Raw genomic sequence first — 144,179 nt, forward strand, 5'->3', positions numbered from 1 at the left:
ATCACCTTGACCTTTACATCCCGAGCCACACACAGACACCTAGCTTTAGTATGATTGGCCATCCACATTTGCACATTTGACTTTGCTATTGCCTTAATGCCCGTCTCTTTCATGGCTGCTTCTGTCATGACACAAACATGTACTCCACCGTCTATATAGGCCTGTACCTACATCCTTTTCTGTATGACCGCATCCACCAGTGGAAGAACATCAATCGGATTACCTACCCTGAAAGCCATGTTTTGCATCATGTGCACAATTCCCTTAGCTCTTGGCAACCTGGTGCTAACACTCGTAGACCACTGCATTCTCAATTTTGGATGTAAAGCCAACAACTAACCAAAAGTAATGTTTTCTTTTTTATTTTGAACATCACTTACCAAGTTGTACTCGGGATAGCCTTGTCCTAAATTAAAATCCGCTTGCTTGATTTTGTGGTGCCTCCTTCTTTTGCTAGGCTCATGCTGCTCTCTGCCCTCGTACACCTTCTCTTTTCCCTTGCGAGCTATGGTTTCACGCTCTGTCTCTGTCTCCCTCTCAGCTCTTGCCCTCTTGTTGGTCAAAACTTTGACATCCTGCTTATTATCCCCGATAATATTCACTCTTGGGACTTCACCTCCATTTGGGGGAGCTGGCTGCACAAGATTCTCCACTACTTGCTCTCTTAGACCATTAAACTTCCCTTGACCTCGACCTCTGCCAAAAAGCGGGTAAATACCTCCTCTCTCTCTTGGCAGCTGAGGATTGTCAAGTCCATAGTGCCCCTCTTCTCCACAATTGTAGCACCTGTCTGGCAACGGCCTTGCCCTGCCCCTTGCTTCTGTCTGTTGTCCTCTATCCATCATGCTTAGCCGCAGCTCTTGCATCTGCTCGGACAAATCTTACACCGTATGTACCCAATTTTGTGGCACAACGGCTACACCTTGATTTTCATGATTTTCCTCACGTGCATAGCCTCCCTCGGACTCTACGGTTGAAGAAGGGACTATCATCTCATAGCCCGACACACCTTGCTCTATCTTCTTCTTTATCTTTCTGCTCTTTGATCGTGTGATTGCTACTGCACCGTTGTAATTTTTTGGGCTTTCAAAGTTAGCCTTCTCTCTCACCTTGGGGTGCACACACGCCATAAATTTGTCCAGCATAAAGTAATCCCCATTAGCCAATTGCATGGCTGCCGCTAATTCTGCCCAACACTCTTCAAAATGACCCAAAAATAAATTGAACTCTTCACTTACATCTTGCTTATGCGCCTTCAGCTTCGCATCCATCTCCACTGGGATGCCTCCTTGCAAAAGTCGTGAAGAAACCTCGCCCGTAGAGCCGGCCATGCTTGCCTCGGCTTGCCTTCCAGAGCGTCATACCATACTTTACCTTTTCCACGCATCACCAAAGGAGATGTATGCATCTTGCTATCCTCGTTCGGCATACGCAACGGTAGCATATACGGCTCGAAATCCGACATCCACTTGTCGAGGCACTCCTCGCCTGTGAAAATTGGCTCATAGCTTCTAGCTGCCATGACTTCTAACGCGAAAAACTACTTCTTTTTTATCAACTGGGAGCAATCAACATGCTCCTCAGTGGGGGCACCAGAAGATGGAGTGGGGGAATGGGGGAACACACCCAACACAACAACAAAGGCCTCTCCCCGGGGCGGTCACTTTTTAGAATGTGTATGCTATCACGTGAGTTAACCGGAGAGGATTATTAAAAGATCAAAATGTATCAAAATGTATACATACAGAGGGGGGTGGGGGTTTTTTAAATAGGCACGTAGTGTAAATATAGTATGTATATTGAGGTATTATTAATAACCTCTTGAACACACGTGATATAGGAAGCTTTTGATAAGTGACCGCCCCGGGGGCCTCTCAATAGCTCAGGGTATCCACAACACCCCTATCCTCTCAAAAAACACCTTCAAAAACACTTCTTACACTAGCAGACCACTACCTGCTCTTTTCCCAATGCTTACACACTCCACAGATACACAACACCACTCACACCTACTGCCACGATCGGTCTCCACCCTTGCGCGTACACACACACACACACACACACACACACACACTCAATCTCACTCTCTCACACAAAACACCGTCAGTCCGGGGGGGCACACACATCCACACTGTTGGCACCACGAGCGAGCACTAGAGCAAGAGAAAGAGAACGGGGGAAGGAGAAAGGACAGCAAAACGGGGCAACAGTGGCTTGATTATTCAAAGGGCATGTATAGAGCTTGCAATGCCATCACAATGGCCATTTTCAAGAGAAATCACAAAGGGATTTGACAGGCACACTTCTCTACCAAAAAAAAAACTCCATTCTGCAGGCTTCAAATGGCCCAAAAAAGCCCCCCTTTCATTAAAAAAATGTCTTTTATAGTGGGGGTTCTTCAGTTGGCCCATCTAGCACCTTAATTTGGCATTTTTTTGGAAGGAGGGAGCTTCCTCATTTTCATATGCTCTTTTTTGCTCTTTTTGGGCTTGTGCTTGAGAAGGGGGTGCACTAGCAACATCACTAGTGCCCCTTGGAATTATTTTTTATTATATATATATATATATTTTTCCCTCTTAACCTTACCCCTTTTTACCTTTGATTTTGCCCCTCTAGGCTTTTGACCCACACTCACTCCATCTGCCCACCTTGGTTGGCTTGGCTTTGCATTGTCCGGCTTGCCTTTCGAACCGCCTTTGGACTCACCCTTTGAACTACCCTTGCTTGGCCTTCTTTATCAGCCAATTCAGAGCTCCTTGGACCCTTTTTACTGGCTTGGGCCCATTCTCTCTCACACCCTCTCTCTTACTTCATGGGACACATCCCCTTTGTTTCTTGTCGGCCCGGCCTGGCTCTCCCTCTTGCCTTAGAACTCCCTCTCTCTCTCTCTCTCTCTCTCTCTCTCTCTCTCTCTCTCTCTCTCTCTCTCTATGGGACTGCCCCCTACTTCATGTCGGGGAGGCACTAGCAATATCGCTAGTGTCCTCCTCCATCTCCAGAAAAGGACCTTCGACGGTCGTGCGATTGAGCCCTTATCGCCTGCTACGTCACCAACTACTGTCAGACCACACTGGTGCCGCCACAGGCCACCGCTACCTGGCTCCGCCACCGCCAAAATTGGCACCCAGTTCCGCCCATCTGCGCCATCAACCTTGACACACGCAATGCCTCCGCAGGCCCGCCATCGCCACGAGCTCCAAGGGAGCACCTCACCCAAGTGATGCCTACAAGGGGCACTACTCCTGGCCCTTATACACTTTGCTATTGTGCCGGATTTATGCATATGGGACTACAGTGTGCCATGTGGCAGATCGACAGACCATGGCCCTCCAAGGCTCACAAATTTGAAAAAACAAACAAGTTCTTTACTCCCCTAACTTTTCAATTGCTTGCAACTTGGTGCCTGCTGATCCCGTTACGTCGCCGTAAGGACCGGCTAAAAATCCACCCCGTTATCTTTAAGCCATGTAGATTCCTTCGTCTTTAGGCTTTACCATGACCTTGAACCAAGAGCCCAAAAAGTAGGAAAATCATCTAGATGTATTCACATGTTCGGTGTTAGCCTTCAACTTTGACTCGTCGTAGCCTCCTAACGAGGAACCTGATTGACACGTCTTTAGTTCTTTTCTACTCCACATGAAGTGTATCACCCTCTAGAACTCAGTCGAGGCCCAAAAAAAATTCAGATGGCACGATTTCCCATGTAGTCAGGTGGGCACAAACCCGACCCTTGACAAAACTTCAACCAGCCATAACTAGCTATCTAGAGCTCCGATTCGCAATGTGAGAAGACAAGCATACCCCATAACTCGAGCTTTACACCTCTATCTACTGACATCCACTTGGGACACATGTCCCCAGCTGCTCTGTCCATCCCATATCTACTAAACCTTCTAACTTTGAACTTCAATATCTTGAGCACTAGGGCTCCGTTTGACGAGCCGTATGGACCAGCTTCTAGAGCACCCCAAACACTTCATTCAAATCGCTAACTTGGCACTTCGGCACCTTTACTTGCTATCCCATCTGGACCATTCTTGAGCCTTTCTTGGCCTAAAAAGCCACTTTAAGCATACATTTCCGCTGCCACTAGTTTGCCCAGGGACTTCATACCTGCTCTAGCCTTCTGCACTGCACTTGCCTGTAGCCTTTGCCTGGCATCACACACTTTCCAGCTCGAACCAGCTTTGACTGCACCAACGTTCTCATGTCCTTCTGCAGTTGAGCAGCCCCCCAACAAAGTTCCACTTCACATTGGTTTCCTTCATGGGGTTCTACCCCTTCCTCATCCTATTGTACGCCATTGTCGCTTCCTTCTTCCTTGGTGTGCAAGCTCACTACTACTCTCACGACGATGACACCAACTTCTCCCTTAATTATGAAAGAAATGGACTCATTTTTGGGCCTTCTAGATCTATTGAGAGAATGCTTCTTAGTCAATAGGAAAAAGGCTAACGTTACATATAAAATCTTTTTTTCTCATTTTTGAAAATGTCCCTGAAAACCTTTTTGGTGAAATTTTCATTGTCACCAAAAAAGTAAGGTTCTTGATAGTGACATCTTGCACAAGCACCGGGTGCCTTTTTATGACCCGTTGTTGCTATCTTGCACAAGCATCAATCACCTTTTTCAGAGGTACTCCCAATTCAAATTCGAACGGGTCATACTTGATAGCGATTGATAGGTCCTATTTAAGACTATGAACCAAGTGAATAGAGGCCCATGAGGGGTCTTTGGGGCCTCTATTTGCTTGGTTCTAACCTCATGAGGCCCTAGGCTTTAAAAGTTTGTATCTTGAGCTAGAGACGTCGGATTTCAGTGTTTTGAAGTGCTATCCTAAGGTTTTTGGATGTTCATCAAGCAAGGTTTGTAAATATTTATGACAGTGATATGATGATCTACCCACTTTCTCTGAACTCCTAACGTTCTTTTAGAGGGATGATTGAACACCACTTTAGGCTCTAAATCCTTGTCCACCACTGTGAGTACACCATTGTACCCATCATCTCCTTCCTCGTAGAAGACTAGCTTCTTCCCCACTGCTTGTCATCTTTTGCTTGCAGCATCCAGGTGATGCTCCTGGATAGCCCAAAAGTTAGTACCATGCTTGTGTTTACTTCCTTCCTGAAAAGGGAACCATTCTTTTGGGTTTTGAGCCCTTTCACATTCCATGATTATAGCATGAACTCTTCCATTACTGAGAAAGGGGTACGAACTCAACCTCTAGAGACTCATCTTCCATACCCTCTTTTTTGCTATCCTCTCCCATTGGTCCCTTGCCATTCCCCTCGATAACCATGAGATTATCTAGGTTAGCATCCCGAAGAACCTCAAAGATGTTATCATAGAGGATGGGGGAAACAGGAAATCTAGTGGGGCTTCTTTTAGCCACCTTGCTTCCCTCGCCTGAGATTCAAACCTTGTGCATGAAATGTGGGAAATTTGATGCCAAACTTCTTCTTTCTTTCTAAAGGTTGGTGATAGAATGATCTTTTGAAATTTTGTGTTTCTTTCTGGGCGACAGACATGAAGCAGTATCTAGGGGAATCCTAAAAACATTTCTTCTTGTGTCATCCCCTCCTCAACATACTTTTTGAGAAATGTTGAAATATTTTATTTTTATTTCTTTGTCCAAACTCACAATTGTGAGTGGATGTATTGAACTCTTCCAAAATAAATGTACAAAGCAACCTCAAGCTCATGTTGAGCCTTGAGGGATCTCCTAATACATTGAAATAATACATGGCCTCATCATTAGGCAAACCACTATCCATGTTCAGCTAGCCCAATTTGGATAGCACAGTGCTAATGGCCCTGTTACCATATTCATGTGGTAGTGATGTGTGTGAACACACTTCGGACCGCCGGGGCATTTTTCCCTCTCTAGGAGGTTTTTTCCCCCATGCATTGTATATACGTCCATTCATTCTACGGCTATCTATCTTTCCATTGCATACTAAGTAATGCACTCTCCATCAGTGTTTTTTTTTAACCTGGCATAAGGCAACCTATAATCAACCACCATTTAAATTAAGCCAATGAACTCATTAAATGATGGGTTATAAGAAGAGTGTCTTAAGAAAATTTGATACCGATAGCTAAATTCTTGGGCTCCATAATACCACCAAAAAGACACGCAAGTAGCAACATGGTGTAGGGTTTGAGAGCAATGTGTTGGGCAAGGCAGCTATCCTAGATACATATGGTGGGAGGGCCAGTGCAACATAGATCATAGGAGGATCAGGCATCTAAATAGGGTGTTCAATCAAGCTCTTCCATGATCATTATCTCTCTACAATGGATATCTCTCTCTCTCTCTCTCTCTCTCTCTCTCTCACACACACACACACACACACACACACACACACACAGAGGAGGATCAGGCATCTAAATAGGGTGTTCAATCAGGCTCTTCCATGATCATTATCTCTCTACAATGGATATCTCTCTCTCTCTCTCTCTCTCTCTCTCTCTCTCTCTCTCTCTCTCACACACACACACACACACACACATACAAGCTACATATCACAATATAGAGTAAATGTGGGATTTGTATGAAAAGGAAAATTGTTGAGTCTACATCTTGCCTAAAGACTTGTGTAGAAGGTTTTCTCCAATTGGATTTACTTTGATACCTTGTGGATTCACCCGTTTAGGTCTCTTTAGGACGCATTCCAAAATTTTCCCTACCATAAGTATATTCCCCTCTCATATAAACACACTCACACTCTCTCCCTCTATACTCTATACCGTCAAGGTCGTTGGTTGGGGGGTAGGCCATCCTGGCCGTCCATCCCGGCCCAATTACTAAACAAAATAGGCATGGAGGACTATTGGATGCACGCCATCTCAGCGCTTAGAATCTCAGAGGCAAAATCACCCAATATTAGTTGTCCAGCTCAACATGTGGAATTGGAGCCTTCCTCCTCCAATCATTGCCAATGATTGCATGGAAACACTACAAGAGATTATGTGCACTTGTGACGCTTTTAGCGACAGAAATACATTGGGTTTATATACTCCCTGGCATCGCTAAGACCGTCGCTAATAGTGTCGTTACGGGAACGTCGCTATAACAGCCGCTATATAGCGACGGTTATAGTGACGATTGCAGTCCTTTTGTAGCGACGCTTATAGCGATGTTGCAGAACCTTATATAGAGACACTTATAGCGATGCCCGAGAGTAAAATTTTTTGGTGGCAAGACATTCATCAACCATATTGAATGTTTCCAGAATAAAGTATACCTAAATGAATACAAGATAAGCACAGATTCACCTTTGCAAGAAAGTGCAAGGTATAGACCAAAAGTAGTCACCCACAAGACAATATAACCATTAACTCCATCATAGCATTAACCATTAACAATAAGACTTTCTATAAGTATAAACATATAATTACAAAAAAATCTATTTTCTTAGCTTATCATTAGAATACAACAAATGTAAAAGAGTAAAGTGAAATACTAACCATGCAGCCGCAAGAACTAAGAATGTCCATCAGGGCGTTTAAGCCCTTTTTGCTTGCATACTCGCGCTCATACGGTGTGGGGTCACGTCCTGTCTCATCGACCACTGTTCAAAACATACAAAGAATCCATTATGTTAGAATTTAAAAGTACAAATAGACATAACTACCAAACCTAAAGAGCAATGCAAAAACACTTACAAATCGTCCTCAAATGATGCCCATCTACCGCTCCCCAAGTGGTGCGAGCTCCTTGCCTCTACTCGTACTTTGGATGCCTCCTTTTGTTGCGTCTACTTGTCAGGATTCTTGCACGCTGCTCGCTTTGCATTCTTCCAATATTCTCTGGCTAGCCAATCTGGTCTGTTCTACCCATGCTTTGTTGCTTTTTTTACTTCAAAACGCTTGTGCTTGCAGTATTTGTGCATTCGAACCTTCATCATGTCTTCATTGAAGCGCTCATCCCGACATGACATGGGAAACTCGTCATGCAGCATGCTGATGGCTCTGTCTTTTAATTCATTTGGCACTTCACTCCAAGTGTTTATATGTAGTGTCGAAACACTTGAGAGCCAAGACCACACATGCGTGAGATCACCTTCTTGCCTTCGTCATACAAGATGATGCCGCCCCTGATGTCGATCGAGTACGGCAAGCCCTCTCGCTTGTGACGCGTGAACCTGGGTGTCTCAACAGGGGTCTCCACCGGCGTCTCGATGGGGGTACGGACATCAAGTGTCTTCACTGGAGTCTGGGTCCCGAAGCGAGGAGTGTCGACTGGGGTGACTCCCGAAGGAGTAGCTAGTGGTGTGTAATCAGGAACGTCCGATAGCCGCGCAAAACTTAGCATAGATAGCGATGTCGTGGTTGGTGTGGGGGCGAACAAAGAAGGGGAAGATAAGGAGCCTTGCCAAACACGAGGCGATGTCGAAGCATCAGTGGTGGTATCTCCACAGCAATCGCCACCGCCACCACTAGAGAGTCGGTGCCTAGACAAGCGTGAAAATCATCTCGTCAACATCAAAGCTTTGGAGCGCGCTGAATGCTCCAAAACAGAGGGAGACGTTGAAGGAGTGGAACGACGTGATGGTGCTACAGAGTGATGATGCTCCTTGTACCACCTCCTCTGCTGGGGTGACAAAGAAGAAAGAAACTCATCATCATCCATACATGCATTAAACACACGAACATTTAATCTTAATATTGAATGGAGAAGTAAACATGGACAAGTTATAATCTATACTATAGATAATAGGGAGAGAGATTCCTGTGTAGAGAGAAAGAGGGGAAGGGAACATGAGAGGGAGGAGAGGGAAGGAGCATACCTGGAGTGGAAGCAATGACGATTAAACACAATTTAGATTTCTCCAGTATAGCATATAGATAGGAATGGACAAAAAGGCATGTGAATACAATATATATCATAAAACATAGCAAAATTGTTTAAATACAATGTTTATGGATTTAAGACATATCTCTCTCATCCTTGCATAGCTCAGGATAACTCCCTATGTCTATATACATCTCTCCGTTTAGGCAGATGTCCGTTTCATTTTGTAGATCCTCTGCATGAACCCCATAGAGAGTAGCAGCTTGATGCTCGTCTGGCACCACCTCAGTGGCTTCTGATTGAGCATCTTCTCCGATCTCCTCCATTGATGCCGTTGTGATTGGCACATGGTAGCCCTCATACGTCTGTGCACTAAGAGGAGCTATCTCTATGACGTACCACCAGTTTGATGCAGACTTTGTAGGATGAAATATCACTTGCCAGAGCCACATAACTTACATGAGAGCTTCCAAGCACATAACTTCTAAAATTGGATGTTAAATATTTACAGACTTACTTGTTCACAATGCTTGGGTAGTACAAAAGTGTCTCTTAGGTCGGTCCATTTTTTAGTTGAATCCACCTCCAGAAACCAGACTCCTCTGCGTGCAATAGCGTTGCGACCCTCCATGTTTATCTTGAACCATTGCACGTCGTACAAGTCGACAAAAAATCCTCTATTATCGATCCTCAAAATCTCTTGTAGCGTGCCGAAGTAAGTGAGTTCCACCACCACAGGATCTCCATCAAAGGACCGTCGTCGACTAGACTGTTCAAATTTTGCCATGATTCCACAATCTTGTGTAAAACGCTTTTTGTTGATCCGTTCCACCCTAAAATGTCAATCTTTACACCATCTTGATGTGTATGACTTATACTAGAATCAACAAAGATTATGAGTATCCATTCAAACATCTAGAAAGTCGCTAGTCGTACATTGCAAACTTATCTTGGTCGCACAACCCTAAAGTACTCCCACTCCTCCTCAGTCACTTCTTCACTGCACTATTGTGTGCTTTTCAATTGGTCGTGCAACCATCTTAAGCTCATGAACGTTGGTAGCCTCGCCGGATAATGCATCGGCAATCATCTTCCCCATCTCCACTCGATTCATGTCCTTTGTCGCTCTTGCTTTACATCCTCGTATTGTGAAATCCACTTTTGCATGCCTGGATTGTGAAGCATGCAAAATAGTTTGATTTTAGCCTCTAGATCTTCCGTCATCTTCTTCTCAACACCGAGATTGGACATGACAATCCGAGATATGCGCTCATCATCTATGGTTCACCATAGCGTGTCTCAAGCTTTATAAAATCTGTCAAGCCACTCTCCAATGTAAACTAGGGACTCTAATACTAGCCAACCTTCTGCCATGCTACCCTCCGGACGTGGCTTTTGGCGCACATATCCCTTGAGCGTTTTCATGAAATGTTATAAAAAGAACATCCATATGGAATGTACTACTGTGCCAGCTATTTCCACCTCATCAACTATGTGAACAAGAAGATGCACCTGAATGGTTAGCATGGTAGTAGGAAAGAGTTTCTCAAACATGCACACAGCCTCCGCAGTGTTTAGTTTGGCGAATGTTATGGAATCTACATTGATCTCCTTTTGTGAGATCCATTGCACAAACTTTGCAAGTTTGTAGATTGTGTAGATTGCAAGTTTAGGTCCACATGTGACACATACTCTATATCCGCTTGTTTGAAGCCGTGCATGTATACACATGACAATAAATAAGCTTGACAAAAACCAAGATTTAAAGTGTTTGAGTTTGAGTGTAAATCATCTAAGCATTCTGTTAGTCCGGGATAGTCATGCATGGTCCACATTAGAATGCCTCTTATCAAAGCATTCCGTCGACCTGTGTGTCGGCTCATATCCACCACTTCTATGCCAATCCACAATTGTTGTAGCTCTTTCAATAGTGGACGAAGATACACATCTATATTCTTCACTTTATACCGCCCCGACACAATCAAGCTTAGAAATAGGTGCCCCGTCTTGGTAGTCAACCACGGGGGAATGTTGTAGTTGAAGATGAAAACGGGCCATACACTGTAAGATGTTGATCTCTGACCAAATGGATTTACGCCATCCATAGCCAGGCCTATGCACAAATTTCAAGCTTCCCTGGCAAAATCAGGCCATGTATCGTCTATATGTTTCTAGGCTGCGCAATTTGCAAGAATCCGTAGCATACCATCCGAAGATCTATTCTCCTCGTGCCATGATGCTAGGGCGGCCATGGACTTACATTCGAAGAAATGCTTGATGCAAGGAAACAGAGAAAAATATCGCAAAACCTTTTGTGGAATTTTTTGTCTGTGGAGATCTACTCGATATCTCACGGAATCACATTTCGAACACTTCTCCATGTCTATGTATTCCCCTTTGAAAAGAATGCAGTCGTTAGGACAAGCGTGAACCGAATTGTAATTCATCCCTAAGTTTCGCAAGATCTTTCTTGCTTCCTCTCTGGAATCTAGCATCACATTATCAGCTGGCAGTATGTGCTCTTTGAGCAATCTACACACCGAAAAAAAGAGGTACACTTGTGTAAGTAATCTATCAGATCATTATACATCTAGAGTTTTTTGAAGTAAAACGCATTGTAATAGATCACCTGGAAAGCGTTGTGACACTTCCAAACTTTGCCTGCATGTTGAGAAGAACTAGGAGTGCCTTCAATCTAGACACACGTGCTCCATTATACAATGGCGTATCGGCTTCACTTTTCATATCATCATAGATAAGCCTTTCTGAATCCATGATCGTCTCGATCATTTCATCGATCTTGGGCCCAAACACTGCCTCGTTGAGAATGTGGTCTTCATGATCATCCTCCGAGCTGTCAGAGGCTACATCTTGTGGCTTCACGTATGCTGCTTGACCAAAGCGCCTGCGAACACGTCTATTGGGTTGCAAGATTGCTGCCTGTTGGCCACCGTTAGAGTCCAACGAGTTATAATTGGCAACAACGCGATCTATAATAGATGTATCAAACTCGCCAAATTCGCGAACGTACTACAAAGAAACGCGTCTTTTCCATTGCATAGCATATTTGCATTGATTCCAAGGACATAAGATCCTTGTTGAGAGATAGGTGTTTCGGTTGGACGGCCCCATATCATCGTCGCTACTCATATTGAATGTAAAAATCTTATAACCTGGACATAAATTTAATCTTCTATTGGCATCCTCTGTCTTTTATCTCTCTCTCTCTCTCTCTCTCTCTCTCTCTCTCTCTCTCTCTCTCTCTCTCTCTCTCTCTCTGTCTTTCTCTCTCTCTTTGTTCACACTGTAGACTACCTCACATTCTCTAGTCATGTCCGATCCCCACACACCTCGGTCTAGAGGTGCACCGAGACAGAACCACCGGGTTATAATCTCGTCTTTATTGGTCAATGCCTATATTTGTGGGTACGAGAAATCTACACACCCACGTCTACATGACAGTGTATGTAGTGGACAAAACTCCTTTGCCTCTTCTTTAGCTGTAGCAATTCACAGCATCTTAACATCTCTTCACAACAAATCCTTGTTCGAGGGATTACTTAACACATTACATGCTGGCCTCCAATCTAAGTATCATTCCGTCGAAAGCTTTCCAACTTAAGGTCGCATCCGTAGAGAGGAAGAGAGGGATCACCGTTCGCCTAACTCTAATTTTTTTCCATAATCCCCAAGGTAGACTTTAATATGAAAACTAAATTCAAAACATAACCTTAAATCTAACCTAATTGAACATATGGTGATTTTGAGATAATTGAACATGTTAGTGGGTGAGTTAATATGTGTCAGATTTTGATGGGAATATACATATTGTTGTGTACCTAGTATTTGCTCTTTGGGCAAAGCTTTCATTGACATGCCATTAAATCTAGCCTAAATCTAATATAATCTAATCTTAAATCTAACATAAATCTAGATCTAATCTAATCTTAAACTCAACATAAACTTAAATATAATCTAATCTTAAATCTAACATAAACGTAATCTAACTTAAATCTAAATCTAATTTAATCTTAAATCTAAGTAGCTAGTTTTAAATCTTGCCTTATTCTTAAATCTAACATAAATCTAAATCTAATCTAATCTTAAACTCAACATAAACGTAAATCTAATCTAATCTTAAATCCTAAACCTAAATGTAATGTAACTTAAATTTAAATCCAATCTGATCGTAAATCCAACTTAACTAATCTTAAATCTTATCTTAATTTTAAATCTAACATAAATCTAAATCTAATCTAATCTTAAACTCAACGTAAACTTAAATCTAACCTAAACCTAAATGTAATCTAACATAATCTTAAATCTAACCTGATTTTAAATTTAGCATAAATTTTAAATATAAGTTAAATGTAATATAACGTAATGTTAAATCTTAATCTAACTTAATCTTATATGTTATTTTAAATCTAATCTAACCCTAAATCTTAATATAACATTTCATTGCATATTTTTTCTACTTTTTTTATCTACCTCTCTCTCTCTCTTTGTTTTCTCCCCTTACCTCTCTCTTTTCGTCTTCTCCCCCTCTCTCTCTCTTTGGTTTCTCTCTCTCTCTCTCTCTCTCTTTTCCTCTCTCAATGTGTGTGTATGCATTCTTTGTTTATGCATGTGTGTGTGTGTGTGTGTGTGTGTGTGTGTGTGTGTGTGTGTTTTGTTTTGTTTATGCATGTGTGTACTCTCTCTCTCTCTCTCTCTCTTTCAAAGACACAATGTGTGTGTGTGTGTGTGTGTGTGAGTGAGAGAGAGAGAAAGAGGGGAAGGGAACATGAGAGAGAGGAGAAGGAAGGAGCATACCTGACTCTCCTTCCTCTTCCCGTGTGTGTGTGTGTGTGGGAAAGAGAGAGAGAGAGAGAGAGAGAGAGAGAGAGGGAGGGAGGGAGAGCGCGGGTTTACCTGTTTCGTTAAAGCGTTGAAACTCAGATCTGAGATTTGAGTTTTTGGCGTTCTCAGTTTTTTTTTAAACCCGTGTCGGTATCACTATGGGCGTCGCTTTGTAACAAAGAAAATAGCGACGCTCATAACGACGCCCATAGCGACGTCGTGGATTTTAACTTTTGAGCGTCGCACGACGAGTGTTGCTAATGTGAAGTACCTCTTGTACTGCAACTTAGCGTGCAAAATAATCGTTGTGTGCTCCAATGACTACATACCAAGTCAGCTCAAGTAATAACAAACACAGTGGATGTGCTGTGACCAGCCACCATCATCCACCTAGGCATTGAACGATGACCTACTGATCGACGTAGACTTGCTAGTTGACGATGACCTGCTCACTGCATGTGCAACTAAACTGAGCGTCTATACCTGGCCCCCCTCCCAGTGACCTTGACGGTCGAGAATGGTCATTTAATGATCATTCCCATAATATTGACTCCCACCATGGCTCTCGGCCTCCACCGATCGCCATGTGGTCGTCAATATTATGGGGAATGGTCATTAAATGACCACTCCCTACCCCTTTAAAAAAGCATGCCTTATACACATTCATTGCTCGATAATGCAAGCATGTAGGCCAAATTGTTAATACATTCCATCTTCTGAAGATGGACTCTTGTTTGGTTTTTTTTTTATAGCAATATTCATTATGTGGGATATTGTATTAAGAAAAGCAAGAAAGATACAAGGTATTTTGCCATGGAATCAGAGGGACTACAATTCTCTGGCTTTTACGAGTCCAATAGCCAAGGGTGTTGGACTCTTGTTTGTTACTAAAAAAATTTGGTAACGTTTTTTTGAATGATATGAGAGATATACAAAAGCAAAAGAGACCACAAAAAATATAGGGTGTGGTGAGAGGTAATTTGTATAGATAATGTTCAAATTTGCTCATTAATTTACAATTTTCAAAAGTGGGATGGAGACTCTCATAAAGTGATGTTGGAAATCTTTTGAGTCAAAGATTGGAGGCAATCCTAGAGTGATTCTGGGAGAGGTAAGGAGATGAAAAAATGAAAGATAAGAGAAGCCAAAATGACCTCTCTCTCTCTCTCTCTCTCTCTCTCTCTCTCTCTCTCGCTCTCTCTCTCACTCACACACACACACACACACACACAATGCCCTTCCAAGCCTGTAGGGCATTTCCTTCGGAAAAACCATTGGGTTTCAAGGGCAACTTAACTTGGTGAGCAATAAGCTACCTTGCCGAGGAAACTCCAATGCGAAGGCCAAAGCAAGTCTAGCGAGAGAGAGAGAGAGAGAGAGAGAGAGAGAGAGAGAGAGAGAGTGAACAAGAAGAGGAAATTAGAACTACTTTACTATCCCCGAAGTGTGGTAGATTGGTTATCGCATTTCCATGTGGAATAATAGACCCCGTGCACAGGTCGTTTGCTCCTCAGGTCATTCGCCAATGAATAGTTGCTTTGAGGACTCTTGAGATAGTTCTTACGATGTTAAAACTTCTCTTCTTCTTCTTCTCCTCTCTCTCTCTCTCTCTCTCTCTCTCTCTCTCTCTAACTCTCTAATTTTAACAAAAAGGAGGTAATTTTTATTACGTGAATGCAATAAAAGGAAGAAACTAGTTCTTCAAACTGCGAAATTCTTTTAGTACTTTTTGTAACGAGGTAGGGTGTATGTAGTAGGTTACTGTAGTAGTATGTGGAGATTCATTGGCAGGATATGACTAATTGAAAATAGTTTTATCAAAGATGGCTTGAAGCTCAATATTGTAATAAAAAAATGGGAAAAATTACCAAAATACCCATCTAATTTGTGGAAATTCCCAAAATACCCCTCAAATTTCAAAAATTCCCAAAATACCCCCAATATTTGTCATAGTTTCCCAAAATACCCCTCAAATTTTCCAAATTCCCAAAATACCCCTAGTTGTGAGATTAAATTTTTCCAAAGATTAAAAATTTTGTACCTTTCATAAGAAGACTGATTGTCTATCAATACAAGATACGAAAACTAGAACTTGAGTAGGTTATGTAGGCTTTGGAGATGAATTGCTTCATTATTTTTAGATATAATTGCCCTTTTTTGCGAGGTAATTTGTGACAAATTACATGCTAAGCACTCAAAAACGGATCTTGATTGTCAGAAAAGAAGAAAGGAATGATAAGCTTGAATTATTCAACCAAAATAGATACAAGGGTATTTTGGGAATTTTTGAAATTTGAGGAGTATTTTGAGAATTTCCGCAAATTAGAGGGGTATTTTGGTAATTTTCCCAAAAAAATGAGTAGCTGCCGTTATCAAAGCACCTGATCGGTGGAGCTGGTAGTATCGTGCAGACATGTCCCCGTAGCACTCTCTCTCGACTCTCCCTCTCCCGCTCTACGTACCCCGCCTCCTCTTGTGCAGCAACCCAGCAAAGGCTCCATCCAGCTACATCACCATGTCGCTCTCATGGGGCGCCGCCCCTTCCTCCTCCTGCTCTACGCCTTCGCCGATGCCTTCTTCCTCGGCGCACAGGCTCACTACTCCCAAGACGACGACAGAGACACCAAATAATCCCCCAAAAAGAAGAGCAGCCTAGCCCCCAGCTCCTCCTACTATCACCCCTACAAGAAGCCCCACTACAAACCTTACTATTACAAGAAGCAGAAGCCCTCTTACAAGCCACTCTACAGGAAGCCCTACTACAAGCCCATCCACAAGAAGCCTTATTACAAGTGTGACGCCCCAGGAGCTGGGCGCGTCATGGAGAGGTGCGTGGTGGGCGCGTTTGCGCTCAAAGGGCCCGGCTCGGACGGGACCGGCTCGGGTCGAGGTGCTTTTGTCTTCAAGGGGCCTGGCTCGGACGGGACCAGCTCGGACGGGACTGGCTCGGGTCGAGTTGCCTTCAAGGGGGCCCGGCTCGGACGGGACCGGCTCGGGCGTGGTTGCGTTTCGCGGGTCTTGCGTTCCGGGTCCCTAGCCCCACGTAGCCTCAGGCTCCACTGCACTCACAGAGGGTCATAGCGTGCCCTGGGGAACCTTGCGTGGAGTCCCCACGGTGCACGAGTGCGTGGAGTGAGGCTAGCGTGTCTAGGTGGGGGGTCCCCTCCCGTGGCCGTTTTCGGGAGGCTCATACCCCTTATATACACCCCCGGTTGAAGAGAGTTCGACGTCCTCGTCGAACGAAGGGAAAAGAGAGCTTGGCTATGCATGAGGCCAAGGGACTAAGGGGTGCATATAAGTGCAAGTGTGACGACCCGGGAGGTTGGGCCGTCGGGAGTAACGTGCGCGTCAAGTGGGCACGGGGGTCTGAAGCTCTTTCCCTGCAGCTCTGATACCAAGTGTGACGACCCGGGAGGTTGGGCCGTCGGGAGTAACGTGCGCGTCACGGGCACGGGGGTCTGGAGCTCTGATACCAAGTGTGACGCCCCAGGAGCTGGGCGCGTCATGGAGAGGTGCGTGGTGGGCGCGTTTGTGCTCAAAGGGCCCGGCTCGGACGGGACCGGCTCGGATCGAGGTGCTTTTGTCTTCAAGGGGCCTGGCTCGGGCGTGGTTGCGTTCCATGGGTCGACGGCCGTGTTGCGTTTCGCGGGTCTTACGTTCTGGGTCCCTAGCCCCACGTAGCCTCAGGCTCCGCCGCACTCACGGAGGGTCATAGCGTGCCCTGGGGAACCTTGCGTGGAGTCCCCACGGTGCACGAGTGCGTGGAGTGAGGCTAGCGTGTCTAAGTGGGGGGTCCCCTCCCGTGGTCGTTTTCGGGAGGCTCATACCCCTTATATACACCCCCGGTTGAAGAAAGTTCGACGTCCTCATCGAACGAAGGGAAAAGAGAGCTTGGCTATGCATGAGGCCAAGGGACTGAGGGGTGCATATAAGTGCAAAGTGAGCAAAAACTGTACCCGAATGCAAGTAAGTAGCATGCTTTGTTTTTGGACTTTTTGAAAATGAATGTGTGTGTATATTTTTGTGGTTTTTGGCAAAAGGCTGAAAAAAGGATGCTTTGAATACCCAAGTAGAATTCCCCATACTTGAGCATTCCCCAAAAGGTAACCCGAAGTGCGCGGAGCCACCTGTTGCGTTGGCCCGCACGGAGGCTTCTTGAAAGCCGAATGTGAAGGAGAGTCCGTCGCAATGCAGCACTTGCGAAGTTGGTCCCTGTGTGGACGTCATTTGGAGGGCTAGCTCGGTGCCCTGTGGTCTCTTGTAGACTTGAGTGGGTCTTCAGCTCAGCATGGGCCACAAAAGTGGCCGGGGCGCGACGAACACAGTTGACTTGGTCCGTCGCGTTTTCTCTTTTTCTGTTTTTGTTATAAAGAGCCCTGTCTGGCTCGCCTCTTTCCTTTGTTTGCCGAAGTGGTGACAGCCCGGGGTTTGGGCGCGTCATGTTGGAGGTGCCCGGCTCGGATCGGGACCGGCTCGGGTCACGGGTGACGGCCCGGGGGTTGGGCGCGTCACGGGAACGGCTCTGACTTCCTGGAGCTCTCTTACCAAGTGTGACGACCCGCTGGTTGGGCCGTCGGGAGTAACGTGCGCGTCAAGTGGGCACGGGGGTCTGAAGCTCTTTCCCTGGGGCTCTTTTACCAAGTGTGACGACCCGGGAGGTTGGGCCGTCGGGATTAACGTGCGCGTCACGGGCACGGGGGTCTGGAGCTTTGATACCAAGTGTGACGACCCGGGAGGTTGGGCCGTCGGGAGTAACGTGCGCGTCAAGTGGGCACGGGGGTCTAAAGCTCTTTCCCTGCAGCTCTGATACCAAGTGTGACGACCCGGGAGGTTGGGCCGTCGGGAGTAACGTGCGCGTCATGGGCACGGGGGTCTGGAGCTCTGATACCAAGTGTGATGCCCCAGGAGCTGGGCGCGTCATGGAGAGGTGCGTGGTGGGCGCGTTTGCGCTCAAAGGGCCCGGCTCGGATGGGACCGGCTCGGGGCAAGGTGCTTTTGTCTTCAAGGGGTCCTGGCTCGGACGGCACCGACTCGGGTCGAGTTGCCTTCAAGGGGGCCCGGCTCGGACGGGACCGGCTCGGACGTGGTTGCGTTCCATGGGTCGACGGCCGTGTTGCATTTCGCGGGTCTTACGTTCCGGGTCCCTAGCCCCACGTAGCCTCAGGCTCCGCCGCACTCACGGAGGGTCATAGCGTGCCCTGGGGAACCTTGCGTGGAGTCCCCACGGTGCACGAGTGCGTGGAGTGAGGCTAGCGTGTCTAGGTGGGGGGTTCCCGGCTCGAGTGTGGTTGCGTTCCATGGGTCGACGGCCGTGTTGCGTTTCGTGGGTCTTGCGTTCCGGGTCCCTAGCCCCACGTAGCCTCAGGCTCCGCCGCACTCACGGAGGGTCATAGCGTGCCCTGGGGAACCTTGCGTGGAGTCCCCACGGTGCACGAGTGCGTGGAGTGAGGCTAGCGTGTCTAGGTGTGGGGTCCCCTCCCGTGGCCGTTTTCGGGAGGCTCATACCCCTTATAACAAGCCTACCTACAAGAAGTATTATTACAAGCCTAAGCCCACTCACAAGTCTCCCCCACCTCCTTCTCCCCTTTACAAATTTCCACCTCCTCCTTACTACACTCCTTCCCCCATCTACAAGTCTCCTCCTCCACCCTACCACACACCATCCCCTGTGTACAAGTCCTCCATATCACACACCTTCACCTGTCTACAAGTCCCCTCCGCCTCCACATACACATCACCCACTTACAAGTCTCCTCCTCCATCATATTCTACCCCATCAGCAATCTATAAGTCGCCGCCTCCTCCTAAATACAGTCCATCCCCCATCTACAAATCTCCCCCTCCTCCAAACTTCAACCCATCGCCCATCTACAAGTCCCCTCCGCCTCCTAAATACACTCCATCTCCAATCTACAAGTCTCCACCACCTCCATACTCAACTCCATCTCCCGTCTCTATAAGTCTCCTCCACCACCAACCTACAGCCCATCCCCTATCTACAAGTCCCCACCGCCTCCTAAATACATTCCATCACCAGTCTACAAGTCCCCTCCACCTCTTAAGTATACTTCGTCACCAATCTACAAGTCTCCTCCACCTCCATACTCTACTCCATCCCCTCCACCTCCTAAATACACTCCATTGCCAATCCACAAGTCTCCTCCACCTCCATACTCCACACCATCTCCAATCTATAAGTCTCCTCCACCGCCATCTTACACCCCATCTCTTGTCTACAAGTCCCCTCCACCTCCTAAATACACCCTATCGCCAGTTTACAAGTCTCCTCCACCTCCATTTTCCACCCCAACTCCGGTCTATAAGTCTCCTCCACCGCCATCCTACACTCCATCACCAGTCTACAAGTCACCTCCACCTCCTAAATATGATCCGTCACCTACTTACAAGTCTCCGCCTCCTCCATATTCAGCGTCATCACCTATCTACAAGTCTCCTCCACCGACATACAAACCCATCTCTAGCCCCCCCCCCCCCCCCCCCCCCCCCCCCCCCCCAACCCACCAAATGCTAATTTGAACCCTTAATTTAATGTTGAAGCTAATATATTCTCTCTCTCTCTCTCTCATATTTTCAAAAAGTCGGGCTATTGCTCATGTGTTGGCATCTTAAATATTTTACTAGATGCCAATTTTATTGCATAATGCACAATATTGCACTACAATATAGTTTGATTCTTATTATTTACAAAGTTGCAATTCATGCAAATCTGTTTTTTTTAAAATCCAACCATAATTTTGTGCTACTACAAAATTAGACGTAGTTTTAGAAAATCTAAACATATGTCCCTAATACCACAAATTCAAAACAGGTTTTCTTGAAAAGCTAACCATATTCACATACTACTCTAATACAAGGATTGCCATCGCTCGGCAAAGATGTTATGTTATAACCGAGTATCAATTTGCCGTTAATGGGTTTCTACTGAACATTTTTTGAAAGATTCTTAAGTGGTTTCTCTTATGATTAACCCACCAAAGGATGCTTAGTTGTCTGGCTTATAGTATCTTAAATTTTGACTTGATTTAAATTACACGTATTTAAACAACACATATCTTGTTCTATTAATTATAACAACCACTCAGATATTGTGTTAACAATCCTTAGTGCTCCAATTTCTAGAGCAAAATCTTATATTGTTAAAAGGAAGGTCTCTTTACAGTTTTGCATTTTTTACAATGTACATGACTCTTTAACCAAACATCTTATAGCCTTGCAACTGAGTTGGTGTGCTGTGAGAGAGAGAGAGAGAGAGGGAGAAATGAAATGATATATCAACGTCTACAAAAGGCCAAAATGACCTATGAGACCAAACTGATTACAATGGTAGTCTAGTACCAAGTCTGGGTACAACCAAAGAAAACTACAAACTAGAAACTGAGATAGGAGTGCTACCGACTCCTATGGGTGGCTAGTAAGCTGAGCAATGGTATAATGCCACAAAGATACAAAATGGGAATAAGTGTTACCATGATACAATATAGCAGTAGCATGAGGTCTATCCTGATCGACACTCCGAGTGTCGTGCTAGAATCCTATGGATCCTCTGTCGCAATCTCCATCAATGCTGCGTGGCTTCCCTCCTCAGTTGTGGTCGTCTCGATCTCCCCAACTCTATAGCTCGGTCAATGAGAGTGTGTGTATGGGTGGGAACAGAGCCCTGTGGTGGTGGCGGCCCCTCTGCCTCTGTGGTACTCGAACTGAAAAACTCTGAGATGCGTCTCTGGGACTGTCTCTGTCTATGCCCGCTCAATAGAGAGTCTCTATGTCTCTGTATCTCAAATAGAAATAATCCGAGACATCTCTGATCTTGATATCTCATGACTTTATCTAACGAGTCAAAACCATCTCTGAATAAATAGTGAAAGCGTCCCTGTATCTCATAGTAGACTGTGCAGTGACATATATAGTGAAACTCTGTCTCCAGCTGTGCATGGCATAACTGACATATCCTATTGTCTGTTGGTATGCCTATGAAGCTACCTGTCTCAATCCCAAGCTGGTGTGAAGATGTGTGTATCTGGCCTATGGCACATCGTAACCCATGAGATAGATGTGTGTCCATGTAGTTGGGCCGTGTGACAATCCGTCTGTCGTGAGTTGGAGAAGATGCTCTTTATAGAAAGCCCTCTTCGTACCCAACTTCCGTGATGGCTCTATCCATGTCCTCCTAGTATCAAGCTGGATAAGATCCTGCCAGATGAGTCTAGTAATCTCCATCCGGGTAAGAGCCAAAGATGGTGCATCAAGAGAATACTGAAAAGGGGGATGCATGTCCATGCTGAAACCATGCCTCTGGAACCATGAGCTCATCTATGCTTACCAACATGATGTATCTCCCTGTAATGCCAGCTATCTAGATAACTCAAGAGCAAGCCTAGCATATATGTCCCTGGTGGTGTCCCATAAGCTGTGTATAATGATACTGATCTGGTAAGTGCCTCAATCTCCATATGTGGGGCAGCCAGCTCAGCTCGTATGATGTCATGTGGTCTGAGGCCTTGGCTCTAATCAGCCTAGAAAGCATAGATATCAAGGGCCTCTCCATATTACTCCATCCAGCACTGTCAACAAATGGTCCCCAAACTTGAACCTTGTAGTGCATAACTGAAGCGACCAAAGTGTCGAAGAGCCAGAGCTTTGTTCGAGGTTCCTGGAACTGGACCTGCGAACAAAACCTCTCTAAACCACCTAGGGCTGCATAGGCTCGAGTCAATCTAGTGTCTGTTACCACTTTTAGTGTGAACCTCGGTCCACTAAAGACCACCCCAAGATATGTATATGCATCAGTGTACTGCATAATGTCCTGACCATATGTGAATGTAGGTGTTGATCTCTTGACCCACTGTGACGTGGTATTAGATACCATGACCTTGGTTTTACCAAGGTTGACAGACAATCCACTATCCCTTGCAAAACTATGCAATGCGTCCAAATGTCTCTACATACCCTCTGGTGAGTCTGATATCAACACGATATCGTCAGCATACAATAAAAGAGGGATCTATGTCCCTGCAAGCTGAGCACCTCTATCTCCTCCTCTGTCAATATAATCAAAGACCTCATCAACATTACAAGAGGTTGTGTGCACTTGTGACGTTTTTAGCGACGGAAATACATTGGGTTTTTATACTCTCCGGCGTCACTAAGACCGTCACTAATAGCATCGCTATGGGCGCATCACTTATATGCGTCGCTATATAGCAACGCAGATAGCGACGATTACAGGCCTTCTATAGCGACGTTGCAGAGCCTTATACAGCGACGTCTATAGCGACGCCCGAGAGTAAAAAAATTTGGGTACCCATCAACCATATTGAATGTTTCAATAATAGAGTAAACCTAAATAAATCCAAGATAAACCTAGATTCACCTTTGAAAAAAAGCGCAAGGTATACACCCAAAGTAGTCAGCCACAAGACAATATAATCATTAACTCCATCATGCATAGTATTGTTTGCAGAATAAAGATACAAAACTGACAAAAGTAAATTAACGACAATTGTACACATCATAGGCAAAATCACTTGGTTGTTAAGCTTTGCAAATGTAATAGTTACAATACCATTATCATTATTGAGAAAATACATGGTTTTTTCAATAGTTACAAAAAGACGTACACACGTCATCTCATTATACATGCTATGACAAAAGAAAACTAATGCTATCTGGTTATGGCTAAATTGACATCGTCTAATCAGACGTCTCATCGCGTCCAAGCGGCATATTTGTCGGATTCTGCATAAAAAAACAATAAGACTTTCTATAAGTATAAGCATATAATTTACAAAACAATCTATTTTCTTAGCTTATCATTAAAATACAACAAATGTAAAAGAGTAAAGTGAAATACTAACCATGCCGTCGCGAGAACTCAGAATGTCCATCAGGACGTTTAAGCCCTTTCTACCTGCATACTCGCGCTCGTACGGTGTGGGGTCACGTCCTGTCATCATCGACCATTGTTGAAAACGTACAAAGAATCCATTATGTTAGAATTTAAAAGTATAAATAGACGTAACTACCAAACCTAAAGAGCAATGCAAAAACATTTACAAAATCAGCCTCAAATAATGCCACCGGCCGCTCCCCAAGTAATGTGAGCTCCGTGCCTCTACTCGCGCTTTGGCTGCCTCCTTTTGTTGCTTCCACTTGTTAGGATTCTCACGCGCTACTCGATTCGCATTCTTTCAATCTTCTTTGGCCAGCCAATCAGATCTGTTCCACCCATGCTTTATTGTTTTTGGTACTTCAAAACGCTTGTGCTTACAGTATTCGCGCATTCGAATCTTCATCAGGTCTTCATTGAAGCACTCATCCCGACTTGACACGGGAAACACGTCATGCAGCATGCTGATGACTCTATCTTTTAATTCACTTGGCACTTCACTCCAGGTGTTTAGTATGTAGTGTCTAAACACCTGAGAGCAAAGACCGCGCATGCACAAGATCACCTTCTTGCCCTCGTCATCCAAGATGATGTCATCGTTGATGTCAACCAAGTACCGCAAGCCCTCTCGCCTGTGACGCGTGAACCTGAGTGTCTCGGCAGGGATCTCTAGCGGTGTCTCGATGGAGATACGGACGTCAGGTGTCTCCATTGGAGTCTAGGTCCCGAAGCGAGGAGTGTCGATTGGGGTGACTCTCGGAGGAGTAGCTAGTGGTGTGTAGCTAGGATAGACCGATAACCGCACAAAACCTAGCGTAGATGACAATGTCGTGGCTGGTGTGGGGGAGGGCAAAGAAGGGGAAGGTAAGGAGCCTAGTCGAACACGAGGCGATGTCGAGGCATCAGCGGCAGCATCCCCACAGCAACCGCCGTCGCCACCATTAGAGCGTCGATGTCTAAACGAGTGTGAAGATCGTCTCATCAACACCGAAGCTTCGGAGCGCGCTGAATGCTCTGAAACAAAGGGAGACGTTGAAGGATTAGAACAACGTGATGGTGCTCCAGAGCGATGACGCTCCTCACACCACCTTCGTTGCTGGGATGACAAAAAAGAAAGAAACTCATCATCATCCATACCTGCATTAAACACACGAGCATTTAATCTTTATAATTAATGGAAAAGAAAACATGGACAAGTAGAGAGAGAGAGAGAGAGAGAGAGAGAGAGAGAGAGAGAGGACTCATAAAGGGAGAGGGATTCATGTGTAGAGAGATTCCTGTAAAGTTCTTGTGAATTTGTCTCCCGTGTGCATTCTACGTATCTTGTAAAAGCACTGCGCTCCGAGTGCGATGGAGACTGAGGCTGCAATCGCGAAGGAAGTGACCAGTCTCTGCTCATAGATGATGCTCGCCCCTCCACTAGATCTAGTTGATCGGGTAAAAGAGACGCTAAAAAGCAGTAGTAGTGCTTTTTAGCGTCTCTTTCATCCGATCAACTAGATCTAGTAGAGGGACGAGCAGCATCTATGAGTAGAGACGGATCACCTCCTTCACGATAGCAGCCTCGGTTTCCATCGCACTCGGAGCGCAGTGCTCATCAGCATATCAGACTTTCACGACACATCGAGGAGTGTCCCTGCTTGTGAGAACATACCTGGAGCATACGTTCCTGGAGTGGACGCAATGACGATTAAACACAATTTAAATTTCTCAAGTATAGCATATAGACAGGAATGGACAAAAAGCCACGTGAATACAATATATATTATAGAACGGAGCAAAATTGGTCAAATACAATGTTTATGGCTAAAAGAGGCCTCTCTCTCATCCTCGCATAGCTCAACATAACTCCCTATATCGATATAGAGCTCTCCGTTTAGGCAGATGTCCTCCGTTTCATTTTGTAGATCCTTTGCATGCACCCCATAGAGAGTAGCAGCTTGATGCTCGTCTGGCACGACCTCAGCAACTTCTTACTGAGCATCTTCTCCGATCTCCTCCATTGATGCCGATGTGATTGGCACATGGTAGTCCTCATATATCCGTGCACTACGAGGGGCTACCTCTATGATGTCCCACCAATTTGATGCAGACTTTGTAGGATGACATATCATCTGATAGAGCCACATAACTTACATGAGAGATTCCAAGCACATAACTTCTAAAATTGGATGTTAACTATTTACATACTTGTTGACAATGCTCGGGTAGTACGAAAGTGTCTCTTAGGTCGGTCCATTCTTTAGTTGAATCCACCTCAAGGAAACCAGACTCTCCTCTATGTATAGTAGTGTTGCAACCCTCCATGTTTAGCTTGAACCATTGCACATTGAACAAGTCGACAAAAAATCCTCTATAATAGATCCTCAAAATCTCTTGTAGCATGCCGAAGTAAGTAAATTCTGCCACCACAAGATCTGCATCAAACGACCGTCGTCGACTAAACTGTTCAAATTTTGCCATGATTCCACAATCTTGAGTAAAACGCTTTTTGTCGATCCGTTCAACCCTAGAATGTCGACCTTTACACCATGTTGTTGTCTATGACTTATACTACAACCAACAAAGATTATGAGTAGCCGTTCAAACATCTAGAAAGTCGCTAGTCATACATTGCAAACTTACCTTGGTCGCGCAATCCCGAGAGTACTCCCACTCCTCCTCAGTCACTTCTTCACCGCACTGTTGTGCGCTTTTCAATTGGTTGTGCAACCATCTTAAGCTCATGAATGCTGGTAGGCTCTCCAGACCCGCCGGATAATACATCGGCGGTCGTCTTCCCAATCTCCACTTGATTCGTACTCTTTGTCGCTCTTGCTTTGCATCCTCGTATTGTGAAATCCACTTTTGCATCACTGGATAGTGAAGCATGCAAAATTGGTTGATTTTAGCCTCTAGATCTTCCGTCATCTTCTTCTCAACACTGAGATTGCACATGACAATCCCAGATATGCGCTCATCATCTATGGTTCGCCATAGCGTGTCCCGGGCTTTATCAAATCCATCTAGCCACTCTCCAATGTAAACTAGGGACTCTCATACCAGCCAACCTTCTGTCATGCTACCCTCCGGATGTGCTTTCTGACGTACATATCCCTTGAGCGTTTTCATAAAACGTTGTAAAAAGAACATCCATCTGGAATGTATCGTGCCAGCTATTTCCACCTCATCAACTATGTGAACAAAAAGATGTACCTGAATAGTTAGCATGGTAGTAGGAAAGTGTTTCTCAAACATGCACACAACCTCCACAGTGTTTAGTCTGGCGAATGGTATGGAGTCTACATTGATCTCCTTTTGTCAGATCCATTGCACCAACTTCGCAAGTTTGTAGATTGTGTTATGAACTTCAGGAGACAAACATTCCTCAATGGCCACCGGTGAAATAAACTGCAAAACATGTCTACAAATGATATTAAAGTCCACACACGAATTTGTTGCACAATTTTCACTATGATATATTCCACTTCAAACATACCTGACACATTTTATGCCAGTCGTGTGACTTCAAACCGGTAAGCTTTTTTTCTTTAGTGAAACACGTTCAGAGCGAGTGCATTTCGCCAGTGGGGGTCCGCACAAATCGAATGGTCTCTTTTACTTTGCGTTCTTGACTCCTGTCAAAATCCATGGCGCTTTAGGGAGTTTTATCGATCCATCGGATGCTGTCTGCGATCAATATTGCTCCATACGATCCACATTTCTAACATCAACCCTGGATCCCGAAGTATCTTTCTTGTCGATCAAATGGTCCCACTGCAGATTACCCACATTCTTGAATATGTGCGTTGGATCGAACAAGTGAGTGATCATGACTCTGGGCCAATATGGTAACTCGTACCATAGAGAGTCACTTCATCCCTTGGGACAAACCGTCATCACACATCTCCTTCTTCTCTAACCATGCTTGTGCACACATCCTCGGTGGCTCTCTTCCCAAAAAGCCGTCGCGTAACACATGATTCTTTGGAAGATACGCTCGATGATCTTAGTAGATTTTCTTCTTCAATGAGGACATCCGACGTGCATTAAGTTTAGGTCCACATGTGACGCATACTCTATATCCGCTTGTTTGAAGCCGTGCATGTATACACATGACAATAAATAAGCTTGACAAAAACCAAGATTTAAAGTGTTTGAGTTTGAGTGTAAATCATCTAAGCATTCTGTTAGTCCGGGATAGTCATGCATGGTCCACATTAGAATGCCTCTGATCAAAGCGTTCCGTCGACCTGTGTGTCGGCTCATATCCACCACTTCTATGTCAATCCACAATTGTTGTAGCTCTTCCAATAGTGGGCAAAGATACACATCCATATTCTTTACTTTATACCGCCCGGCACAATCAAGCTTAGTCACAGGTGCCCCTTCTTGGTAATCAACCATGGGGGAATGTTGTGATTGACGATGACAACGGGCCATACACTCTAAGATGTTGATCTCTGACCAAATGGATTACGCTATCCATGGCCAAGCCTATACACAAATTTCGAGCTTCCCTAACAAAATCCGGCCATGTATCGTCTATATGTTTCGAGGCTGCGCAATCTACAGGAATCCGTAGAACACCATCCGAAGATCTATTCTCCTCGTGCCATGATGCTAGGACGGCCATGGACTTACATTCGAAGAAATGCTTGATGCGAGGAAGCAGAGGAAAATGTCGCAAAACCTTTTGTGAAATTTTTGTTCCATGGAGATTTACTCAATATCTCTCGGAATCACATTTCGGACACTTCTCCATGTCTATGAATTTCCCTCTGAAAAGAATGCAGTCGTTAGGACAAGCGTGAATCGAATTGTGATCCATCTCCAAGTTTCGCAAGATCTTTCTTGCTTCCTCTCTGAAATCTGGCATCACATTATCAGCTGACAGTATGTGCTCTTTGAGCAATCTACACAGCGAAAAAAAAGCGGTACACTTCTGTAAGTAATCTATCAGATCATTATACATCTAGAGTTTTTTATTGAAGTAAACACATTGTAATAGATCACCTGAAAAGCGTTGTGACGCTAGTGTCACTCCATCCAAACTTTGACTGCATGTTGAGAACCAGGAGCGCCTTCAATCTAAACACACATGCTTCATCATACAATGGCATATCGGCTTCACTTTGCATATAATCATACATAAGCCTTTCTGAATCCATGATCGTCTCGATCATTACATCGATCTCGGGCTCAAATATTGCCTCGTTGGGAATGTGGTGTGCACGATCATCCTCGAGCTCTCAGAGGCTACATCTTGTGGTCTCATGTATACTGCTTGACCAAAGCGCCTGCGAACACGTCTATTGGGTTGAAAGATTGTTGCCTGTTGACCAGCGTCAGAATCCGACGAGTTGTAATTGGCAACAACTTGATCTATAATAGATGGATCAAACTCGCCAAATTCGCGAACGTGCTGCAAAGAAACGCGTTTTATCCGTTGCACAGCATGCTTGCATTAATTACAAGGACATAAGATCCTTGTTGAGAGATAGGTGTTTTGGTTGGACGGCCCCACATCCTCGTCACTACTCATAATGAATTTAAAAACCTTATAACTTGGACATAAATTTAATCTTCTATTGGCATCCTCCGTCTTCTCTCTCTCTCTCTCTCTCTCTCTCTCTCTCTCTCTCTGTGTGTGTGTGTGTGTGTGTGTGTGTGTGTGTGTGTGTGTGTGTTCACATTGTAAACTACCTCACATTCTCTAGTCATGTCGGGTTATAATCTCGTCTTTATTGGTCAATGCTTATATTTGTGGGTACGAGAAATCTAAACACCCACGTCTACATGATAGTGCATGTAGTAGACAAAACCACTTTGCCTCTTCTCGAGCTGTAGCAATTTACAGCATCTTAACATCTCTTCACAACAGATCTTTGTTCGAGGGATTACTTAGTGCATTACATGCTGGCCTCCAATTTGAGTATCATGCCGTTGAAGGCTTTCCAACTTAAGGTCACATCCGTAGAGAGGAAGAGAGGGATCACCGTTTGCCTAACTCTAATTTTTTTTTCGTAATCTCGAAGGTAGACTTTAATATAAAAACTAAATCCAAAATCTAATATTAAATCTAACTTAATTGAACATATGGTGATTCTGAGCTAATTGAACATGGTTAGTGGGTGAGTTAATAGGTGTCAGATTTTGATGGGAATATACATATTGTTGTGTAACTAGTGTTTGCTCTTTGGGCAAAGCTTTTATTGACATGCACTAAAATCTAACTTAAATGTAATCTAATCTAATTTAATTTTAAATCGAACATAAATCTAAATTTAATCTAATCTTAAACTCAACATAAACTTAAATCTAATCTAAATTTAAATCTAACTTAAACCTGAATGTAATCTAACTTAAATCTAAATTTAATTTAATTTTAATTTTAAATCTAATCTAATCTTAAACTCAACATAAATCTAAATCTAATCCAATTTTAGATCCTAAACCTAAATGTAATCTAAATTAAATATAACCTAACTAATCTTAAATCTTGCCCTGATTTTCAATTTAACATAATCTTAAATTCAACATAAACATAAATCTAAATGTAATCTAACATAATTTTAAATCTAATTTAAATATTAACTTAATCTTAAGTCTAACCTAATTTTAAATTTAGCATAAATTTTAAATATAATTTAAATGTAATCTAACTTAATCTTAGATCTTAATCTTAGATCTTAATCTAACCTAATTTTAATTAAATGTAATTTTAAATCTAACCTAACACTAAATCTTAACATAACATTTCATTTCATATTCTCTCTCAATAGTATGACGTCTCCATCCATGGAGAACTCCCAAATATTATCATCAAGTACAGAGTAAGGAGATTGTCCTCTTGGTGAAGCATATACTGAAGTGTTGGGAGGAAAATAGCATATGGCGATGTACAAGAAACGTCCAGTCTCTGCCCTCAACCTCACCCACATGTATCTGGCCTGATCATCTTTCCGAACTATGTGCAGAAGTGGCTAGAGCTTCTCTCTGAAAAGAACTGCTACACCTCCTGATCCTCTAGTCCCATGCTCAAATCTAGTGCATGTTCTTTTTTTAGTTCTTTACTTAATAATCATGGCTTTTGTTTTGTCTTTACTTTTTAACTAGAGTGTTATTATAGTAGCAAGAGAAGTCAAAGCGGTAACGATTGAAAGGTTGTCACTGAGCAGCGTTCCCAGTCGTACAAGAAGATGGGTTAATCGGCGAGGTCATTAATGTCCATTGATTCAGACTCCTTCTCTGCCTTGTCACTTTATACAAAGAAAATCGAGAGGAGTGGGCCTGTCCTCGGAATCAGGATTAAGGCTACCTAGCATGCATCTAGGGTTGCTTGCGGCTCTTAGATTTAAGACAAAAATGAATCCCGAGCCAATTGAGTCTCCAATTTTCAGTTCACCAATACAATAAAGACGCAGCCACAGGTTGAGTGTGGCGCAATTGTAAATCGAACACTCATTAAGATTTTGTACGTCAAGTTGTCTCCCATCTGTATCCTGATATATTCGGCATCAACTGTCCTGGAGCCTGATGAGTCTCTAAGTAGAAAACAATGTCTCTGTCTCTGAAGCTGTCCTCAAAGGCCCCCACATCAAGTCTATATGAACCATTACAGTTCCAAACCGCCATCCTGAGAGTGGTCCCATAGGTCTCGCACCGTCATGTAGAGGGGCGCTCTGTAATCACTACTCGCCCATCTCTGTAAAAGGCTAACTTTTCCTTCTCCCTTGCAGCTATAATCTATGGCATGACCTCTCTCAGATGTGCAAGTTGTGAGAGGGTAAGGTCATCTCCTAAAAAGATACATGTTTTCTTGAGGGTTAGCCTCTTCTTTACAAAGTCTTTCTTTTCTTCCATGGAGGGAAAGCGCACGTTCTTTTGAACTCTCCCCATTACCTTCATTCTTTTTGCCCACTCTCCAAGCTTGTGTGCGAGGGCTTCTCCACCCCCATCATTGACATGAGGCTCTTCACCTCTTGGTCCACCTTATTTGAATCTTTTAGGCCAATCACTCTCACGTGTAGAGCGCATACCCTTCTTCATTGTTCCTTTTCAAGTGTCTTGTTGATATGTCGGTGTCGGGTGTAGCCGGAATGTCCTTGCCCTTCCCCTTCTTGACAACTTCAATCCACTTTTCAATCTCTCCCACCTTCTTTTGCGTTTTGGAGAGAACCTCCACCCATGAGGTCTTCTTTTCTTTTTCCTCCTTTATCTCTTTGACTTGTGCTCGTATAATATTCAGCTCATCTATCATTGATGGTTGAATTTCTCCATCTTCAAGGCGTCCTCTCTCTTTAGTTTCGGCAAGTCCCTTTCGAAGGTCTGAGATGTTACCTTTTAAAGCTTGAATTTTAGCCCGAAACTCTTTGCACTCTAGTTCCCTCGCCTTTTCCTCCCTCTTTTTCCATTCAAGAAGTGAGCTCTTCTCTTTTTTCCACTCTTCCATGTGAACTTTACATTCTTTCAACTCTCTTTCAATGGCTGTCATCCTCTTGCTTGTAACCATGAAGTACGGCGCCAACTTTCTTGTTTGTTTGATTCACTTCCTTTTCCTAGTTGTACAAAAGACCTGGTCTTCGAGACGGACGTCCAAAATGAAGTTCTAAAGGAGGACTACGCAGGTGCAGATTGCTGAGCAAGTGAGAGAGAATCTGCTGCCAGTCAAATGCCCAAGGCTCAAGAGCGTGCATAGGCTGCAATGCACAGTGTGCTCAGGAGTTGCAGGCGCGCAGAGGCTGTAGATGCACAAGGCTGAAGGTTGCGCAGAGGATGGAACTGTCACGTTGTACACGTTTGCATCCTCACGTGCTCAGAGACTGCAGACGCACAGGGCTGAAGGTTGCACAAAGAGAGAGAGAGAGAGAGAGACAGAGAGAGATATCTTAATTGCTTAATGAGAGAGAGCATAGGAAAGAAATGGTGTTCATCTTTGTAAGCGTTGGCTCATTTCTTTCATGAGCCATTCAAGACTCAAAAGTTAAAACCCAAAACCTGTGTCAGTGTAAACAGCACCAAAAGTTTTTTTTCTTTTCATTTGAGCTTCTATTTGCCACAATATTATAGCTTCCAAAAATTTCTTGCTCAGAGCAATCTTTGCAATGCCATAAAACCCTCTTAAGCTTGGGATCGGTCAAGTGAGCTCAGCATTGGTGGTGGTGAACTGAAGCAAGCATGGCTTTTTCACAGGCTTAAGCTTCAATGGCATGTATTTACACTGACAAGTTCGTACGCTGTTAGAGCTTTTTGTACAAGAATAGAAGGAGATGTCAAAAGTCGTGTGTGTGTGTGGGAGGGGGTGGGGAAGGGGAATGATGTTGCTATCGCTCTTTAGTGACCGTGCACTTGCATGTAGGATGTGGCTGGATGTGTATAGTCTATGTACAGCTTAGACATGGCAGACCATGCCCACTCGAATGAGGCTAGGATGAGGAATGTGTAGAGCAAGTGCCGGGCTTCGACAGTTTTCCTTGAGAAAAGAGTAGGCATGATTAATCACTGCACGCTTCAAAAACGAGGAATTCCGTGAGGCCCTTACAATCGATCTTCCCAGTACGTAAGTCACTCCTGCAGCTTTTGCTTCCTTGATATCCTCTTCTGTCACGGCATCCTCAATGTAGACATCTCCACCCTCGAAAAATGACTCAGGTTTGGTGCTTGAGTTTGAGCAGCTTCTGATGGCATCAACATTGATGGAAATGGAAGAATCAGAGTCGACAAAGCTAATTTCTGCATCGACCATAGTCATGTGGTGATCAAAGTTGGTGTTCATTCCAGCAGTCTCATGCTCGCAGCCGTTGAGTGTACAATTGTTTGTGTTTGCAACTTGTCCACCTGTGCAAATACTTGCTTGACCCTTCTCTACATTATCCCACATTCTCTCCAGCCTTACAAATTGGTCTATGCTGTCAACCAGCATCTCCTCAAAAACTCGGCTCTCTTCTTGCACGTCTTTGTAGCCATACCTTACAATGCAACGGAACATCATATACGCTCTGGGACCAATCCTCCCCACAAGAAACCTCTCTTTTTGTGGAACATGAGGCACCAGCACTGACTTTACGCATACAAACACCAGTACTTCGTGAAATGCGGGAATATTTGTGATAAAATGGCAGAACACACAAGGTACTCCAGTCACAAGATTGCTGTACACAAGCCCTATCCCAGGTACTCTAACCATGCCAAGACTCGGACCTAAACTCAAAATCTGCTTCATTGAGACTCTGTTTTGAATTTCAAACTCACACTTCTTTGCCGTACCATAGTGCCATACGCACATGATGGCCATGAAAATCAGAGCAAGGGCGAGAGGAACCCACCCTCCTTTTGGAACTTTGATAAGAGAAGCCGAGAAGTAGACACTTTCCACTGTTCCGAAAATCAATAGCAATAACAAGGCCAAAAAGAAACTTTTCCTCCAAACAATTATTACCACTAAAAACATGAGGAACGTTGTCACGAGCATCACAGTCGTAACTGCAAGTCCTGAACAAAAGCATGGCTGTAAGAAGGTCGAACGATGCAAATGAAAGACAAGTTCTTCTGTTAATATAGCAAATAAAAAATTTACTCTAAAGTTCAGGTTGTTACTGACCATAAGCATTCCCAATCAGGCTGGTGTCTCTGAAACCGAGGGTGACTGATAGACTTAGCAGCATGAGCATCCAGTTAATTTCAGGAATATAAATCTGCCCCGGTATGTCAATTGACGTATGTAGTACTTTCACGTGCGGAAAGCACCCCATTGCTTTGCATTGATTGACAATAGAAAAAGTTGCTGAAATCACAGACTGACTCGCAACAACTGATGCTAGAGTCGCAATCACCACAACTGGCCAGTAAATAGAGTCTACAGAAGGAACATGCCATGAAGTATGAATACAATGGGTACTCTCTCTCCTTTTGATCATGATTACAAACCTAACTCACTCTCTCTCTCTCTCTCTCTCTCTCTCTCTCTCTCTCTCTCTCTCTCTCTCTCTCTCTCTCTCTCTCTCTCTCTCCAGTATTCTCTTGATGCTCATCTTTGGCTCTTACACGGATGGAGACTACTAGACTCATTCGGCAGGATCTTACCCAGCTTGATAGCAAGAGGACATGGATAGAGCCATCATGGGAGTTGGGTACGAAGAGGGTTTTCTATAGAGAGCATCTTCTCCAACTCACGACAGACGGATTTGTCACATGGCCCAGCTACATGGACACACATCTATCTCATGGGTTACAATGTGCCATAGGCCAGATTCGCACATCTTTACACCAGCTTGGGATTGAGACAAGTAGATTCAGAGGCATACCAGCAGACATTAGGATATGTCAGTTATGCCATGCAGAGCCAGAGACAGAGTTTCACTACATATGTCGCTGCACAGTCTACTATGAGATACGGGGACGCTTTCATTGTTTATTCAGAGATGGTTTTGACTCGCTAGATAGAGTCATGAGATATCAGGATCAAAGATGTCTCGGATTATTCCTACTTGAGATACAGAGACATAGAGACGCCCTATTGAGTGGGCAAAGACAGAGACAGTCCCACAGACGCATCTCAGATTTCTTCAGTCTGAGTACCACAGAGACAGAGGGGACACCACCATCACAGAGCTTGGTTCCCACCCATACACACACCAACGGTACTCTCATTGATCGAGCTATAGAGTTGGGGAGATCGAGACGACCGCGACTGAGGAGGGGAGTCACGCAGCACTGGCGGAGATTGCGGCAGAGGATCCACAGGATTCTAGCACGACACCCAGAGTGTCGATCAGGATAGGCTTCATGCTACTGCTATATTATATCATGGTGACACTTATCCCCACTTTGTACCTTTGTGGCATGATACCATTGCTCAGCCTACCAGCCACCCATAGGAGTCGGTAGCACTCCTATCTCAGTTCTTTGTTTGTAGTTTTCTTTGTTTGTACCCAGACTTGGTACTAGACTCATCATTGTAATCAGTTTGTCTCATAGGTCATTTTGGCCTTTTGTAGACGTTAATATATCATTTCATTTCATTTCATTTCATTTCATCTCCATCTCCCTCTCTCTCTCTCTCTCTCTCTCTCTCTCTCTCTCTCTCTCTCTCTCTCTCTCTCTCTCTCTCTCTCTCTCTCTCTCTCTCTCTCTCTCTCTCTCTCTCTCTCTCTACCTGCTGAGGCCCTGAAACTGCTGCTGAAAACTGCTGCAACCTGTGGGGGGCGAGACAAGCGCGAACAGGAGGAGGAAACGGGGGTTGAAGGGCAAGGTGAAAAAAGCGGGGGGGGGGGGGGGGGGGGGGGGGTCAGCGGGGTGGAGGCAGCGAGCAACACGGGGGAGGACTGAGGGCAGCGGGTAGCGAAGACAGGGGTTTGGAGGGATGCAGCACGGGCTGCTGCAAGGCAACGCGAAAGGGGGAGGAGGGGCAAGCAACAGGCGCGGGCAGGGACGCGAGCAGCCCTCTCTCTCTACGCGTAGCAAGTCCAACTGTTCTACGCGTAGCAAGTCCAACAGCCGGCACACCCCTTCTTCTACGCATAGGAAGTCAATATCTCCTACGTTCAAGTTTATTTCATTTTAAGCCTTAAGATAAATTTTAAGTTTAAAGAGATTTTAAGCCTTAAGACAATTCTCTTTGCATTCAAGTTTAAAGAGATTTTAAGCCTTAAGGTAAACTGGTTAAGTTTGCCATATTCTCAGTCCCTCACCCTAGTACCCTAGTACCCTACCCCACATTTGTGGCTCGGATTCGATGGATCCGCCCACCGAAGGGGAAGGGCCGGGTGTAGATAGCTACACCACCCCCAAAAAAACAACAACTACATTTAAACGAAGAAACAAAGATACTGTACTATCACCAGGATCCTTACGAGTGGGGAAAACCTCCAGGATACATGATGAACTAATGATGGAGAAGGTCCAGGTGATGCTTAAATCAGAGCTAAACTATATGAGGGATGACATCAGGAAGGAAATGCACGCGAACGCTGAAAGCTACAGGAACTCCATGTATGGAGACATGATGAGAGAACTAAGGAGAGAGATCCGGGGAATACAAAATGAGGACATCAGATCGTGAAAACGGAATTACAAAACCTAATCAAGGCCGAAAATGTAACAGAATGCACTATGCAAAAGAAACTCGATGAGGTAGTAGCAAGTTTTGAAGCATGGAGAACAAATATGGAAAAGCACATGGGGGAAAAAGATGCAATAATCGAGGAGCTGAAAGGAGAACTTGCGGCTTGCAAATCTGCAACTAAGGAGAAGGGAGACGACCAACCTTCGGTGCTGAAGGAGCTCCAGGACATGAAGGATCAAATGAAAGCTCTACTGGAAGGAGATGAACAGAAATCGAAAACGGCATCTTCATGGGCGGAACGTCTTTGTAAGACACAAGAAAAGGTTGATGAAGCTGAGAAATGGATTGAGGATGCGAAGAAAGGGAAGGCATTAATATGACCATTGAGGAAGAGCAAAAAAGGAAGAATCGGGCTCTGCATGTGCGAGTCACAGGAGTCAAAGACAAAAGAGAATGTAGATGAAGAAGTGAGGGAACTGCTACAACACATGGGCATCACAGAGCCTACTCACACAAGTGCATGGAGAGTGGGCAAGAAAGGAATCGATGAGAAGGGAAACGTAAAGGATAGGGCACTTATTCTCCGCTTCCCGAATATAGAAATAAGGAAAGAATTTCTAAAGAAGAGGCCAACTCTTAAGAAAACCGGTATTTTCTTGGGAGATGACCTTACATTGGCACAAGTGGCACACATGCAAGAGTTGATGCCAGAGATCAGGGCAGCAAGAGAAAAGGGGAAAATCGCCTTTTATAGAGGAGGGAAAGTGGTGGTTCTGGAAAAGCGCTCATCATGACGGTGCGAGACCTATGGGGCGACGCTCTGGATAGCGGCGTGGAATTGTAATGGATCATACAGGCTAGATGTAGGTGCCTTTGAAGACAGCTTTAGGGACAGATACATAGTTTTCTACTCAGAGACACACCAAATACCGGGATAGCTTATGCCACATGTGAAGGGGTATTTATGGGAAACAGTTGGTCGACCAGACAAGAGATCTCTACGAGGTAGCCGGGGTTCAGGAGGAGTAGGAGTCTTATTTAAAGACGAGCTGAAACCACTACTAAAGATTATCAGGAAAGATAAACAAGCAAGGTATATGTGGGTGAGAATGAGAGCCGAGACAGGTAGATTTCTATATATCGCTATATGCTACCTCCCTCCAAGTACATCAGTCTACTCCTCACCTAAAGGACAATCCCCTTTCTCCATATTGAATAATGACATATGGGAGTTCTCTAGAGATGGAGACATCGTTCTCTTAGGAGACTTTAATGCCAGAACGGCCAACTCTCAAGCGGTATTCTATGATACTTCTGAGGAAATGCTCACAAAAGTGGATTTATCACAGGAGGGGCTTACTAGAAACTCACAGGATAAAGAACACACTGAACATGGGAGACATCTCATGGAGATGGCAACTACACATGGTTTGGCCATACTTAATGGTCTAGAGAATTTCCTTTTATCTAGGGGATTCACATGCTTCCCGCACAAGCATGGGGCCAGTACAGTGGATTATGTCATGACTTCACCAAGCTTTATTTCTAGTATCGAGGACTTTAAGGTGGGACCCAGACCGGTTGGGATTGCAGTGGATCATGCTCTCTTGACCTTATCAATCTCCTTCCACTACAATGCCTCTCAAGTACAAAGGAAGAAGACACACACAAGATATACTTTCACGCCAGAGACTGATTCAGTCTATGTGGAAAAGATCTATAATAGGATGTGGGCAGCCGAGCCAGTATATATTGTAGAGGAGATTACTTCTCAGCTAACAGAGATACTACATGGAGCAGCACAAGAGGCATACCCACATACTCAGCCTAATCAGAAGAGAGGATCTGGGAACATGTCTCAAAACAGTTGGTACGACGAGGAATGCAGAGAGATGAGAACCCAGGTCCAGAAAGAGCTTACACTTGGGACCATCACATATAAGCAGTCTCGGATTGCTCTTCGACGAATAGTACGTCGCAAGAAAAGGGCATTTTTAGCCAAACTGGAGAAGGATTTATATCAGCTCTTCTTGAGTCAGGACTCACATGAGGCCTGGCGTATCAAAGAGATTTTGATACAGTACCAAGCTTTTGATACAGTCCCAAGCTTTTGATACAGTACCAAGCTTTTGATACAGTCCCAAGCTTTTGATACAGTACCAAGCTTTTGATACAGTCCCCAAAGAGATTATCTGGGGGATCATGGCCTTATACGGGTCAGTAACTTGTTATGTACGTACTCCAGAAGGGGATTCCGACATTGTTCATTCCACCGTTGGAGTAAAGCAGGGATGCCCACTGTCCCCTACTTTATTTGGTATGTATATAAATGAGGTATCAGATTACATTGATAGAGAGGGTGACAGAGGTGCTCGTAACTGGTTATGTACGTACTCCAGAAGGGGATTCCGACATTGTTCATTCCACCGTTGGAGTAAAGCAGGGATGCCCACTGTCCCCTACTTTATTTGGTATGTATATAGATGAGGTATCAGATTACATTGATAGAGAGGGTGACAAAGGTGCTCAACTTGCAGAGTCATGGATCCCTTTGTTGTTGTATGCAGATGATATTGTATTGATAGCAGAATCACCAGATGGAATGCAGAGGCAGTTAGATGCATTACATAAATTTGTGGAGGACAGCGGACTGTCGGTAAATTTGGGTAAAACCAAAGTTATGGTGTTTAACACCACACCGCAGTGGGTTAGGAGATCGGCACCTACATTTGCATATGGCCAGGATACAGTAGAGCACACAGATGCATACACATACCTTGGTGTGTTATTTACAGGACCGAAGTTTACTCTTAAGAAAGCAACGGATGCTAGATTGTCCAGAGCCTCTGCGGCCTTGGGAGGGTTGGAGAGGATGTGTTCACAAGTACAGTTTCAGGAACCACGAACAAAACTTTGGCTCTTTGATACTGTGGTGGCTTCGGCTATGCTTTATGGGGTCCAGATCTGGGGACCATCAGTGGATCAAGATAATTGGAAGTCAATGGAGAGACCTTTGGTATCTATGATTTCCCGAATGATTAGAGCCAAGGCCTCCGTACCACACGCGATTACCCGAGCGGAATTAGCTGCCCCTCCGATAGAAATTGAAGCTCTTACCAGATCAGTGTCCTTTACACATGGTTTGTGGGATACAAATAATTGCCGATATACTAGATTGGCCCTCAAATCCTCTCGACAATTAGCAAGGAAAGGAGATACATCATGCTGGTATGCGCAACTGTCCTCGTGGTTTCAGAGACACGGGTTCAATATGGAAAGATTACCCCCTTCCAATACTCTCTTGAGGCTCCATCACTAGCAATCACACGAACGGAGATTGATAAAATCATCCGCCAGGATCTTATACAGTTGGACACTAAGAGGACATGGGTAGACCCTACACAAGAATTGGGCACGAAGATGGCCGACTACAAAGAAAACTTCCTACAGCTATCTGAAGATGGTTTTGTGATTTGCCCGAGCTACATGGATACCCACCTATCTCATGGTTTGAGATGTGCTATTGGTCAGATTTGTACATCCTCACACCAGCTGGAAATTGAATTTGGCAGATTTAGGGGAATCCCACCTGAGAGCAGAATTTGCAAGTTATGCGGAATGGAGCCGGAGACAGAATTACACTACGTATGCCATTGCACCGTATACTATGAGATACGTGGCGTTTCCATTGCCTATTTAAAGAAGTCTTTAGACCTCTAGATAGAGTCATGCAATACCAGGATCAAAGATGCTTAGGCCTGTACCTACTGGAACTACATCGGCACAAGGATAATCTAATGAGAAGACAAGGAGCACTACAGCCTCAGAGGCACATCACAGATTTCTTCGGATCGAGAGAAGCAAGAATGGAAGGAGAAGCAAGAGGCCAGCAGCGAGCACAAAGGAGTACCCACATTCATACCAAAGGCACCCTCATTGACAGGGCGATTGAGCTTAGGAAATCGAGACGACCACAACCGAGATGCAGAAGCACACTTCACCAGAGGAGACTACAACAAAGGATTAGAAGCATTCTAGCCAGACACCCAAAATGCTCCTAAGAAGTTTATTTAATACTTTGTATTTAGTTTTCACATTTATTTTCACACTTTTCACACTTAGTACTTTTAGTACTAAGGTACTCAGACATTGTAACAAATTCACCACTTTTGTATCAGTTTGGTCTCATAGGTCATCCTGGCCTTTTGAAGACGTTAATATAACATTTCATTTCATTTCATCTCTCTCTCTCTCTCTCTCTCTCTCTCTCTCTCTCTCTCTCTCTCTCTCTCTCTCTCTCAGGTATCAGGATCAGAGATGCCTTGGCTTATATCTACTTGAGCTACACCGACATAGAGATAGTCTATTGCGGAGACATGGAGCACGACAGTCTCGCAGAGACAGATCACAGACTTCTTTGGATCGAGGGAGCCAAGAGACCAACCACCAACACAAGGTTGTACCTGCATTCATACGAGAGGCACCCTCATTGACAGGGCGACTGAGCTCGGGAGATCGAGACGACCTCCACCGAGACACAGGAGCACACTCCATCGACGGAGACTCCAACAGAGGATCAGAGGCATTCTAGCACGACACCCAAATTGTCATTGAGGGCCTATTCTACCTTTTCACATTTCACACTTCATTTTCAGTTTTCATTTTTACTTTCAGTACTTTTTGTACTTGTACTTCAGACATTGTATTAGATTCACCACTTTGTATTTGATGGTCTCATAGGTCATTTTGGCCTTTTGAAGACGTTAATATATCATTTCATTTCATTTCTCACACACACACACTTTTTTTGTAAATCTTCGGGATTAATTTACAAGTGGTAAACTTCAAGGCGAGGAAAACCCCTCGAAAAGATCATATACATAAACACAAACACAGAAGTGTTCATTTGTGGACGATAGCTAAAAGCATTCATAGGATAGCTGATGCATCTCTGAGGTGATATCACCAACTTCCCATGCAGCCATTATGTTGACGCCACAAGGTCCAATAAGCCCAAAATCTGACCCACATAAAGAAGACCGCAAATCGCTGCAAGGAAGGCGGGAGAATGCCAAAAGCCCAAAACTTTTTGTGGAAGACCATAGAGGGGAAACGGATCCACATACAAGCTGCTATGCGGCGAAGAAAATCTCTAGTAATGCAACAATCCCAAAGCAGATGACTCACAGTCTCTTCAACAGCCGAACAACGAACACAACAAGAAGAGCAAAAATGTCGTGCACTGAGAAGTGGTTATTCAAGAGTTTGGGCACCTGTCAGAGAAATTACAGCATGCTCCCCGGAAAGCTTCTAAAATGCAAGAGAATCCACCCTAGACTTGAAATTTTGACCTACAAAGGTTTTGGCGCCGTTATGCTGCCAAAATTGGGTCAAAAAATGCCTGCAATTTCAGCCCTTGACAGGTTTGAACAGCTTGATGAGAGTTTGGTCTAAGTGTTCGGTCGTTCCTTTTAAATTGAATAAAAGGGGCGGGCGCCAGTCTTTGGGGCCTACACGGTGTCGGTCTTAGTGTGCACAGTGACATTCTAGTTGCTAGACGCATCTGTGTTCTCTCTTCTTCTCAATCCTAAGTATGAAAATTAGTAGGTAATTGCATTAATACCATCCTCTATTGTGTACGGGCCGGTTATAGAGTATGCAAAGAGAAAAGGTAAAGATGCTCTTGATAAGCCATGTATCTACCTCATTAGGGTGATGGATCCCTTGTGGCCACCATCCATTTGAAAATCTATGAGGAGACGTATACTACTTTCCGAAGCTTGAAACGATAGAGGCAAACCACCAAAACAAGGCAAGGCTTGGAGGTCCCATTTTCAGATTTTCAGAAAGGTGAGCTTCCTATCACTCACCATAGCTCAGCTATTACTAGAGACTAAATTACCATTTCCTCAGTTTAAAGATGCTTCCTGTTTCTAGCAATTTTCTTGACATTAACCATCTTCCTACCTAATTATGATCCAATAGCTGAAAATCAGTTCTTTGTGAATTTAGCTTCACATATTTACCAGGTATTGACTTGTAAAAGCTTTGAAGGATGTGTCCTGGATTTTTGGAAAGAAAAGCTGCTTGACCCATGTAAGAAAGGACTATGCAAGGATAGACACCTCCTGCAAATGCCACCTGCATAAATTTCACAGAATTATGTACCGTGAACAGATACTTTGTTCGTACCAGAGGGCCATACCTTGATTGAGAGTGGGGAAAAATGCCCAAGATTTGCAAACATTGCTTCAGTGCCTGCATAAGCGGCGCAATTTTCATTCAAGGTCTTCCATGCCTTTCTAGTTATCAGAAAAAGTGCATAATTTAAGGTGAAAGGTTCTAACTTACCTGTTAGGCATAAGACTATTCCTCCAAAAGAAAGCCAACCTTGAACCCCAGTCAACCTGATGTACTTGTACATGTAATGTGGTGAAACTGCTTTAATGACAGTTGGGTTCCACTTTAGAACATTATAGATGCCAATTGAGCTGATGGTGAGAAGCCACAAAATTACTACAGGAGCAAATAGAAACGCCACTCTATGCGTCCCATACTGTTGCAGTGAAAAGAGGCTTACTAGAAGAACGCATGTTAAGAGAACTTGAAAACCTACACAGAAGATATTCATAGATATATGATCATATATCTTGGAACAAAGAAATGGCTTGCATAGTTTCACCATAGAAATCCCATACAGAAACAACAATTTCATGTTCTGCACCTAGTTGATTGAAGAGATAGAAAAACCGGTAGCCATGCTTGGACATGCACAGTTCATTATCTTTCCAAAAATATACTTATGAATTAACAAAATTAGTTTATTAGGTGCATTGTTGCTGATTTTTTTGGAGGGGGCAGAGGGATAATAATAGCTCGTTGCCAGTAGCACTCTCTAATGACATGTTCAACCTTGTGACTGAAACTGATAAGGAAGAGCGAAAAAGACATTTAAAACAGTTAACTCAATATCACAAAAGTGTACAAACTTTGTAATGGAATGCTAACGCCCAAGACACCAAAACTACAAATTTTATGTTGAAACTCAAAGCACAAGAGAGAATACTTACATTGCTTATCTATTACATAATGGCCATTGATACCAGACACAGCAGAAAACACTGCAGTATCAAAACATGCTCATGTCACACAGAGAATATCGATTTGATCAACCAATAAAAGATCGAATAACAGAGTCAAAATCATGTATGTGTGCATGCATGTGTCTACAGACTTGTGCATGCATGTCTGTGTGTGTGCACATGCGTGCAACTTGCTATCGCTGCTGCATTTGCAGAGTTTGAGTGCAGATGGTCATGTACAGAGCCTTTCCAGTGTGTGTGTGTGTGTGTGTGTGTGTGTGTGTGTGTGTGGCGTGAGGACCTGCGCGTTCTGCGAACTGGGCATCTAGCACGCCCTCTACGCTGAGTGTTCTGCGAACTCTGAGGGACATGCTCTGCATATTGAGCGCCCTTTGTGCCCTTTGCTCTCTTCGCAGCAGTCTTCATTTCGAGCACGTTCAGCAGCCTGCGCAGACTTTCAGCACTGATCCCTTCTATTCTCGTCCTAGGCTAGTGTCTTGCTGTGAGGGGTGTGTGTGTGGGAGCGAGTGTGTGTGCGCGCGCGCGCAAGAGACCCTTGGTTCTGCCTCAGTTTTTTTCTGCTTTTCTCAGTACAGTGTATCGTTTTGGTCGTGTGTGTGTGTGTGTGTGTGTGTGTGTGTGTGTGTGTGTGTGTGTGTGTGTCGAACTTTCTATCCCCTGAGCAGTCAGCCGTCAGCTGTGAGTGTGAGGGTGAGGTGGTGTGCATGGGTGAGAGAGAGAGAGTTGTTCTCCTTATGGCAGAAGAAGCAGTGTACAAATGCACGAAACAGGTAGATTTCACCTCAATAGATGCGGCGAATATCATCAAAGAATGTCTCTCTGAGGATTTTGCGGATGCCTGGAACACCTGGGAAGGTCAAGAACCTACCACCAAAGTGGTCTATCTGGTACAGGATCTTATGGATCCGATTGCCAAATATACTTTAAATGTTGTTATCTTGTTTTTCCAAGTAAAATGCCCTCTGCACAAGATGTAGGTCAGTGGATTGATTTTTTGCTCAAAAGACAAGCTGTCAAAGGGGTATATTTTAGTGCGAGAGGCTCTTATTGGCGAATATAGACGCTGGCTCGCAATTGTTGAAAATGTCACCGTTGTTTTTCAATATGCAAATGACGCATGTATTGTTGTGGGCAATTACTAAGGATTACCAAAATTTGATCCACCACAGGTGCCCAGTTTGGGTGGAAATAGTACGATTTCCACGTACATGGAAACATTTTCTACCGCTCTTGGTAACCCAGTTACGGAAATTCATATGCCCCCCCAATTTGGATACCAATTCCAATCAATTCTGTGTGCTTTGGGATACAGACAGACCTACATCTACTGGAATTATGGTCAATTATGGGGATCCTTTGGTAGGCAAAAGGTCGTTTAAACTCAAATGGGAAAAATTTACGGGTGCATGTTTCGGTGGATGATGCAGATACACTTGAGGCTGCCTTTACTGAAGTTGAACTTGCATGGTAGTTTGTTGCATCTTGGTCGGTGGAAATCTCCTAGGTGGGATGGTCTTCCAGTTGAGTTTTCCTCCGCTTTTGGCAATCCCTAAAATAGCCTCTGCTTTTCATGATGAACCATGCATGGACTACACAATCTTTGCCACAATCGTGGAAAGAAGGCTCGGTGACATTGTTGCCTAAGAAAGCACTCTGTGATCCTTTTCAAATTGGCAGCCCATTACGCTTATGCCAGTCATTTACAAATTAGTTTTGAAAGTGATTGTTACACGAATTAAAGATCATTTGTTGTACGGCACATTCCTCACATGTAAATTATGGATAATCTTGCTAATGCTATCATTCGTGGAATCTTGGTTATTCGGTCAGGCAAGGATGTCCTTTGAATGCCATGCTCTATGCTATTGCCACTCATCCTCTATTGCTTTATTTGGACTCCTTGACGGCATATGGTCGATTGCATGAATTGGAATTACCATCTCGTAATCATTTTGTGGCACAAGCATATGCTGATGATTCCATGTTCTCGCTAGAAATCATCCAGATGATGTTCGTTGTATCATGGATGCTTTGCACATTTATGGGTTGACTGCTGGTCTTCGTGTTAATTTCCGAAAATCTAAGCTTTTGCCATTATATCAAATGGATTGGCATTCTATATTATGGCCAGGTGAAATAGTAAAGCCCGATCAGATAGTGCGGCATCTTGGATACCCGTTCGCTTGGTCAGTGAACCATGCCAAATGTTTGGATTTTTTTGAGCATAAGATTAGATCCAAATTACAGTATTGGAAGTTGTCTACTTGGCCATTACATGTACGACTCAAAATACTGCAGTCCATCTTGATGGCATATATTTACCATTGATGCATTCGCCAACTCGTCGACTTTGTGCTTTCATGTCTCGGATTTTGGATCATTCTTGGTCTACTTGCTCTCATAAAAAAGGGTTGCGACTGCTTGCTATGGATAAACTATGTACTCCAAAAAAGTGTGGTGGTTTGAATATTTTACATTTGTGTGCTCATGTTATTGCAAGGAAGGCCACGTTGTTATAGGTACTGGTTGTCACATGACACATCTAACCCTATGTGCACGTAAAAAGCTACTTCATGACCAGGGTGGGTTCAGTTCAGTCAAGTCAACCTAGAATAGGAGGTGATCTGGCACTTTCGTGAGTCTGTTCGCAGACCATGCATATCCAGACACTTAGAGTAGATGCATATCCTCTGGTTGCACACAACATGATCATCAAATTACAATCAGAACCCATCAGTAGCATTTTTACAGTGCATAGACCTATTTTCCCTGTTTTTGACATTTTTCACTTATTATTTTTAAGTGACTTTTGTTGGGAACTGGGTAGGGCAAATCCACTAAGCATGTATATATAGAAACCTAGCGCTAGCACTTATGGGCAGAAGAGGCAGCAGGGACTTCGGTTCAACAGGCACCTTCTCAACACGACCCCAGTAGGCCTAGCGTTTTTGCAGCACAACAGCAAGGACCTAGCGTTTTGCAACCACAGATAAGCCCTTGGCGGTTTTGCATGGCAGATCAGCCTTGGCGACCACAAGACACAGCAGATCAGCCCTAGCGATAGCAGATTCCCCAGCGACAGCAGATCAGCCCTAGCGTTAGTAGTTTCCTCAACAAAGACAGATTTCAGTCCTTAGCATTTTTGGTTTGCAAATCAACCTCAGCGTTTTTGCAGATCTTTGCGACGGAATCAGCCCTAGACTCAGCGTTTCCAATTTTCACCAATCAATTTCCACAGTAGAACCCCCAAACCTTGCAGATCTCACCTTCTCGCAGCAGAACCTCGCCGCCCGATTAGATCCCGCGAAGTTTGCAGATTCAGCCCAGAAAACGCAGATTTCAGCATCTGCATTTTCAGCGCATCGTCGCCATCGACATCGTCACCAACATAGAGTCAAAATTCAGCAAATAAAGATTTGCAGATTTCAGCCATTAGCGTTTTCAGATTTCAGCCCGTCTCTTCGTCGTCCTCATCATCGTCGACACCGTCGGCAAGTCCAAGCATTGTAGAGATTTGTGCAATCAATAGTCGACCGCTCTCGTCATAGAGAGTGGGGCCTTCGAAGGAGGGTTTGACAACATTCTGGTGTCGTGTTCTTCTATTTCTCAGTCTCATGCACCTTCATTCACAGTGTTCACCACTTTGTTTGTGACCATTTGCACTCTCTCACTAAAGGAACAGAAGGCTCTCCCTTCCGTAAGTAAAAGGAACCCTTGAGCACAGTTCGGAGCACTCATCTTGAGCAAAGTTCAACATTCACTTCCGCTGCACCTTACATTGGTAGAACAAAAACAGGCTTGGACACTGATGTTTGCTTTCTTGTGCTGTCATGCGGTTTCTATATCTGCTTTTGGTCATTGGCAGCCTTCCTACTAGGATGTCGTTTTTGGAAAATTTGAAGCTACAATCCCAGGCTACCCCCTTGCTTCCAGTCTGGTAGCGGATTGGAAACAAGTCACAAAGCAGTTGTCATGGCAAGGTAGGGGGCAATTCCCTCAGACTTGAGAGTTTGAATTGGAGTTTGCCTTTCCATCAAACCCTTGTTCAACGAACTCCAAGACAGGCCTATTTTCTCTCCCAAAAAGGCATTAATGTGATATCGAATGTTGTCGATATTAATGGACATGTAATCTCATTTCGACAAGCTGCTCTTAGCTTTGGTCTTGGAATGCATTACAGACACACAAGGCAGATCATCACGGAGATTGTTGATTCTAGATCTTCCATTCTGTCGCTTGTTGTTGAGGATCGACTTTGTGATTGGCATTATGTAGGATCCTCAATCCTCTCTTTATCTGCAAAAAAGGTATATTGCCATTTGCAATCATCTCCTTGGCTAGAGGAACACTGTAATAAGGTATGGCATATGAATAAAGGTACTACAGGGTGGCGCAACAAAGTTAAAAAAGTGCGGCATGCTAAAATTCCCTTGGAAGAGCCATTGTTCATGTCGAGATGTATCACTGGGGTTCTCTCAATTGGTCAATTTCTTTGCTCAAGAGGAATGGCCTCCTCGAGATGCGTTCGTTGTGGTGCTAGTACTGAGAATATTCCATATTTATTGTCGCTTTGTTCTCACACGCAGCGATTTGTGGATTACATCTCTACATGTCTTTGCAATCATTTTCTTGGGATACATTTTGGTCGATATTTCTGGATTTTTGGAGTGCTTCCGCCACTGCTTCGGGTGTATGCTTACTTTTTTGATTGGGTTGGATTCTGGATGCTTTGGACAGTTTGAAAAGCACGTATGTATCTCATGTTCCAACACGTTCAGATGAATTATGTTTTCCTCTTCAAAACTTCCCTTCGCCAGTCACGACTTTGCTCGAGATTTGGATGAGCTCTCACTATGAGCTCTACTTTAATTGTTTTTTATTTACCGCATGTAATGTTTTTTATGGGTTTTCCTCATTTTGAGGTTTCCCATTAGTAAATCAAATGATACTACTAAAAAAGTGTGTGTTCCCTTCAACAATTTGCGATCTTCCTCACATGGGTCAAATTTGGTCACTATGGTCTTTGTGGCGCCAACGCAATTTTCGCATGTTCCATCAGCATGAGCCGTATCCCTTTCCTTTGATCAAGATTTTGCTTAGGCAATCTTTACATTTTGCCTTTGATGTTGGGGACATATCCCTAGATATCTTACAACTCTCAGTGCAGACTGTTTAATCTGGCTTTCCTTGATTCGGAGGAGGCCGTTTACGGCGCAGATTGCTACATCTGGCCTTCCTGGAGTTTTACACAGCTTAGCCACCTGGCCACACTGGGTTGCAGGTTCATGCATTGACAAGCTTCCGGTCATTCCAAGGTTTGACTACAAACACCATAGATCCTATTGAGCAGGACACTTGTAGGTCTATTGGCACTTCTTTCACGCCAAGGAGTTGTTTTCACACTCAGTTCGGGACCTTCACACAGTACCTTCACACTGCATTAGCAGAGTACAGCAATTTGCTACACTGCTTGTGATGGCATCACACCGTGGAGATTTCTTGGCGGTTGATACACCCCAGATTGCTGCAGACATCACAGTAGACATCTTCATCATTTGCCTCACATCTTCGGCTTCAAGCGGTTTATTCAGCATCAGGTATTGAGAGGGGGTGTTAGATTTACACCTCTGCTACTTCACAGGTCTAGGGCATATATATACGGTTAGTGTGCCTCCGTGATGGCCTCCCTTTGCATATGCATTTAGACTGCATATCTGTCCGGCCGCCCTCGGGCCTGCTTTCCACTTTTGTTCAGGCGCCCACATATATTTCCATATATCATTTTCTTGTTGGGTCATGGGGGTATTTTCCAGGCATTTGCCCTACCTCCCCTTGGGCACCTATTTATAAGGCCAAGAAGTGGGTACCAGGACTACTTATTAAAGCCCTTAGCTGTGAATTTCTCACCAATAAAAGGGACCCTTTTTCTAATCACTGTGCAAATTTCTTTTTAAGATCATTTTTAAACGCCGCCCTTCTATAAATGAAAATGTGAGAAAATATAGAATAAAAGGATCCCTACTATTGAACCCACATGATAGGCTTTTTTGGGTGTTCTCAATTCAAAATGATCTACAACTTGTTATCGCTTAATAACCCAATGGGTAGATGGATGGTTGTCCGATGTTACAAGGCTTTTTTTCTTTGCAACTACCAATTTTGTTAATGTGTATCAAATAATGGATATAATGGACAGAAAAGTCTGCAAATAACAAAGATGGACACGTGTCAACCGGGGGGGGGGGGGATCTTTCAATGAGTTGCTTGACTATATGCAAATTTTTCATCTACGGAAAGAGGCCGTCTTAGACGAGAAGTTTTCGCTTATCCTTGGCATTCAACTACCTTCTTGGCTAGAGATTTTAATAATGCTCTTGCTGGACATGACAATTCGTCTAAACATTCCCATATGGTCCGCAGTGAGTCTCGTCTTAGAATAATTTGATTGTTCCCTTACCTTTTGGATTTATGAAGCCAATTGTTTTGCGATATACATTTCAGCATAAGTCTCAATCCAACTATTGAGCACGACTTGACCGGTGGTATTTGTTACATACACAACAAACTAAATTTGATGAAATCCAAACTACTACCTTTGAATTCCAAAGATTCGCACTCAATCTTATTGTCGGGTGAGATAGTTTCAAGCATACATTTGTTACATACGCAGCGAACTAAATTTAATGAAATCCAAAGTAGTACCTTTGAATTCAAAGGATTCACACTCAATCTTATTGTCGGGTGAGATAGTTTCAAGCATACAATTGTTCATCATCTAGGATATCCGTCGGCTTGGTGAGCCTCCTCTTCTCAGCAATTAGTTTGAGTTATACAAAAACTCAAAACTAAGTTGCAATACTGAAATTATCGACTTGATCACATGTACATCTTAGGATCATCCGTCCATCTTGACAGCATAGGTCCAGTTTTTCCTACCTCTTTTGCATTGGCCAACTGGTGGTATTGCTTCTGTATGATGACATTTTGGAGCTGTTTTGGAGAACTAAAGCAAACGAAAAGGGCTTGTGTATGTTATCAATGTTTCCGCTTTGTTTCATACCTTTAGTAATCTTCCTCATGTGTTTTCTTTGCTTTGAAGTTCCCCACTAATAGTAAAATATATCTAAAAAAAGATGTGTGTGTGTGTGTGTGTGTGTGTGTGTGTGTGTGTGTGTGTGTGAGAGAGAGAGAGAGAGAGAACCTGAAATTGAAGGAGTCACAATGCCATCACCAATGACCATACATGTGCCAAGCAGCACCAGCACAAGCAAGACCGCTCTGACATGGTAGTTGCTCTCAGCAAAACTTAAAGCTGATGCTAATCTAGTATTTTTTATGCCTGAATCCCTGTATGGCATATATGTTTTCACCTTGTAGGTGGATACCTCCTCATCTGCCTGCTGCTGGTTTGGAAGAAGGCTAAGCTTGGCATGTCTGCACAGCAAGGAGTACAAGGCAAAGGTGCCACCTGATTGCATTAAGAAAACAAAATCTCATGTTGCATTTTCCATTTGTATGACTACCACACGTACTCATCTATTTAAAGAAATGCAAAAATTATAATTATCTGAAACTAAATCTCCAACTCTAAAAACCTCTGCATGTGTGTGCATGTTGCTATTTAAAATCTAAACTCAATCTAAATAAGTTGAACACACATGAGAACTTTTCAGAAACCCTCCCAACTAGATTTATGAAACGAAGGGTGTATCATACAAAATTCCTTGATTGTGTACAACTAAACTAGCAAATGAAGTCATCTCATCTGGATATAGCCCACAATTTTTTTGAGCTTTGAGTGTCCAAACTTTGCTAGAGTCAAACCAATGCACCTTCCAGGTAGTTACAAGGGATGGCCTTTTTTGGGTTTGCTGTACCCGCTCCCTGTTCCAATTTCCCGTTCATGTCCTCATTCCATGTGACTGTATAGTCACAAGGAATGGCAATTCATGACATTCCTCTCAATTCCCGTTCCTTCTGACTATGGGACTCCGACACCAACTCTATAGACCTACCTCTTGTCATCAATGTCCCTTTAAACCTACAAAAGCCTAGACTTCTCCTCAAGGGAGAGACCGTCACAATCCTGGGTACGGGTGGCATGAACAAGGCAGCTCAGAGGAAGTCCAAAAGCTACAGTACTGACAACCTTTCTCCTGCCACTTTGCATACCAAGCAACATACCGCTAGAGTCGCCACGGAACTGTGAATAGAACTGAGTGCATCTGCTGAAAGTCTAATACCATTCTCAATGGAAAAGCCATTAGAATTCATGATGTAGAGCAAACTCACCTTCAACAAACCAACCGAAGGCGCACCTCTGATGAACCAACCGAAGGCGCCTTGGTAGCTGGTGATGGTCACCCAATGGGATTCCTTGCCAAAGCAATGGCTTACCAAAAGTTTGGAACCGAAGAGGCTCTTGTGTCACCAATACCAGAAGTTGCAAGTTGCAATGCACAAAAGTCACCACCATGTCCGTGCAATGCCTTTCAAAAAGGATGCTACCCGTCTGATCTTGGAATGCTCGGTATAGCGGCCTCCCGAAACTGCAATATCAAACTGTTGGATAAAGGCTAAAGCCTTGGGAGCATCTCAAAACCCTGAAAAGTACTCAAAACTTTATTGTCTGTCCTCCCTCTTTGAATTCTTTGGCCTTTTTGCCCTTATCGTCGAGGAAATCATATTGATTGCCTCTGTAAAAGTGCTTCCTTTTTGCATAAAACATCTGATCTTTCCGTCGTTTCTTGCCCTTTCTGTCCTCATCACTCAAGTCGGAAGAAGATGAGCTGTCCAAGCTGTCAGAAGAAGAAGAGGACGAACTAGGCAATCCTTCGAAGTGTACACGCTTCCTCTGTTTTTTAGCGTTTTCAAAAGAGGATTTTTGGCCCAAGTAACCGGGGAAATCAATTCCCTTGTTACGTTTCTTCACTTGCTTTTCTTTTGACCCCAATACTTGGTTGACTCGTTTTTCTACAACGTCCTCGAGTTCATCTTCAGTAAACATCCGTGGAACAGAAGGTTGCTTGAGGGCTCACTTGAGTGGGGAATCGAGGTGCCGCATCAAAAATTTGGCATACTGAGGATCCTTTGCAATTTGAGCATCTGCTTTGCACTCTCATCAACTGTTAGGTGCAGCAGAATGATTGCTTGCGATTTGCTCAAGATGAGTGCTTCGAACTGTGCTCAAGGTTCCTTTTAGTTCTTATGGAAGGGAGAGCCTTCCGTTCTTAATTGAAAGTGCTATGATCACAACAAAGTGAATGGACACTGTGCGTGCACATGAATGAGACTGAGAGATAGAGAGAGAAGAGAGATACGACACCAGAGACGTTGCAAAATCCTCCTCCGAAGGCCCCACTCTCATCAGCGCGAGAGTGGTCTACTTTTGATTGCACAAAGTGGTACAATGCGTATGCAATGGACAGATGCAACTTGGGACTAAGCCGATGACGACGACGATGATGACGACGACGTTGCTTTAGGGCTGAAATCTGTGATCTTCTATCTGCTGACAATCTGTGATCTTCTATCTGCTGACAATCTGCAAATCTTTGGCTATTTTGGGTGGCTGAAAATGATTGTTTTGGGCTGGCATTTGTGAGGCTGAAAATTGGGGTTCTTCTGCATCCGACTGGGCTGAATCTGCTGCGTTTTTCCTACTGCTGAAATAGCGTTTTTTGAGGCTGAAAATCTGCGTTTTTATCTGCTGAAGAAAACGCTGATCCTGAGGGTGATCGCTAGGGCTGAAAATGCCAAAAACGCTGACTCTTCTACTGCCAAGGGCTGAAACCAAAAACGCTGGCTATCTGGGACTTTTGCTAGCGATTGGGGGAATCTGCAAACGCTAGGGAACTGGAGAGGATGGCGATCATGGGACTACTGAAAACGCCAAGTGATGGAAATGCCCGGCGATGAAGGAAATCCAAAACGCTGGGGGTACTGCACGGGTTCTGCTGAGAAGGTGTCTGTTGAGCATGTGCTCCTGCTGCCTCTTCTGCCAGAAAGTGCTAACTTGGGTTTGTTTATATATTAACTTAGCAAAATTGCCCTATCTACTTTTGTTGGAAAGTCACTTAAATTAATAAGTGAAAAATACCAAAAATAGGGAAAATAGGCTAAATGTACTGGAAAATTCCCCTGACTGAATCTGATGGATTTTGAAGGGAATACTGATGATCATGCTGTGTGCAACCAAAGGATATGCATCTATGCTAAGTGATTGGGCATGCACGGTCTACGAATAGACTCACAAAAGTGCCAAATCACTTCTAATCTAGACTGACTGGACTGACTGAACCCTGATCATGCTGTAGCTTGTCCACGGACACATAGGGTTGGATGTGTCTCATGACATCCCCTCCTTTTCAAAGTGAGGTACTAGTACCGAACTGTATGGCGTCGAGGGAGATCGCCAATAGCATCCGGAATCCTGAAAGGGACTCTTCGCCGGCCCACTGTGATGTGTGGGTCGTGCGGTACTTGAACTTTATAAAGGTCTGCAACGCTTGCTTCTTTGGGCCGCGCCGAAAGCGACATTCTTTTGTGGCTCCTTTGATGTTTCAACTTCGTCGAGAGTCATGCTTCTTTCTTCAAGAATCTCCATGGCTGAAAATTTCTGAAACCATTTCCAACACAAAAACATGAACATACCCATTCCATGTAAAGTGAATGGAAAAAATCGTGTCTTCCTCAAAGACTGTGCATGCAATGTAGATGAACAAAGAGACGGACTGCCAAACCGTTCACCACACACATGCAAACAATGAGATTGAATCTTTCGCTTATGATCTATAGCAATCAACTGTGGCAATTCATAACGGAAATGCCTATGCTTGGTGCTCATACTTTCATGTGCTCGTTCGGAAACTGTGTCATGCCAAGGAAGAGACATGGAATGTGACTTCCTTACATACATACCTTTTAGCTTTTCATGAAAAATCCGCATACATTCGTGCTCATCCATGAGAGAAACGTACTCGACATTCAATATGTCATGCCTAGGAAAAGGGATCACATAAAGATGCTCGCTAAAATATAGGAAACGATCACGAATGAAACACTCGAAAAGTGCGTGCGTATAAATCATGCGAACACATAATACTTCCTGTGATGGTTCTTTGGACCTAGGCTCAAGAGCCAAGATCCTTCGTGATTGATCGAATCTACAACGAGGTTAGCTTCGCTAGAAAAAGCATCCACTAACACATCATCCTTGTGAACAATCACATCATCTTCATGCAACTCATCATGCTTGTGAGAAATCACATCTTGATCATGCAAATCATCATGCTTGTCTTTATATCCAAATCATCATGCTGATCGTTGTCAATCAAATCATCATGCTGCTCACAATAATGCAAATCCTGTGTGTCATGCTTTGGAGAAAAAGAGACTGAGAGAGTCTCCTTATCCCGAACCCTTTCAATCTTGTCCTGCATATTAGCAATGAGAGATGGAGAATGAGCAATGTCCTCTCCATGAATGACAATAGGAGAATCACTGTCGGCATTGAGAGTTATAGTGTTAGCCAAAAAATCCATGAGAGCATCATTATCACGAAACCATCGAATGCCCAAAATCATATCACATCCTGAGAGAGGAGAAACAACAAATCGTCTAGTGAAGGCAGCTTGTTGAATGCCAAAAAAAACATCAAGGCACTCCTCCATGAGGAGAGCGTCCATACCGAGAACAAAGCCAGAGACCTAGATAGGAGATCTCGGACTAACTTCGAGGCGGGCTCTCTCAACAAGAGGGACTGATCACATCATGCATACTACTTGGGTCAAACAATATGACAAAACGCTGGCCCGACATACGACCATAACATTTAATGAGAGAATCATCAATGGGAGGGTCATGAGAAACATGGGGCACACTCGTGTTGTCACTAATTGCATTGACAGAGGAAGTGGGTTCTGTGGATTCTTTAGATTCATTCGATTCAAGCTTAGGACATGTTCTTTTTATGTGACCCTTAATGTGACAATGAAAACAACGACCTTCCTTAGAATAAGTGCTTTGCTCTTCCGACATGATGTATCCTCCTACAATTCCTTGTGCTACCTTTTCATCCGGAGTAAGCTTAGGTTTAGCAATTGTGTTAGCTTTACCCTTAGATTCATTAGAAGAATTCTTTTCTGAGAGACTGTTAGAAGATTGGTTAGAAGAGTTATCATTCTTACCGTTCTTACCGTTCTGAGGGTTTTGAGAAGTTTGCGAGGTACTTGTGGAAGTCTTGTTCTCCTTACGCTTTCCCTTGTTGTGCTTCATCTCCTGTGCGAGAGCAATCGCTACCGCCTTGTTGAGATCAATTGGATCGGGCACCTCGACATCGTACTTAATATACTCGTCCAATCCAAAGAGAAAAGCCTCTTTGCGCTCATCATCCGATTTTCGTAATTGAGTACCTAGCTGGAAAACACGATTAGAAAAAGACATAACCGGCATAACATTTTGCTTTAGAGAGCGCCAATCGTCCTTAAATTGTGCGAGGTATTGAGATGGCATAAACCGCACCTTGAGCTTGTCTTGGAAATCAGCCCAATCGAAGGAAAGAGGCGCGAATCCGTCGGCTTCCTCTAGGTGCGCAGCTAACTGTGCCTCTTGCCATGCGTGGTACCAATTAATGGCATCACCGGCAAGATACATAGCTGCCGTCAAAACTTTGTTATTTCCTGTCTTCTTAGTTGTCGCAAAATAAGCATTAGATTGATGCAACCAAGAATGAATAACTGTAGCATCCATCTTACCATCATACTTACTGAAAGTCAACTTCTCTGTGACTGGATGGTTGGAATCCGCATCGTGGCTTGCACCACTTGAGGAACTCCCACGATCTTTAGGTGGTTCAGTCTTCGAGACTAGCACTTGTCGAAGCAATTCTTGAGTGCGTAGCTCTCTTTGAGCGGCACGCTCGATCTCCCTTTTTGCTTTTCGATCATTTCTTTCATCGCGCTCGCGTTCGAAAGCAAGGTTTCTTGTTGTGCCAACACAACTCGATTCGCTTCTTGTTGTTGTATTGCATTTCTTTCATTTCGTTCCATCGTAATGCGAGTCGCTTCTTGTTGTGCCAGCATCATGTCCATCATTGACTTGACCATCATCTCCATAGAAGTTAGTACAACTCGTGGTGTAGATGGCGAAGGGGGAAGGTCGAAAAAATCTCCTAGTGGGGAAAAATCTTCGCCGCCTCTCTCAAGCTCATCACCTGTATGCGAAGTATCCATTCCGCTTCGGGTGACGACCATGCACTATGATCTTTGGTTCTTAAGTTCATGTGGAACTTGGGTTCTTGAGGGTCTTCGGTTCTTGGGTTCTTGGGTTCTTGAGGGTCTTGAGGTTCTTGAGGTTTTCTTTCGCTTGCAAGCCGCATTTGAGAAGGATTCTCTCTTCATCCGAGTTCTACTCTTTTCCGCGGGCGCACCCCTTGGTGGCCTTGCGCTCACACCAAGGTTTCTTTTTCCCACCTCACGTCGATTGGCCGGCCGCTAAGTGCACGGTCCGCTCTCAATGAGTGAAAAGACACACAAGGGGAGGCTGGACAAGCCCTTCTTTCTTGGGATTCCTATCACACTTCAAAAAACACGATTAGGAATCGACACGCCCAAGCGAACTTGGGTTCGTGCGACCTCAACAAGCAGAAAAATTCTTGTGGTTCTTTCCTTGAGTGATACAGAACACTGCCAAAGCTCTGATACCAATGTTAGGTGCAGCGGAATGATTGTTTGCGCTTTGCTCAAGATGAGTGCTCCGAACTGTGCTCAAGGTTCATTTTAGTTCTTATGGAAGGGAAAGCCTTCCGTTCTTAATGGAAAGTGCTATGATCACAACAAAGTGAATGGACACTGTGCGTGCAAATGAATGAGACTGAGAGATAGAGAGAGAAGAGAGATATGACACCAGAGACGTTGCAAAACCCTCCTCCGAAGGCCCCACTCTCGTCGGCGAGAGTGGTCTACTTTTGATTGCACAAAGTGGTACAATGCGTATGCAATGGACTGATGCAACTTGGGACTATGCCGATGACGACGACGTTGCTTTAGGGCTGAAATCTGTGATCTTCTATCTACTGACAATCTGCAAATCTTTGGCTGTTTTGGGTGGCTGAAAATTACTGTTTTGGGCTGCGTTTGTGAGGCTGAAAATTGGAGTTCAAGCGTGAATGAAGTATATATAGCAGTTGTGGAAACCATACACATGTCTATGGTGCAAAATGGAAAGGACATAGTAGATGAATGTGAAATTTTGAGCACTAGCATAGAAAGTGAAGATGATGAGGGTGAAATTGAAGGCAATGAGGTGGCCTATGATGGTGACACATCTGATGTTGGTGAGAGTTGGTGTGGTGATGTATGTGATTCATACACTTACAAGATCCATTGAGGATATGATAGCCTTGCACAAAGAGCAACATATGTTTCAGAATGAAGCTATGCAACAACAGGACATGGATTCTTGAATTGATGGCAAGATGCATCCGACTGGGCTGAATCTGCTGCGTTTTTCCTACTGCTGAAATAGCGTTTTTTGAGGCTGAAAATCTGCGTTTTTATCTGCTGAAGAAAACGCTGATCTTGAGGGTGATCGCTAGGGCTGAAAATGCCAAAAACGCTGACTCTTCTACAGCCAAGGGCTGAAACCAAAAACGCTGGCTACCTGGGACTTTTGCTGGCGATTGGGGGAATCTGCAAACGCTAGGGAACTGAAGAGGATGGCGATCATGGGACTACTGAAAACGCCAAGTGATGGAAATGCCCGGCGATGAAGGAAATCCAAAACGCTGGGGATACTGCTGGGGTTCTGCTGAGAAGGTGCCTGTTGAGCATGTGCTCCTGCTGCCTCTTCTACCAGAAAGTGCTAACTTGGGTTTGTTTATATATTAACTTAGCAAAATTGCCCTACCTACTTTTGTTGGAAAGTCAATTAAATTAATAAGTGAAAAATACCAAAAATAGGGAAAATAGACTAAATGTACTGGAAAATTCCCCTGACTGAATCTGATGGATTTTGAAGGGAATACTGATGATCATGCTGTGTGCAACCAAAGGATATGTTGTTAGGGAATAAAGGCCTAAGTGCCTTGTACTTATTAACTTATAAGTTAAAAAGACTTATAAGTGAGGGGGCCCAAGTGTGAATGGCCCCCTAGCCACTTACTCATATACTCAAAGGTCAAGCCCAAAATGGATCTATCGTGACTTTTCCCAAAAACTTCTACGAGTTCTCTCTCTCTCTCACGTATTTTCTCTGCGTGTGCTTCTTCTGCGCCACTCTCCTCTTCTCCTTCACTCTCATTGCATAGAGTAGCAAGTAGGCTCTCTCTCCTGCTCCCCCACACATGGTATCAGAGCATTAGGGTTTCCAAGAGAGCCATTTTCACAACACAGATCAGAATTCTGTTCTTGCTCGCTGCGGGAAGGATATTCAACCGTTTTCGATCAACTCTGTCGCGAAGGGATCCTCTCACCGTGTAGAATCGACCTCCGGTGACAGTTTCCCCAAAATTAGGGTTTCAAAAATTCGCGAACAGCAGCCTATTTCTGCTGAAATTGACCAATTTCGGGGTCAATTTGATGCAATTTCATTAGGGCAAGTCTCACAGGTCAATCTTACAGGTGTTTCCACCAACGAGGTTCTGAAAATTCAGCAAAACAGGTGTTTACAGGTCTGTTTTTTGCCCTAAAACAGGGAATTTCAGCAAGCAAATGATGTATACACCTTGTGGAAACCTTTGGTAAGGGTTTGGCAATGAATGTACGCCGTTTTGGGGTGATTTCGCGTGAAATTTGCTCGCTGTTTTTCTGTAACAGCAAGCTGTTTTTGCCCGATTGCGCACATTTGGGCGTGTTTAGGTCGACAAAACAGGGTTTCAGTGTTTGCAATCACTCAGAATGGCTTCTAGCAGTGAAAGTGGCAATTTGTTGCACATTCGCAAGCTTGAAGGGGCCCATAACTTTGCTATATGGAAGAAGCAATGTTATAATGTGATGTTGCAGAAGAAACAGGCGAAACCTATTAAGTTACAGGGTGTGAAACCGGATGATATGGAGGTTGAAGAATGGGAAGAAGTGGACGAGTTGGCTCGCTCCACGATCATGCTTTCGGTGTCTGACAATTTACTCTTCAATGTAGAGAATGAGCAGACAGCATGGGGCATGTGGAAGCGTTTAGACGAGTTGTATGCACAGCAGAGTGCTGCCAGTAAAGTGTATTGGCTTAAGAAGCTTATGGATCTCCGCATGAAGGAGGGCACGCACATGTCAGTGCACCTCAATGAATTCAATTCTATTTTCAGCCAACTGACAGAGCTGAAATTCACGATTGATAAGGAGTTCAAAGCTACTTTTCTGCTATGCACATTGCCCGAGAGTTGGGATGTATTCCGGACAGCTCTTAGTAACTCAAGTGCGTCACTTAAGTATGCAGATGTAGAGAGTTCTCTCTTGATGGAAGAGATGAACAGGAAGAACACCACAGGTGGGTCTTCTAATGCATTGCACTTGAGAGGCAGGTCTCTAACAGAGGGAGAAATCTGACAGTAAGGACAGGGCACGCAGCAAATCTCGTAGGAAAGATGTTGTGTGTCATCATTGTGGAAAGAAAGGGCATTATAAACGGGAATGCTATGAGTGGAAGAAAGAGAAGAACAAGGGTGCTGAAACTGATGCAAAGGACAAGGGAAATGCCAAGAAGAGCACTGTGTTGATTGAGGAAATCAATGTTGCTAGTAGTTGTGACAGTGACAGCAGCACTGATGTACTCAATGCCTCTTCTGTGGATGCACATACCCTTGCTATGGGTTCTGATGTGGACATGCATACTTGGATTCTTGATTCAGGTGCCTCCTTTCATGTAACACCTCATAGGGATTGGTTTACACAGTACTCAGGTGAGGTGCAGGGCACTGTTTATTTGGGAGACAACTATGCATGTGACATTGCAGGTATTGGCAGTGTCCAGTTTTCCTTTGCTGATGGTATGACTTTTGTTTTGCACAAAGTGCGCCATGTGCCACAACTCAAGAAGAGTTTGATTAGTACAGGGCAGCTAGATGATGCAGGCTATCACACCACTTTTGGTGATAGCAAGTGGAAAATTTGTAAAGGGGCCCGGATTGTAGCCAAGGGTTGTAAATCAAACACTTTGTATCCTTTGCATGTATCTAGTGTGCGTGACCATGTTGTCGCCGTAATCGAGCAGCCAAGTGTTTCTTTGTGGCATGGCCGGTTGGGACACATGAGTAAAAGAGGAATGGAAACTCTGTCTCGTTGTGGTTATTTGCCGTGTTTGAGGTATGCTGATTTTTCTCATTGTGAGCACTGTATTTATGGTAAGCACAGTCAAACACCGCACAAAAGGTCTCTTTCTTTGAAGTCTGACAGGTTGGACTTAGTGCATTCCGATGTATGTGAAATGCCACAGTTGTCCTTAGGGGAAAGAAATATTTTGTCTCGTTTATCGATGATGCTACACGTAAGGTGTGGGTGTATCCAATACGTGCTAAAAGCGATGTTTTGGATACTTTCAAGAAGTTTCTTGCGTTTGTTGAGAATCAAACTGACAAGAAGCTTAGGTCTTTGCGCTCAGACAATGGGGGGGAGTATGTATCAAAAGCATTTATTGACTTTTGTGCTACTAAAGGTATTAAAAGAGAGCTCACGGCTCCTTTTAATCCCTCTCAGAATGGAGTTGCAGAGAGGTTGAACCGGACTATCCAAGAGAAAGTTCGGAGTATGCTGTCACATGCTGCATTACCTCATGGTTTTTGGGCAGAAGCTGTGCAAACAGCTATTCACTTTATTAATCGCTCACCTAGCAAGGCTTTGGGTGGAAAGGTGCCTGAGGAGGTGTGGTCTGGCAAGCCACCCTCATATGCACATTTAAGAGTGTTTGGTTGTGAGGCCTATGTTCACATCCGGAGTGAACTGCGCACCAAACTAGAACCAAAGTCTCATAAATGCATTTTCCTAGGATATGGTGAGGATGGTGAAATGGGGTATAGATTATGGGATCCCGCATTACGGAAAATCATACGCAGCAATGATGTCATCTTCAATGAGAATTGCATGCACAAACAGCCCACAAAGGTCGAGGAAGTGCACCGGGTTGTTTTTCGTGAAGATGTTACATATGGACAGCCAAGAAGGCCCAATGTTCAGCAGCCTTTACATGCTGAAAATGGTGCTGAAAATCAGCCCCAACAAGTTGCCATTGATGCACCACCGGTAGGGGAACAGGTTGATGCTCCTAGACCGCCCGTTGTTGCGATGCAACCGGCTGAACAGCCTGCTGTTTTTGATGGTTTACAGGCTGAAAATCCACCTGTTATGGATCATTGGGTGCGTCGGTCTACTCGAGTGACAAAGCCCCCCGATAGATATGAACCGTCTTTGGACTATGTCATGCTTACTGATTGTGGTGAGCCGTCTTGCTATAAAGAGGCTATGCAACGGGAAGACAGTAAGAAATGGTTCAAAGCAATGGTTTCGGAAATGCAGTCTTTGGAGAAAAACCATACATGGGACTTGGTTGATTTGCCTAAAGGGCATAAGGCTCTGCCATGTAAATGGGTTTACAAGACCAAGGTCACATCTGATGCTTCTTCTAAGTACAAGGCACGTTTGGTTGCTAAAGGGTACAAGCAAAAGCATGGTGTTGATTTTGATGAGATTTTTTCTCCTGTTGTAAAGCTTGCCACATTACGTCTTGTTTTAGGCCTGGTTGCTTCTGAAGATATGGAGTTAAAGCAAATGGATGTCAAAACAGCGTTTTTGCATGGCGATTTGCTTGAGATGATCTATATGATGCAACCAGAAGGTTTTGTGTCAAAGGGGCAAGAGAAGAAAGTATGTAGACTCTTGAAGAGCTTGTATGGTTTGAAACAGTCTCCCCGTGCATGGTATCACAAGTTTGATACATTCATGAGGTCTCAAGGATACAAAAGAAGTAATTCTGATCACTGTTTGTATATCAAAACGGCAAGTGATGGATCTCTTCTATTGCTGATTTTGTATGTTGATGACATGCTTATTGCGGGTAAAAATGTCACGGAGTTGGATGCATTACAGCAAAGCTTAAAGAATCGCTTTGACATGAAGGATCTTGGTGATGCTAATCATATTTTGGGCATGCGTATCTCTCGAGATAGACCCAACAGGCGTCTGTATCTATCTCAACGAGATTATGTTAATAAGGTGCTACATCGTTTTCATATGGATGGGGGAAAGGCACTTGGTACTCCGTTGCCTCCATATGTAAAACTGACTGCACATGACTGCCCAAACACAGATGATATGCGGGCTGAAATGGCCAAGATTCCTTATGCATCAGCCGTTGGCAGTTTGATGTATGCTATGGTTGCTACACGTCCGGACATTGCATTTGCGGTGGGAGTGGTAAGTAGGTGCATGAGCAATCCTGGCAAAAAGCATTGGGAAGCAGTGAAGTGTATCTTGAGATACTTGAAAGGCACTAAAGACTTGTGCATTTGTTTTGGGAAGAGTGAGACATCTGTGCATGGCTTTACAGATGCAGATTTTGCTGGACATCCAGATTGGAGGAAGTCTACCTCTGGATATGTGTTTACATTCACAGGAGGTGCAGTTTCTTGGATTTCTAGACTGCAAAAATGTGTTGCTCTGTCTACCACTGAGGCTGAGTATGTGGCTGCCACTGAGGCATGCAAAGAAGCTTTGTGGCTCATGCGTTTGGTAGAAGAGCTTGGCATTAAGTCACCGGTTCCTGTGCTACACTGTGATAGTCAGAGTGCTATTATGCTTGCAAGGAATCCTGTTTTTCATGCCAAGACAAAGCACATAGAGGTGAAGTATCATTTTATCAGGAGTGTGCTTGATGACAAGAGCATTACACTTGTCAAGGTGCACACAGATGACAATCCTGCAGATCTTTTGACCAAGAGTCTTCCAGCAGAGCGGTTTGCATATTGCCGTCAGATGATGGGTGTTGGATGAGTAAGTGCATGATCAGCTGATGTATCATAGTTAGCTGATGTATCATAGTTAGCTGATTCTTAGATCTCCCAAGGTACATTGCCTTTAGGTGGGAGATTGTTAGGGAATAAAGGCCTAAGTGCCTTGTACTTATTAACTTATAAGTTAAAAAGACTTATAAGTGAGGGGGCCCAAGTGTGAATGGCCCCCTAGTCACTTACTCATATACTCAAAGGTCAAGCCCAAAATGGATCTATCGTGACTTTTCCCAAAAACTTCTACGAGTTCTCTCTCTCTCTCACGTATTTTCTCTGCGTGTGCTTCTTCTGCGCCACTCTCCTCTTCTCCTTCACTCTCATTGCATAGAGTAGCAAGTGGGCTCTCTCTCCTGCTCCCCCACATATGTGTCACCAGGAGGTGTATTTTTCCTGTTGCCTTCCGTAAATAAGTATTAGATATATTTATTTTATTTTTACTTGTTTGTCCCAAAACCCTTGAAAAGGTGCAAGTGGACATTGCATGGCCAGTGTGAAACGGCTGCAGCCAAATGGGTTTCTCACATCGGGGATCTAGGCCGGTCAGACAGGGACTGCCCGGGCCAGTTAGCACTGAATTCTGATGAGTATGGAAGCTCGTGTGCGCCAAACTGGAATTTGGGCCACTCGTCAAGTCACTGCAACTTTATAAGTTGAAAGGGGCTAGTAAATTAACCCACATTGTAGATGTTGGTCAAATGGTAGTCTTCAATGATGGTCAGGAGACCGATAGGGACGCCATGGAAGCATCTCCTAAAATTTAGGGAACTGCTATTTTTGATCGGAAAATGTGTTCGCGTCATTAGCTCTGGAATGACAAGGGGAACATTTTATTGCTCTGCTGCCAAGTCAACTGACGCACCAGTTGAGATATTTTTAGCAGGGAAAGCCCAAACTCGGAAACTGGGCGACGTGTCAGCCTGTGAGCGATTCTGCCACTCTGGGAGGCAAAAACGAGCTGCATATCAACAAAGGGGGCGCCATTTTCAGCCTCAGGTGGATTGTAGCAGGTACAGAAGCTATGGAATGCTTACCTTGCCCTCTATGCACAGTATGGTGACGGGAGTGATGCCCCGCACGCTACATACTGCTCTCTTTCTCCCCTACGTACAGTATGTTATGCCCCACTAGTGGGCTTCTCATTTGACCTATGTACAGTTCTGGGGGTTTATGCGTGTTTGCCAAGGCAAGAGCCTTCTGAATAGGAACCGGATTAGCTAATTGCTGATCCCCCACAGGTACGCACAGTTCCATCACGAAAGATTGCGAGTTTGGAGAGTTTTCTCGCGTGAAAACTCGTCCAATTCACAGGGGAACTGTCCCATTGCGTGCGGGAGCCCTTGGGACACGCGTAGGCGTGTTGGCTCCGCTAAAAACGATCCGAAACAGGGAATTACAGCCTGCTGTATTTTTCTGCAGGTTTAGGGTTTCGCACCTAAACTGCAAGGGAACATCGGGGGAGCCTCGTGAGAGCCTTGGGATGCGTGTACAGGCTTTTGGGCTCCCGGCAGTGAAAAACAGAGAATTACAACCCGCTGAATTTCTGTGACAGCTCACCAGAAAGCTTCCAAATATCGAGGGAATCCGTCCTAGACAGGTGTTTTTGACCTACAGGGGTTTTTGCGCCGTTATGCTGTCGAAATCCGGTCGAAAACCTACGTTTTCAGCCCTCGCCAGGTTTGGACAGCTTTGTGAAAGCTTGTGCTAAGTGGTCGGATCGTCTACCTTAATTTGAATAAAGAAATACCGAAAGGGGCGCCAGTCTTTGGGGCCTACAGGGTGTCGGTCTCGTGTGCGCAGTGACATTCTAGTCGCTGGAAGCAACTGTGTTCTCTTCCCTTCTCAGTGCTCTGTGTAAAGTTAACAAGTAATTGAAATAGTACCGCCCTCTACGTTGTACGGGCCGGTTATATGGTTCCATCGACGGGATAGTCACTTTTTCTTCAAAAAGTGCAGCGTGGATTGTTGTGGGTGAAAGCAACACAGAGCTTGTCGATATGGCAGAGAAGAGAGACCAAGTACCTGAAGAGGGATCTTCCTCACATGGCACAGAGAAAATTCCTTCAACTCTTCAAGAAGAGGACAGGTTGTTTAGAACTCAACTGCATTGTTGCATGGACATGTTTCAGCAGTTGGCTAACAACCCAAGGATGCAGGAATTCTTACAGGCTCCGACACAGGGTTTTCAACCTCCTACACAGGGCATGACTGAGCCGTTGCAGAAAAAGGAGATTTCCAATGCGCAGAGGACTCGTGATGCTCGAGGGAAAGCCCATGTGGTTGAGCAACTAGCGGTGTCCAATGATCCAAAGCAACTTGCTTTAGCTGGACAGGAACCGTTTGTGAATGGTCAAGGGAGCAATGAACAGGCTATGCGTCAGACCCTTCCATTACCTAATACTTATCCTAGTTATTTTGGAGGTGGTTCAGTGTTTCAAGCTATGGCTGGACCTTCCACAGGTTATATTCCAGGGAATGTGTTCGGGACAATGCAAAACGGCATGGGTGACCCTATGTACGCGAACATGGGTGTCCAACCAGGTTTTCAGGGTGCCTATGGCCAGTTTCGAGTGCCTGGAACACAATTTGGTATGGCTAGTTTTTCGCAGCCATGCGTACAAAATGCAGATATGACAGGGAAAACAGTTGATGCGAGTGCTGGAATGAACTCTCATGGAGCACCATTGCTACAGGCACCTGTTTATGATAATGTGGCTCCTTTGAGTCAGCCTAAGGCTTCCAAGGAAGGTGGGCAGGGAGTGAAGTTTGAAACTTTCAGAGGAACTGAGGACCAATTAAAGGCTTTGACCTTCATACAGCAGTTCGATGCAGCTTATGCTGGAGGAGACTTCACGGAACTTCAAAGATACGCAAGGCTGCCACTTTCTTGAAAGGAAATGCGCTCCAATGGTGGACCGCATTGTTGAACGAGGGTCAAGCCCCAACAACGTGGGTCCAATTCAAACAACTTTTTGCGCCTACATGGTTGACAAACACTTTTGAAGTGGATGTAATGACAGAATGGCACGAGTTGAATGCTAAACAGTGTGCGGATCTAGAAGAGTACAATAAACGGTTTTGGGCCGCACTGTTGCCAGTCACCTCTTACAGGTTTGTGCCTTTGTCAGAACAAATTGAGAAGTACTGTTGCGGATTGCCCAAGAAAATCAGGGACTACTGCACAAAGACTACTGTCATGAATATGTTTCAATTGATAGAGAATGCAAGAGTGGCCAACAATCTGTCGAAGGGAGATTCCGATGGATTTAATAGCCACAAGAAAGGGGCCCAAGGCAAACAGTTTTCAGCCAAGGGCAATGTTGCAGCAAAGCCTTCTGAGTCTCCTGCAAAGAAGCCCTCCACTCAAGAAGCTGATACGTCCAAGAAGCAGTCTAAATCTTCTTCGAAACGAGGACAAGGACAAAAAAGGTATCTTTCTGGCAAAACTTTTCAAGAAAGGAAAGCTCTTAGGGAGACCAAGAAATGCTACATTTGTGAACAGGAAGGACACTTTGCAAATGAGTGCCCACAGAAGAAGTCACAGGATAAGGATGACAAGTCAGACCATAAAGGGAAGAAGCCAAAGCCGAGTGCCGGACTTGTTCCAGATTTGGTTGGAGACCATCCAAACACAGATGCTACGGAGCTGTGCAGAGCTTGGGGCAAAGTTAGAGACCAGACAGTGCTGGTTTTCTTTGATCCAAGAGCCCGTGCAAATTTCATATCACCAGAATTGGCATCAAAGTTGGGCATTCGTGCAGAGGAGATGGGTATGACAGGCGAAGCAGGTTTGGCATGCCAAGGACATTCAGAGCCTGTTACTCCCATTCTGGGAAAGCTTCGTCTGCACATTCAGAGCTATGTGGATGCGGAAGAATTTCATATTATGCCGCTTGAGGGCTGTGATGTGTTATTGGGTATCCCATGGTGTTACACGTTGCCTGCTATGGTGGATACTTACAACAAAAAGATTACCCTTGTACATAGAGGAAAGACTCATGTCCTTGATGTAAAGCTTAAAGGCGAGTCTGTTCCAGTTGTTTCTGCTTCTGCTATTTCATCTGTAATAAAGAATCATCTTTCTGCGTACTTGATCTTTGCAAAAGAAGTACCTCAAGTTGTATCTAATTTGTCTACCTTAGATAAAGACGAGTCAACTTTTTTGAGTGGTTTCAGTGATTGTTTTTCGGACTCTTTGCCAGGGGAGTTACCTCCTGAGAGACCTGAGGATCATACTATAGATCTTGTGCCAGGTTCTAGTCCACCGAATAGACCATACAGGGTTAGTGCAGCCCAGCAGAAAGAGATTATGGGTTAGGTCAACGAGCTTTTAGAGAAGGGGCTGATTCAGCCCAGTTCATCCCCTTTTTGTTCGCCTGTACTCTTAGTGCCGAAGAAGGATGGTTCATGGTGCATGTGCATTGACTATCGCGCCTTGAATAAGAATACTATCAAGAACAGGTTCCCCATACCGAGGATAGATGACATTCTTGATCGGCTTGAGGGAGCGTCATTGTTTACAAGAATAGACCTAAAGAGCGGGTATCATCAGATACGCATTAGACCAGAAGATGTCCATAAGACTGTGTTCAGGACAACATTTGGTCTCTATGAGTTTCTTGTCATGCCATTTGGTCTCACAAATGCTCATGCCACATTTAATAGAATGATGGACAGAATTTTTAGACCACATAGAAACTTCGTGGGTACCTTCTTTGATGAAATGATTGTCTACTCAAAGTCTGAAGAGGAGCATAGGGATCACTTGACCGCAGTTTTCAATGAGCTATGCAAGAATAGGCTACTCATCAATGCGAAGAAAAGTGAGTTCTTTTTGCAAGAAATTCACTTCCTTGGGCACATTGTTTCAAAGGATGGGGTACGCATGGATCCCGCTAAAGTGGAAGCAATTAGGTCATGGCCAGACTTGAAGTCCGTACATGACATTCGAAGCTTTCTAGGCTTATGTTCCTATTACAGGAGGTTCATCCGAAATTTTGCTGAGATTGCTTCTCCACTCCATGCACTGCAAGGAAAAGGAGTTACTTTCAAGTGGACAGCCAAGGAAATTTTAGCGTTCAAACACTTGAAAGAGAAGCTGACTTCAGATCCGGTAATTATTTTGCCAGATTTTTCTAAACCTTTTGTGGTTCAATGTGATGCGAGTGGCCATAGTCTTGGTGCAGTTCTAATGCAGAATGGCCGAGTAGTCGCATATGAGAGCAGAATTCTTTTGAAGACTGAAAGGAACTTGCAAGTCTATGAGAAAGAATTGTTGGCAGTAATTCATGCTCTCACTAGTTGGAAACACTATTTGCTAGGGGCTGATTTTGTTGTCCAAACGGATCATCAAACCTTGCGATATTTTCTTACACAGACGAAGTTGTCTGAGAAGCACATGGGATGGGCAAACATCTTGTCAATGTTCCATTTTCACATTGTGCATGTGCAAGGGAAAAAGAACGTGGTGGCTGATGCGTTGTCACGAAAGCCCCAAATTTCAACAGTGTCAATTCCGTACCATTGTGAACTAGACGAAATGAAGACACAATATGCTGAAGATTCACATTTTGCAAGGATCTATGACCAGCTTGTTGATGGGCAACATCATGAGCACTATATGCTTAAGAATGACTTTCTCATGATGCATGGAAAGTTATGCGTTACTAAACAGTTACGGCCAAAGATTTTGATGGAAAGTCATGCTCCACCTTATGCTGGGCATCGTGGAATTGATGCGACAGTGAAAGGGGTTGAGGCATTCTTCTATTGGCCAGCTTTGTGTCAAGATGTTGACACATTTGTAAGATCATGCTTAGTATGCCAAAAAGTCAAATTTGACAGACAAAAGCAACCGGGATTGTTGCAGCCATTGTCGATCCCTGATAGGCCATGGGAAAGTATAGCAATGGACTTTATCTTTGATCTTCCAAGGACGCAATCAGGAAATGATGGGATTTGGACTATCATTTGTAGGTTCAGTAAGCAGGCCCATTTCATTCCTGTTAGGAAGAAGATAAAGCCACAACACATGGTCAAGATATTCATGAGCAATATCTTTAAATATCACGGGATGCCTCAGTCAATTGTCAGTGACAGGGATCCACGTATGACGAGTCTTTTCTGGAAGGCATTGTTTGAGAACATGGGCACTACGCTCAAGTTCTCTTCTTCGTTTCATCCGCAAACTGATGGACAGTCAGAAGAGGCAAATTCTACTGTCTTGGACCTGCTCAAATGTTATGTCTCGGAGCACAAGGCAACTTGGGAACACCATCTCCCATTGGTTGAATATGCTTACAATAACACTGTGCATACATCAACAGGTAAGGCACCATTTGAGATAGTGGAAGGAGGGAAGAAAGTCCCGCCCATTTTGCAGACTACGGACAAGATTTTTGAGGCAGACAAGTATGTGCAAGATATGGATGAAACATACAGGAAGATAAAGATTGCTCTTGAGAAGACTCAGGCTAAGCAAAAGAAAGTTGCTGATCGTCACCGTCGTGAACTTGTATTTTCACTTGGTGATTGGGTACTTTTGCGCTTTGAAAAGGCCAGGTTAAGGAAAAGGAAAGGCAAGGAATGCTTGTTTCCTAAGCTCGGTATGCGATATTATGGTCCTTTTCAGATTTCAGAAAAGATCAGCGATGTAGCTTACAGGTTAAAGCTACCAAAAGGCTGGAAAATACATAATGCTTTTCATGTCAGCCTTCTAAGGCCCTTTGTTGGTGATGTGCCAGAGAATATGCTTGATGAGGAACAACCCGAAGTGGAAGAATTGGATGAAATCCTTGTTCCTGAACAGATATTGGCACATAAAGAAAGAAAGGTTAGAGGAAAGGTTGCAAGACGCTATTTGGTGAAGTTCAAGAACTATCCATCATTAGATGCCAAATGGATGGAAGAGTCTGAATTGCTTGATTCACCTCAGCTATTGCAATTGTATCTTGAAGCCTTTCAAATGGAATCCACAGTGACTTGATGCAGCCTTTTTGGAGCAAGGCAAGAGCATGGTTCATGATGCTCAAGAGAGTAGTTAAGCAATTGTATCTACTCTTTCCATACAGAATTTAGCTAGAGAAGTTTGTGCTCAAGAGTACACTAGAAGACTTCTATGCTTGATATATGTGTCGTAGCCAGGTTGGTGGGATTGTTTAATCGTCCAACGCTACATTTCCGGAAGCATGTATATCTTGGATTCCCATCATAGAACATATGTGATATCAGGAGATATCTGCATGTATTATTGGCATGCAAGCGAGGTCGCTTGCAGTATTTCAAGGGTGGGGTGTGTCACTAGGAGGTGTATTTTTCCTGTTGCCTTCCGTAAATAAGTATTAGATATATTTATTTTATTTTTACTTGTTTGTCCCAAAACCCTTGAAAAGGTGCAAGTGGACATTGCATGGCCAGTGTGAAACGGCTGCAGCCAAATGGGTTTCTCACATCGGGGATCTAGGCCGGTCAGACAGGGACTGCCCGGGCCAGTTAGCACTGAATTCTGATGAGTATGGAAGCTCGTGTGCGCCAAACTGGAATTTGGGCCACTCGTCAAGTCACTGCAACTTTATAAGTTGAAAGGGGCTAGTAAATTAACCCACATTGTAGATGTTGGTCAAATGGTAGTCTTCAATGATGGTCAGGAGATCGATAGGGACGCCATGGAAGCATCTCCTAAAATTTAGGGAACTGCTATTTTTGACCGGAAAATGTGTTCGCGTCATTAGCTCTGGAATGACAAGGGGAACATTTTATTGCTCTGCTGCCAAGTCAATTGACGCACCAGTTGAGATATTTTTAGCAAGGAAAGCCCAAACTCGGAAACAGGGCGACGTGTCAGCCTGTGAGCGATTCTGCCACTCTGGGAGGCAAAAACGAGCTGCATATCAACAAAGGGGGCGCCATTTTCAGCCTCAGGTGGATTGTAGCAGGTACAGAAGCTATGGAATGCTTACCTTGCCCTCTATGCACAGTATGGTGACGGGAGTGATGCCCCGCACGCTACATACTGCTCTCTTTCTCCTCTACGTACAGTATGTTATGCCCCACTAGTGGGCTTCTCATTTGACCTATGTACAGTTCTGGGGTTTTATGCGCGTTTGCCAAGGCAAGAGCCTTCTGAACAGGAACCGGATTAGCTAATTGCTAATCCCCCACAGGTACGCACAGTTCCATCACGAAAGATTGCGAGTTTGGAGAGTTTTCTCACGTGAAAACTCGTCCAATTCACAGGGGAACTGTCCCATTGCGTGCGGGAGCCCTTGGGACACACGTAGGCGTGTTCGCTCCGCTAAAAACGATCCGAAACAGGGAATTACAGCCTGCTGTGTTTTTCTGCAGGTTTAGGGTTTCGCACCTAAACTGCAAGGGAACATCGGGGGAGCCTCGTGAGAGCCTTGGGATGCGTGTACAGGCTTTTGGGCTCCCGGCAGTGAAAAACAGAGAATTACAGCCCGCTGAATTTCTGTGACAGCTCACCAGAAAGCCTCCAGATATCGAGGGAATCCGTCGTAGACAGGTGTTTTTGACCTACAGGGGTTTTTGCGCCGTTATGCTGTCGAAATCCGGTCGAAAACCTACGTTTTCAGCCCTCGCCAGGTTTGGACAGCTTTGTGAAAGCTTGTGCTAAGTGGTCGGATCGTCTACCTTAATTTGAATAAAGAAATACCGAAAGGGGCGCCAGTCTTTGGGGCCTACAGGGTGTCGGTCTCGTGTGCGCAGTGACATTCTAGTCGCTGGACGCAACTGTGTTCTCTTCCCTTCTCAGTGCTCTGTGTAAAGTTAACAGGTAATTGAAATAGTACCGCCCTCTACGTTGTACGGGCCGGTTATAATATGCATCTATGTTAAGTGACTGGGCATGCACGGTCTACGAATAGACTCACAAAAGTGCCAAATCACTTCTAATCTAGACTAATTGGACTGACTGAACCCTGATCATGCTGTAGCTTGTCCACGGACACATAGGGTTGGATGTGTCACGTGACATCAACCTGCTGTTGACGTTGCATCTACATTAGTTGATTCTGCGTAGGCCGAGGTTGGCTCGTATTCGTGTTTCGCAAACCCAAGTTAGCACTAAATGGCAGAAGAGGCAGCAGGAGCTCCCCGCTCAACGGGCAACTTCTCAACAGAACCTGCAGTACCCTCAGCACCCGCAGTACCTCAGCAACCCCTTGGCGTTTTTGGTTCCCCCAACCTCGCCTACATTCAGCCTGGTGTTTTTGTAGCATCACCATCAGCATTCTCAGTTCCCTAGCGTTTGCAGATTCCCCATGATCGCCAGCCTAACCTCAGCCATAGCGTTTTTGGATTTCAGCATCAGTCCAAGGTTTGCATAGCGTTTTACTAACGCTACAGAGGCAGCCCAGCGTTTTTGGTTTTCAGCCATAAATGCATCAGATGGTCAGCATTTTTAGCCCTATTGGACAGTAGCAGATTCAGCCCTAGTTCTTTGCAGAAGACCCCCAATTTCAGCCCATAAAAGCGCACCCAAAACAGAGATTTTCAGCCATCGAAACAGCCCCGAAATTCAGCAGATACAAGACCACAGATTTCAGCCCTAAAGTCGTCGTCGTCATCACTGTCCTCGTCATCGGCATAGTCCCAAGTTGCATCAGTCCATTGCATACGCATTGTACCACTTTGTGCAATCAAAAGTAGACCACTCTCGCCGACGAGAGTGGGGCCTTTGAAGGAGGGTTTTACGTCGTCTCTGGTGTCGTATCTCTCTTCTCTCTCTATCTCTCAATCTCATACACTTGCACACACAGTGACCATTCACTTTGTTTGTGATCATAGCATTCTCTCATTAAGAACGGAAGGCTCTACCTTCCATAAGAACAAAAGGAACCTTGAGCACAGTTCGGAGCACTCATCTTGAGCAAAGCGAAAACAATCATTCCGCTGCACCTAACATTGGTATCAGAGCTTTGGCAGTGTTCTGTATCACTCAAGGAAAGAACCACAAGAACCACAGAAAAAAAAAATTGCTTGTTGAGGTCGCACGAACCAAAGTTCGCTTGGGCGTGTCGATTCCTAATCGTGTTTTTTGAAGAGTGACAGGAATCCCAAGAAAGAAGGGCTTGTCCAACCTCCCCTTGTGTCTCTTTTCACTCATTGAGAGCGGACCGTGCACTTAGCGGTCGGCCAATCGACGTGAGGTGGAAAAAAGCAACCTTGGTGTGAGCGCAAGGCCGCCAAGGGGTGCGCCCGCGGAAAAGAGTAGAACTCGGGTGAAGAGAAGATCCTGCTCAAACGCGATTTGCAAGCGAAAGAAACCCTCAAGATCCTCAAGAACCCAAGGACTCAAGAACCCAAGTTCCTCGTGAACTTAAGAACCCAAGACCACAAGAACCCACGACTTCAGAATGATCATCACTCGAAGCGGAATGGATACTTCGCTTAGAGGTGATGAGCATGAGAGAGGCGAAGAAGAATTTTCCCCACCAGGAGGTTTTCCGACCCTCCCCCTTTTCCATCTACGTCAAGGATTGCGCTTAACTCCTATGGAGGAGTTGGACCAAGAAAGAGAAGCAGAAAGAAAGGCCTACGAAGAAGACATGGCAGCCATAGAACGTAAGTACGACTTGCAAGAAAAAGAAAGTCAAGCAAGATTTGATCGCGAGAACAAAGCAATAGTGCAAGAGATGTTGCGACTCTTTTCTCAAATGCAGGCACAGATTCAACAAGAGATTTGGGAAAAGGAGACTCTCTCAGTCTCTTCTTCTTCAAAGCATGATACTAAGCACAATGATTTGCATGATGATAAGCATGATGATTCGTATGACAAGCATGATGATTTGGATGACAAAGATAAGCATGATGATTTGAATGATATTGCTAAGCATGATGATTTGGATGCCACTTACAAGCATGATGATTTGCATGATCAAGATGTGATTTCTCATGAGCATGATGATTTGCATGATCAAGATGTGATTTCTCACAAGCATGATGAGTTGCATGAAGATAATGTGATTGTTCACAAGGATGATGTGTTAGTGGATGCTTTTTCTAGCGAAGCTAACCTCGTTGTAGATTCGATCAATCACGAAGAACCGATCTTTGCTTTCGAGTCGAGGTCTAAAGAACCCCCACAGGACGATTCGACCCTTCAAGAAGAACCGATCTTGGCTCTCGAGCCTAGGTCCAAAGAACCCTCACAGGAAGTATTATGTGTTCGCATGATTGATACGCACGCATTGTTCGAGTGTTTCCTTCGTGATCGTTTCCTATATTTTAGTCAACATCGTTATGTGATCCCTTTTTCTAAGCATGACATATTGTATGTAGAGCAAGTTTCTCTCATGGATGAGCACGAATGTATGCGGATTTTTCATGAAAAGTTGAAAAGTATGTATGTAAGGAAGTCACATTCCATGTCTCTTCCTTGGCATGACACAGTACCCGAAAGAGCACATGAAAGTATGAGCACCAAGCATGGGCATTTCCATTGTGTTTTGCCACAGTTGATTGCTCTAGATCATAAGAGAAAGATTCGATCTCATTGTTTGCATGTGTTGGATGAACGGTTTGGTACTCCATCTCTATGTTCATCTACATTGCATACACAGTCTTTAAAGAAGACAAGATTTTTTCCACTCACTTTACATGGAATGGGTATGTTCGTGTTTTTGTGTTGGGAGTGGTTTCAGGAATTTTCAGCCATGGAGATTCTTGAAGAAGAAAGCACGACTCTAGACGAAGTTGAAGCATCAAAGGAGCCACAAAAGACAATCGCTTTCGACGCGGCCCAAAGAAGCAAGCGTTGCAGACCTTTATAAAGTTCAAGTACCGCACGACCCACACATCAGAGTGGGCACGCGAAGAGTCCCTTCCAAGATTCCGGATGCTATTGGCGATCTCCCTCGACGCCATACAGTTCGGTACCGGTACCTCACTTTGAAAAGGAGGGGATGTCACGTGACACATACAACCCTATGTGTCCGTGGACAAGCTACAGCATGATCAGGGTTCAGTCAGTCCAGTCAAGTCTAGATTAGCAGTGATCTGGCACCTTTGTGAGTCTATTCGTAGACCGTGCATGCCCAGTCACTTAGCATAGATGCATATCCTCCGGTTGCACACAGCATGATCATCAGAATTCCCATCAGAATCCATTAGAATCAGTTAGGGGAATTTTTCAGTGCATTTAGCCTATTTTCCCTATTTTTGGTATTTTTCACTTATTATTTTTAAGTGACTTTCCAACAAAAGTAGGTAGGGCAATTTTGCTAAGTTTGTATATAAGCAAACCCAAGTTAGCACTAAATGGCAGAAGAGGCAGCAGGAGCTCCCCGCTCAACAGGCAACTTCTCAACAGAACCGCAGTACCCTCAGCACCTGCAGTACCTCAGCAACCCCTTGGCGTTTTTGGTTCCCCCAACCTCGCCTACATTCAGCCTGGCGTTTTTGTAGCATCACCATCAGCATTCTCAGTTCCCTAGCATTTGCAGATTCCCCATGATCGCCAGCCTAACCTCAGCCATAGCGTTTTTGGATTTCAGCATCAGTCCAAGATTTGCATAGCGTTTCACTAACGCTACAGAGGCAGCCCAGTGTGTTTGGTTTTCAGCCATAAATGCATCAGATGGTCAGCGTTTTCAGCCCTATTGGACAGTAGCAGATTCAGCCCTAGTTGGTTGCAGAAGACCCCCAATTTCAGCCCATAAAAGCACAGCCAAATCAGAGACTTTCAGCCACCGAAACAGCCCCGAAATTCAGCAGATAGAAGACCACAGATTTCAGCCCTAAAGTCGTCGTCGTCGTCACCATCGTCGTCATCGGTATAGTCCCAAGTTGCATCAGTCCATTGCATACGCATTGTACCACTTTGTGCAATCAAAAGTAGACCGCTCTCGCTGACGAGAGTGGGGCCTTCGGAGGAGGGTTTTACAACGTCTCTGGTGTCGTATCTCTCTTCTCTCTCTATCTCTCAATCTCATACACTTGCACGCACAAGGACCATTCACTTTGTTGCTGATCATAGCATTCTCTCATTAAGAACGGAAGGCTCTACACCTTCCATGAGAACAAAAGGAACCTTGAGCACAGTTCGGAGCACTCATCTTGAGCAAAGCGAAAACAATCATTCCGTTGCACCTTACAGATCCGCCCTAGCGTTTTTTATTTGCAGATCAACCTCAGCATTTTGCAGATCTACCGTGACAGAATCATCAGTTAGATCAACGTTTTCAGTTTTCAGCATCAAGACACCGTAGTAGAAGCCCCGAACCTCGCAGATCTCACCTTTGCGCAGCAGATCCTCGCAGCACGATCAGAAAGTTTGCAAATTCAGCCCGATAAACACAAATTTCAGCATCTGCGTTTTCAGTGCGCCGTCGTTGCATCGTCATCATCGCCGTCGTCACCGACATAGAGTCAGAATTCAGCAGATAAAGATTTGCAAATTTCAGCACTTGGCGTTTTCAGATTTCAGCCCGTCTCATTGTCGTCCTCATCATCGTTAACATCATCGGCAAGTCCAAAGCATTGTAGAGTTTTGTGCAATCAATAGTAGACCGCTCTCGCCATAGAGAATGGTGCCTTAGGAGGAGGGTTTGACAACATTCTCATGTCATATTCTTCTCTCTCTATCTCTCAGTCTCATGCACCTTCATTTACAATGTTCATCACTCTCTCACTAAAGGAACGGAAGGCTCTCCCTTCCGCAAGTAAAAGGAACCCTTGAGCACAGTTCGGAGCACTCATCTTGAGCAAAGTTCAACATTCATTCCGTTGCACCTTACATTGATATTAGAGCTTTGGCAGTGTTCTGTATCACTCAAGGAAAGAACCACAAGAATTTTTACTTTTATTTTGCTTGTTGGGGTCGCACGTAACCCAAGACCTCTTGGGCGTGTCGATTCCTAATCGTGTTTTTGAAGAGTGACAGGAAACCCAAGAAAGAAGGGCTTGTCAAGCCTCCCCTTGTTTCTCTTTTCACTCATTCAGAGCAGACCGTGCACTTAGCGGCCAGCCAATCGACGTGAGGTGGGAAAAAGCAACCTTGGTGTGAGCGCAGGGCCACCAAGGGGTGCGCCCGCTGGAAAGAGGAGCTCGGGTGAAGAGAAGATCCTTCTCTAACACGATTGCAAGCTAAAGAAGAACTCAAGAACTCAAGAACCTCAAGAACCCAAGACCCACAAGAACCAAGTTCCTCGTGAACTCAAGAACCCAAGACTTCAGTGTATGTTCATTACCCGAAGCGGAATGGATACTTCGCATGGAGGTGATGAGCATGGCAGTGGCGAAGAAGAATTTTTCCCACCAGGAGGTTTTTCTGACCCTCCCCCTTCCCCATCTACGCCACGGATTGCACCACATCCTATGGAGGCTTTGATCAAGTCGATGATGGACATGATGATATGACAACATAGACAACACATAGATAGACAGGCAATCTTGGATCGTGAACACGAAGAAAGAAGGCAGCCTTAGGGCGTGAGCACGAGCAAGCACACTTGGCGGACGAAGAAGAAATAGCAGCCTTAGAGCGTGAGCTCGAGCAAGTACGCTTAGCGGCCGTAGAAAGAAAAACAGAATTGGATAGCGAGCAAGTTGTTCATTCTTCATCTCTCATTTCTAATGTGCAGGCGAAGATTGCAGAGACTCAAGAGAAGGAGACTCTCTCAGTCTCTTCTTTTTCAAAGCACGACACACAGGAATTGCATGATAATGATAAGCATGATGATTTGCATGATAATGATGTGATTATTCACGAGCATGATGATGTGCATGATCAAGATGTGATTACTCACGAGCATGATGATTTGCATGATAAAGATGTGATTGTTCACAAGGATGATGGGTTGGTTGATGCTTTGTCTAGTAAAGCTAACCTCGTTGCAAATACGATCAATCACGAAGAATCGATCTTGGCTCTAGAGTCGAGGTCCAAAGAACCCCCACAGGAAGTATTATGTGTTCAAATGATTAGTCAGCACCCATTGTTCGAGTGTTTCATTCGTGATGCTTTCCTATATTTAGTCACCGTCCTTATGTGATCCCTTTTCATAGGCATGACATATTGTACGATGAACACGATTCGCTCCTGAATGAGCACGGATGTATGCAGATGATTTATGAAAAGATGAAATGTTTGCATTCAAGGAATTCACATTCCATGTCTCCTCCTTGGCACGACACAGTATCCGAAAGAGCACAAGAAGGATTGAGCATCAAGCATGGGCATTTCTATTATGATTTGCCACAGTTGATAGATTTAGATCAGAAATACAAATTTCAAATCCATTGTTGCGTGTGTTTGATGAACAATTTGGCACTCCGTCTCTATGTTCATCTACATTGCATGCACAGTCTTTTAGGAAGACTAGAATTTTTCCAGTCACTTTACATGGAATGGGTATGTTCGTGTTTTTGTGTTGGAAGTGGTTTCACGAATTTTCATCCTCGGAAATTCGTGAAGAAGGTAGACGCATGACTCTAGACGAAGTTGAAGCATTGAAGGAGTTACAGATAACTTTGTGTCGCTTTCGGCATGGCCCAAAGAAGCATGCATTGCAGGCCTTTATGAAGTTCAAGTATCGCACGACCCACACATCAGAGTGGGCCGGCGAAGAGTCCTTCCCAAGATTCATCCAGACGCTGTTGGTGATCTCCCTCGACGCCATACAGTTTGGTACCATTACCTCACTTTGAAAAGGAGGGGATGTCACATGCACATCTAACCCTATGTGTACGTGGACAAGCTACTTCATGACATGGGTTCAATTCAGTTAGATTAGGAAGTGTTCTGACACTTTTGTGAGTCTGTTCGCAAACCGTGCATGTCCAAGCACTTACAATAGATGCATATCCTCTGGTTGCACACAACATGACCATCAGATTTTAGTCAAAACCCATCAGGAGCATTTTTACAGTGTATAGACCAATTTTCACTCATTATTTTTAAGTGACTTTTGTTGGCAACCTAGCGTTAGCACTTTCAGGCAGACGAGGCAGAAGGGACCTGACATCCAACAGTGCACCTTCTCAACAAGAAACCCCCCCCCCCCCCCCCCCCCCCAACCCGGGGGATGACCTAGCGTTTTCAGCCAAGAACAGCCAGCGTTTTCTTCCATTACAGATCAGCCCTAGCATTTTGCATTTGCAGGCCAACCTGGCGACAGCAGGACAACAGACCCTCTAGCGTTTTTGCATCAAGTACCAGATCAGCCCTAGAGTTTTTGATTTGCAGATTAGCCTCGGCATTTTGCAGATCTACCGCGACAGAATCATCAGTTAGATCAGCGTTTTCAGTTTTCAGCATCAAGACACTGCAGTAGAAGTCCCAAACCTCGTAGATCTCACCTTTTCGCAGCAGATCCTCGCCGCACAGTCAGATCCATCAAAGTTAGCAAATTCAGCCCGGAAAATGCAAATTTCAGCATCTGCGTTTTCAGTGCATCGTCGTTGCATCGTCGTCGTCACCGACATAGAGTCATAATTCAGCAGATAAAGATTTGCAGATTTCAGCCCTTAGCGTTTTCAGATTTCAGCCCGTCTCCTCGTTGTCCTCATCGTCGTCGACATCGTCAGCAAGTCCAAAGCATTGTAGAGTTTTGTGCAATCCATAGTAGACCGCTCTCGCCATAGAGAGTGGTGCCTTCGGAGGAGGGTTTGACAACATTCCGGTGTCGTATTCTTCTCTCTCTATCTCTCAATCTCATGCACCTTCATTCACAGTGTTCATCACTTTGTTCGTGTCCATTGCACTCTCTCTCTCTAGGAACGGAAGGCTCTCCCTTCCGCAAGTAAAAGGAACCCTTGAGCACAATTCGGAGCACTCATCTTGAGCAAAGTTCAACATTCACTCCCGTTGCACCTTACACTCTCTCGGTTCTAAAAGTCTATTCTTTTCAGTTGGCACATGGTGTCCTCCCGTTACAAAAAAACCTCGCCCCGATTAAGGAAACTCACGCAAACAATCATGCCACCCCACATTGTATAAATTATTTTTTAGAAATACAACAAAACCAAAAAAAACCAACATACAAATCCTATCCGTACGGTACGGATCCATGCAATACGGACGTACTATATGGATGGGATCCGTAGGTCAGTACGCTACAACCTTGAAGCAACACAGATACTATCAAATCAATGCAGGACGCATAGTGAACCAAATCCTCGATAGGCAATGCACCGAAGGTGACATATAAGACAAATCCAAGCTGGGCATCTAAAAAAATGAAACGAATTGTCATGCACCAAGGGCCATCATTGTCCATAGAGCCAAACCAAGGAACAGTGCGAGAAGGCATGGTATAGAAATTGCTCCCAAGGCTCTGCCCCAAAAAACAAAACTCGGACTATGAGCTTGAAAAGCAATGCACTACTCTGCATCTCTAGATCAATAGAAGTCCCTTCTCTCGAAGCATAATAATAGTGCGCCAATGAGCTCTAGGGGGCGACATGTCTCGAGAGCCATCCAAACCACCCAAAGGGATCTCTCTCTCTCTCTCTCTCTCTCTCTCTCTCTCTCTCTCTCTAAATCAAGAATTCCATAGTTTGGAAACACGCTTGTTTGAAACATGTAAAATAGTATACACTTGTAACAATAGAAACCAAGCTTGTAGATGTTAATGAATAAAAACACTAACCTTCTCCATTATCATCAACATTCAGTATCAAAAACGCATACTTAAGGAGGGGGATGAGAGTCAAGGTCCAGAAGATAAACGAGAACACTCCAAATATCTCATCTTCGCTTATGTCGCCGGCTGGAAAGTGGACTGATAGCAATCTGGGATGAGAGCTGAAGGTGCACTTGTACACATACAAAGGGGACGTGCTTAGATCACCATAGACAACTCCCAAGCTTTGATATGCTAAACTAAGCGCTGCCACATAAACTTGTCTCTGTTTTAAAGTTAAGAAAACAATAATGTTAAAATCGCTTGAAATCAAAACCCTTGCAAATTTCAAAGAAAGAGTGCAGAATCAAGTTTAGACATATGCAGCCAGACATCAATGATGAAGGCTTGACCATTTTCATGCTAATTTGGAAGGGTGAGGCAAAATCTACCTAGTATACTTGGCATTAGCATCTACTCGCAATTCACTTGGGAAAGCGGGCACACAAGCTCCACAAGCCTCAAGTTTGCATTTTGGCTTAAACAAGAGACTTCATTGTGTCCTTTTCTGTCTACTATGTGATTGCATTTGAAGCTCTCTCTCTCTCTCTCTCTCTCTCTCTCTCTCTCTCTCTCAAAAGCCCCTGAGCATATTTGCACCTTGTTTGCATGGAGGTTCTCTTCATCCCGTGGACTGTCGCTTGCCCCCATTCAAATAAAGCGTAGACAATCAAAATGAAAGAGTGTAATGAAACACTATTACATAGATACCGTGAAGGAACTACAAGTTAAGTTCAGAGAGTGTAGCAAGCTTTGCGAGGCCTAGCAAGCATTGGCACTTGGCTGCTGGTATGCTTGCTCTTTTTAATGACTACACCAACACAGGCTAGCATTTCAAGACGTGAAGGGGTGATGAAAAGGTGGTGAGATTGTAAAGGGTGCAACTCCATTGGACGTGTACTCTGTGTGTGTGTGTGTGTGTGTGTGTGTGTGTGTGTGTGTGTGCGTGTTGGGGAGGAGAGCAACTGAAAAAAGCAGGGCATAATGTGCGTGCAAAAGGACACAACTCTCTCTCTCTCTCTCTCGTCTCATCTGCTTCTTCTTCTTCTCTCTCAACACACTCACGAGTCATCGCGCGCGCGCGCGCGTGTGTGTGTGTGTGTGTGAGTGTGAGAGAGAGAGAGAGAGAGGACCGTATTTCACAGGCGCAGCAGAACGGGCGGGAACATCATCAGAAAAGAGGAGAGAGCGATGGTGCTGGTACAGTGTACTCCTCATTTTCACTTTCCGTCGTTCAATGCTCTTCCATTACAGTAGCTTCCATAACTAGTTTGGCCTGATTACTAAGTAGAATTTAGTCAATTCAATAAGTAGTTCTTGATGGAGTGCAAGTAAAGGAAAATGAAGAGCAGGCATTAGGAGAGTTACACACACTCACAAGAGCAAGTGTGTGTGTATGTGAGAGAGAGAAAGAGAGAGAGGGATGTGAGAGAAGTGCACTATACAAGGAAGAGGAATCCCGATCCTCGAGCGAGACAAGATACCGAGCAAGCACAGACATTGAAAAAGACCAGATCATGACCTCAATAGTTACTTTGTAGATGATAGGGTAGCAAAGTAAAGAAGTTACATCTCAAATAGTCTCAAACAAAAGAATTATACTCTTACTTCGAAGTGTTCATACACATTGATATATAGTCAACAACACATATGCAAAATGATGCTAGCAAAGAGAGCATCAATACTAAAAACAAGAATCTCTTAATAAAACTAACTCCAAAAAGTTGTGCTCACATAGATAAACACTTCATGCCACACTATACAGGGAAAATGGTTGACGACAAAATACCCTACAACGCAAAACTATTACAACCCAAGAGACTTGAATTACTGCTATATATTTGGTTGTCCTCCACCCAAAGCCTGAAAGAACTCCACCTTTGTCAAGGCTGCTTGGTGCATGAACTCATGGGCTTGAGAGTCCAAACCCAACATATGGAGAAAAACATAGTAGATATGCTTGCACGGCACATATGTCAGTCTCTTGGACTCTCAAGTCTTCACAGGTACAGCGTGGAAAATCAAACAAAGTCACAAAGTATGTAACTCCCTTTGCCCTTGATCCATCTGTGCTGACATAGAAAACATGTGTCTCATTGCACACAATGATAACCTCTTTAACTAATTTTGCTATCATGCATCTATCCAAATCAACTCCGGTCTGAAATTCTTATGTTAGCTTCGATCGCCACTTAACAATCTTTCCATCTCTATATTTTGGCCGAAAGGCACTAGGAACACTATTTGCTGCTCTAGTGTCAGGACAAGGATCCTAGGCCTAGGGGGTCAGGGACCTAAGCCAGGGGCTCAAACTAGACCAATGTGGACTGGGGATCCATATGATGGCTAGGGCTAGGAGCCGATCTATACATAGGGTGGTAGGGCGGTGGATCCGGCATCACAGTCTCATAGGCCTTTCACTGATATTAGAGCTCAGGGGCGAGGAGAGTCATGGAGGAAGGAAGGAAGGAGAAGTGTTGGGTTGCTTTGCATGGCTTGGCATGCTCTCTTCTCACTCTCTCTCTCATCTCAACTTCTCTCCCTCGTGAAGCATGGAGGAAAAGGCAGGGCTGCTCGAATTTCTCTTAAACTCATGGCCAATGCACATAAGCAGATAACGGCTCCTTTTTACAGGAGGCGGCCGAGAAGACGAAGCGGGAACGACCTCTTGCCGGCAAAACGGCTGCATGGGTTTCGATGGGGCTGCTCCCAACTAGCTTTGCCATGCTACCCTGACGAAAAACTGCTTCTTGAGCGCCTGCATCAGAGAAGCGGGTGGGTCACCACAAGCTTTTTTCCCCTTGCGTTGTTGTCGTCTACAGCTATACTGTCATCGCCTAAGAGCAGGTTCACATTATTTTATTTTATTTTGGAATAACATGGGCGCCCTAAGCCTACTATAGGGGTCCGTCCCCATGCTAGACAACACAACCCGGGCATGCCAAGGGCGTCGCACTCCTCGAACCTCGACTTGGCTGTCATGAGTTGGAATCGCCATGCAGTTGTCACAGCACACTGCATTTTCCTCATATCGGACTGCATGTAGCATGCATGTTCACATGTGGCCATGCGATTGCTTACAAAAGCATATGCACAAACATTCGCACACGAAAAGCCGCGAATTTATTCTGGTGGAGTACTATAATAATGAAGAAAGATAGCACGGCTATCTTTACGATCCATTATAGCTCTTCACCATGAGTTTCACATAAGGCAAGGCATTTCGAGAGAAGCCTTGCAACTAACCTCCATGAGGGTACATGAGGGCAGGACAATCTTCAAGTTTTGACAGGGGCTGCAAGGATCATGGAAGCGCTACCACATAGGCCATGCGGCTAGCAAGGTAAGTCGACACAAGTCAGTCATGAGATATGCATTTGTTTTTGAAGTTGTTTGGCAAATTTGTTCGAACATGATGAGTGATTCTTGTCCCAGCAAGGCTGTTGTACAAGTTATCAAGCTCCATTCATTTGCACGTTTTGCTAGCATGCATGATCATCACTTGTACATGCAACTGAATTATGCCTATAATGTGCATGCTGCATTGTTACTTTGAAATTTACATAACATTTCGGGCAAGGAAGGCTTGCATTGCCTTCTAGAAAGGCTCGCACACAATCGAGGGGAGTGCACTTTAGGCACTCCAAGCACAAACATGGCTTGTGACGGTTGTTTTCAGCATTACAATTTTGTTGGCATCGAACCAATGCTTAACCTGCCAACATGACTCAAGCATGGCTTGAGTACCCGCAGCCTTGATTTGTTGCACGGATCAATAGCAGTTCAATTTTGATGCCCATGAAATCTCAAGGAGATCGGCACACCCTGTGGCTTGAATTCATGAAGGGTGCACAGAGCTCGGCATGGCTGACTTCTTGTCACTGCTTCCAGAAGCCGACAAAGATGCTCGCCACACGGCACTAGCCAATTTCAATTAAAATTGCTCGACAAGGTCGATTCTTTTTCTCATGCTCTCTGTATGTCAATAGCCGCATCAATTGGCTATTAGAACTAACAGATTTTAGTGAAGCAAGGCTTCAATCTAGTGATCTTCAATTGCGGCTTCTCCCGTTTGGCATATGCTATGAGCGTACGGATTTGGGAGGGATTAGCCAATGGGCTTGCAAGTTATTTTATTTCATGAATGACGGGCATATATGGAGCAAGAGGATGAGTTTTGTATACGACAAATTACACTCGTTGTGTATACGACCATTCCCCCTCGCACAACAGATATGGCTAGGAGCCATCTATGAGACAGCAGACATGGCTATGTGCCATTTGTCTGAGAGCCAATATGGCTATGAGCCATCTGTGAGCAAGGCTTCAATTCAGGAATCTTGCATTGAGCTTTTTCCTGTTTGGGGTATGCTATGAGCACACGCCCTTGGGGAATTTATCCATATGCCTACAGGATATTTCAGGGCGTGTATATGATACATACGCCGACTTTCTCTCACGCAACAGAGCTAGTTATGATCTACATTTGAGCGAACTTTTCCTTTACATCCCAGACAACTGCTACAACAGGATGACCGGGTTAGACCATGTTCAGTATTGTTTATTTTTCCATGTTTATACATTTAATGCTTTTGTGCAAAGCAAAGTTCTTTGACAATTTTACATGAAGCAAGGCTTCTCCCTTGTGCCAAGGTACTGCCCAATGACTTGACATCACGGGCAGTGGCACACAAGTTTGGGGAACTGGCAAAATAGGGAATATCACTCCCTACCAGTACATCTCTGCAAGGCACTTATGGTTTTGGCTCTCACGTTTGAGGCCATCACTTTTGCCAAGGGCTTAAATTTCTGCATGCACGGCATGCTAGCTAGGTAGATTCAATTCTACCGCCTTATGCAATATGCTTCCGTTATAACACCAGACACTTGTCACGGACAAGATAAGTTATGGATTGTTTAACATGATTTTTGGTTGTTGTCAACGCATAACACCACTAAAAAGAACCTAAAACTTGGAATTCATTCACCGACAAAGTGCCCTATTCAAGTCATCCTCGCACAGTCACGACCCCATACATGGTAGATGGTCAAGATTTGACTTGTGTTTTTTGTTGCCTCTCTCGATGAGAGCGTCATACAGACAGATTGTTGTATGCTTATGGAATAAGCTGCAAACGAGGCATAAGATGCACACGAGCACATGGATTGGGTACGCACTACATTAGGTTAAGAAACCTTCCTCAACCCAGCATGCTACCTCTTTCTCTCTCTTTCTTATTTCTCTTAAGAATAATGAAAACTTTCTAAGAAGCTTTTGATACATATTTTGTCCATGAGTCAGCCTGAGCCAAGATGCTCTAACTCTCAGCTAGAAATTGGGCAAGACGCCCTCTACATTAGTCTTCATCATTTTGTTTATTGAACACTAATTGCCATAAGGACTATGAGCCACACATGCTGGCTACGAGTCATTGTCAGATCTCGGGTACGACCCAATTGTTGGCATTCCTTGGGTGATTGTTCTTAAGATCGAACAGATCTACCCATTGGAGTACACATCGGCGTTAATGGACAAGCAAGAGTCTTGTCATTACGGATGTTCAGTAGGGTGTCATTTTTGCACTACATGTTTTTAGTGCGACACTCGAATTGAGTTTCTGATAACCTTAAACTCACATCAGCTGATCTCTACCACGGAGTATAGATGCAGCAATCAGTTGAGACAGCATGGTTGTCCCTACGAGCTAGACATCTCCCTTTTGTAGATCTCTTGCTCTCTCTCAAGCACTACGAGTGTCTATGGCATCACAGTTTTGGGGTAAGACCCCGTGGGTGCTTACTAAATCACCCCATAGGCATGGAGGGTCACAGTTTGATCTATTCCCGTTACACTTTCAAGGAAAGAATTTTGGTAGCGGACAAATTCAACTTTGCAAGTTGATTCTCATCATTCTGTACACGGTTAACTATGTTGGTTACCGTTACCTGCTAGTTGAGCAGTTTCTACAAAGAGTCTTACCAAGGGGTTTGACTACGTAGATTCTACCCAACGGACTTGGATTGCGAAGGCAACACCCTGGGTTTCCAGTGCAATGTTGCTTGGTTTTTTCACAGGTGGGAAACGTGCTCCTGTGCGTTTGAATATGGGTAACTGAACTTTTAGTTCAATCCCCAGGGCCATGCCAAGCGCATATCGGAACAAGTATTTTGGGCCGTAGTGTCCAATGTACATTATGTTGTTATGAACCCACTTGTCGGATTCGATTTGGCATATGTTGTCACATGGGATACAACATGGTCTAGGGACTCAAGGAGTTCGGTTTAGCCAGTGTGGAGCAAGGCTAATGAGGGTCCCTCTCACTCCCGTCGTAGAGTGTTTGCAGTTACCTCCACACACAAGTACATCTTGTACTTGTAGGATGTTCTTTTTTCATACATTCTTAGTTGAGACATATTCCACATGTGGCAAATATGAGTCTTTGGGACTCACAATGGCGCCCACTATTTCAAATATGTGTCACGACAAAGTCCTCAGGTGCTGATCACATATGTTTTCTATACCATTTTCAACACGACGTATCAAGAGCAATTTTGGTGGCCAGAAATTGTCGGATACTTAGAATGACTTGTTTAGGTACAAGTACTACTAAACAACAGTACAGATGGTTGTTTATACATATAGCAAGGCTCTAAGTTGTTAATGAAAAAGTTTCATTGTTTGTCCCTAGAAGTGATTAATGTTCCATCTTCTATTATGGTTCAAACATTTCAGCAAGGCTTGAAAATGATTTCCACTGAAAGTATTTAGTTTCTTTCCGGAACTATTTAGATTCCTCTTTACTGTGTGCTACACACATCACATTCGCCATAAGTATTGGCAAGGATGATCATGGATATACAGGTTCGGATCTGTTTTTTGCTAAATGCATGCACACTAGGTGTTATGGGCCTAGTGTTTAGCAAAGGCTAATTTGGAATGGCATGCATATTCATCAAGTTGTTGCTTATGAAGCATTTTGCACTCTATGCGCAGTATCTCTATGAGATTACTTTTGGGTCTACCAATCACCAATAGAGGTCATGGCTCGGTTTGGATGCTTGTGGATTTTTTGAGTTAACCATGATCGTTATTCAAGACATTGTTGATTCCTCAGCAATATTGTATGATATAGTGATCACCGTTTATTAGTCATCTAGGCTGACTTCCTGTAAACCGTGGGGGAAACACACATTAGTACTGTCAATTATCCAAGGGGATAGGCAGATTATAAAGTGTAATCTTGTGCTAAAAGATATGCAAAGTGCGTATATTAGCACCAAGCAATCCAATTAATAAGCATTTATTGCTCTACTTGGAGTTTTCTTACCATAAGTTAAAGCATGTTAGCGACTAGGTTTAGTCTCTTCATGTCTACGTCCGGTTCTCAACCTTGCACACTATTTATGGTGGAGTTGTTTATTGATGAAATTTACACACAAGTCAAGGACTTAAATTTTCGGTACATCTTTGTTGTGATAACTCGTTTAGCATGCTCATGTGCGTTCTAAATGGAGCTACACACTCTGATTGGATAGGAACTGGTAACACAAGATGCTTGCAAAAAGACAACAATGTTGAAAATCAAGATGTTGCTCTTGGTTTCATTGAACCTCCTCACTGCATCAAGTATCAATTGGCTTGCGTATGGGATGCCAATACGGAAAACATCAGTGTTCTTACGAAGATACTATCACTTGTGTTTTCGAGGACGAAAACGCTTCTCCAAGGGGGGAGTAATGTTAGGACAAGGATCCTAAACCTAGGGGTTTAGGGACCTGAGCCAGGGGCTCGGATTGGACCAGTGTGGACTGGGGATCCATATGATGGCTAGGTCTAGGAGCTGGTCTATACATAGGGTGGTAGGGCGGTGGATCCGGCATCACAGTCTCCTAGGCCTTTCACTGGTGAGCCCCTGGCTCAGGTCCCTGACCCCCTAGGCTTGGGATCCTTGTTCTGACATCTAGTGCCCCTGTTCAAAACTGCACCTTTAGTTCCATGTCGAAGAAGCACAAATCCATTAGCTTCAAGCTGTTCCACCTCAGATTGCAGCAGTGCCCTCAGCGACCCTCCAAACACATGGTGCAGGTCTGGGTGGTCCCACTATCATCTCATGAATCTTCCATGTGTGCATGTTGCTTGTATTTCAAAACCAAACATAACCCTCAACAAACCCTCCAGGATTAGACCCAAATGTGGGGTATTTTCTACGACCACAAAAAAATGGTGCGGCAGCCCCATGCTTAATATCATATGAGCCCTCATTAATAAATCGTCCACATTTGTCTGCTTGATTTTGTAGAATCCCAAAACATGTCATCTTACGCCCTGGTTCAATTCTTCTAATTGCCCATACTGTCTTTGCAACCTTTATCTCGGGCCAATATTCTATATTCCCATGTGCAGATGCATACCCTGTCCCACCAACGGGTTCATTGACCGTCACAAACTCAGGCCTATGGCTATCCTCCTCCAATACCACACTTGGATCCACAAAGATTGGCCTCTTCTTCTTCACACTTTTCTCCCTTATATTTTTTATTCATCGCTTGACTTTGAAAACCCATTTCTGCCATCGAGGAATGAGTCGTATCGACCAAATTTTTCGCAGTTGACGCAGTCGATGATCGATTTAAGAATCTTTGGGCAAGATCTTGCATATTGGGGCCATTTCTCATCTTTGCACCTTTAAGGTAGGCATTGTACTTAACACTCTGAAGCACATCCATTGACATATCTGCCCTTGCAGCCTCATACAAACTAATTTTATCTTTGTAACCAAAGGTTGCTCGCATGCTAGCATGTTTAGTTTTGGATAAGTTGGTGTTTGGGACAAAAATGCCAAACTCAACTTGCATTACAAATCTTCCTCCCCAATGCGAAACTCTGACATCCCACCATGCCAACCATGTTTCGAAACAAGAAACCTCTCTATCAATAGCATGCCCAGCCCTCCAATAGCGACGGAGCTCCCCCTTGCAAATTTTTTCTTGGTTCTCTGATGGCGCATTTCACCACTTGCAACACAAAAGCTTATGTTCTTCTTGAGAGGAAGGTCGAATGCACTTGACAGTGTGTCGGATCATTGATTGCTCCCAATGGAAAACACATGACCTTTCCTTGGCAGGCATAATCATCTCAGGACCCCCAAAGTAAACAGTTATTACTGCTATCCAATTTGCATTTGCTTCATCTGCCATAAAACCTCTGAATTCAGGCTTATCATATCCTTGCTCTTGGACCACATTATTGAGCATCTTCCAAAACTCTATCTGTGCAAACTTATTCTCCACGGTAAATTCACATGTTGCGATTGTCATAAGTTCACGCACAAACGGATCATACACATGTGCAGACATTGTAGGCCGTCCATGCACACGGTGAACATGGTCAAAGTGCACCCACATGTGCTCTAAATTCCCATCAGATGCATTTGATTCACTAGATCAACTCCACTGCCCGGTCCAATTATGGACATCCTCAACACATGTGGTTGTTGGTCACTCCCAAGCTGACCTGGAAAGAGAACATTATGTATGTATGGATACCTACTCTTGCTCTTAAGATCCATCACTGCCTCTAAGCCTCGAGCGCTCACATTCTTTGATCGTTTGGCACATTCCAAGCTTCGCTCAATCCTTTGCTTATCAGACAACGGTGTGATAGTGTCCAAAAATTCAGCAAACTCGCCATCCCCAATGTACTGAATGCAGCCACCATTCTCCATGACCAGATTTCCCATTATAAAATCTTGAGCAGTGGCACATTACAATTTCTTGGCTGTAGTAAAAGGCACTTGAGAAGGACGATTGAGTAGAACTGATGCCACCTTTTCCTCATTTAATCTGCACCTTCCTTCTGCACAGGGATGTTGATGCCTACCTAAATGAATTGCGCAACGGGTCCACTCATGCTTATCACTTGGCATACAATAATATACGACTGTAGGACATGTATTCACACATTCTGGTAGTTCAAAACAATGATTACAAGCCAAAGTTCCATAGTTTGATGTAATCATGCCTCGAGGAGAAGACTTGGAAAGCCGGCCTCGCCAGTGAGCCTCATTATGCAGTTTTGTTCTTATATAATATGGGCATTCAATGCTTACACAACACAGATGACCTGAGCATCTAATGAACCTAACCACTCCTAGAAAGCTATCATTGCTGCATGTTACATATTCAATCCATATATGGCTGTCATGTCTCTGCTCATCCTTGTCATTCCATTAGCTAGACCAAAAGACTGTAACTCAAATACCACATATCCATCATAATGCAGGCAGCTCCCGAACTTGAATGGTATCCTTTGCCTGCTTGAGTGCCAGGTTGCTCTGTGGAGGCATAGTGTGTATCATATCAAGTACACTAGAAGGACCATGCAACATATCACCAGCTTCCAAATCCACAAATACTGGCTTTGTCACTGTTCCAATGCTTTGTAAGCTTTCAGTTGCAATGTGAACCTTATAGAACTTACAATTGTCATGATTGAGAAGGAAGACTTGCTCACCATTGACAGCTTCAACGGCCTCTATCTTCACTTGCTCACCCGTTAGAGTCAATGGGTGAAAACTGAATGCATTATATATTTCAAAATGTTGTCTATAGAAGAAACTGAGAGTGCATAGATGTTATCTTCAAACGTAAGACACAGCTTCTGACCACGCCGTGGTCCATAAATGGTTATGTGTCTAACCATTGTTGGCTAAACGCTCACTTAAGATGGATTATTGAGCTGAAGACTGTTTGAAAAATAACTAATAGAGTATCAAAACATCACTAAATTTTTTGCTGGCAAAAAGAAGACGTTCAAGAATCTTAGCTTTTATGTCGCACCTAATGGTATAACTATGAGATGTTGCACTATCATACCAATTACAACAGTTCATGATGTGTTAATAAATATCATGATTACTACTCATGGCTTCTTGAAACAAGTCACAATACGTCAATATAAATATGTCCAAAATGTATTAGACCTTATAGTCTAAAACTGTGAATTATAAAAATTATATAAATACGTCAAACTCCATTAGACCTTATATATATCAACTTTTAGATGTGAAATTTTAAATTTTTAGTGTACGCTAACTTACAAAAAACACCTATCTATTATCTATATTCAATGTGCAAGTGGCAGCACCTTCCATGTAGGTCTTTCAAAACTTTCCTCAAATCACTTCGTGAGCTTTGATTCTACTACTTTAAGCAAGACTAAGATTATAAGCGCACTCCGGCGTATGGAGGTAGAGAGAGAAAAGAAAACAGAGCTTGGAGCACAATGGCAAGCCGCAAGTCAGCACATGATACAACTATTTTGTGTAAATGATTTGGCCTAAGAACCTAAATCACTCGTATGAGGAGTTGTAACGTGATCCATTACATAATGAAAAATTTCCATATAAACTTGTATCTATCTTATTTTGTAGTAAGCTTGATATTTATGCAATATTTCATAAAACAATGGAATATTGCGGAGGTAGAGAGAGAAAAGAAAACAGAGCTTGGAGAACAATGACAAGCCGCAAGTCAGCACATGATACAACTATTTTGTGTAAATGATTTGGCCTAAGAACCTAAATCACTCGTATGAGGAGTTGTAACGTGATCCATTACATAATGAAAAATTTCCATATAAACTTGTATCTATCTTATTTTGTAGTAAGCTTGATATTTATGCAATATTTCATAAAACGATGGAATATTATGATCTTATTGTCAAGCCAAACCGTCATGTAAGGTGCCCTAAAGGGTTATGCTATAATTTAAAATTATGCTATATGTACAAAAGAAAAGCTGTCCAATTTTCTTCAAAGACTTCTTTGTTGGTATTCTTTGAAAAATCCTCGTGCTCGAGAGGGGTCCCAAAAAAGTAGAAAACCATTTGGCGCTAAAATGTCCAATATAATTTTTTGTGTTTTTTGGAGCAGTCCAAGCTCCCATGGCCGATCCCGAAGGGGGAGGAGTTCCGATGTTCTCCCATATGGTCAGGTGGATAGTATTGATCAAGTCTCTCAGTTTTGGCTACCCAAATGACAGAGGAGATGGAGACCCAAGTGGAGGAGATTCTTTCTATGGAGATGGGAGAGGGATCCATTCACGAGATTGATGAAACACTAGCTCTTGAGGAGAATTGTCTTGAAATAGTTCCATGGGAAATAAGAAATGAGGTTACGGCAACGGTTGAGATGGAGGATGAATAAAGAATCTACATGCATAGGGGAGAATATGTACTTGAGAGTACACGTGTTTTTAGTTGCTTCAATTGTCCATCCATTCCTTTGGTGTAGGTTAACACCCTATGCAAGGATGAGGGAGTTGAGAGATGATCTTGATGGATTGAAGGCTTGCTTTGCAAAAGAAGGGTATATGCAAGAGAAAGGAGCTTTCATTGTCTCACTGTGGACTTGCAAAAGAGAGGAAGCACTTGTGATGGGTGTGATAGCAATTTATTTTTTATTTTTGAGTGTTATTGTCTTGTCTTGAAAGCTTTGGATATTTTTTAAATTATGTTTTTGTGAATGTTCAAGATGATATCAAGGCTACATGGGACCCATTTTGAATTTTCTTGTTGTTTGCTTTTGTATTTTTCAGCTATTGAACATTGTGGATCCCAACCTTGGACCCGATTGGCTGGCCAAAATTATGTCTCTGAAATGGGGAATTGATAGTTGGGCTACATTAGAGAAGATCAATTTGATAGCACTCCAAGATGCCCCTTTGCAAAGCAAGATTCATTGGATCTCATTATTGAAAGCGGATAAGATTACAAGGGGTGCATACGGTCTTAAGAAGGGAGACCACGTCTTTTGAATGTAAGCACCATATATATAAAAATTGATGTTTATACGTTGTTGTCTAATGTAGCCTTACATTCTATTTGGGCTATAGTCGGCTTTGCAGAGAGGGTTTGTTGGCTCGTGTTCTTGATAGGGCATTTCAACTAGTATCAGACTTTTTGGATGTGCTTGGAGGGATACCTCTACCACATGATTGCACCATGGGATTCTATTTTGATGAGATCAAATTTGAAGCTAGGCCATATCTATTTCCAATCGAGGTGTCTCTTGGAGCAAAGACAAAGGATGTGGAGAAGCAAGCATTGAAGAAGGTAGACACATTGAGGATGGTAGCACAACGATTGACTTTTAGGTGAACCATTGATTACTTCCAATAAATTTATCGGGGTGTTTTTGTGCTAGTAGCTTTGAATGTTATGTTTTGTTTTTACTACAAATTCTTGGCATTGAAGGGTATCTTATCGGCCAGGCCATTTTTGGCAAGACAGTGGACTCAGGTGGCGACTCAAGATGCTTGCATGTACCCCCCTAGTATGCACACCTTGACTCCATGGGATCTAGACAATTGCCCATGGTGGATAGATATGGAGAAAGACCGTGTTTTAAGCCGTGAGATAGAGCTACATAAGGCAATTTCAAAGCATGATATGATGAACGATGTTCCACCAAGAAGAGAAGAGGAGAGTCATTCGGGTATGCTTTACTCTTCTACATAGTACTATATGTTAAATTGCATAGTATATGACCCTGAATTGTTTTAATTAAATGCCACACACTTCCCACAATGGAAAGGAGCCGCTTGTTGATATGATCATAGAGGAGGATGTGGAGCTAGAGCCAGGTAAACAATTAAGATCTTTGTTAGTGCTTCCCTTCTAAATGCTTCATACATGGCTCATTATACTTCATCTAAAAGCTTCAGCTTCTCTTGGCACAATTGTGGCTAGAAAGAGTATCTATTTTTTCTATATTATGGAATCTCCTCCACATTTCTTATCTACTTCTATTGGCTCATGATGCATGGCCATAGTCGGGGACTACATTTCCATACCTGCAAACTTTAGGGAGGGTGTTCGCAATCCCACATGGACTACTGTTCACGAGCACCTCCCATGGGCACGCTCAGAGAGTAATTTGTACACCCGTGGAGGGAGAAACATTGCATGGCCCATTGATTTTATTTTCTTGGATCTTCCCTTTGGTGGGTCCCATTTGGGCTCCACTATTCTGCCTCGACGGGACATTTGCATTGAGGATCATGTACATGCTGGCTTTCAGTTGGAATTCTCAACATTGGCGGATGACGGGTGGTTGTTGATCATGGTATCTATGGCAGGTGTGTGTTTTTCATCTTCATGCAATAAAATCATAATATTTGTTGATTGTCTTTGATAGTTACTTTTATCAATAGGAGAGGCCATTGGTTGGGTGGAGAGATTTTGTCGTGCTTCTCAGATGGTTATTCATCGATGCATTGTAGTGCTCCATCATGGAGCATATGGATATTTTGAGAGTCTTGGTGGTCGTGTTGAGGTGATACATTTGTTTCCATGTCAATATCTATCTATTTTCTCATGTTGCTTACTCTCATACAATCACTTGCTATGCGGTGTCATTGCTCTCTCCTCTTTATGGTTCATAGAGTAGGTATGCGTCCACCTTGCTTCATAGCAGAGAGCACTACTCTATTTTCTTGCCTTGGTATGCAGTCTTCGGATTCTTTCATGATGCATCACCTTCCAGATCACAAGCTAGATCATCTTTGGGGGAATCTTTGCAGGGTGGATTACAACGGAGTGATTCCTTCATTGCATGTTTTGTGGAGATGCTTTGTCGACGCGGGGGCACTTGTTTAGAGCTCGATTGTGGTACAACTCCTGTTCTTGTAGCTTGCATGGCATCAGAATGGGCGTGTGTTGCAATAGACATTGATGAGCCACTCATTTCAGGATATGTGCTACCATTGTTCCGTCCTAAAAAACAGAGTAGGGAGGAGGTCTCCACATCTCTAGATATTGATGATCAGTGTGACATGCCTTCGCATGTCAATCCCTATGAAGACTAGTGAGCCACACCTCTTACTATGACATTGACATCGCTCTCATGAATTTTTTATCACCAGTTTTGTGCTAGTGCTAATATTTAGGAATTGAAGACGTTGCTTTGATGTTTCATTTTTTGTTTTTATTTTAAGTTGAAAGATTGCCTTGACATTTGTTTTTGTTGCATGGAGGTGTACTTTCGGTCTATGCAGAGGGGATGGCTAGAACCATGGCGATGGATACACGTTACGATGCTTCTATCCATGAGAGGCATCGAGGGCGCAGTGTCTTCATCGATGATGAGTGTGACTCATCATAAGAACTATGGAATCACATTGAATATATATTTTAAAAAAAGCACATTTATGTCTTGCTATGTATACATGGATCCTGTCATGTTTTGACATAAACTTTTCTAAGTGGATGTGTAAGTTTTGGGTTGTATGTACATTGTGGATGGTTTCAATTAAGATTTTAAATCCTCGAGTGAGGTGCCCTAAAGGGTTATGGTATTTTTTTGAGATATTGCTTCATGTACGAAGGAAACTCTGTTCAAATTTTTTCAAAGCTAGTAAGTATTTTCTGGTTCTAATGTGGTTAAGATGTGACTCCATAGTTATTGTATTTTTTGAGATATTGCTCTATGTACATTGGAACTCTATCTATTTTTAAAAAACTAGTATGTATGTTTTACTTAGATGTACGTTTTGCATGTATAGTGGGAATTGTGTCTATTGCTTAAAAACTAGTATACATGTTTTGCTTACATCCTCAAGTGATGTGTCCCAAAGTTATGGTTGTAGGAATTGACAATAAGCAGGATTTAGTTTTTAAAAAAAATTTGAATGTATAAATTTGGCTTTCTTTTTTTAAGATTTGTGGATGGATTTGATTAAGTTTTGAAATCCTCCTGTGAGGTGCCCTAAAGGGTTATGATATTTTTTGAGATACTACTCCATGTAGAAAGAGAACTCTGTCCAAATATTTCAAACCTACTATCTTTTGTTCTATTATAGTATGTATGTTTTGCTTCTCTCCTCAAGTGTTGTGCCCCAAAGAGTCATGGTACTTTTTTATGTGGTTCTTTTGATGTGGCACATAAGCATAGATAACACCAGCAATGTAGATATTTGCTCGAGTTTTCCTTTGCTCGATAAGTTTTGCCCGGGTTATGATAGGACTCTACAAGGAAGGGTTTGTGAAGAAATAGATGGAGAGAGACTGGTACACGAGTGTGTGTGTGTGTGTGTGTGTGTGTGTGTGTGTGAGAGAGAGAGAGAGAGAGAGAGAGAGAGAGAGAGAGAGAGAGAGAGAGAGAGAGAGAGAGAGTGCACTAGACAAGTAAGGTTTTGTGAAGAAATAGATGGAGAGAGACTGGTACACACAAGATAATAAACTAGCATATCAAAATTTATTATGGTGATCGTATATATCAAAAGAGACTGGCCAAAAAAATTAAAATATGCATGGATCCTCAAACCCATGTGGGATCAATCAGGCTACCATCTTCTCTTGATCTCGTGGTGTGCAATCCATTGATCCCAATTTACATGTATGCATGTCTCTACCTTAGGTTGTGTGTCAACGGACTCAACCTACTCTATGCATATATCTTTTCATGTGGTTATGGGACACACCATATATGTTTTTAGACATGTAAAATAGGAAAACACATCACCTAATGATGCTAATTGAGGGATCAAAATACCTTGCCAATGCTTCTTTTTTGGGTAGCCTCAAGCCAAAAGCCACCAAGATCACCTTAAATGGATGGAAATTTTCATAATTTACATGTTTTTAGCACAGCATTTGATCAACCTTGAGTCTAAAATGATGTATTCAACCGTTAGGAATGGGCTTGTCCCATGATGTGATCTACCAGTTAAAGTGAGTACCCATTGGCTCAATGTTTATCAATATGGTGACAACTTGAAATGTGGTGTGTTTGTGTAAAGGACCCTCTTGAGCTATTTGGTCCTTGTACCCCTATTTCTCCATGTTGTGTTCTCCTGGTTCATTATTTTGATCTGTTTGTGAGTCATCTTCATTGCACTCTTCTTCACATGATTTCATATCTTAGTTGTCTTCTCACTTTCCTATTCGCCTTTGAGATCTTTTGATGGTTGGTCTTTTATACTCTATTTAGTGCTAGTCAGAGGGCAATGTTTGCTTGCTGTGTATTTTGTTGCCAACATGGAGAGGGTGGGTCATCTTGATGTTGTTCTCCATGGAGCTACTCTTCATTATACTCTCTTGTGTTGATTTGGGTTGAGGAGAAGTCAATCCATGTTCTTTCTCTTCTTTTCCCTAGCGCTATCTTCTCTCTTTTTTGTTTTTCCTTTAGGTTATGCTCTCTCTTTGTTCTGTAAAAGTTTTTTTCCTACTCTTTTCTAAGCCGTTCTTGAGCCAACCTCATACCAGCTTCTGAGGACTTGGTTATCTTGCTACTTTGGCTTGTCTTGCCGTGAATACCTCATGATCATCCTTGGATGAGGTTCAATTGATTGAGCCTTAGGTGGCTTGTCTTTATGCTTATTTCTTCTTTCTTTTGCCTCTAAATTTGCTTTTCTAACTTCTTTCTCTCGTAGGGATGTTGTCTTTTAAAGCTTCAAGGAGAGTGAGTCTTCTTCTTTTTCATCATCACTCAAGTGTGATGGATCTAACCTTGTCTCTTCATCATTTGCAATGCCAGTAGCCTTTGGCTTCAGTCGAGGCCTCTTTTCCTTCCTCTTATCACCACTTTCAATACTTTAGGAGTCTTCCATATGGTAGCAGATTAGTGTAAGGGAGAGGCATTATATAAAGGAGGAAATGTGTCTTTTACAAAGAGTGGTATTGTATATAGGGGTTTCAAAAGGGGCATTTCATGTCACTTCTCTATGGAGCTAGTTTAGTGGACCTTCACTTGATTTGCACATATAAATTAAGCCATTATAATCTAGTGCATTTGGTAGCTCTTCCATCCTTCCCAAGCCATAATAGGCTATGAGAGCGAGCAAAACTCCACTGCTCATGTAGATTTCTTCCCTTGATGCTGCATAGGCAACCATGTCATGTCAAATCAGTTGAGGAAAAAGAAATAGTAGGCCTCATTACCCTCTATAACCTTTTTTCATGGCATGGGCCACTGATCTTTGAGGCATAGTATACTAGTCTAGCTTGCCCAACACAAGATTTGATGATATAGCCTAAATGGTGACTCAACTTCCCATCTTACCAAATCTCAAAATGTACCTCCTTACTTCTTATGAGGAAGGAAGGTTGCCCTTTTGGTTGCCTCATTGAGATTTGTAATTGATCACTATTAATTGGAGAGCTAATGTTAGTAGTAATCGATAGACCCATTACAGATCCATCACTATCCTCTGCTCCTACAAGTCCATTCTCCTTGATTGACATCATGAGTTGATACGTGTTGTGTAGTCACTCCCCTTGGGTAGTAGATAAAAGTAGCCATGGAGGTCTATTTTGGATGTAACCTTTTGCACATCCTAATAAAAGTTCTTTTGGCATACAATAGTCTTCATATCTATCCCTCTTCACCAAGGATGTGACCACTAAGCATTGTTGTGGCATAGGCATTAAGGGCCTCCTTATCAATAAAGTTTTTGCCCCCTCACCATCAAATCATTGATAATAAACTTGTCCACATCCACCATAGTCTTTCCCTTTGCATTGTGATGGCTCCTGTTGGCACCTGATGCAGAGGCCATTATACCTACAAGTACAAATTCATGTGCTTTCTCATTAGACTCAATGTACGCACAATTTGGTTTATTGTATGTGAATATATCTACAAAGATGAGCGAAGCTCATGTTCATTCTAAACATACCTCCATCTTCCTCAAAACTTGACACTTTAGAGCCCATATGCATTTTAACCTTTAGAAGAGGGTTCAAGTGACAGAGGGCTAGCGAATTATGCTAAAATAGTATAGCACTTAGCCTTGCAATTGTGATTTTTGGATTTTTATCTACTCTTATAATTTATTTAGTATTTTGAATGTGGATGGCCTCTAGTCATCTTCTAGTAGGTCTGATTGAATGTGAACCTAAAAACCGATCGCAGTTCCCTTTACCATATTTTTTTGTTTTCACATCATGATCATTTTTTTTTTTAATGCAAAAGTGGGTATAAGGGAGCCGCATTGAAGTATCATGAGTTTACAAGTGAAGAACAATGTTGTGTGGTTGATCATATTTTTTTTTGATGCAAAAGTGGGTATAAGGGAGCATCATTGAAGTATCACGAGTTTACAAGTGAAGAACGATGTTGTGTGGTAGCCAATTTGGATACTTGAAAAGATTAGCCCAATTTCACAATACTCTGGTCTTGTACTCGCATCTTTGTCAAGATTGTACGCAACACTCTGTTTGTCTTCTCAATTTGATAAGGGGCTAGCCTATTGTGAATTACCATGAATTCATCAAGTAGATGATCAATCTCTTCATTCAAGAAATGAGTCCCTCTATCACTCACAATTTCAACCATTAGACCATACTTAATGAACACATATTGATACAAAAATATATTTTAGTTATGTCACCATTCTTTCTTGGTGCTTTTACCTCAGGGCATTTTTTCAATTCATGAATTGCCACAATAAAATATTGGGCATGTGGTGGTTGTATGGGACCATTCTAATTCATGCCCCATTTGCCAAAGGCTCTTGCTCCCATTATTGGTCTCAAGGCATGTTTTTGGATCTTTGTGGCAGTTGTGTCCATGGGCAAGCAAAACATTGTTTCACATATTCCGTGAGATCCACAAAGAGAGTAGGAAATCCCAGCTATCAAAAAAGATCTTGCTAATATATGTCCATTGAGAAGTGGCCTCCTACCTACCAAACTTGCATATACATCCTCTAATATATAAATATTCTCATCCACTTTAGTCTATAAGCAAATATTTACATCTTCATTATGCTTATACAATTTCTTTTTTATAAAAGTATAGTTTTGAGCATTTGTTTTTATGGCTTGCCTATATTCTTGGGGAATGAAAGGACAAGGGAGGGACTAGAATACTATTGTTCACCCAACACGTCTCCTTTGATAGACTCTTAGCCTATCTTTAGGAATCTCTTGAACATGGCATGGCTAGCTTGGGGCCGTGCCCCCCTGGTCCTACCATTTCCCTAACATTATCCCCCCCCCCCCCCCCCCCCTTGGAGAAGTGTTTTCATCCTCGAAAACCAAAGCGGTATATTTCTTCTTAAGAACACTAATGTTTTTCCAAGAATACATTCAGGTTCATGCGATTGAGTGGGAGATTCAATGAAATCAACAAGAACAACTTGACTAACTACATTGTTGTCCCCTTGTAAGTGTTTATGTAAATGGCTTACATCTAAGAGGGAACTCAATGGATGAACAATTTTCAAACTTTCTCTTCTTGAGTTTTTGTGAAAGTGACTTGCTGATGTGTCTCTCATCTACATATTGGATCTACTTTTTGCTTTGAACATTTTGACGAGAAACATTTAGCATATCCATATGATTTTGGATAAAGTCATTAAGTTGCTGAATTTCCTTAGTAGCCAACCCCACCGTAATTGGTGACCTAGGTTGAAAACTATAAATAAGTATGAAGGGACTGAATCGAGTAGTAACATGCTTTGTAGTATTATAAGAAAACTTCAAAGTAGGGAGATAATCTTCCTCATCAAATTGCTTCTTACTGACGTATGCTCATAGCATATCATTTAGCACTAGTTCACTCATTCACTTTGCCCTTCCATCTCTAGACAATCTGCAATATAGAGATTTTCCTTGAGGCTCTCTTAGACTAGTCATTTTAGCACATGGGCCATGCCTGTCTGCTACAAAATAATTCATAAGCTCTAACATGTGTAGCACATTGAGTGCATACATATGCAGCTCAAAGAATGTCCTTGATAGAGTATCTTGCATTGTATAGCGGAAGCATACAAAATAATTAAGTGGATTAATTCCACTTTACACGCACGCCTTGCATGCAACTCAGAAAAAATGGATTGATAAACCCTTGGCTACAATGACGGCCTCAATGGTCGTAGCCCATGTCCTAAAGTGCCTTGCATTGTCTAGAAGTGGCATTGATACATTGAAGTATGATTTGACCTTGTTGGTTGTACGTCCTAATGGAAGAATAAAAGGTACTTACAATTGATGCATGTCATAATTGCATTGACTAAGTGTACCTTAGATTTTCCCATGTTGAGAGAAGATGCACATAATATCCAATGCAGACCCTTGATGATATAATGGGTTCTAAGTGGTTCCTTTGGCCATACAATCGTAAAACAAACAATAGGAATCACACCCATTGGAAAGATTGCTCCACTTAGGTAAATCTTGTTATTTCGAGTGGCTTGTAGTAGAACCCATACAAATACCTTGATAGGCCGTTAACATCACTAAGTAAAGTGAACCGGCTTACTCAATTGTGGCATGTAAAATTTGCATGAAATCTCATGAAACTTAGCTATCATACTTTACCCGACTTCAGAACCTTGTCCTACACAAGCAAATTTTGCTTTTTGTGCTAATATTGTGGAGAGTTTTGCAAGATTCAATAAGCTCAAAATTTAAAACTTTAAATTTAACTTGCTTACCGATTCTAAAAATCCCTCCATTCAATTGGATTGCTTTCTAATGGAAAAAGGAAATTGGCCTTGCTGCATCAATTCCCCTTGTCAAAGCCATTGGTCAAGTGCTTAGCTTTACCGTATATGATCGTCAAACTGTGAAAGCCTATGCAGTGCATGAGCTTTTACATGGCTTTCATCTTACTTGACATGATGTAACTTGAGCTTAATTTTGCATGTCAAGCCTCTTGGGACTTCGCTTGAATTTGTTGAGTTGGGTCGAATCTAGCAAGTCAAAATCCCTTTAGAAATGGGATGGCCACCTTAAAACCTCTTATGGGACCCTTTCCTTGTGAGGCCCGTTGTGAGCTTTAGACCTTGAAGCCGTTGAGCCCTCATACTCGTATCTAAAAGCTCAAGGTTTGGAACCTACTATGAGCCCTTGCGACCTCTTAGGGTACCCCTTTTCTTGTGAGGGGTGATAATTCCATGAGAAGGGACCCTTATAGTGCCCTAAGGGAACTTTCGGGTGCCCAAATTGAACGTGCATGTGAAAACAAGGCACAATAGCCATGGTGGCCATTTGCAAAGCGATTGCTAGAGAGAGAGAGAGAGAGAGAGAGAGAGAGAGAGAGAGAGAGAGAGAGAGAGAGAGAGAGAGAGAGAGAGAGAGAGAGAGAGAGAGACTTTGGCTCTTAGGGGCTTTGTAGGCTATTGCTGTTGTGACAACTTATCCTCCACAAGTCTATGTGCACCCATCAAGCTCTCTCTGCCCCCTTTTGTGCCGGGATGACCTTCACATTTTTTGTGTAGAAATGGTACTTCCAATGCCTAGCTCTATGCAAGCCCTCTTTCTACACGGCTCCTCACCCCATTTTTTCTTGCCATGAAAGCTTTGCATGCATGAAAGCCCATATAAAATCATCCACAACCCCACCTTTCCCACAATCTCTTACTTGCTTTGATACTAGTGAAAGGCCAAGGGAGGGAATGCCATGCTATTCTTCACTTAACCTGTCTCCTTTTATAGACTCCTAGCTTATATTTAGGAATCTCCTGAATATTGGATGCCTAGCCTAGGGTTGTGCCCCTAGTCTTACCATTGCCCCGACATGGAATGTCTAATTTGGAAAATGTTCAATCAAGTATGTGATGTGAAAGAGGTCACTATTTGGGATTGGTGGTCTACTTTGACATTAGCCACAATGACTCCTCTAGGTGGTGGTCTACTTTGACATTGGCCATTGTTACTAATATAGTTGTTTACATGATTGCAGAGGGATTGCAACATAAGCTTCTTGCAAGTAGAACTCTTGCTCTTGAGGTTCCATGTTGCACATTAGCATGTATTTTTCTAGGGATTTCCTATAAAACCTTTATTCCAACAATTAATAGAGAGATTTTAAAAATATTTTAGCCATTGATAAAGGCCCAATATAATTTTTGTATCAATTTTTTTAATCATAAAAAAAGTAACTATTGGTGATGGCAACTTTAAAACCATCTCTACAAAGAACAACTAGGCATATGGCTAATCAACATCTACTCCTCATGGAAATTTACCACTTATAAGCCTAGAAAGATGGGCCAATCTTTGCTGAGTAGTGCCTTTCTTTACTAGAATCGTAGAGTCAAGCTCGAATGGCATGGTAAATAATCGAACTATTTGTCCTACATTGCAAGGTTTGTTGACTAAAGATAGTAAGTCTTGGTGGTCCACAACGAATGTATATTTGTTGGCTAGGAGGTAATGTTGAAAATTTTGTAAAACGTACCTAATCCCCTCTCTAAGTTGTGGTATCATTTTCTTTACCCTATTCAACTATCCACTCACATAACAACTTGAAAAGTCCGTGCTTGCTTTTCTTGGATGAGCTAGACAACCAATTGCAAAGCTAGAAGCATCAACATGGATATAGATGATTGTGTGCCAATTTGAAGCCTCGAAACAAAAGTGGAGACTAGAATATTCTTGAGCGTTTGAAAAGGCTATTTGCATTGAATTGTTTGTGTGAAGTCAAAAATTAAATCATACAATGGCTTTTCTAGGACTACACACTTATGAGTGAATCATCAATAATACCCTAAACCCTAAATATCCACAACGTCCCATATGCTTTGTTTGTAAGGAAGCATGAACACATAAGTTATCCATGTATACTTCCAAGCATATACATAAGTATCCTTTGAATGTATGACCCATGAGTCATTAGAAAGTAGCAAGGGTGCTTATCAACCCAAACAGCAGTACCTTTAATGAAAAGGTACCCCATTTAATTGAAAATTCCATTTTGTGTTTATCTCGTGGATGATGACCTATTGATTATAGCAAGAAATTACATCTAATAAGTTATAAGTTTTTTTGCTTGCAACGCTATCTAAGACATGTTTAGTGATTTTTAGAGAATAATTGTCCATATTCATTGCCACATATAGACTCTCTTGACTTTTCATTTTCTCAGGTACTACTACAAATGGAGAGACCCCACACTAAGCGTGCTCAATTTCATATATAAACTCAGTCTCCTTAAGCTTGTCCATCTCCTCCTTTACCTTTCTAATAGGTCTCACTATATGTATAAGGCATTTGGCAACTTTGCTTTGAATCTTCAAGCATAAGATTTTTGTTCCAACATATATGTTTGTCAACACCATTGATATCCTTACATGACTAAGAATATATGTCTCAATAATCTTAGAGTCCTCAAGAGATATAGCCTTAGCTATGTATACTTCATTTGGTTATTCTCAAGGATTTGCAAGATTTATTTGCTTGTCATCTTCTAGTGTGCCATAAGACTTAATGAGGTTTACTTGTTCTCTCATGGGTTGTTGCACCATAATCCATCTATCTTGAATGTTATAGTTTTATAGTGTGATGGCTGACACACTTAAATTCTTTTCTCTCTCGTCCTCACTCCAATTGTTGTATCCATACCTCCTTGAAGAGGTCTTTGTGTTTAGGATCTCAATTTGTCTCATCTCAATTTTTTGCTTTTTGTCTTTTGATTTTATAGACTGTGATGAGTAATGGCTGATTGCCTTTTCTTCACACAATCCTAATCATTCAAAAGTGGAATAGTTTGAATGTAACCCAATGATGATAAACCCCAATTCTTTCTCATATTTAGCAACAATTGAAAGGTGATTGTGGAAGAGGATGCTCTGGTTTGTGTAGAATCATGTTCAAGTTGTTTGTATAGGGAATGTTTTACAATTGACCATGCGTTCTATTTCATTGGGTAGCCTCTCATCTTGATTTTTCAAGTACGAAATCCTCCGCCATCAAAATTCTCTACATTCTTCTCCCCCATAATGCCCATTGAAGTGGTCTTAACAATCTTTATAGATTCTTCAAAAAGTTACATGTGTCCAAGTCTTTTACAATGGAAACATACTCAAATCATCCCCAAAATAAATATAACATACATACCCATTTGTTCTAAGTGTTGTTAAGATGCAAAAATTCTTAGACTTAGAGACTTAGAGAGAGAGAGAGAGAGAGAGAGAGAGAGAGAGAGAGAGAGAGAGAGAGAGAGAGAGAGAACTTTAATGAGAAGAATGATTGCCCTTTATCAATGGTGGACTATCAACAAAACACTTTTGAGATCTTTTCTTAATGAAGCAATGGCCTCTTTTCTTAATGAAGGAATGGCCTCTTGTGACTAAAAATAATATGTTTTGATGCTTGTGGGACAATCCTCTAAGTAGCGATACCGTTGGATCCTTTAAGGGAGAAAAGACCCTTGTGTCAAGGGTAGCACACTAGCTTTAGTGGAAAGGCACATTTGTGATGAGGCATTTGGTGCTTTTATCTTGGTATTACGAGCTCGTGGGAGGGCCTTCTTACAAACCTGAGGGGATTATAGGCCTATTTGTATGCTTGTTGACGTCCATGTAAAGGGAAAAAGGTGATGTCCATATATAGGCTATATTTTATAGCCTGAATGAAGTACACCCAGTCACCCTTACTCAAAATAGGGCCAACGTTTTGAACCCATGAAATATCATAATCAAATGAAGCGTGAATGCAAACACCCAATTGTAACGCCTAATCTCCATTAATCAATGCTTAATTAGCCAAGGCTATTAGGGGCTCATGGGACTCAATACCTAAGATAAAATTATATTAACACTAGTGCTAATTAGTCCTAATGGGTTATCGATGCGCTAACCCTCATTAAGCTATGGTACCACATGTAGGGACTTATGGAGGATTAAGAAAAGTACCACTTATGATTAAATTAATAAAAGTACACATTTCAAGAGAATATAATGAAGGTAAAACTTGAATATTGGACTAGCATCATCAGATTAAAAATGAACTCTCTATAGCCAACAACAAGGCTTGCACATGGGTAGTACAAAGTGTAGTACATCATACAAGACTCCAAATGCGTGTGAGGAAGCATCCCTAAGAAGATGGATTGATCCTAGATTTTGGGAGCTGAATATGGAAGTCAATACATGCACCCAATAACCGTCTCATGTTATTTGACCTCATTTCATGTAATGTCATGTGAATGTTCTAAGGGTAGGTTCATATGATAAAGCCCATCATAATGTGCTCTTTCTTAGTGGTGAGATCACTTGATGTATGTTGTTTGCTTTCAAAATTATTAGCAACATGATTGGTGAATGTGTGGGATCATCCATAGTCAAGGGGTGGCTCCCCCATCAACCGATGTATCTAGAATCCATTGAAGTGGTCATGGCTCGTCACGAGCATGGCAAGAATTTGTAATTTTTGGTTCTGTTAATATAATCCACTCACCATTGTGAGTTTTGCAAAAAAATAAAAATAAAAAAAACCATAAGCAACTTGACCAACGTACTCAATTTCCTCTCTTCTCTTTTAACTCAATAGGAAAGAATCATCTACCTTCTCTTCTGCCAACTCAATATTAGTGGGCATAGAGTCCAACTCCTCCATGAGATTTTTGATACATTCATGAAAGACTAACCCTTGAGGTTAATCTTGGCGATTTAATTCAAATTGTCTTAGGAAGATATAATTTTATCCCCAATCATAAATCATCTAGAGTCGTGGCATGATTGGCCTACCTAGGAGACCATCAAGTTAGATTTCTTATCAAAGTTTGACAATAGCAAAAGTATGCTTATACTCAATCTCCTGAGAGTTAGAGCTAAAATCCCTTTTAGAGGCGATCCTAATAGTCTCTAAACATGGCCTTCTCCCCAAATAGATCCATCACTATCTGAAGCAATCAACCTGAGATTGAAACCATTATTACATTAGAAAGCCTAGAGAGGCACCGCGAAAGCCACCACCTTAGGTGGTTTGCCATCCCACACCAAGGAACTCATAACACAACCACATGACACACCACAACCATTTGAAATAAATCAACAAAGAAACAAAACAAGCATCAATGCCTTCAAGAATTTAGGCTGATATAAAACCCAAACCAATAGGCTATTTTGGGGAACCAAGCCCCACTCGAGGCCTCCATTCGTTGCCACATGGGCACTTGATGTCTGCCACATAACCAGGGAGCCCGCAAAAGGAGGAACACCATGGTCCAACCGCCAGTTCTCCTCCTAGGGGGAGGTGGGAGAGGCGGTCTCTCCCAACATCCAAAAAGAAGGGACCAGCACATGGGAGGGCCCTTGATGAAGAGGGGAGACCAACATTGCCCATCTTGTACCCGGCTTGCAACAACAACACCTCAAGCATCCCTCCTCCATGGTCTTGAAAGTTGCAAGGTGCACAATAGACCTGCTCTGCAAACCCTAAGGTCACTTGCTTTTTATTTTACACTTGAGTTTGATTTTTTCTTTCTTTTCCATACTCATAATTGTGAGTGGACGTATTAAATTCACCCAAAAAGGAATGTACGATAACCCTCAAGCATGTGATGTGTCTTGAGGGACCACGAGATACATTAAGGAACTACACATCCTCAGATTGATATAAGTTACTTTCGAGGTTACGTTTTGTGATGTTATCTAATTGTTGCCAAAATTGTGATGGATTTGATTGCTTAAGAATCAAACTCAAGTGTCCATCCAGTACACTTAAGTTTGTTTGTGGCATATTCACAATCATGAGTAGATGAGTTTATTAACTCAAAAAGGATTGTACAAATATCCTCAAGTGCAATAAGCACTTTTAAGAAGTGCGCAATGCAGTCAGGAAAGCACTAGACTTCTAATTGTGAGAGTTCACAACAAAATCAAGCAAGTCGCAAAGGATTTGAAGCCACACTTAAAATGAAAAAAAAAACTCTAGACATGAAAGCTTTACTGTAGACATGAAAAAAAAGCTTTCAAAAAAAAAAAAACTCTAGATATGAAAGCTTTACTCTAGAAAAGAATCAAGGTCAACTAAAAACTCTTGTGTGTGTAATTATTTTGTGTACCCTCTCTCCCAATAGCACATTTTTAGTGCTTGTTTGCCCCATCAAAAACCCTGTCTTCCTCCAATTCTTCATCGATGCCATTTCATGGAAGCTTCAACACCTTTTTGAGGAGAGAAAACCTAATTGGATCCCCCACACACTTGATTATAGGGTATGAACACTGTAGGACTGCACTACACCATGTAAGAAGCTTGTATATCCCTTTATAGAGAGCCTCAAATTATTGATATATTACTTCAAAAGAGCTCCGTGAACTCTCATAGTCATGTAACCATGAGTGATGTGGCATTTTGAGCCACTTTCAACCCTTTTTGGGTCATTTTTAAAATCATTTTATGACCATTTTTGGCCATTTTTAGCCCAAAAGTTACCATGTCTGCTCTAGAAAGCCCAAACGAGATGGGAAAAATCTCTTAAATTGCCAAAAAAACCCCATTGGTATCAAATTACACGTTGAACCTCATTTTTGACTTGAAAATCACTTTAAATGCATCGTTTATAAATGTGCATAAAACCTACTATTTTGGTCCAGATCGCTCGCATTGAACATTTTAGGCAAAACGAGTGTGTCATCCTGATGCACTTGACATATGTACATTTTAAAACTAAATTAGGCATGTTTTAATGTGATAAAACATGCCATAGTGCCATGTCTAGGACCTCGGCTCCCCGATAAGATATATACACGACTGCATCTGTGGAAACTGTTCTCACACATTTGACATTATGTACATTGTGGCATTTGGTCCCTCATGTCAAAAGGCATAAAAATTGGGGTGAACATTTTGATTTCACATTATAACCATGTCACGACATGAAAATGCCATGAGGGATCGTATAACACGAACAAAGCTACACCGTTCTTGAAAGCTGAGAGCTACTTAGCTACTTAGCTAGTTACTTATAATGACGTGACTTTGATTCCCTTCTTTTTAATAGCAATAAACAACATTATGTGGGATATTTGTATTAACATAAACAAGAAAGACACAAAGATAGCTCATGCAAGGTTGATTTGCCATGGGGACAGTAGGACTAAGAGTACTTGGCTATTACAAGGAGCCAACAACTCATACAAACACAGACTTGCTACAAGAATAAGAAAGGGCTTCTTTTTCTTTGTTCTTCCTTTTTATCATATTGGTATTGGTCGAAGATCCCAAGACATCTAAAGTGGTTAGTTAGGTCTATCTTTTGGTCTTGAATGACTCTGACAACAATGTCGGGCTTGAGGGTTTCATTGATCATCAAGACCTCTTGCAAGGCTCCAACAAGCATATTTGGTTTCTCTTTGTTCTCTTTTGGAGGGTGGCCATTCTCTCAATCATTTCATCATGAATCACATCTCGGTCATTGGCACCTTCCTCCGGCTTGCTTGCACTTGTAGGAGGCTTGGCATCTCTAGTGACACGCCTCCAAGTGGACTTGACCGCCGGATTGTGGACTATCTCTGTCTCATGGTAGTTCCTAGAATAGTGACCAATTCTATGACATTTGTAGTAGTCATTGGGGAACGAGGCAAAAATCAACTCTTGCCAAAAGGCACCTAAACTTCCCATATTGAGATCTAGGTATTTGGGGATGGTGGGCTTACTCACATTCTACATTATGCATATCTTTACATCCAAGCCCAATCCAACCCACTGCAACTTCAAAATGAGTAGCACATGGCCCATCATAGAAGCAATGGAGTCCACATGGTCATGAAGCTAAAAGAGGGAGGCTTTTGAGCGTGACTCACACTGGGCACTAGTCAATAAACTCTTCATTCGGATAGAACTCGGGCATCCATGGCATTACGTATGCAAAAAAGGAATCCCCCCAAATACCTCCTCTGATAATAAGATCCTGAACAGTGTGCTTGGAGGCACACTCAACCACATAGAATCCTTTTCTTATCGCAGTGAAATGGTGTATCGCATTTCTGTTAATAGTCATCATTGACCCGCACTTCCATAAGCCTTGGGTTGACATCCAAAATAGCCTATAAGTAGAGCACCATCGAGTGAGCATAGCAGGGCTCCAAGCTTTGTATCCCTAACTCAGGACTGAAGTCAGAGCCTGCATCTCGTACCCATCCACATCTTGTTAAGTATGGAGCCTGATTTACCCTTGTAATTTTCTGTGGTAAAAGCGCACATTTGTAAGGCCCCCATTATGAGGAGAAGCCATCGTGCGTGAAGGAAAATCACTCACCGGAAACCAAAATTTTCACGGACAAGAATCAGGGGCAACTTTAAAGGCCTCGGGGGCCTCCACCCCGAGACTTTTTTTTTCGTCGGAATATTCTTTTTCACCGGAATATTATGGCCGGCCGACGGCCGGAAAGTGGTCGGAAAACAACCGGTCGGTTGGCCGGTGGCCGGTAGTCAATGGCCGATGGCCGGTGGTCGGAAGTCAATGGCCGGTGGCCGGTGGCCGAATTCAAAAGCGGACTTGTCTTCTCAAGGGCGGCCACACATGGGGGATTGGAGGGTCTGATTTGGACTTATTCGCACAAGGGCGGCTACACATGGCTGTCTCTCATAAGAGAGGGCAACCCTTTTGGCCTATAAAAGGAGGCCATTTCTACACACATTTCATAGTGTGAAGTTGATGCAACAAGGTGAGTGTGAGGTGGTGAGAGTGAAGCAAGGCGGGAGCTCCATTAAGGGTATAATCCCTTTGTAAACTACTTCTTGTTTTGAAGTACTAAAGCCATTGAGGGGCTGCTTTCCCGTGGACGTAGCCCACATTGGGTGAATCACGTATATCGTGTGTACTCTCTCTCTCTCTCTCTACTCTATAATCTCGTGTATATAAATCTGTCTCTCTCCATTAAGTAATCTACTCAATTATCTATTTAGCTATGTCTTATTTCCTAACACATCCTTGTTCTGACTGAACATGATCACCCCATGCAGAATCTCCTCAGTCAATGTGCGAACACCAAAAGAATACGACTTCAAAGTTTTCTTTGGGCTAGAGGCATTTGCATATAGGCTTCATTGGCTCGTTTACTGCTCTTCACCATGAACACGCAATCCGCCCCCATGCTGGGTGGAGTATCCCTAGGACTATCAAGTTTCTCCCCCATAGGACCGTCTTGATCTAAAGCATATCACCATAGGGGTCCATGTCGGAGGGAAATGTGTGTATCCCCCTAAACAAGAGGGGAAGTCGGTGTGGTGAGAATGTCAATGATAATAATCACAATGAGAACGTCAACAAAAATAATTGTACTAAACAAGAGGGGAGCTTGGTGTGATGGGAATGTCAATGATAATAAACACAATGAGAATGCCAACAAAATAATAGTGCTAAACAAGAGGGGATTTGGGGTGCATGATGAGAACCACACAAGCAATGAGAGCCACAAGATATCCCTTCCGATAAGGGTGCTCTTGAGTTAGCTACCAAAAGGGCCATCTGCAAAAGCAAGGGAAATTTCCTATCCCCAAGCTCTACAAAAGGTTGGCTTGCACCTCCTCTGTGAACCCTACTCTCCCCGTCTCTCAGCTCTAGGGCGCTCATGCCTTGCTTAGAAAGAGCTTACTGCAGCCCATCGTAGCCTCAACCCCAACGCTCATGCTTCTGTAACCCTTGCTAGGATATTCTTTTGATTTTTACGACTACTCTTTCGTGGGAGTTAACATATAATGTCATATGTCTCTCAAAGTTCAATTTTCATTACATAGGTGGCATAACATACATGCATGGGCACGCAAAGTGAGAAAAGGAAAGTTAAGGAAAAGCAAACAAGTTTCTATTCTTCAGAAGAGGATTAGCAATGCAAAGGGTTGACATTTGGTCCTTGTATCGTTCCAACAACAAATTAGACCCTTTTCCATAGAAACAAGGTGAAAAGTCACAATGGACTATTTTCCATAGAAACAAGGTGAAAAGTCACAATGGACTATATATCAGGGTGAGAAAAATCGTGTGTGATCCACTATTCAATGCCCCTCTATATAGAAATAGAGAAACAATAGTCAACTATCTCTCACACCTCACATTGGCCTACATATACATATACATAAGATATCATATGATTCTAATTCACTACCCCTCTTTGTAAGAAACAAAAATAAATTTTGTCTAAAGGGTGTTGTCCTAGTGGTTAAGGTGAGGGCCTTTAGGCATACCCACTATGGTTCAACTCTTGCAGACATGATTGGGCGCAATCTTGTAAAAACTAGCTCACACAAGCAAGATGGCAAAAAAAAAAGAAAAGAAATCAAGTGTGACATCATTTAGTTGCCATGTGGCACTAATCAACAAAGTGTATCCAACTTCGAGCGGTCCATAATTTACCTGATCCCAAGACTTCCATACTTTACTAAGGCCTTATGTAAACCAAAGAGAAGCAAATATGATGTCATTTTTGAAACATTATACACTTCCACATTCTTTTTTGTTTGGTTTAAAAAGGGGTTTCATTGGTGCATGCCTAAGGCTCTATAGGACAATTACACAATTGTGGTGAGTATCTTTTGGCTCCTCAAGGCATGACTATGCTTAAGGCTTCTTGAACATTCATTTCTAAGATGATAGGGTAAAACCCCTAACTTAAGGCCACCTAAGGGACATTGCAAATTGATACCAGTATACTCCACTATTTCCAGGTTGGATGGGCACAATTGGAAGAGCTCATCAAACGCTACCTACAGTAAAAATCTCACCCACGAACGGTGCTTCGATGGTGATGCGCAACAACGTCGAAGATTTTTTGTGTAACAAAAATGGACGTCAGTGGGAAACCACACCAGAGGAGTATTATGAGACTGGCGACTAGCAAGGCTTGAACCCAGATCCAACGACAATGATTTAAAGTTGAGCTGAGCTAACCACCTCGCCACAAGGTCACTTGTGTCCCAATATTAGACCTTTACAATTTTAAATTTGGGGAGTCCAGGGTCGGGGGGGGGGGGGGGGGGGGGGGGTTGGTCCCTTTACCCTATAACTCTTCCACTCACAATTGTGAGTATGGCAATAAAAGAAGAAGAGGCCGCTTGGATCCAAAGGGATTTTTATAGATTCTCTTCTTCTTTCTTTTTCTCTAACATCTTTCCCTTAGAGGAATTGAGGAAACATGCAGTTTCCTATAGTCTAGATTCTAGAGTGGTAGATTTGTGTACGGATTGATCCTAAGATGCTTAATTGAGGTGCTTGAATTGAACATCGTTGAGAATGACTCTGTGTTTGGCCTTGGGATGGAACAACAGAATTGCTAGGGTGGACCATACGTGAAAGCAAATATAAGCTTAAATTACAAAGGTATTCTTTTAACCATACATGTAGGTATCAACAACAGTTGGGCCTTTCTTGGAACATTGGAAGCCATGTGTTTCTCTAAGAAGAGTTCACTTGACACGTTGATACCCTTCACCTTCATTTGCTTTCCTCTTGTTGGAGCTTTAAAAAAAGTTGTGAGAGTACAAAGTGCATCGTGTGGACCAATTTGACAAAGGCACCTTGCTATCCGGGTTCCAAACGGCATAATGTGCACAAGAAGATTTATAAATTTTCTCATGTAGGAAAACGGAGTCTTTCTCAATGTTTTTCATACAATGCATAACATCATGAGCTTCTACTCGAGAGGCATTGCATACCTAGCTAGGTATGCAGTACCTCCCTCGCAGAAGCTCATGATGTTGAGGTAAGTCACAATGTGGGAAATATTGTGAGAATTTGTCCAAAACTTCTTGTGGTGTTGAGGAAACATGAGCTCACTCTTAGCCATTATGGCCTAGTTGAAAGGTCCCTTTCTTCTTCAGAAGCTTGCATTTTGTGTACCGCTTGAGATAATTCATGGTTGATAAAGTGCATAGTCGAAGTTCTTTCAATTTCTAGGGCTACCATGCCCTAAAGACATGGTAATCTTTCAGCTCTAGTTGAATTTAGTTCACACGGTACCAACCAATGCATCGCTCAATTTTTTGTGAGTGGCTAGCAACAAATTGGAAGTGTCTACCAAATGGGGGCACCCAACTCTAGGCCAATCACCAAATTACAAGATATAGAGCTTGAATATGTACCCTTTTTTTCCAACTTTAATGTACAAGGTCATTTTACTGGCTTTTAACGTCTGTAGCTGAATCGGTTGAATTGTAGTGTAATTGATTTACAGTGGCCCAAGCTCCTCTTTCACCATTAGTGTGAATTGGGTATGTTCAATGCACCAACATTTTATATCAATGTTATGCCCCCCATCAGAAAAGAAAATCCCCTCCCTCCCTCCTCTGTGTGTGTGTGTGTGTGTGCGCGCACACACGCACACATAAACTAAGACATTCATGTGTACATCTATACTATCTATAATGGGGGAGGGATTTTGTGCCCCCTGGCCACATGGTGCTCTCTCTCTTCAACCAGTGTGCTATGTAGCTCGATCCCATAGGACACACACAGAGAGAGAGAGAGAGAGAGAGAGAGAGAGAGAGAGAGAGAGAGATGTACTTGTACATTTAAATTGTGTGTGTGTATGTATGCATGTATTCTTTTCTACCACAAAATGTAGGTATGAAACCAAATTCCCTACCTTTTGTACTAAAGATTAAAAGTGGAGTAGGTCCTCCCAATTTTGAAAGTGGATAAGGTACTTACAAACATTCCATGTGGCATAAATGTTCAGATAAAAGTGGTTGTTGAGTTGGGCAAATGATAACTCTTTTCTTTTCCCTGGCCAGCGTCCACTATCCAATTTCTTTTCAGGTACATCTATTTTCTCAAATGTTATTAAAAGAAGACTTCTTCATTTAGGGAGCCTAATGTTAGACCCTCCTTTTTTCAGAACCTTCTTGGGTACTCTTGATGTTGTAAGGCTTTACTGTGAAGTTTTAGAGGAAATCTTCTCATTTACAATTTTACAAGAGTGTATTTTTCTCACATTTGCTTTTTGTCAAAGCATGCAAAAATCCCTCCAAGACAAATCTGAACCACCCAGTGTTCGAGAAAAATCATTTTCACAAACATACAAAAATCCCTCCAACACAAATCTGAACCAGAAATTTTACAATACTAGCCAGTATTTTTGCAAACTTACACTATTTTCCATGTATTTTAAGCGGGATTTTCTCCTTTTTGCCCTCCCCTCAACTGGCTACTTTGATTTTGCCACCGGCTCAAGACTAAGCTGAGGTACACTTTTCCCGAACACTCGAGCCACCCTATCATGGAGAATGTGAGAGCCACCCAACCCAAGAGAATATAGACCAAGGAGGCTAAGGAAGCCACCAAACAGGATGCTCTACCACCCCATCCATGTATGTCTCAAACTGTCGAAGGGTCCTTTCATTAAAGGGCCTAATGACCCCCTTTTTAAAATGTAGCTTTTTTAGTTCTAACTCGTCCTTTCACTTCAACTTTTGGTTTTGATACACAAGTGTCAGCATTTACCTTGTTGAGGTGATACATTGAGATGTTTTAATTCTTTGAGGTTTCACTTTGAGGATTTTTTTTCCTTTTGAAGAAGTTTGTGCTTCAAAAATCAAGAAAAACATTTTTTTTTTTGCAAAACCCACAATATATGGGTGAATATATCAGACAAACCAAAATGAGATTCTCTGCTTGTCATGAGCCACGGATGCCAAATACAACCAACCAACATCGACCAGTATCGAGCAAAGAGATCTAGAGGCTGCCATGGGCCATGCCAAGTCTACCACCCCAAGCACACATCATCCCCAAGATGCATCAAGACATAGCAAACTAGACAATCAAATACATTGTCTGATTAGGTTGCCATCCTTAACAAGTACAAGATACCATATCAACAAAGAAGGGGCGGGGCCCATAATCCCCATCACTTGCCTGGACCTCCGAGGTGCCAACACAAGGGAGCTACTGTCACCAGCCACCATTGTGCCTCACAAGAGCCAGAGGCAAAAAAAGAGCAGAAGATCCAGAAAACATGCAACCACCGAACGCCGAGGGAGAGCAGACGACTTTGAAAGCATCAACCATGCTATTACAGGCAAGCCAAGCACCTTCAAACAGTGGAGCAAGGCCTTGACTACCACGAGAAGAAAGGAACTGCCACCAACCCCCTTCTTGTCAAGGACTCCACCATTGTGCAACCCACCATAGAAACTCTATATGCCGCAACTAGGGCCATGGGGGTAAGCCAAAAGTAGCAGGGGAGGTATCGGGTGAGGATGCATCTAATAGGCCAAAGTTGTAGGGTCTTGCATCGCGAGGGTTACCTAGCTGCATAAAGGGAAATGCTCACCACATCTTGCATTCGCACCAGCTCCCAGATTGGAACTCCGCCCTGTTGCAAGACGACCGGGGCCCTCCCACTTATTTGAACCTCGCAAACTATAGGGGATCAACATGGGAGCTCCTTTGCAACCCTAAATGTATGATAATATTTCCTAGGATCGAGCCTTGAGGTGCAAAAGTTTACAAGCTGGATGTTTGCCGCCTCGCAGTGAGGCCTTTCACTACCGAATTTGAACAAAATTTCTAGGCTTTACTTACCGTTTGTTGACAACAAAGCATGAGTAGTCGTAGACCAATCTTTTGAATTTTGCAAGTGGGTACAAAGGACATGGAAAATTGATTTTTTCAAGACCGATTTATTCCTTGGAGGTAAGGAGTTGGGAAGACCTGCCCTCTTCATTAGCACTCGAACTGTCAAGTGCTTCTTCTTCTATAATGTATGGCAAACAAGGAACCGTCGGTGTTCGAAGGTCCTAAGGTGAAAAAATCTGCAGAGATTATACAAGAAAGCAAAGTGCTAGTAGGACCGCCCAATTTTGCATTCATTAATTTTCTTAGAATCCAAGGAGATACCTTTGTTTCAAGGGATTAAAAGTAAAGCTAAGTGTTTTAGGTCCTCGTCCCACCAAGTGGCTAGAGGAGCTCGAAGTCCTGCAAAATTGAGGAGTTGAAGTCTCGCTTGACACCTGGAGCACTTGGAGCAACTACTCGTATGCAGAAACATACAAAATTCCGTTTCTTGAATTTGCCAAGAGGAAATTGTAGTAAATTAGGTCTATTCTTTAGGTTTACATACTTTTTTTTTCTATTTTGGAGCGGAGTTTTCCCTTTTTCCCTCGCCATGAAAAATGCACGATATTAAGCCGAGACACATTTTTCTTGAACAATGGTTGTAAGGATCCAAGAAGGTCACACAGGTAGCATTTGGTGCGATTCTGGAAAGATTGCTCCTTGTGGCTGTGAGCGAAAAAAAGGGGACCTGCCAGGTGGAAGAAGAAGAAGAACACACTTTTAACGTCGTAGGAAACTATCCAAGAGACCTTAGAGGTCTAGCCGACGAGGAGAATTGAACTCAAGACCTATCATGTGTGTGTGTGTGTGAGAGAGTGAGAGAGAGAGAGAGAGAGAGTCAATTTTCTGCGTTGCTGTCAGGAGAAGACGCGAAGATTTTTTCGCCCTTCTTGGAATCCAATCGCCATCCGTCAGTACAAGTGCAAATACTTATTGCATTACTGCCATCGACCCAGTTGTGCAAACGGCGATGCTGCCCAAGAGCTCACACGAAGAGCAACATCCAGCGCCAGGGGAAGGGGGCAATGGTGGTATGCAAGTCAGATTGTTGGTCGCAAGACGTTCCAGGATGAGCCAGCCGACGAAGGCAGGTGAACAGGGCTTGGACCAAAGGCAGAGCAACCATTGTTTTTCTCCAGATCAGCAAACGACGAGCTGGGCTGTGCGATGCTGGGCCGAGCATGGAGGAGACCTCGAGGAGGTACTGTTGAAAAGCAGGGCCGGCCGAGGGGGGGGGGGGGGACGAGCTGGTGTGCAGGCGGGCCTCACAGGACAGCAGTGACAAAGGACATCGCGCGACCGCCGAGGGAAGAGAGAGGAGAGAGAGAGGCTTTTTTACCTGTTTTGGGGACGGAGGGAGAAAGGGATCTGCTGAGATTCCGTTTAAAGGAGCAGCGTGGACCAAGTAGGGTAGGTAACCAATTAGGTAAGTGCTAATATAGACGGTCAGGCGCAAGCATTTGCAATACCAATCCTAAGTTGTAGCAAAAGAAAGAGGCTGTTAATTATGAACGGTCACCATCACACCATTTTTGGGTTGTCATAGGAAAAAAACACACACACACACAACACTGTTTTGCAAATAGTCTTATGAATTTTTCGTTTAGACTATCTTGTTCTTAGCAAGCCTACACGAATCTTTACGTTGTTTCCTTTTTGGCCTACAAAAGGGTATATGAGTTTTGCAAATACGCTTATGAATTTGTGTTTAGACTATCTTGTTCTTAGCAAGCCTACTCGAATATTTACCTTGTTTCCTTTTTGGCCAGCAAAATGGCATATGAGGAGGTTCGATAATGTGCAATTAATGACCCTCGATGTACATGGAATGGATGGGAGACATGTGCCATGCTTGGTTGAAAGCTTAGGTTTTCAAAGGGTTGTGTCTTTTTTCCTATGAGTAGCATGGTCTGCAATGCATGCAGGACAATGAAGGTAGGTGGGCTAACACATGGTGGGAGGCTCGATAGATGGAGGTAGGCTACATTACTTCTTTAGTGAAAGAGTACATAGTGTGCATATGTGTGTGTGCACGGTGCATTGCAGGAGACGGAAGAGGATAGACTGTGCGATGTGTGGGTGGAGCATGCCTCTAAGATGTGAGGAGCTCCTTATTATTTGGTCTATGAAGAATAAGGTTAGTGTGGTCAGTGGGCTCCGACCTCAGGCAAAGGCACAACACCTTTACCCCAACAATCTCCCACTTAAAGGTGAATGTATTAATAATAAGTGGGTCCTACCAACTAAATTACTACTATGTACAAGAAAACAAGTGAAAGACCAATTGAAAAGTGCACAAATGCGATGCGTGTGTAGAGAGAGAGAGAGAGAGAGAGAGAGAGAGAGAGAGAGACCACAAGATGCGGGTGGAGCAGCTCACCACAATGTGTGTGAGAGAGCCCCTTATTCTTCTATCTAGTAAAGAATAAGGTGTGTACAAGTGATGGGTGATCGGATGCCTCTAGCGCATCTGGTCAGGATAAGAGACACACCACCTTCACCCCAACAATCTCCCACTTAAAGAGCAATGTGCCAATAAGTGGTACTACCATAGGACCTAGCAATATGTACAATAGGTATAGGGAGGAAACGCTTCTTAACCTATGTCCGCTAGCTCTCTTGAAGTTAATGCATGCCATCGTATAGGATCTAGCAGTGTATGGAAGCGCATATTGCTACTAGGATCAACATGCATACCTTGCAAGTATCATGTAATGACCTACACTGCTCCATTATGTGTCATGCTAGTGTCAATCATTGCTCTACTGACAACCCCAATTGCAAATGCTTCCATTGCAGCTACTATGTTGGGTCTCGAACACTAAGAGGTCATACATGAGAGTCCCAAAGGAGGCTGATGGTAAAAGTGTAATCTTTGCCATCATATCCATGTCTATAGCATCAATGCCATGTGCAATGACCTTTGCCAAATCTATCCGCAATAGGTATCTCAACCCTCAATGCATTACCACCTGAATTAGTTGCATATGGATACGTCAATCCTGACTCTAGAGATGTAACTGAGTCTATGATGTCTTGCACCTTAGATACATGCATAAGGTAGACGAAGCCAATTCTAGCTCCTCTCGCAATGACTAGCAAATTAAAATGCATTTGGAAGAAATTCTCTCTAAGCAATACCTAACATCCACTATCTCTCAACTCTCTCACCAAGATCAAACTATGTCTCAGATGAGGAACATATCACACATGCGTCATTGGGCAATGAAAAACATACATCCCTTGCACCCTCTATGTCGCACACTAAACCATCAACAAGTCACACATAACCAAATCTTCTACTAAGAAAACTAATAAACCACTTATGACATGGTGTGATGTGGAAAATAGTATCGCCATCTAGAACCACTGTAAAGAAAGTTTGCTATCCATAGACATATCTGCAAGAGGTATACTTGAGGCAAGTGTGACATCATCGTCATTGGTATATACCACCACTGTAACTACCTCTAACATGTGTCAAAGCCGCATATGCAGCTTGCATACATCTACATCACTGCCTCATGTATCTTAAGCAACATCATCTAATGTGCCTTGTGTGACCACAATGCCAACATCTCAAGTGTTGACACGAACAAGACTACTGTCTCACATGAGTCATCATGGTAGACTCAAAACTGTCACACATATCAACTACCATAAATGAAGCTATGGCTCTTTAGCGTGTACAAGGGCAATGTGCATAAACAATGTTGAAGAAAGTGCACCAAACATGGAACAAAAGGAGCTCCTTGTGGGGAGAGAACACTCACAAAAGAGTTCACCAGCACTCGTAGTACTCAAGGGCATCAATGCATAAAATCTCTTGCAATAGTGATGCAAGTCTCACCTGCCAAAAGTATATGGAACACGTAACCAGTGACTACCTATAAACTGTATGCACTAGACTCACAATTGGAATATTCGTCGATAAAAAAAATGCATACCATAAGTCTACCTGTAGCCACTGCAAGCATACACAAATCTCACTCTTGCAAGAGTGGATACAAGTACACCAATCCGTGTCCAAAAACAACGATATGCCCGTCAATGTGGAAGCAAAGTCAACCACAACAAGAGAGAATATTTGTCTCAATCCAATGACCGTAAATGAATTAAATAAATTGTATGGAAATCAAGCCAAAACTATGGTTAGAAATCTAGGGAAAATCAAGTAGAGTCTCCTTGCAAAATGAGAAAAATCCCAATGCAAACTCTCAAACCATAAGCCGCATCCAAGATGCCAAAGTGGGAGATGATCTTGACCACTACAAACTAGCAAAATTTGCCAACAAAAGATATGGCAAAGTGGGAGTGAACCTCGACCACTATAGTCTTTGAAAGAGGACTCAAAACCATAAACCATAACACTACTCAATACCAATGAGTAGAAACACCAAAATGGCTCCACAATGTGACACAATGGAAACCCGCACTCAACGAACATCAACAGATTGATCATGTATAAACAAGCACTAAAAGAGGTGCAAACTAGGAAACTGATCAATGCAAAAAAACAATGCTCTCGAAAGAGCTCATCGACACTTACAAGTGCTCGCCAAAATGCATGTACAAAGGGCATTGATCATGCACCATAACCATATGCAAATCTGTTTGCAACAAAGACCATGAATCGAAGCACAATATTGTTACCAAAGTGTCCTGTGAAAACCTATGAGAGAAGCTCCGATTGTAGTGCCAATGTCAACAACTTCACCTCTATCGGAAAAAGGTATCCGTCAGCTAAATCTACCCGCTTCTTCTTTACCCAAATCTACCAAAAACCTCAAACCTTAAGCTCTACACAAATTGAAATTGCATCTTTAGCTCATAATTTATACACCTAGCTTTAAGCACCTGCCATGCTTTCAAAAGTGCATCAAACTTGCACACTGTGCAAAAATAGAAAACCTAAATTTTTCTACATATAGTCAACTTGAGTTGAATATCAGCAAATTGGTGAGGAATTTGAAGAAAGTTTCTTCTGCAGAGTTGTAGACTACGTCAAAGCAGAGGGGCTTATGGGAAAATTTTTTCAGGTCTGCAATCTACAAGGAGAAAAACAAATTTGAAAATAGTGTTATTGCGCACATGTTGCCAAGCTGTCCCCTTCTCCCTTCTCTTGAATCTGCTACCATTAATGCGCTTGTTGTTGCAGAGCCATCAACTCAACCATCACACTACACCCATACAAAATAAAAGCTAAAGGGTACGTAATGTGCAGATGCATTTGTGCACGGTGCAATCTGGAGAGGGAAGAGGAGAGATCGTGATGTGTGTGTGGATCATGCCTCTAAGATGTGAGGAGCTCCTTATTTTTTGGTATATGAATAATAAGGTTAGTGTGGTCAATGGGCGGCTAGACATTGAATCTTCAGCCTCGAGCAAAGGCACAGTGCCTTTACCCCAATATTTAGCCCTACATTTTTTTCCTTACATTGTATGCCATGTGCTTGCCTATCATCTCCAATGCCATGCCCAAAACTGTGGAATCCTCCTACCAGTGTCTTTCTAGTAGTCTTTTGACAAATCACCAATAGAGCTAGCTCCCAAGCAAACAACATCATTGTCCTACCAGCTGATGTAGTACGTTGATCCCCATTAGCCAAAAAAGATTCCCATTTCCTGTTAATTGTAGTCTTTGAATCAACAAACAAAGCAATTTCATGCTTCTCTGTCAACACTGCTGGCTCATTTATGTTGATAACATCTACATCTCTACCATCATTAATTGATTGAAATTGTCATGGCCTTACATGTTCGATGAGAAATCATGACTAACAAGGACTGTGTGTTCTATAACAACAAATTGTTAGGCTCTCCTCCTATGAATGATGTTTTGAACCTTGCTATAAGAGGCAAAAGTCCCTTTTATACATGTATTGATTTTGGTGAGTTGCATATTGAATTTGATTGAGAAGCTTTCACTTTCTTGGCTAATGGCTTCTAAACAAGTTGCTTTGAGTTCCAAGGCTAGTACATTCAAGGAGTGGTAAATTGGAGTGCAATAACTGTGGCCTATTCTTACAATGTTTGCAATGAAGATGTTTTCCAGCAAATGCAACATGCTAGCGTTGTCTCATCATCATGTGGTAAATTGGAGTGCAATGATTCTGACCTATCCTTACAATGGTTGCAATGAAGATGTTTTCCAACAAATGTAGCATGCTAATGCTCTACACATGTCATAATCTCTTCATGCACATTGAAAGTGTCTCTACTATTTTGAGCACAAAAGTTGACCCATTCTTGTCTCCCCCTCAACATCATGCTACTCTTGATACCAAGAATCTTGTTGAGGTTTATGTGAAGCATGAGTGCCTTGAAGATGCATTCAAAGTGTTTGATATATTGATGTTTTTTTAAATATCAAGCATGTCTAAGGCTATATAAAAAGTTTGCAGTTGATATGGCAAAACTCTACTTCAGTCAACTATAGTAAGGGATTAAACAAAATCATGCAACACTATCATGCTTACTAGTTCTATGTAGTCAACGGCTTGAGTCTTACCATAAGGCGAGCGGCTATTTCCAAGCAAGGGACTATTCCGAGCGAATAAACACACACACACACACACACACACACACACACACGCACACACGATAAAGAGAGATAGTGGGGAGGGAAGGAAACATGATTAAAAACATTAGCTACTTTACAATGTGAGAGGGCATGGAAACATTTGAAGTTATATGAATTTCTTAGAAACATGAAAAAGGGCATGGAAACATTTGAAGTTATATGAATTTCTTAGAAACATGAAAAAGACTCATAAATTTCTAGAGCATGTAAAGGATGAACCAATTGTGAGTCAAGTTAGTTACAATAATACTACTGGATAGAGCCATATGAAATACCAATGTGTTTACAAAGAGTGTCATGCCTAGGATGTAGTTTGTTGGAATGCATTGATGCAAGGCAGGATAACAAAGGTATGTCTAGGGAACTATGGTAAATTTTTTACAAACGTAGTTCAACTCTCTCCCTCGAGATGCATTATCATCGATTTCACTTTTAGCACCAATTTTCGAGCAAGGAGTGGCCAAAGAAGCTTTTAAATTGTTTTGAATCAAGATCACAGGAGGGCTTTCTGAATCTATTGCAACCCATAATTTCGATAGCTACCCAGCTTCTCCAACATTCCTAAGGGCTTTTTTTACATGTAAATGTGATTCAGTTTAAACAAGAAGGCGATAAAAAAAAAGCACAAACAATCTGTTGCAACACCACTTGTCGTCCCGTCGCAACACTGCCCGGATCCGCTGCCGCCAGTAGTTGTGCCCTCCCTGTATTGGAATCAGTCCACGCCAACATGGATTAGTTTGGACTAGTTTCACGGTGGCCAATGTTAGAAAAATCCGGGGTCCAATGTATTTTATAGGTTGAAATCCTAAAATCCTGGTTAGATTTTGAGCTTGCCTTGAAGAAAACTGGAAATTTTTCATAAGTTTGAGTAATTACCCGAAAAAGCTTCAAATTTTGACCTAAAAAAAGGGAGAATTTCCAGTTTAATTTGCTTAGGAAAAATGTGTTTTTATAGCCCTTAACAAGGCCATATGCTTGTATAGCTTGCTAGTGAGGATTTTATTAAAAAAGCAGAAAGAAAATAAGCTTATAAAGTAAAGGGAAAATGACCAAAATACCCCTCTAATTTGTGGAAATTCTCAAAATACCCCTCAAATTTTAAAAATTCCCCAAATACCCTTCTATCTATTTTGGTTGGATTATTCAAAAATTTCTAATTTTTACTCCATCTTTACTCCTTTTTTACAATTGGAATCAATTTTTGAGTGCTTAGCATGTAATTTGTCGCAAATTACATCGCAAAAAAAAAGGCAATTATGTCTAAAAATAACGAAGCAATTAATCTCCAAAGCCTACATAGCTATCTCAAATTCTAGGTTTAGTGTATTTTATTGATAGACAATCAGTCTTCTTATGAAAAGCTACAAAAGAAATTTTATTTGGAGGAATTACTCTCACAACTAGGTTTATTTTGGAGATTTTGCAAAATTTGAAGGTCATTTTGGGAATTTTCAAAAATTAGAGGGGTATTTTGGTTATTTTTCCTAAAGTAAATTACATAAACCTATTGTAACTAGTCGGCATTGGCGCGGACTAGTTTTGGTAGATTTCATAACGGTTCAGACTTTGCGCAATTTTGGGGTCGTATATAAATTTTGCCCATAATGCACGCAAACGATTTCATTAAAAAAGCAAAAAAAGGGAGGTGATAAAGGAAATTACATGCCATGCACAACCTGCTAGAACCAGTCTGTGCCGACGCGGATTGGTTTGGATAGGCTTAATAACGGCTCAACTTTGTCTTTTGGTGAAGACCGTGTTGGGTAGGTAGAGATGTAGGAGGGTCTGCTTGCAGAGAGAGAGAGAGAGAGAGAGAGAGAGAGAGAGAGAGAGAGAGAGAGAGAGAGAGAGAGAGAGAGAGAGAGAGAGAGAGAGAGAGAGAGAGAGAGAGAGAGAGAGAGAGAGAGGTGAGATTGATGCGGTGATACGAATGTCATTGTTGGCAGTATCAAAAGCCTGCTTGTCTATGATCGACATCATTTGCTACATTTTTGGGGTAGCGAGAGAGGAAGAGCACGACCGCCGCACAGAATCTTGAGGAGGGTGTGAGGAGCCTTCTGATATATAAGCTCCATGGAGCTACTCTAACTTTCGTGTAGTCTGCACCTGCTAAAATCGCTAATGTAGTTGCATAGCATTCTTCTGCATCATTTTCTGTGCCTCAATATCATTCTGCACTTTACAACCACCCTCGCAACTGCATGTGTGCTTCAACCATTCCTGCACCTACACCCGCATCCGGGAGTATGCTGCCATGATTGTTCTTGCTTGCTCCTCCTTGTTTGACGAGCATCGTCAACCTCTGTGCCTACCATTCTCTTCTGCCATGTCGCGCTTTGCTCTCGCATCTCCCTTGATTCTCAATTTTTTTAATCACACACACACACACACACACACACACACACGAACAAAACCTCTCTCTCTCTGTCTCTCTCTCCAACCTTCTCTGACTCTCTTTGCACATTGATTGCTTTCACAACCAACACAGACACACTCCCCCCCCCCCCCCTCTCTCTACATCCTCTATTCTTTATTTTTTCTCTTTTATTTTTCCTATTTTGGACACAATCAAACAATATATACAAACAAAGACATGCACAAGTGCAAAACAAAAATGCACACAAAAATAAAAAGCTCTCCCACTACTTATCTATCTATCCAAAAAAGAGATAATAAACAACCTCTCTATCTCTCTTGCTCACTTTCTCTCTGTGTTTACTTACAAGCACTCCTCTAACAATGACTTGAGAACAACACGGAATTTTTTTCTTTGTTTCTCTCTCTCTCTCTCTCTCTCTCTCTCTCTCTCTCTCTCTTTCTTTCATGAAGATCGTGCCATCTACTTGTGTTGATTGTATGAGCATTTTGTTCCTATTTAACCTCTCTCTCTCTCTCTCTCTCTCTCTCTCTCTCTCTTCCCCTCCCTTGGACAAACATACACAAAAACAAACCATCACAATCATGGAGAATGATCTCAATCTAAGAATTCCAAAAGCCATACATTTTGACACAGTGTTTATTGGAAATAAACCTTTCAATCAAGATTTTATTTTAGCACTCCATAATAAACTGCTTGCAAAAACAAGCATGGATGCATTTAGGATTGCTATGTTATGATGCCTTTTTGGGAACTATTCAAAATTTTTAGCACAAATCTATCACTCAATGCTCTTTGCTTCACAACTAGTGTAATGGAAATGGCCTATGAACTTTGAGAATAGTGAAATTAAAAGAATTAAAGTGAGCATTTTTGTGAGATCACTTTGAGAACATAGAGGGTGAACTTAATTGATGGTAGCAACATAAACATAGTACTTAATTAACTTGGCATGAACAATACTTTTACAAGAGAGAGAGTATTAGAGAACATGACAATAGTTGAGGACCGGATTTACTTGGAGCCGGTCCCCCCTCCAAAAGGCGTTTGTATTATAGATTCTCCCATCAAGAGAGACTTGGTACAATATAATCTTTGTGCTCCTTGTGACCTTGGTGATGCTATGAAGATAGAAAGCTTCATGCATCACGAACATAACATAAACTTTGCAAGAAGCATTAACTATCCCAAGCCTCAGTCACAAGGCCTCAAACAACTTCGAAGGTGGAGAGAGCTAGCGGGGAATGAGGGTAGGGAAGAGGAAGAAGAATTATCCACCTCACTTATCATCACTCTTCTTGCTTAGCATATCATAATAGCATAGTAATGAAGATGAAGAAGATGACAAGCTTAAGCATTGAAGCATGGCTCTTGGTTGGATTTGCATTCCATAGCCAAGAGTGTTGGTGTAGGCTCTCCACTTCTCAACAAGCTTGGAGAAGGAGATGGAGCTCTTGTACTTTGAACTCCACACAATGAGAGAATGTGTGTGTGTGTGTGTGTGTGTTGGGAGAGTATACCCCCTCTCATGCTTGGTCCACCTCTCTCTCTCTCTCTCTTGTATTATTTAATTATATCATTTGGACATTTATCCTCTTTTTTCTCTTTGAGAGAAAGAACTTAATTATTTATTTTTATACATCTAGATTCTCATTGAACCCCTTTAAAGCCGATCCAATAGGATTCAAGCACATCATGAGGGCTACATGTGGAGGATTTTGATATGTGTCTTTTATGCTTTTTAAGTCATTTGATTTGAATTGAACACTTCAAGCACTTAGTTTATTTATCATAGAAACCGTTTATTCCTCTTGAGAGTTTATCTTTGAATTGAACACTTTAAGAACCTTAGTAATTTAAGCATGAGAGTCACCTCAAGCTTGGGTAAGGTTCCCACGAACACTTTAAACACTTAAGTTAGCAAGCCTACAAACACCTCATGCTTGGGTAGGATTCCCACCTCAAGGTTAGCTCTAGCTTGCCTAAGGTCAAAGGACTTTTTAACACTAACTTTTGGAGGTCTTTAATGAAGCTAATCCTCAGGTCTTTTAAGCTCTATTAGATGCACGTTGCTCTTTGATAAACTACCTCTTTTTGGACCCCTATTGAGATGTAACCATCTCTCCTCTTGGTCCCTTAATGAGGTAAATCTAGAAGCTATCACTTATTGCACAGTGCTCTTTGCTCTTTGGTAGACCGTCTCCTTTTGGACCCCTATTGAGATGCAACCATTTCTCCTTTTGGTCCCCTATTGAGATAGGTTTAGAAGCACATATCTATATCCTAACTCTTGTTCCCCTTTTATCTTTCCATATTAAATGATCAGTTTAATATGAAAAAATCATTTGGTAAAATTAGATATTATATTTTATGACAACTAGACTCATAAAATAAGAGCCCTGAAAATTTCAATGCTTTAATATACAAAACTTGCAAAACATCAATGATTCTTGCAATGGAGGTCATTAATATTCTTGTCCACAAATTTGAGCTAGGATTTGTAATGTACAACTAAACACAAAAAAACAAAGAGTTGACATGTCCCTTCAAAAATTCCAAAAAGGACTTCTTGTTATAGTATTTTAATTTAGAATATTTAATATCCTTTCACGTGGTTGCAATCACAATGTAAGCGGTTCATTGGATAGTGAAAGAATGTGCCATGCTGATCTACTTGTGGAGAGACAACATGAATAACCAACAACTCAAATTGTGGATTTATTTCTTTGAAAAGAAAGCACTTTGTGCCCACACACACTGCGCAATCACAAAAAAAAAAAAGACTAAGAACCACAAAGTCTAGAGAAAGTGTCCCATCAAGCAAACTTCTTCTATTAGTTTATATCATGGATCCCATGCTATAAAAAGAATAGTAGCGGAAATGAATGACATGCCTATCATCCATGCCAAAGGGGTGATTGCTTCTTTACTCACAAGTTACATCAATGCCTTGGCCAAAGTGCTTGGTAAATGGAGACAAAAAACACAAAAGAGGATATTATTTCTTTTTTTTGTTGTGCATTACACCAATGCCTTGGCCAAAGTGCTTGGTAAATGGAGACAAAAAACACAAAAGAGGATTTTTTTTTGTGTGCTTCAGTTGCAAGACGAGCAATTCAAGCATTCCATTTGAGAGCTTGCAAAGATTGCGCTTTTAAAAACCTCTAGCACTAGTCATGCAACTAAACCCTATCAAAGCACAAATAGTCTTTTTTTGCATTACCTTTGCAAAGATTTGGGAGAGGTGACTTATGATGACCAATATGGCTTGCACAAGAGTCCAATGAAGTTCTCGCAAACATAGAGGTAGCACATGAAGTTCTTTTTTAATCTATCCATGATGAGTGCTCAACCTTTGTAGTAATCAAATGCAAGTTGGAATTCACAAATTGCCACTTGTCTGGACTAGTAAGACCGTTATTGACACTAAAGGCCACACATGATCTTCTCAATAGCTCCCTATATAAGAAGGAGAACATAACCATCAATGATAAGTGGCTTGCACACTTTTAAGAACCTCAAAAGCATTAAATCACTTGCATAGAAACATAGATGAGTAGGAGGATGAAATTTGTACCCAAATAGATGTTATGCTACATAAAAACTATAACTGAGCAAGTAGTTGATTACAATGATTAAATTCTACATGTTGCACCATCAAAGGGAAACACCTGTAGCGCGTATAGTGTGTCATGCTCTCTACAATGGGTGCTCCTCAATGCAATGTGCGTGATAATCTCACTTAAAACATACTGAAAACAAAGGAACAATAGATAAAAACTGAGCTCACAGAGACCCAACAACAGACCAGAACATATGACTTGACTATCTCAAAGAACCGATACAGACTCTGGCATGGCAACACACTCACCTCCAGCCCAGGACTCACAAGTACAACGGGGATGTCGAGGCTCAAATGTGCAGGGATGGTGAAGACATGCTGTGTGTATAGACTCACTACCCTAGACGACGACCCAAGACCCTATACGAAGAAGATGATTATCCTGACCCAACAACTACTACTCACATGTACCCCCATAAAGAGCCACCGACGACTCATAAAAGCCAGCCTTTTAAGAACTGAGTGGTGGTTGTGACCTGGCCACGATGCCCAATAAACCATCGTCCATCGTTCGTATCCCTGCCACGTGACACTGCCCAGCCTAGAGAGCTCGTCTAGTGTGAATCGGACCAGACCAACTGTACTAACTGTGTGTCTTGTGAAAGTGACACTGTAGCCCTGCTATAGGTTGCCCACCACAAAACCACTCACTGTCTCGGTGAGAGAAACACTGAAACTGCTAAAAGATTGAACTGCAATAATAAGTGACTATTGTACTGCCATGGTTAAAAGACTGTCAATCTCTCATGCCAGAGAAAGAGTAGTCGCTACAACTGCACCCGAAGGATCGGTCTCTGGCAATGGAGCCATCAAATCAATGGTGGAACTTCGTTGCTGGACTAGAGGCTACTGGACTCTGCTGTCCATAACCTGGCCGCCTGTGAAGGGAGCCGCCCCAGCAGCTGCTGCTGCAGGCTAGAGGGTAACACCTATTCGGCTATGTACTGAGGATGGGGGGTGACACATCCATGGCGGTGTGCACCAACTGTACCGTCACAGCAAGGGACGTTTTACATGTGAGACAATGGTGATGATTGAAACCCCTAAGGATACTATTGGCTGTAGAATTGAACTGGAGGTTGTGTGTAGAGTCCCATAAAGTGCTGAGAAGGACCCGCAGTATGCAATGGTGGCCCGGATCCAGTCCATCCAAACCCCATGCCAGCTTGAGCCTGAGCCTGAGCAGACTTATCTCCATGTAGAAGCATTTTCCAAAATCCTTCTACTTGTGCTTTAAGGTCTTCAATGATGTATAGTTTTATTTTCAAAGCCATAGCAAAAATTGTAGCATCCCGATTCGAGATGGCACTCTTGGCCACCTTCAGAGATCCCTCTATAGCTGTGTATATGGCAGAGTGGTGCTGGTGCGTGGCAGCTAACTGTTCCGCTCCAAGCTCTATAGTGGCGATAACATTCCAGGAGTCTTGTAATATTTTCTCCGAAAGGTGTAGTAGAGAAGTTGAGTCGGTCACCCCTGAAGATGATATTGGAGGATTCCCAAGTGGCACAGGGGGCTCGCTAGGAGTAGGTACTACTGGTGGAGTAGGAGCTGAGATGGTGGTTTGCAGGTGGAGTTAGTGATATATTGGCATTAGTATGTGTGAATAATGGGGAAGAAGGTAGAGGAATCACCGAGGCAGAAGCTGCCGATTTGTCATGAAGTTTGGAAGTAGACACTGGCCCAGTAGAGAGAGGGGTGGAAGACAGAGAGCGTCGTAGAAGAGGTATCACCTTAGTCTGTTGGCTCTTCGATACTGGCAAAGAGTAGAGACTCTGTTGTTTCTTTAGTAACCTTTGCTTTGATCTTGTTTTTCTTCGTGATTTTAAGATCAGCATGAATGTTTAAGGATTTCCTTTTCCCTTGCACACTTTGTGTATCCTCATCTACTTCATCTGGTGTACCATGTATATTTATGACCCACGTCAATAGAGGTGCAACAGAACATTTGAAGCTGATTTGCACAGACCTCACATGGACCCGAAACCTTTTGGCCCTAGACTGTAACGATGAAAAAAGAATCTGATGAAATCCACAGGGTTGGGCGTGAAGCAAACAGTAAAGGCCGTCCCAAGGTGATAATGTAGTGGGCAATTCACATTTTCTTTTATCTTCTTTGGCATCTCTAGCTAAAAATTAGTATCTAAAGATTGCCAGGAGCTATTCGTTTCTTTCATAATCGGGGTGATCCGTACTGAGCATCTCCTGACATGCCTGAATGGTGGCATCCTTGGAAAGCTGAGAGAAAGTTCGGGTAGCAGTCTTCACAGATGGAAAGGTGGTCATACCCATAGCATGGCCTAACCTTGTAGCAGTGAGTTTATGGCCTCTGACCTTGGGAAAGTTCTTTAGAAGATCATGTATCATCTCAACAAGGACAACTGAAACAGTGGCTGGGAGATCACCATCGGCCAGTGCTGTGAGACCCATAGTCTGTAGCTGGTCCTTGTAGAGGATTTCGCTTAGAGATAGTCGAGGCGTTTGTAGATAAACAACCAAGGAGAATGGTGTGCAATTTTTAGATGTAACCGGCGATCCATCTCATGATGGATGATTTCATGATTGCGTTTCTTTTTACTTGCTGTTTTCACATTTGTTTCTTTGGACGCATCCGATTCAGAGATAGCTTTTGAATCCAACTCTGAGGTTGGGGAGGCTTTGTAACTTTCATGGCTGGCATCACTTGAAGTGAAGTCATCCAGATTCTAGCCACTGGTTTTTGAATCTTCCTCCTCTTCAGCAGAACTCAGCTGCTAAGGTGGTGGCTTCTTGACTACTTTTCTGGAGGGTTTGCTGCTACCCACCTTGATAATTGCAAAACTTCTGACACTAACTGATGTGCACATCTGCTAACTCCCTGCTGAGTGATTGAAGTTGTTCCAATGCACAGCTAGAAGGATGTTAGACATTGAACATACTCAAAAGCTGATCCACAATTGCATACATATCCACACTTGCATACATGTGATAACTCTTCAATTACTGTATACTGCTTTTGGAGGAGCGGAAGCGAAGAAGCTGAACTGCTGAAAGAAGTCGAAGAGGCAAGCGATCGAATTGGGATTTGCGGCGAGAGATGTGCATGATTAGAGTCACTTTGGAGAGAAGGCTCACCAATAAAGCCGCTAAAAAAAAAAGGGGTAGAGGTCGAGTTTGTGTTTGATGAACCCGGACGGCCGAGTTTTTCAAGGGGAGGGGCAGGGCAAATTGGTGAGGGGGACCAATTGGATAGGGGGGAAAAGGGCGATTTTGGGGGAGGAGGGACAAACTAGTAGAGTGACAAATTGGAAGAGAGGGAGAGGGAGGCGAATTGGGGTAGAGGGGGGAATGAATTGGGCAGAGGAGAAAAGGCGAGTTGGGGGAGGTGGGGGGACGAATTGGACCAGAGTTAAAAAAAGGGCGAATTGGGGGACCGATTGGGAGAGGGGAGGGAGGCGAATTGGGAGAAAGGGAGGGGACGAATTGAGCTAGAGTAAAACATAGCGAGTTGGGGGGGGGGGACGAATTGGGAGAGGTGAGGGGACGAATTGGGCCAGAGTAAAAAAAAAAGGGCGAGTTGGGGACGAATTGGGGAAGAGGGAAAGGGGACGAGTTGGGAGAGGGAAGAGGAAAAATTGGGGAAGAGGGGAAGGGGACGAGTTGGGAGAGGGGGACGAATTGGGAGAAAGGGGAGGGGATGAATTGGGAGAGGGGGAAAGGGCACTCTGTATGGGGCGAGGAAGTAGAGATGGCCAGGCTTAGGAGGAAGTAAGGGGGATTAGTATGGAGGTAAATTTTGGGATTCCCAGTAAGAGCATCAAATAATATAGAAAACATGACCATCAAGGTGGTTTACACAAGAAGTTCAGTGCGAGACAAGTACCCCAATTACAGTGTAGAGACAAGTTCCCAAATTACATAGTGTAGAGACAGGATTTATAGGAGGAAATGTGGATACTTCTAGGACATATCACAATATTAGAGTGTTTTAGAGACATTAATAGAACATCGGTTTTGGTGGGAAGAGAGTGGAAAGAAAAGAGATGAGAGATTCAGAACCTATTAGGCAAAAGAATTACTGCCTAGCAATTACAGGTGGCAAGACGGCTTTAGATTGTTACTCAAATGAGGGATAATAGCACTTGATTCTGGAGCCATTTACCAGCGGCAATGGAACACCATCCAAGTTACTAATTGGATTGCTCCTTGTGGCAAAATTTCATGTACCATGAATGGCCCTTGCCAGGCTGGGACCAACTTCTTAGCTTTTTCAGATATTTAGCTTGATAGAGTAGCACCAGTGTTCCTTGCGTTATTTTTGGCTTTCCGAGGTGGCAATCATGCCATGCTTTGCGATGAAGTTGCTCGGCTTGCAGAGCATGTGAAGCTAACATCCTGCTTTCTTCTAACTTTGAGAGACAAGAGAGGTTTGCGGAAGCAATCCGCGCTATGACTTCCCACTCTTGCTGAACCTGAGTTGAATTCACATGGTACAATTGCTTCTAGACCGAAAGCTAGCTGGAATGGGGTGTAGTTAGTGGTTGCCTTGAAGGAGGTGCGATAAGCCCAAACTGTGCCGAGGATAGCCTGAGCCCAAGAAGTTGGATGCAGGTGACAAGCTTTCCTGAGAAGAGCGATTAGCACTTTGTTAGTGCTCTCAGCTTGCCCATTTGCTCTAGGGTAGTAAGAGCAAGATTCGCGATGAAAAATCTTGTAGTTTGTGAGGAGTGTGGAGATCACGTTGTTGACGAAATGACTACCTTGATCACTAGTGATTTCCAGAGTGCACCCAAACCTGCAAAAAATATTTTCATACAAAAATTCTGCAACAGTGGCGGCTGTACAGTCGATGGTAGCCACCACTTTGGCCCACTTTGTTGCATAATCCGTTGCTACCAGGAGATACTTACGATTGCTGGGTTGAGCAGGTGGAGTAATTGGGCCAACAAAGTCCAAGCCCCATCGCTCAAAGGGCAACCACGCCATAGATACTTGCAGAGGGCGATTGGATTGCTTGCTAGGCTTGGGTGCACATCGCTGATAGACATCACAAATTTTGACATGAGCAATAGCATCTCTAAATATATATTGCCACCATAAGCCGATGTGTAAGATGTTTTGCATCGTGATGTGACAAGGGTAGTGGCCACCTGTAGGACCACAATGTGCATCTTCCAGAATGTGGTCTACTTCATGAGGGGAGACATATCTGTGCAGCACACCATCTGGCCCAGATTTGTAGAGCTATCCGCCAATCAAAGAGAAGGGTCTAGACTTCAGCAAGAGTCTTCTTTTTGCAAGGGAGAAGCATTCTCAGGATATAGGCCAGTAGAGAGCAGATGTAACACATCTCCATACCATTATGGGGTCGTGTCAACCTTAAAGAGATGACTATCCGGAAAGTCATCATCAACCCTAGTATCGGGCTCACCTGTATGTATGCGAGATAGATGGTCGGCCATGACGTGCTGCTTGCATGGACTAAGAACTACTTCAAAATCAAATTCCTGGAATATCAGTAGCCACCTCCAGACTCTTCGTGCAACTTGGGGTTTATTCAGTAGATAGCGTAGTGCATGATGATCCGTGATGATAGTGAAGTGAACCCCTAACAAGTAATGACGAAACTTTTGTAAAGAATACACCATAGCCAAACCTTCCCTTTTGGTGGTGCTGTAGTTGGACTCTGCTTTGGTGAGCAAGCAACTTGCATAGTGAATAGGGCGATCTAGGTTGTACTCCTTACTAGGCTGAGTCAGCATAGCACCCACAGCCAGTTGACTGGCATCAATATGCACATGAAAAGGGAGAGACCAATATGGAGCCACTAAAATAGGTGCTTTAGTGAGGCATTTTTTGAGGTATGCGAATGCTTCAGCCTCAGGTTTTGACCATTGAAAGGGTACAATAGCACTAGTCAATCGAGTGAATGGTTGAGCCACCTGTGCATACATTTGTATAAACCTGCAATGATAGCCTGTGTGGTCTACAAAGCTCTGAACACCTTTCGGGTTGATGGGAGGTGGTAACTTCAAGATGGCCACGATATTCTCTGGGTTAGGTGCTAAACCTTTGGCAGACACCACATGGCCTAGAAGTGTGCTCTCAGTGACCGCAAAGTGACATTTGTTAGGATTGAGCTTTAGGCGTGCCTCTTTGCACTTGAGGAAGACAACAGAGAGCTGAGCGAGGTGCTCCTCTAGATTTTTCACTAGGGTAGAACATTGAGCACTCGAGAAGGTAAAAAAAGCATCCATGAAGAAGATGATCCATAATAAGTAAAGGATAGAATATGAGATATACTGCTCGATTGAAGGAAGGTTGAGCGTTTTTTAATCCAAACGACATTCTAGTGTAGATAAAAATACCCCAAAGAGTCACAAAGTCCGTTTTAAGCCGATCACCTGGATGGATGCCCAATTGATTGTATCCACTAAACCCATCCATGAAACTGTACTATACATGCTCTGCTACATCTTTGAGCACACGCTCAGTGAAAGGTGTGGGAAAACCATTTGGGATAGTTACCTTGTTTAGAGCGCGGTAATCTACGCACACACGAATTTTATTGGAATGCTTCTTAGGTGCTATCACCATGTGATAACCACTCAGAGTGCTCCACAGGTACAATGATCCCTGCCTCTTGAATTTTTTTGAGCTCTAACTTCACAGCCTTTGCATACTTTGGGTTGAGCTTGTAAGCTCGGTCTCTGACAGGCTTAGCCCCTTCAACCAGAGGGATAGTGTGAACAACCAATTCTGGTGGGATCCCTTTCAAATCCTTGTAGGACCAAGCAAAAGCATCTTTAAAAGAGTGTATAAAAGAAACTACCTGATCAAGTAATGCGGGATGCTCCCATAACCAAGCTGCTAAGAGGACGTGCTCAGGGTTGTTAGGTGTGCCCAGGTTGACTTTTTTGATTGGGTCAAGAGGTATAACTGTGGAGGATACTTCGGAAGTTGAGAAGTGAGCTGCTTCTTGGAGCTTCGAGACATCATGGGCTGGTGCTTGATCGATTGGAAACTCTACATACTCTTCTTGTAACCATCTTGGTGGAAGCTCCTCGAAGGGTAAATCTTCAGACACAAACATAGCAGAGTGCTTTTGAGGGGGCTGGGCATCCGACCTGGGAGATGTTAGAGGAAGGGGGGATCACTGGCGAGCTCATGCAGAGGAGATTTCTTCCCCCTTCAGTGATGTGTTATAGGTTTACCAAGGTCGCTTCCATCAAAGGAACACTTGAATCATGGGCATCAGGGACTAACACACTTACTTCTTCGACTGGCACTCTTTCTACTGTAGGGCTTGGGACATTGGTGTCCGCTTGAGGACCTGGGAGAGAGAGTGTTACAGGCACAGGTGATGCTTGAATAGAGACCACATAGCATGGCATTGATGTGGTAGCTTCCAACCACTGTAGCAGGTCTTAGTCAGACCCATTAGGTGGGATGGGATGCTCAGGGTCAGGGTTGGACTATACTGACAATGAGCTGTGATGAACCACTGGATCCATACCTCCTTCGAGTTCAATTGGTTGCATGGGGGAGCTAGGAGTATGTATCCACATGGCGTCATTTCCCCAATCATGAAGTGCCTTAGTATGCCGCAACCATGGTCTACCAATAAGCAAAGAAAATCCTCCCTCCACCTGAGGACGATTGACCACCCCAAAATCCAAGCTGAATGTGAAGTCTTGTACCTTCAGAGGCACCTTCTCTACTATGCCCACAGGGTAAACTGTCCTCTGGTTTTCCAATGTAACAATGAATGGAGCAGGGCAGGTAGGCTGCAGACCTAAGGCCAACATAGTAAATTCTGGCATCAGATTGATCCCAGATCCACCATCCACTATGACGCCTGAGAATTGATCCCCAAGAATAGACACGGTCAGACGAGGACTTTTTTAGTAGGTGAGGGGAGAAACTGGATACGAAATCATGTAGGACTCCAAGGGTTGCACAGGAAGGTGCCCGCCACTAGGCCCTGCACCAGGATACAGAGACTGGATGATGGAAAGGGTGTCACTTCAAAAATTTGCATCAAGTCAAAGCATGTCGTATACTGACACTTGTTGAAAGATGTTTTTCAAGATAGACTCTACTGTAGGCTTCTCTCTTTTGATCAGATCTTGCTCTGGTATCTTAAGCTTCTGCAAGTCCTCTACTGCTTCCATGAAAGCACCATCAATATCTGATAGAAGAGAGGTAGGTTGGCTCTTGGCACTACCTGCAGGTTTGTCATCTACTAAGGGAGTTTGACTCATTTGTGTGACTGGAGATGAAAAAATTGGACCGCCAGGGAGGCTGAGACCAAGAGCAGCTCTCTGTGCCTGTGTGAGCACACCCGCCGGCTCTTCCACCTGCTTCAACCCATCTCGAGAGGCAACTACAAGAGTGGAAGGCAGGGCGTGTGGAATGGTGCTTACTGTGATGAGGTTAACCTTTGGGAATGTAAACTCCTGCTGATTCTGGCTTGTGCTTGCAGATGTGGATGCACATTGTTTTGGGCAGTCCTTACTATAGTGATCCTTAGCTTTAGGGCAGTGTCAGACATTTGCTCTTATAATGTCCATACTCCCCGCACCTATAGCATAAAATTGGCCTATTGGAGGGGCGAGGTGGTCTCGACCCTTGCTGCATGGGGCCGGATGCTGACGTGTAGAAGCTTTGGGGAACTGAAGGAGTACTACCATGATAAAAGCTTGGGGATGCAAATTTGTTGTGCATACCTTGAATAGGAGGTGTTGCCAGCAGAGGTGGCATCGGGTTTTGATGGCCATAGGGTGAAACCATGTTGGATGCATGTGCTATCCCTTGTTGGAGAGAAGGACCTAGAATTTGTTGTATTTGCCGCAATCCCTTAATATAGTAGCAATACTTGTCTTCATGCTTAGACTTTTCGCAGAAGTGGCAATAAGCCCGAAGGGGACAGTCCTGTGGAGGATGTCCTAGAGAGTGACATGAGCTGCACCATACCATAGCCTTAGTCTCTTGCTAAGACCAAAGCTCTTCTAGCTCTCTCTTGATTTGATCCAAATCCTCAAGATGTGGTGGTTTCTCCTGTCTAAGAGAGATTGATTTCTCCTCTTGAAGAGCACATTGTAGTTTTAGGGCTTCAAGTTCCCTACGTAAAGAAGTCAATGGATCAATAGGACTTTCCAAAAACACAGAGGGGGTCTCTATGTGAGGGGAGTTGGTGAACAACTTCCCAGCCCCCTCTATCCTAGTAGCAGCTGCGACGAACTCCTCCAGAGTGGTGTCGGGTCGGAGACTCTTTCGGAGTTTTTGCTGAGAAGTTTTGGGAAGAGCCTTCTCAACCCACTTCTTAACCATAAACTCACCGGGTTGCTAGGGAAGCTTGGCAACCAGAGACTTGGTTTTAGTCATAAGTTCTGCAAAAGTCTCCTCTGGTTGGAGCACCATGTTGGCCAACTCATCCAAAACCTTTTCTTGGTCGTCACTTGGCTTGAATGCTACACAGAACTGTTGTCTTAAAGCTGCTCAAGTTGTAAAATGGTTCTCTGCAAACTGACTGTACCATTTGTCGGCTAAGCCATCCAAGGTAGATGGAAAGAATACCAAATAAGCATCTTCTCTATTAAGACCCCTACCCCTACAGAGAGATACAAACCTTCTTGCATGGTCGTATGCATCTTCTAAAGAGAGTCCCTTGAAGGTAGGAAACTTGATGTTTAGCTTGGATAAAACCCAGGCCAACGCCTCCATGGCCTCTTGCTCAGGAGCCCATTGCTCAATAGCCTACTGTAACAAAATAGGAGAGAGCTTTACTGGGGAAGGTGACCTAGAAGATGTGGAACTGGATGGAGGAATGGGCGATTCCACATGTGGAGGTATGGGTGATGAGGTTGATGGACTTCTACTAGGTACCAAGGGTCAAAGGACTCAGTACTGTGATTTGACGCTCAAATGACCGCCTTGTATGTGTCATGCAGCAACCAAAAATCCAACCAAGCTTTGGGCAAGAAGACCTTTACCTGCTTTAACTGGCCGAAGAGAGGTCTAGACTCTACTAGACTTGGCAAGTGACTAGACCCTGGTTGGGAGGAGGGCTGGACCAGGGACGAGGAGGGACTAGACCAGGGACGAGGAAGGCCTAGACCAGGAGGAGAGAGGACCAGACAGGACCAGACTAGCAGGCTACACAGTGCAAGGCAAAGTAGTCGAAACCAACTAGATTCACGATTTGTACGTCAACAGGGAGTGAGACTTCAGTTGAGGTCCCACCGTGATCGCCAAAATGGGAGCACCTATAGCATGGATAGTGTGTTGTGCTCTCTACAGTGGGTGCTCTCAGTGCAATGTGCATGACAATCTCACTCAAAACAGACTAAAAACAATGGAAAAATAGATAACAAATGAGCTCACAGAGACCCAACAACAGACAAGAACATATGACTTGGCTATCGCAAAGAACCGATACAAACTCTGGCGTGGCAGCACACTCAGCTCCAGCTCAGGACTCACAGGTACAATGGGGGCGTTGATGCTCAGATGTGCAGGGATGGTGAAGATGTCCTGTGTGTATAGACTCGCTACCATAGATGATGACCCAGGACCGTATATGAAGAAGGTGATAATCCTGACCCAACAACTACTACTCACATGTACCCCCATAAAGAGCCACCAACGGCTCATAAATGCCAGCCATCTAAGAACTGTGTTCTGGTGGTGACGTGGCCACGATGTCCAATAGACCACCGTCCACCATCCGTATCCCTGCCACGTGACACTGCCCAGCCCAGAGAGTTCGTCCAGTGTGAATCGGACCAGATCAACTGTACTAACTGTGTGTCTTGCAAAAGTGACACTGTAGCCTTGCTACAACACCCCACTTGGCTTATTTTTTGATGAGTTCTATGAGGAGCTTATCTTTTCTACAATCTTCTATGGAGAGCCTAGGAAATATCATCATCACTTATTACCAAAAATTAACATACAATAGCAAAATGAGAGCTAGTGCACAAAGACATAATTTTTTCTCTCAACATTAGTTTTTTTTAAAGGTCAATGAAAATCATGACACAAAAAATATTTTCCTCCATCTAGATACACCTCTACAATGCAAAACTTGATGAAACAACATTGTGTGCTGGGACATTGTGTGATGACATTGTGTCCTGGGGAAGTATGTGAAGACATAGGAGTGGGAAAGATGTCTCATCATGACTAGGGATAGATTTTGAAAGCACTTTGTACCTCCTCCGACTAAAAATAAAAAATCAAAGAATAATATTTTTAGTATGAAGTATGATTTGACAATTGGACCCACCAACCTTTTTTGTACCTTTTTTTTTGTTAGTGCGCTGCAAAAAATTGTCTTGCTCAAGCAAGAATCCAATGAGAGCAAAATTTCTTTCGATAAATATTTGATCCAAGTAGATCTCATAGAAATAACTTGCTTCTATCTTAATCTCTTTGCATCCATGAGAAAACTACTCCTTCATGACAACACAATACGTAGGGAAATTTTTGATTACTTCTTCGGAGTTCCAAAGTCATGGAAGTCAACACATGACCATGGGATTTTATGGGTTAAAGAAGCTCTTGAACTCAAGCATGCTTCAAATAGCACCATTAATGCATTTGTAAACAACTATATAAGTACAAAAAGCTCCCTTCTCCCATTCAACATTCAAGAAATACAAAGATGTTGCCACATGAAAACTTGCCTCACGAAGGAACATGTTGTCGCTTTGGTTTCCCAAGGTTTCCCATGCCTTTCACACATTTTGAGGCCCACTACCAATGACTTTAAAAGTGAAGCAAGAACAAGAAAACTACTAACCACATGAAAAAGCAATGTTGATACACTTTTCAATGAAAATGACATGCCTTTTGAGGATTGGTTGTATATCTTGCCAACTATCTTTCAATGAATACACTTTGGCAATGAGCAAAACATTATCGATTGTAACACTATTCTTGAAACAACATATGAAGGACATCTACACAAAAAATTTCAATGCAACAATTGCAATACTATGGGATGCAAATAGTGATATTCAATTTGTTTTCACATGGTGTAGCAAGCTATTGCACATCATACATGATAAAAATGGACAACACAATAATTCAAGCAATAAAATCTTGATTTGACGTATATGTAAGCAACAATGTGATAATAATCGAGAGACTGCACAATGTAGGCAACCATATTCTTAACACACAACAAATTAGTGCACAACAAGCATTTTACATAGTGTTTTTGCTACAAATCCACAGTGTCACTCCTGACTTTGTGCACATAAAAACTAATCCTTTTGGTCAACGTGCAACAATTATCAAAATAAAATCCACCTTGCAAAAACTTGCCTCGTCAAACACATATATATTCTTCCAAACTACTTTTAATAAGTACACTCAAAGATGACGAACGCTCCATCATCTATGCTTGGCTCAATATGCATCAACAATTAAGCAAGATAGAAGAACATATAAAAAGCTACGTAAAGGTAGGATCGTACAGTCTATAAAATATAACATTCTTAAGAGTCTAGAGGACTACTACAAAGAACGTCAATTGCTTTATTTCCTTTGGGCAGAAATGAGAACCAACATCTGAAAGAATCCTTCTCCTTGAGGGATGTAAATGATGAACATATCCCAGTCAAAAAAGAAAATGAGATAAATTTTAGCAAAGACACAAGCCCAATAGAGAAACTCACAAGACAACCCACTCCCTACACAACCACAAATAATATAATAGATCATGCCTCAAGTGACACATCAAGCAGACATTCTTAATGACTTAAACATCTTAAGTACCTTGCAATGCCAAATGATGACTACTACACCAGCATTGAAAAACCTAACCCCTTGATACATATCTTCCTTACATGAGGAGCAAGAATAGAGAAAAATTTTACCTTGCTATGGCTAGTAGAAGGGTTATAAAGATTCTATAACCATAAAAGTCCACCCAACCCAGATTCTTCAACAACACCACTAATAGATTACACATGGAAGATTGCTTTCAATATCGGTGGCACCACAATCGACTCGGCCCTTCACTTACCTTTGGTTACTTCTTCACAAACAACCTTGAGTGCTTAAAAGTTGGATGCACTTTCCCTTCTGTAAATTGTAGTTTTTGACGAGATTTGTTAATTGATTGTGGCATGTTTTATATGGCCGACTCGTGCTTGCATGCGATCAAACAACTCCATGAAGAAGCATTCAATAGATTGGATGTCATTTTATATGTCAATTTAGGTCAAGAAAGTCCCATCAAGGATACTTGGATCATTGTAAAATTACATATATTGCTAGAAATAGTGTCCCCTTCATATTGGCACACATATTCAAAATGCTATGAACTCACAATGACAATGCATCAAACTAACCCAATATTCATAAATAGACTACGAGTTGGCTAACATAGTGTCAAGGATGTAGAGTACCTTAACACAATTACTATAGGCCTATCCCAAAAATTCTCCAAGTTTCGTACCTATTCTACCCCAACAAAGACAAGGACACCCATAACCATAATGTTTTTAGCTAGATCAAGGGCACATCCCATAATTTCATTGCTATTGATAAAAGAAACAACTCTTTAGCAAAACATTTAAAATTCCGCGAGATCTTAAACTAATTGGAGGATTCCATACCACACTAAGGCTAAAAATAGGCATTGATGTTGAGCTGTGTGCATGAAACTTTGATATTCTAGATGGATTGGTTAATGATGTAGAAGGGGATTAGAAGAATTTCATAAAAACAATGAACAAAACGTTCTATGGGTTCACTTTGCAAATCCAAACATCAGAAAGAATAAACTCCATCAAAATTAAGCGCTATACATATCACCCATTTGCAAAGAATGGATTCAAGTAGAGCATGTGGTTTGTGAATTCCAAGTAGGAAAAACTATTTGAATGTGACTTCAAGGTCATATTTCCCTTTGCAACTAGCTAATGTGCAAACAATCCACCATTCATAAGGATTTATATTGAAGACATTGGCCTTCAACCCCAAACA

At 43.1% G+C, this 144,179-nt stretch overlaps 1 protein-coding gene and 1 long non-coding RNA gene across 6 annotated transcripts; both read right to left on the reverse strand.

Moving 5' to 3' along the window:
- Positions 1-23,173: 23,173 nt before the first annotated feature.
- LOC147436128 (uncharacterized) lies at positions 23,174-24,708 on the reverse strand. Its single transcript, XR_015185055.1, has 2 exons — positions 23,515-24,708; positions 23,174-23,395 (listed from the first exon to the last, which is right to left on the reverse strand). It is a non-coding gene; the product is annotated as an uncharacterized LOC147436128 (long non-coding RNA).
- Positions 24,709-32,530: 7,822 nt separating this feature from the next.
- Positions 32,531-82,412, reverse strand: LOC147436129 (potassium transporter 1-like). Of its 5 annotated transcripts, none has more exons than XM_086489032.1 (9): positions 81,927-82,412; positions 81,294-81,552; positions 50,896-51,162; positions 43,662-43,712; positions 42,943-43,203; positions 42,797-42,849; positions 42,618-42,732; positions 34,129-34,383; positions 32,531-34,019 (listed from the first exon to the last, which is right to left on the reverse strand). In XM_086489032.1, the coding sequence occupies exons 1-9, from the start codon at positions 81,975-81,977 to the stop codon at positions 32,920-32,922; spliced, it is 2,412 nt and encodes an 803-aa protein (XP_086345158.1). In that variant the 5' UTR covers positions 81,978-82,412; the 3' UTR covers positions 32,531-32,919. The 5 variants fall into 5 exon arrangements, with proteins under 5 accessions (XP_086345158.1, XP_086345161.1, XP_086345159.1 ...); XM_086489035.1 differs by having other exon boundaries at positions 42,943-43,029; positions 81,927-82,410; XM_086489033.1 differs by lacking the exon at positions 43,662-43,712.
- Between the last annotated feature and the right edge of the window lie 61,767 nt (positions 82,413-144,179).

This window comes from Adiantum capillus-veneris, chromosome 18 (genome assembly GCF_014529385.1).
Source record: "Adiantum capillus-veneris isolate H3 chromosome 18, ASM1452938v2, whole genome shotgun sequence".
Taxonomy (NCBI): Eukaryota; Viridiplantae; Streptophyta; class Polypodiopsida; order Polypodiales; family Pteridaceae; genus Adiantum; species Adiantum capillus-veneris.

Excerpts from the sequence above, each read along its gene's own strand:
- LOC147436129 (XM_086489032.1), bottom strand. The coding sequence starts at position 81,977 with ATGGGGGCAAGCGACAGTCCACGGGATGAAGAGAACCTCCATGCAAAC. Across the intron at positions 42,850-42,942 it reads AATAGTCTTATGCCTAACAG|GCACTGAAGCAATGTTTGCA; the intron begins GTAAGTTAGAAC and ends CCGCTTATGCAG. Across the intron at positions 34,020-34,128 it reads CCTGATTGGGAATGCTTATG|GACTTGCAGTTACGACTGTG; the intron begins GTCAGTAACAAC and ends GCTTTTGTTCAG.